At 48.4% G+C, this 129,030-nt stretch overlaps 3 protein-coding genes across 5 annotated transcripts in view; 1 reads left to right on the top strand and 2 right to left on the bottom strand.

Annotated features, from left to right (window-relative positions):
- Positions 1-23,384: 23,384 nt before the first annotated feature.
- Positions 23,385-86,492, bottom strand: LOC137305962 (zinc finger protein neuro-d4-like). The gene is made up of 12 exons (XM_067974933.1): positions 86,418-86,492; positions 71,384-71,544; positions 66,186-66,293; positions 61,275-61,402; positions 59,954-60,043; positions 58,714-58,792; positions 57,890-58,056; positions 46,488-46,507; positions 44,691-44,815; positions 32,688-32,800; positions 28,829-28,910; positions 23,385-27,830 (listed from the first exon to the last, which is right to left on the bottom strand). The coding sequence occupies exons 1-12, from the start codon at positions 86,447-86,449 to the stop codon at positions 27,760-27,762; spliced, it is 1,176 nt and encodes a 391-aa protein (XP_067831034.1). The 5' UTR covers positions 86,450-86,492; the 3' UTR covers positions 23,385-27,759.
- A 2,286-nt stretch (positions 86,493-88,778) lies between these two features.
- Positions 88,779-114,369, top strand: si:ch211-11n16.2 (zinc finger FYVE domain-containing protein 1). Of its 3 annotated transcripts, none has more exons than XM_067974931.1 (11): positions 88,779-89,124; positions 92,784-93,288; positions 94,542-94,759; positions 95,740-95,846; positions 96,542-96,650; positions 98,029-98,126; positions 99,365-99,482; positions 102,864-103,034; positions 105,096-105,261; positions 108,954-109,064; positions 110,941-114,369. In XM_067974931.1, the coding sequence occupies exons 1-11, from the start codon at positions 89,008-89,010 to the stop codon at positions 111,171-111,173; spliced, it is 1,953 nt and encodes a 650-aa protein (XP_067831032.1). In that variant the 5' UTR covers positions 88,779-89,007; the 3' UTR covers positions 111,174-114,369. The 3 variants fall into 3 exon arrangements, with proteins under 3 accessions (XP_067831032.1, XP_067831031.1, XP_067831033.1); XM_067974930.1 differs by having other exon boundaries at positions 105,096-105,276; XM_067974932.1 differs by lacking the exon at positions 92,784-93,288 and having other exon boundaries at positions 89,009-89,124; positions 94,522-94,759; positions 105,096-105,276.
- Positions 114,370-122,480: 8,111 nt separating this feature from the next.
- Positions 122,481-129,030, bottom strand: part of numbl (NUMB like endocytic adaptor protein) — a 132,214-nt gene continuing 125,664 nt past the window's right edge. Inside the window, exon 11 of the transcript XR_010958795.1 lies at positions 122,481-122,566. The gene's annotated coding sequence lies outside the window, so the exon portion shown is untranslated. The remainder of the gene's footprint in view (positions 122,567-129,030) is intronic.

Raw genomic sequence — 129,030 nt, 5'->3', positions numbered from 1 at the left:
CCTCCGCCTCCCCCTCCCCCTCCCCCTCACATTCCCCCTCCACCTCCACTCCCCCTCACATTCCCCCTCCGCCTCCCCCTCCCCCTCACATTCCTCCTCCCCCTACCCCTCCCCCTCACATTCCTCCTCAGCTTCCCCCTCCCCCGATCTTTTTGTATGTCTAGTCAGAAAGTTGTATGTAAATACCATGCCCCTTTAAAGTATGTGTGCATAAATTTACATATAATACGCGTACCACACATAAAATCCTGTACACGGTCACTATATTCGTGAATTGGTTATGGACGGGGAGTGTAAAAAGAGAAATGGGATGTATCGTTATTTAAACAAACCCCTTCTGCAAAGGATCAGCAACCTCAAACCTGACAGAGAGAGTATTAAGTGCAGTCTCGATTTTCTCACTGAAAATGGAGTCCATCTCTCTCTCTCTCTGCCTCCCCACTAATGAGCATGGTGCAAAAGACAAAATGATGAATTTTTAATACTCTGCCCTTCCTTCAATAAGCTTCATAAATTCTCTTTGAGATTCAACAGAGAGCGAGAGGGAGAGAAGAAACCGAGAGAGAGAGAGAGAGAGAGAGTGAGCGAGCTGGGTGATGAATGGAACACAGGGGAGCAGTGAGTGCTGATACTAATCTCGGATTGCGAGGACGGCCTGATGAAATCCGGATTTAAGAGCTTAGAAATAGTGAACGAGGCTGTCAGTGGGTTACTCCTCGATACCCGCTCCCCCACCCCCGCCGCCCCAGGTCTCTCACCCACTCTCGAGCTTTAGCCATTCACTCAGTTTCTCAGCTGTACAGGTCTGTCACTGTATAACACGGGTACAGTACTGGGGTACAGGTCTGTCACTGTATAACACTGGGGTTCAGTACTGGGGGTACAGGTCTGTCACTGTAACACGGGTACAGTACTGGGGGTAAAGCTCTCACTATAACACGGATACAGTACTGGGGGTACAGCTCTGTCACTATAACACGGGTACAGTACTGGGGGTACAGGTCTGTCACTATAACACAGGTACAGTACTGGGGTACAGGTCTGTCACTATAACACAGGTACAGTACTGGGGTACAGGTCTATCACTATAACACGGGTACAGTACTGGGGTACAGGTCTATCACTATAACACGGGTACAGTACTGGGGGTACAGGTCTGTCACTATAACACGGGTACAGTACTGGGGGTACAGCTCTGTCACTATAACACGGGTACAGTACTGGGGGTACAGCTCTGTCACTATAACACGGGTTCAGTACTGGAGGTACAGCTCTGTCACTATAACACGGGTACAGTACTGGGGGTACAGCTCTGTCACTATAACACGGGTTCAGTACTGGAGGTACAGCTCTGTCACTATAACACGGGTTCAGTACTGGAGGTACAGCTCTGTCACTATAACACGGGTTCAGTACTGGAGGTACAGCTCTGTCACTATAACACGGGTACAGTACTGGGGGTACAGCTCTGTCACTATAACACGGGTACAGTACTGGGGGTACAGCTCTCACTATAACACGGGTACAGTACTGGGGGTACAGCTCTGTCACTATAACACGGGTACAGTATTGGGGGTACAGCTCTGTCACTATAACACGGGTACAGTACTGGGGGTACAGCTCTGTCACTATAACACGGGTACAGTACTGGGGGTACAGGTCTATCACTATAACACGGGTACAGTACTGGGGGTACAGGTCTGTCACTGGCAGTGGCGTTGTCAGGAGCTGGTTGAGTTGAGTATCACACAGTGTATTGGCACAACCTTAAAGCATATTGGCTTTGAGTGCAATTTTTCCTACGGCATACTGGGTGCCCATGTGACAAACTGTAGGATTCTGAGACAATTCAGCGTTGATCACCTCCCCTTTAAGAGCTGAGCAGTGTGTTTTGCTGTTGTTCCTTTTATGTTGACTGTTGGAATGAGGTATCTTTGTTGCTAACACTAACACCCCCGCACATAGTGAGGCAAAGCGTTTGTCAAAATAGTCGACAAAAAGCTGGGGTTTATATTTTAGGTGCAAATAGATATAGTTTAAATTTCCTTCCCCACGTAATTTGCATTCAATTTTTTTGGGGCTGGGCGGGTTGGAGAGCTACACTCCCTCTGGATTGTGGACCCCATTTTATAGCAAAGAACGAGGCCCATCACACTGTTCTAGCTCTCTGTCCCATTCCGCTGTCCTTTCCCCATTCGGCCCATCACACTGTGCTAGCTCTCTGTCCCATTCCGCCGTCCTTTCTCCATTCAGCCCATCACACTGTGCTAGCTCTCTGTCCCATTCCGTGTCCTTTCCCCATTCGGCCCATCACACTGTGCTAGCTCTCTGTCCCACTCCCCTGTCCTTTCCCCATTCGGCCCATCACACTGTACTAGCTCTCTGTCCCACTCCCCTGTCCTTTCCCCATACGGCCCATCACACTGTACTAGCTCTCTGCCCTATTCCCCTGTCCTTTCCCCATTTGGCCCATCACACTGTGCTAGCTCTCTGTCCCACTCCCCTGTCCTTTCCCCATACGGCCCATCACACTGTACTAGCTCTCTGCCCTATTCCCCTGTCCTTTCCCCATTTGGCCCATCACACTGTACTAGCTCTCTGTCCCATTCCGTTGCCCTTTCCCCATTCGGCCCATCACACTGTACTAGCTCTCTGTCCCATTCCGTTGCCCTTTCCCCATTCGGCCCATCACACTGTACTAGCTCTCTGTCCCATTCCCCTGCCCTTCTAAAGTTTTCTTTTTCAAATATTTATCCACATCCCTTTTAAAAGTCATTGTGAATTCTCCTTCCATAAATCCCAGATCATAACAACCCTCTGTATATTAAAAATAATCATCTCCTAACCTCTGCCTTTGTTCTTTTGATGATGATCTGAAATTTATGCCCCTCTAGTTTCTGTCTCACTAATTAATGGAAATGCTTTTCCCAATTTTCCATATGAAACCCCTCATCACTTTGAACCAGTAGAAGTAGTTGGATAACAATCAATAAAGGGGGAAACAAGGGTGATGTTCCCCTCCCTGAGTCAGGCTGTTGAGGCCTATTGTAACGTTCCTACGCTACCTGGCAGAGATCAGCTCATTTACAAGACAGAAACAGGCCATTCGGCCCAACTGGTCTATGCTGGTGTTTATGCTCCACATGAGCCTCCTCCCACCCCTCTTCATCTCACCCTATCAGCATATCCTTCCATTCCTTTCTCCCTCATGTGTTTATCCAGCTTCCCCTTAAATGCATCTACACTATTCGCCTCAACTGCTCCTTGTGGGAGCGAGTTCCACATTCTCACCACTCTCTGGGTAAAGAAGTTTCTCCTGAATTCCCGATTGGATTTATTCGTGTCTATCTTATATTTATGGCCCCTAATTTTGGACTCCCCCACAAGGGGAAACATCTTCTCAATGTCTACCCTATCAAACCTTTTCATCATTTTAAAGACCTCTATCAGGTCGCCTCTCAGCCTTCTCTGTTCCAGAGAAAAGAGCCCCAGCCTGTTTAGCACAGATGACGCCTTCCTGTACTGTGTGGTTCAGATTCTCAATCAATAAACTTGTTGGGCCTTCGAGGGAACTGTGCGACATTTTGATTGCTTCCAGGTATTTCTCGGAGTCCGATTTCTGCTACACCTCTTTTAAAGGGACATTGAGAGAGGTTTCAGAGAAAACGAGAGAGATTCTCACAGAATTCCTTGAGAAATCCATGTGGGGGGACAGCGAGGCCCCAAGTGGATGACACTTTGCGCCCGTTAACCCATGATGACTCCTCTTGGCGTTCCAGGCTTAAATTCCCCCTTGGATATGTCCACAGCCACCCGCTGTGCCTCTTATGGCATTCTAAAATAGGGCCCATCCAGGCACCCGTCACTGACTCCTAGAAGGACTAGGAAGGAAGGTGAGATAGATTGAGTGTCAGCTGTGGCTCAGTGGGTAGCACTCTGGCCCCTGACTCAGAAAGTCATGGGTTCAAGTCCCATGCCAGGGACTTGAGCCCATAATCCCAGGCTGACACTTCCAGTGCCAATACTGAGGGAGTGCTGCACTGTCGGAGGTGCCGTCTTTCGGATGAGATGTTGAACCAAGGTACTGTCTGCCCTCTCGGGTGGACGTAAATGATCCCACGGCCACTATTTCGAAGAAGAGCAGGGGAGTTCTCCCTGTGCATCCTGGACGATATTTACCCCTCAACTGACATCACTAAAAAACAGATTATCTGGTCATTATCACATTGCTGTTGGTGGGATCTTGCTGTGCGCAAATTGGCTGCGGTGTTTCCTACATTACAACAGTCAGTACACTGATTGAGCACCCCCTCCCCTGAGAATTGTCTCCTATTGAATTTAAACCGATTTTACCTAATTCTGTTGTATAAAGCTCTGGTCAGACCCCATCTAGAATACTGCGTTCAGCTCTGGTCACCACATCTCAGCATGGATATATTGGCCCTGGAGGGGGTGCAGCTCAGATTCAGCAGAATGATACCGGGGCTTAAAGGGTTAAACTATGAGGTCAGGTTGCAGAGACTGGGCTTGTATTCCCTCGAGTATAGAAGATTAAGGGGTGATCTAATTGAGGTGTTTAAGATGATTAAAGGATTTGATAGTGTAGATAGAGAGAAACTATTTCCTCTGGTTGGGGGAGTCCAGGACAAGGGGGCATAACCTTAAAATTAGAGCCAGGCCGTTCAGGGGTGATGTCAGGAAGCACTTCTTCACACAAAGGGGAGTGGAAATCTGGAACTCTCTCCCCCCAAAAAGCTGTTGAGGCTGGGGGTCAATTGAAAATTTCAAAACTGAGATTGATAGGTTTTTGTTGGGTAAGGGGATTAAGGGTTACAGAACCAAGGCGGGTAAATGGGGTTAAAGTACAGATCAGCCATGATCTAATTGAATGGCGGAATAGGCTCGAGGGGCTGAATGGCCTCCTCCTGTTCCTATGTTCCATTCTCCACCCATCTTTCCGGAGAAGATTCCGGAATGGAATGTTCTGGGCTGCCGGAGTTGCTATTGCATAAACGGGTCCGTTCTGCTTCACACACTCGGGATGCAGTGAATCGCAAGTGGTGGGTGAGCAGCTGTCAGTCGTGTCTTATAATATCCAGCTGCAGCAAAAAATAAAGTCATTCTGTTTTTATGGGATGCAGATGTCTCCCCTCCGGCCTTCGCTTCAGCCTGAACGTACTTTGGGCTTAAAGAGAACTGATTTCCTCCCCACCTTCCCCCGAGTAAAGGCCCTAGCCCTTTGATTCAGGTCTCACCCAAGTCAGGGGCAGCTACATCTAGTTACATTGAATCTACAGCACAGAAACAGGCCATTCGGCCCAACTGGTCTATGCCGGCGTTTATGCTCCACACGAGCCTCCTCCCTCCCTACTTCATCTCACCCGATCTGCATATCCTTCTATTCCTTTCTCACTCGTGTGTTTATCTAGATTCTCGTTAAATCCATCTATGCTATTCGCCTTAACCACTCCTTGTGGGAGCGAGTTCCACATTCTCACCACTCTCTGGGTAAAGAAGTTTCTCCTGAATTCCCTATTGGATTTATTAGTGACTCTCTTATATTTATCACCTCTGGTTTTGGACTCCCCACAAGTAGAAACATTTTCCCTACGTCTACCCTATCGAACCCTTTCAGGTCACCCCTCAGCCTTCTCTTTTCTAGCTGAAAAAGCCCCAGCCTGTTCAGCCTTTCCTGTAACTTATATCCTGTCAGTTCTGGTATCAGCCTTCTGAATCTGTAGTGCACTCTCTCCAATGCCTCTATATCCTTTTAATAATATAGGAGACCAGAACTGTACACAGTACTCTAAGTGTGGTCTAACCAAGGTTCTGTACAAGTTTAACATAACTTCTCTGCTTTTTAATTTTATCCCTCTAGAAATGAACCCCTGTGTTTGGTTTGCTTTTTTTAATGACCTTATTAACCTGCGTCGCTACTTTTAGTGATTTGTGTATCTGTACCCCCAGATCCCCCAGCTCCTCTACCCCATTTAGACTCTAATTATCCAAGCAGTATGTGGCCTCCTTAATCTTCCTACCAAAATGCACCACCTCACACTTATCTATATTGAAATTCATTTGCCAATTACACGCCCATTCTGCAAGTTTATTAATGTCTTTTAGCATTTTAACACATTCTTCCTTTGTATTAATTACACCCTCCAATTTGGTGTCGTCCACAAATTTTGAAATTGTGCTTCCAATTCCCGAGTCCAAATCGTTAATGTAAATGGTGAACAAGTGGTCCCAGCACCGATCCCTGTGGAACACCACTTCCCACCTTTTCCAGTCTGAGTAGCTACCCTTAACCCCTACTCTCTGTTTTCTGTTCTGTAGCCAGCTTGCGATCCATTCTGCTACCTGTCCCTTGACTCCACGTGCTCTGACCTTAGCCATAAGTCTACAATGCGGTACCTTATCGAAGGCCTTTTGAAAATCCAAATCTATCACATCTACTACATTACCCTTGTCTACACTTTCTGTTACTTCTTCAAAGAATTCGATAAGGTTGATCAAGCATGACTTTCCCTTCTGAAATCCGTGCTGACTATTCTGTATTATATTTTCAGTTTCTAGATGTTTTTCTATTACATCTTTGAGTAAAGGTTGCATTATCTTTCCTAACACCGACATTAAGCTAACTGGTCTATAGTTCCCTGGACTTGTTCTATCTCCCTTTTTAAATAGAGGAATCACATTAGCTGTCCACCAGTCCTCTGGCACTATTCCCTTTTCTAATAAATTTTTATGTATAATAGTGCCTCTGCTATCTCTTCCCAATCCATCTGGACCAGGGGTTTTATCCTCTCTATGTTTGATTACTTTATCAATTATCTCCCCCCTTTCTATCTTAAATGTCTTTATATCTTCTTCGATCTTTTCTTCTAATATCATGCCCACCATGTTAGTCTCTCTGATAAATTCTGAGGCAAAGTAACTATTCAATATTTCTGCCATTTCGCTGTCATTACCTGTGAGTTTATCGTGTGTATCCCTCAGTGGCCCGATCCCTATCCTGATTTTTCTTTTGTTATTTATGTGTCTGTAGAATGCTTTACTATTTCTTTTTATATTCCTTGATAATTTAATTTCGTAATTCCTCTTTGTTTTCCTAATTGTTTTTTTTGACTTCTTTCCTAACCTCTTCGTATTCCCTTTTGTCATCCTCTCCTTTATTGTCTGTGGACTCAGTGTATGCTTTTTTTCTTTAGTTTCAATTTAACCTTTAACTCTTTATTCATCTACGTGTTTCATTATTGGTTAGTTTGTTCTTGATTTTTAGAGGAATATATTTCTCCTGAACTCTATTGATCACCGTTTTAAATATTTCCCACTGCTGTTCTGTCTCTTTGCCTGTCAATAGTTATCTCCGGTTTATCTTCCTTGGTAGGAAGAACTGAGATCTTTTCCAACCAGAGACGTGATTGCTGTTTTATTGCTGTTTGTGGGATCTTGCTGTGCGCAAATTGGCTGCTGCGTTTCCTACATTACAACAGTGACCACACTTCAAAAGTACTTAATTGGCTGTAAAGCGCTTTGGGACGCCCTGAGGTCGTGAAAGGCGCTATATAAATGCAAGTTCATTCTTCTAACAAGAAAAAAAACCGGCAAATACTGGAAATCTCAAAGGAGAGTTACAAAGCTGACCCCCAATTTGGAATGGAGGAGACATCAGCTTTGATGAGCTAGGGCTCTATGGCCTTGATAGGATGTGTCTCAAGGGCACTGAGACAAGTTTGACCTTGGTTCTGGTCCCTTTAACGCTGGTGTTACAGATGTTACCCTTTGCCTGAGATGTTAAGTGAGGTCCCAACTGCCTTTTCGAGTGGATAGTTAAACATCCCATAATACTACTCAAAGAGCAGGGGAGTTTCTCCCAGTGTCCTGGGCCAACACTCCTCCCTCATCTGACACAATAAAAACCTGGTTCAGCTTATTACTCTCTCTGGGGTCTTGCTGTGATACAATGGCCACCCTGTGTGCCTACATAACAGTAGTCACTACACTTCAAAGTAATTAAATGTTCAAATTATCCTTCAACCTGTTCTTAACTGGGCGGAGATCGCATCGTATGTAAGTGTCTTTACAGATAACACTTGGTCCATGTGATCTCCTGGACTGGTATCGATCGTCTGGAGAGGAATTTCCCAGAGTATTTTTTTCCCTTATTGGCTCTAAGGTTTTTCTCTTTTTTTTTGCCTCTCCTGGGAGATGATATGGCTGTAAGGGGGAGAGGGGGAGGAGGAAGGGGTGGGAGGGAAGAAGTGATTAATCACGATGTTCCAGCCATCATGGTGTGTGGGGCAGGCTTGATGGACCCGCTGATCTTTTCCTGCCCATCAATTTTTTAATGTTCGTATCATAGAATAGAATCATGGAATGGTTACAGCACAGAAGGAGGCCATTCAGCCCATCGAGCCCGGGCCGGCTCTTTGTAAGAGCAATCCAGTTAGTCCCATTCCCCCGCTCTTTCCCCGTAGCCCTGCAAATTTTTTCCCTTCAAGTATTTATCCAATTCATTTTTGAAAGCTACGATTGACATGGACATAAAGGGCTTGTTCATCCAATGAGGTAAAACTGACAGGGATTTAAAATAAAATCTTTATAATGTGTCTGACGTTTTTCCACTTTGTGACTTTTCCTGTTACAGGTTTCACTGCGAGAACTTGTATGTTTCATCACATCCGCCATGTTTTTCTTCCAGAGAGTTCCTCCTGCGCCTTTGTATCACATCAACAACAACTTGCATTTATATAGCGCCTAAAACGTCCCAAGTTGCTTCACAGGAGCGATTATCAAATAAAAATTTGACACCGAGCCACATAAGGAGGTATTAGGACAGGTGACCAAAAGCTTGGTCAAAGAGGCAGGTTTTAAGGAGCATCTTAAAGGAGGAGAGAGAGGCGGAGAGGTTTGGGGAGGGAATTCCAGAGTTTAGGGCCCAGGCAGCTGAAGGCACGGCTGCCAATGGTGGAGTGAAGGAAATCGGGGATGTGCAAGAGGCCAGAATTGGAGGGGTGCAGAGATCTCGGAGGGTTGTAGGGCTGGAGGAGGTCACATGGATTGTTCACTTGACTTAATTTAATGAAGGATAGCCCACTTTTTGTGACAAGGTTATATGTAATCCTTCAGTATAGATGAGGTGATATGACCCAGATGTGCCACATCTGGCCTGGATTGCCACGGTTTAATTTACTGGTAATAAATTAAAGTAGAAGATGGTAGTGGTTGTTGCAGGCCATTCATCTCAGCCCCAGGACATTGCTGCAGGAGTTCCTCAGGGCATTGTCCTAGGCCCAACCATCTTCAGCTGCTTCATCAATGACCTTCCCTCCATCTTAAGGTCAGAAATGGGGATGTTCACTGATGATTGCACTGTGTTCAGTTCCATTCGCAACCCCTCAGATAATGAAGTAGTCTGTGCCCGCATGCAGCAAGATCAGGCTTGGGCTGATAAGTGGCAAGTAACATTCACACCAGACAAATGCCAGGCAATGACCATCTCCAACAATGATGTGGAGATGCCGGTGATGGACTGGGGTTGACAATTGTAAACAATTTTACAACACCAAGTTATAGTCCAGCAATTTTATTTTAAATTCACAAGCTTTCGGAGATTTTCTCCTTCCTCAGGCAAATGTTTCAAGAGCTCCTTGAAGCCTACGCATTTGCGTAGGCTTCAAGGAGCTCTTGAAACATTTGCCTGAGGAAGGAGAAAATCTCCGAAAGCTTGTGAATTTAAAATAAAATTGCTGGACTATAACTTGGTGTTGTAAAATTGTTTACAATTGCCATCTCCAACAAGAGAGAGTCTAACCACCTCCCTTTGACATTCAACGGCATTACCATCGCCGAATCCCCCACCATCAACATCCTGGGGGTCATCGTTGACCAGAAACTTAACTGAACCACCCACATAAATACTGTGGCTACAAGAGCAGGTCAGAGGCTGGGTATTCTGCGGCGAGTGACTCACCTCCTGACTCTCCAAAGCCTTTCCACCATCTACAAGGCACAAGTCAGGAGTGTGATGAAATATTCTCCACTTGCCTGGATGAGTGCAGCTCCAACAACACTCAAGAAGCTCGACACCATCCAGGACAAAGCAACCTGCTTGATTGGCACCCCATCCACCACCCTAAACATTCACTCCCTTCACCACTGGCGCACCGTGGCTGCAGTGTGTACCATCCACAGGATGCACTGCAGCAACTCGCCAAGGCTTCTTCAACAGCACCTCCCAAACCCACGACCTCTGCTACCTAGAAGGACAAGGGCAGCAGGCACATGGGAACAACACCACCTGCACGTTCCCCTCCAAGTCACACACCATCCCCACTTGGAAATATATCGCCGTTCCTTCATTGTCGCTGGGTCAAAATCCTGGAACTCCCTTCCTAACAGCACTGTGGGAGAACCTTCACCACACGGACTGCAGCGGTTCAAGAAGGCGGCTCACCACCACCTTCTCAAGGGGCAGTTAGGGATGGGCAATAAATGCTGACCTTGCCAGCGACGCCCACATCCCATGAACGAATAAAATAACAAAAGGTAAACTATTTTTATCCCTATCACTCGCAGCAGAGCAGGTCTGTGTCATAGCAGCTGTCAGGAAGGGGTTTGATTTAATGAAGGATAGCCCACACTTTGTGACAAGGTTATATATAATCCTCCAGTATATATGAGGTGATATGACCCAGATGTGCCACATCTGGCCTGGATTGCCACGGTTTAATTTATTGAATCCTTTAAAAGAGAATTTCAGGCAGCTCTGCTCCCCTGTTAAATTTGCTCACATTAAGATCGACAAAAATGAGCTTTGTTCAAAACGGGAAATCATCTTTTTTTGGTCCTAATTCTCTCCCGTCTCCGCCTCTCCTGCAGGTGCTGACACTCAGGGCAGAATTTCCCACGCGCACCCCGCCATTTTACAACGATCTGTCCGCTACCTGAAAGTTCCGCCCGTAGAATGTTCCAGCACAGACCCAGACCTTCCGGCCCATCAGATCTGTGCCGGTGTTTTTTTTTCCCCACGTCAACGACCTCGTCCGATTCCAGCTCTCCCGCTCGCTCCCCACACCCCGAAAAGCAACTATCTCATGCCCGTTTTAAAAGTATTTCTGTCCTCTGCTTCACCAATGGTTTGCGGCAGAGAATTCCAGTCCTCCGTGCGGAAAATGTTTCGTCAGCCGTGGCTCAGTGGGTAGATTCTCACCTCTGAGTCAGAAAGTTGTGGGTTCAAGTCCCCATCCAGAGATTTGAGCACAAAATCTCGGCTGACACTCCCAGTGCAGTACTGAGGGAGTGCTGCACTGCCTGAGGTGCCATCTTTCAGATTAGACGTTAAACCGAGGCCCCGACTGCCCTCTCTGGCGGATATAAAAGATCCCACGGCCACTATTTCGTAGAAGAGCAGGGGGGTCCTCCCCAGTGTCCTGGGCCAATATTTATCCTTCAACCAACGCCACTAAAAATCAGATTATTGTGGGATCTTGCTGTGCACAAATTGGCTACCTTGTTTCCTACATTAAAACAGTGACTACACTTCGAAAAGTACTCCATTGGCTGTAAAGCGCTTTGGGGACATCCTGAGGTTGTGAAAGGCGCTATATAAATGCAAGTTCGTTCTTTTCTTCTATTTTCCGAATTCGCGGTCAGCGGTCATTTCGAAAGGCAGGTTTTTCTTAAATTGATGAGCTATTGAGCGTAATGGCAGGAACAGGGCAGGGGATAGAGAAAGGCAGGGAGGGGTGTGGGGCTGAGTTGTACCCACTCGGAATCAGTGAAACTTCCTCCCCCAAGAATCCTCTACTGAGGACATGGAATCACAGAATGATGCAGCACAGAAGGAGTCCATTCGGCCCATTCCCCCTGCTCTATCCCCATCGCCCTGCTAATTTTTCCCCTTCAAGTATTTATCCAATTCCCCTTTCAGAAGTTACTATTGAATCTGCTTCCACCGCCCTTTCAGGCAGCGCATTCCAGATCATAACAACTCGCTGCGTTAAAAAAAAAGATTCTCCTCATCTCCCCTCTGGTTCTTTTGCCGATTAGCTTAAATCTGCATCCTCGATCCTCCAGCCAGTGGGAAAAGTGTTAAACTGAGGTAGAGACTGGAGGAATTTAAAAAGAAAAAAAAAAGCAAAGAATATGATTTTTTTTTGAGAAATGGGAAGATTTGCAATCAAGGAACACAGAGTGAGGGATGTGATTTAAAGCAATGCTCCTCGTGAGAAGCTCCCAAACCAGCCAGGATTAAAACCAACAAACAGCTCATCTTTTACCAATATGCAATATGACAGAACCTAATTAAATTCCAATGCCTTGTGACTCTTTCCATTTTCATATTGAGTTCTGTAATAGTGTCACCGCACATCAATCATTTATGCTTCGATTGTGAACTTGCAACCGGTTGCCATGGCAACCCTTTTCCTACTGTGAGCCAGCCATTTGTATAGTTTCACGTCAAGGCTGGATGTGAAGTGAGGAGCCGTTTTAATTTACTAGTTGACTTCTATCAGATTTTTTTTTTCCTCTGTTCTTTCTCTCTCTGCTTTTTATGAGAATTTTATTTTGCAAAGGCCAGTTGAGAGGTTTAAGGCGGTGACGCTCTGAGTATGAATAGCCCGGGAGATCTCTGATTATTAAATCCTCGTCTCTCTCTCTCTCTAACAGTACCTTGTACCTCCACAAATTAAAAACACAAGAATCCATTTCTTCATGCCTCCCTTGGCTGTATTTCAAAGTTATCAGCAATCCAGTCTGCAACCTTGCTTTGCGTTTTATTTTTTTTAACCCTTGGCGAGGTTTGACGTAAGCCAGAGTGGGTTCCCTACCCCTGGGGTAGGGGGGGGGGGTGGAATTCGTGAGATCATTAGATGCCCGTCCTGCCTGGGGATCAAACCTACTTTCACCTCACAAGCTCACTGTCCCCAGAGTTCCGTCTTCTCTATCTTTTATCAACTATTTGTATTAAGGGGGAAAAAAAACCCCACAGCTTCTGCAACAATGGAGCTAAGTGTCGAATTGGCCCAAGAATAACTTGCATTTATATAGCGCCTTTAACGTAGAAAAACGTCCTCACGGGATTGTTATCGGACGCTTTCACTTTTGAATGTTTAAGTCCCCACTCCAGACACTTGAGCACAAAATCCAGGCTGACACTCCCGGTGCCAGTACTGAGGGGGTGCTGCACTGTCGGAGATGCCGTCTTTCGGTTAAACTGAGGCCCCGTCTGCCCTCTCAGATGGACGTAAAAGATCCCACAGCGCTGGAAGTGTCAGCCTGGATTATGTGCTCAAGTCTCTGGAGTGGGGACTTAAACCTCTGAAGAACGGACAGACTTTGTTAAGCTTTTTCCTGATCTTAAAGATTGTTACATATCCTGGGATTGAGTCAAGGATTGAATCCTGTAATTTGCCACCAAAGGGAATTCTTTGCAAAAATAAAGGGTTCCATTTCCAAGTCCTGCCTTGTCTCTCCCCCAGTGCCTGGCTTTGGACTTGTCGCAAGGTAGCGACGCCCTTCATGGTTGAATAGCCGACTGACACTCACTGTCAAGGTGGGGAGGCCTCTTGTGGTGGGGGGGGGGGGATGCTGGAGGGCTGGGGTTCCCCAGCGAGAGGAGAGCCTCTCCATAGGGGCAGAGGGAAGGGAACTTGCGAAGGCTGGAGAGAGCTGGCCTGTTTCTTTCTTTCTTTTTTTTTACACACACGCTCTTGCTCTTTCATGTGTGGAAAACGTTAGATTTGTTTCTGATCTTTGGCACGTGCCCGGCCCCTCCCGCAGAGGGGGCAAAATGACTCGGCAGCCGGCTGACGGCGTGAACTTCCCCACTTTACGCTCATTGACACCGTTGGAGGGAGAACAAACACCCCAGAAATACTCATCGCCGCCTGCGATTTTTCCAGCTCTTTCCAAGTGTTTCAGGATTACCTGAAATCAATTTACGATATCCTAGAAGACCAAGAATTACATCTGTTTGCCTCCCCCCCCCAGGGGGGATTACCCTGCCACAGAATTAGGTGTTGCTGATGTTCAGACTTTGCTAACGAGAGTCTACGCAGACTGTCAGCATCAAAATCTGCCTTCTAATTACTGCACCGAGGATGGTCGACCTTATCGGCTGTAACTGCTTCACTGTGAGCACAGCATACAGCGCTGAAGGTGGCCATTCAGCCCATCGTGCCCGTGCCGGCTCTTTTGAAAGAGCCACCCAATTAGTCCCACTCTCCCACAGCCCTGCAAATTTTGCCTTCTCAAGTATTTATCCAATTCCCCTTTTGAATCTGCTTCCGTCACCCTTTCAGGCAGCTCATTCCAGGAGCGTAACAACTCGCTGCGCAAAACAATAATTCTTGTCGTCTCCCCCCCTCTGGTTCTTTTGCCGATGATCTTCAATCTGTGGTCCTCTGGTTACCGACCCTCCTGCCAGTGGAAACAGTTTCTCCTTATTTGCTTTATCACGGGGAGCCTGGGCAAGTGAAGGAGTCCGGCCTGGGATCGCGAGACCTGCTGTGCCCTCCGGTATGCCAATGGCAGTGCCTTGTGCCATACGAGCCGGCATGCCCAATCTTTACGGGTCAACAAAACCCGGGCGAAAATGTACGTTTTACAAGATAAAAGCCCATTCTTTCCCCCTCCCCGTCCCCCCACCCCCCCCCCACCTTGGATTCTGCAGTGTATGATATGGAGTCACTGGACAAAAAGCATTTTTAATTAGTTTTCGTTTTTTTTTTATTAAAAGGCAAACTTCAGATCGCGAGAGTGTATCAGTCACAAAACCTGGAATGAACTTTCTCCGAGCACAGAATGGATTCACGTGGATTTAGTGCGTATATCTGCAATACACAGTGAAATTATTAATATTTTTTATTAATAAGCCCACATTGAAAATTGCAGCACGCGAGAGACGGTCGAAACCAAAGGGAGAGGCGGGAAAGTTTAGCAAAGATCAGGACCAGAAATGATTCTGCAGTCCATTCCCAAAAAAAACAATCAGAATCACCTTCAATATCTGTCCAATTCTCCCTTATTTTTATCCCACTCCCTCCCTGAGTGGTTCATTCACATATTCACCACCATAACAACAACTTGCATTTATATAGCGCCTTTAACATAGTAAAACGTCCCATGGCGCTTCATAGGAGCGTAAATCAGACAAAAAATTGACACTGAGGAGATATTAGGACAGGTGACCAAAAGCTCGGTCAAAGAGGTAGGTTTTAAGGAGCATCTTAAAGGAGGAGAGAGAGGCGGAGAGGTTTAGGGAGGGAATTCCAGAGCTTAGGGCCCAGGCAGCTGAAGGCACGGCCGCCAATGGTGGGGCGATGAAAATCGGGGATGCGCAAAAGGCCAGAATTGGAGGAGCGCAGAGATCTCGGGACCTTGGAGGGTTGTAGGGCTGGAGGAGGTTACGTGGATCGTTCACTTGAGAGGTAAACTATTTCTTTCCCTTTCTGTGTCGTAGCAGCTGTGAAGCCTTCATGGTAAAATAGCTGGCCGACACTCACTGTCTAGACTCACACATGAAGAGGGAAAGGAAGCCAATAGTTTCAGCACCCAGAGACCCGTACCTCGGAGACCCATATCCCAGTGACCCGTCCCCGGAGACCCGTACCCCGGAGACCCGTACCCCCGAGACCCAGACTCCCGAGACCCGTCCCCGGAGACCCATATCCCAGCGACCCGGAACCCGGAGACCCGGAACCCAGAGACCCATATCCCGGAGACCCGGACCCCGGAGACCCGGAACCCGGAGACCCGGACCCCCGAGACCCGGACCCCAGCGACCCGGACCCCCGAGACCCAGACCCCCGAGACCTGGACCCCGAAGACCCGTACCCCGGATGACCCGGACTCCAGTGCCCTGTACCCCGGCACAAGTCAGCAGCCTTAGTAGGTGAGGGAGGAAAGAATCCCTGAAGTACTTGCTTCCAAAAGTGATGAGGTGACATGACGGTGTGACGGGGTTAAGAGGTGAGGGTGTGATGGGGTTAAGAGGTGAGGGTGTGACGGGGTAAGAGGTGACGGGGTTAAGAGGTGACGGGGTTAAGAGGTGAGGGTGTGACGGGGTTAAGAGATGACGGGGTTAAGAGGTGAGGGTGTGACGGGGTTAAGAGATGACGGGGTTAAGAGGTGAGGGTGTGACAGGGTTAAGAGGTGAGGGTGTGACGGGGTTAAGAGGTGACGGGGTTAAGAGGTGAGGGTGTGAGGGGGTTAAGAGGTGAGGGTGTGACGGGGTTAAGAGGTGAGGGTGTGACGGGGTTAAGAGGTGAGGGTGTGATGAGGTTAAGAGGTGACGGGGTTAAGAGGTGAGGGTGTGACCGGGTGACGGGGCGTAGCCTACAGCTGGGGTTGATGTCGATGTGGAGATCACATGTACAGATTCCTGCCAGCACGGTGATTAAGCACCAACCACCGTGGGCTCTCAGATACATCAGCTTTGGCTATTTTAAGATGAGCTTAATACAGATCCAGCAGCAGCGTCTAATCAGTTCATCTGCTGGTTAAAGAAACAGTCATAAAGTGTTCCTTTTATCCCACTGACATCTATAAGTGACTCACATACAGCCTGTGGCAGCAGCCCATTGTAATCCTTGAATTTACAGTATCTTCAATCTGCTGAAACGAGGGCCGTTTCTATATATTATTATTCAGCATGACTGGAAAATGTTAGAATCTACGTATTTCACCAAAACTTACCGACTAGACCAGTGTTCCTTTTAATTTCCTCACCAACTTTCTCCCCACAAGTCCTGATGGTGTTGATTCCGTGCTGAGATGCTTTTCCATAGGTCCTGGGCACCAGCTGGTATCTCACCCAACTGACATAGGATCAGGTGCAGGCCATTCAGCCCCTCGAACCTGTTCCGTCTTTATGTTTGGCAGCTCTACGACACTGAGTTCCAGTATTACGCACTTGTGTGAAATGGCCTGGGGAGGACTTCCTGTCACCTCTGACCCTCGGCAGACTTCCTGCTCCACGTGCCTCCGGGTCTCCACTCGTTGCCGTGGGATCTTGCTTTTCTTGGTCTCCGGCACAAGGTGGCAAAGGGTGGTGGGGGGGGGGGGTTTGAGGTGTGTTGGTGCGCTACACCAGAGAGTCCACGCACAACCATATGCTACGGAGCGGTGAGAATTGGTTTCACCTCCTCTTGCTGAGTTCCTGATCTCGAGGTACCTCCGTGGGGAGTCACCAAGGAGAGGCTGTAATCTCTGCGCGCTGACGGTATTAATAAATTGCCCCTGGGCCATCACGGAAGTCCTTCCAAGGACCTTCCTGTGATGATTGTGCCGACCTTTCACCATGTGGTGCTGAGAGTGATCACAATGCTCCGTACCGGAAATGTGATCAGCTGTGCCGATTGTGTCAGCCGTGGCTCAGTGGGCAGCACACTCGCCTCTGAGTCAGAAGGTCATGGGTTCAAATCCCTACTCCAGAGACTTGAGCACTTGCTGACACTCCCAGTGCAGTACTGAGGGTGTGCTGCACTGTCAGAGGTGCCGTCTTTTGCATGAGACGTTAAACCGAGGCCCCGTCTGCCCCTCTCAGGTGGAGGTAAAAGATCCCACGGCCACTATTTCAAAGAAGAGCAGGGGGAGTTCTCCCCGGTGTCCTGGGGCCAATATTTATCCTCAACCAACATCACTTTAGAAAAAAACAGATTGTCTGGTCATTATCTCATTGCTGTTTGTGGGATCTTGCTGTGCGCAAATTGGCTGCTGCGTTTCCTACATTACAACAGTGACTACACTTCAAAAGCACTTCATTGGCTGTAAAGCGCTTTGGGACGTCCTGAGGTCATGAAAGGCGCTATATAAATGCAAGTCTTTCTTCTTTCTTTTATTAAAATGAGAACTCTCAGACCCTGTGGCCTTGTTTCCACTGTGATAATCAAATCCAATTTTTATTCTTGAAATTGCCTGGCACACCTAATTTAAACAGACACATCACCTATGCAACACAGATACACCAATAACATCATGAAAGACTATTCAACCAGTACAACCATTCTCCTGCTTTTGTCACTTAAAGCTGCAGTACATTACATGGCATTTTTAAAGCATCGAATTTGATAAAATTATTTATTTCTGTAGGGCCACACACTCATGAGATAAGGTAACAGCTGGATTGGTTTGTAACATCTGACAGCTGTGCTGATCACCATGGATGAGTCGACCCTCACTTCCCCGGGATGGGACCTGCAGGTTGTTCCCTTTCTGGCAGTGGGGGGCTTGTCCCTCACGGTGGTTCATGGTCGTAATTGGGACCACACGCTGATTGGCCTCAGGAATTACTCCGCTCAGCTTCCCCCCAAAGCAGCTGAAGGACCGAACGAGGCCCGCTTCAGATCCCAGCTATGCGCTGAATTAATTTGCAAAGGTAAACCGAGCTTTGTTGCTGTTTGCTTCTGCAGAGAGAAGGGATTGCAGGATGCAGTGAGAAGGCGGGTAAGGCCGGGTTTGAGATTAATCAAAAGAAAAAACAGGCTTATTGGACCCTGACAACCTTTTTTCTCCCCCCCCCCACTGCTTCTAACAGTTCTCATACCGTCAACCATGCAGCGAAGACGATGACCACTTTGTGTGGAACTGCTCACCTTCCCTTGCGGCTACAAAGAGCTAGGCCGGGGGCACGATGGGCCGAATGGCCTCCTTCTGTGCTGTACAATCCTGTGGGTTTTTAAAATGCAAACTTGAAGTCCACATCGTGTACTGATTTACTTCATCTCCCACTCCCTCCACCCTGCTTTTAGTGGCAAGTAAAACATGTGAGGGAAGGCCCAAATTAATGGATTTACCACTGGCTCATGGGACTATTGGCAAAACTCCAAAGCAACTACAGGGGGAAAAAAAAAACTGTTTCTATATTTGTGTTTTACGTTTCAAGCACCCTTCTGGCCAGGTGAGACTGGTTGGTCGCTATCACGTCACTTGTTAATAATGGACTAATCTTTCTGTCGTTCCTTCGCCAATTCTGGAAGGGAGCTTCCAGATATTGCCCGCAGCCCGCCACTTCACGAAAGGCCCACAAGAGGCTGGCCTTCTTTCTGCGAGGAGCTTCAAGGGAATGGCGTCGCCCTCTCCTGCGGGGGCAGAATGGGTCCCCCCCCCACCCCCCCGACGAGTTCAAAGGTCAGGCAAGCGGGGGAGGGGGCGGAATCGAACCCGAGACCAGAATTCAAACATGTCTGCCGACACCCGGCCCGCAGCGTGCCTCACGGAAGGGGGGGGGGGGGGGGGCCCAAGAAAAAAACTTTTTATCTTTTTTTTTCTATTATTGCACCAAACAGGAGAGGTAACTCGTACCAAAAAGGGGGCATTTACTTGCCACACAATCACACATGGCCGTTCCTGCTCATGACCCTCCCCACAATGCAGGCTCTGCCCTCTTCTGAAACCAGGCCCCACCCCGATTCATGATGGGGGACCGTCCTCTGGCGAGATGCCTATAACATACTGCAGCTTTAGCTTACTGGAGCTTACCAAAGAAATAAAGGAACAAGTTCATCTCAAAAAAGTTTACATTTTTTCTTACACAGAGAAAGTTGAAATTGGTTTTACAACATTAAATTTTTTTTTTACAGCAATTATTTATTTCTCTCTTCTTTTGTTTTTAAGAATCACTGTTAAATTGTCCATATCTCTTTCATTAGTTAATTGAATTCTTAAACTGATCAACCTCACAACATTCCCTTCAAATTGCCTTTTGGATGAGAGGTCTGTTGGGCAGAAGAGGCCCCACAGCATAATTCAGAGAAGACCAAGGGAGTCCTGGCCAATATTCCTCCCTCAACCAACGTCACTAAATCAGACTAATCGGTCATTGGTCTAATTTACTGTTTGTGGGACCTTGCTGTGCACAAATTGGTTTGTCTATGTAACAGTCACTGTGCTTCAAAAGTAAACAAATTACCTGTGAAACGGTTTGGGACACCCTGAAGGAGTGAAAGTTGCTACAGAAATGCAAGATCTTTCTTTACTCCTAAGTGCCTAAAACAGCCGTGACTCAGCGGGTAGCACTTTCGTCAGAAGGTCGTGAGTTCAAGTCTCAAGTCCCACTCCAGGGACTTCGAGCATAAAAGCTGACACTTCAGTGCAGTACTGAGGGAGCGCTACACTGTCGGAGGTGCCGTCTTTTGGATGAGATGATAGACCAGGGCCCCGTCTGCCTTCTCGGGTGGACGTAAAGGATCCTACGGCCACTATTTCGTAGAAGGGCAGGGGAGTTCTCCCCGGTGTCCTGGGCCAATATTTATCCCTCAACCAACATCACTAAAAAAAAAGATTATCTGGTCATTATCACATTGCTGATGTGGGATCTTGCTGTGCGCAAATTGGCTGCTGCGTTTCCTACCTTACAACAGTGACTACACTTTCAAAAGTACTTCATTGGTTGTTAAGAGCTTTAGGACGACCTGAGGTCGTGACAGGTGATATATAAATGCAAGTTCTTTCTTTATTTACTACGATCAAATGGCTTGTTGGAAGAGCGATGGGGGCAGGGGAAAAACAGACACTGCGTAAAATAATCTCGATGGGTTATCGAGAAAATATACGACTGATGAAGCTGAGTACGTCGTTAAGGCAGCTGAATTTTAAGCTCCCTACCCTGAGCGGTTTTTGTTCTGTGTGCTTCTTGCCGCTAGGAGTTGGATTGGGACTGACCAAACTCATTTCACATCATGCCCTTAGTCTTGGCTGGAATTTAACCCAGTGACTGTACTCCCCCCGCCCCCCCGTAGACATCATTGTCAACCAGATGCGATGAATTGGTTGTGGGGTTCGCAGGTCTACGAACTTTACACTTCAAACAAGAGTTGTACCTGCTGAAAATAAGACCTCCCGTTTGTTGCTCTAAATGACCCAAACTGACTCTTTGCCTTTAATAACTGGATCCCACTAGGCCCAAAAACACTGTTCTCCTGGACAGTAACGTTTAGATTACTGCTCTGCTAATGAGGGGTAAGTAACTGAAAATGAGTAGACATTAGAGTCAACATCTGCATTTACTCTGAGGCCCATAAATCAATGCTTGTTAATCTACCTCAAATGTTTTGTGACTTCCAGCCGTGCCTCATGTCCTGCACAGATAAGACACTGAAAGGCCAAAGCCAAATCCAGATGTGGGAGCCCCGGCCTCTGGCGGCGGCTCCTTCAGGTGTCTGGGTGAACCCCACATCTGGACCGCGCGCACTGAGGCTGGAAGCTTCACCGGCAAGAGCCAATTGAAGACGAGGCATGTGACAGAATGCCCAATCGAGCACTCCCTTCTCCAGGTGGCAAACGGCCAGAGGGAAAGCTAGACGGCGATACAATGATCAGAATTACAGCCGAGATCTCAAGATGCAAGGATTGCTCGCTCAAGAAACAAAGGCTTATCCAGAAGATGCGAGAGAGACGCCCACGATGGTTTGGGGGCACGTTTCAAGGATGGAAATGGCTGGAAAACCTTTCCCGGCCTCCTCACACAGAGGGACAATGGAACAAGAAGACCGAGGAAGTGCTGGATAGATAATGGCTGGAGTGACTTGTCACAGACAGGGAGACAGATGACTGAGACTAGTTCACAGCCGACAACCGTGGAGTGAATGCGTCTGGCCCCATCGTTGCTGCTGATCTGATGGACGGGAATTTATTAGCAGTACAGCGAAGATCTGACCAATTCACAGGGAGGCACAGGAGAGGAGCGCTTTCAGTACAGACAGTATCCCAGTAGGGGAATTCCAAAACTCTCCTGACTCTCTTTCTTTAAAGGGTATGTTGTGATTGATTTAATATTTAGAAAAAATATATATAATTAATTCTGCCTTTACAAAAGAGATACCAGCAAATTAACAGCAGCAAACCAGTTTAAACACATACCACAGTTACACATTGCAGGCAATGGCAAACACAACACAGTGGGGTTAACACTGGTAAAATAATCAAGTACTTTGCAATCCAATTTCAGTTGCAGTAACACTTGATTCAAAGCAACTTCATCTCTCAGCACCTGGAGTCACAAGTGCTCAATGTGCAAATTTTAAATTGATACACAGCAATATAACATGAGAGCATATAAATGAAACAGGTTCCAGATTGTGGGGGAGGGGGAAAAGGATTTGAGGAAGCATCGGTCTTACAAGACCCTCTTTTTGTTTCTATTTTAGCGCCCGTCTCCGCCCCTGCCTCATCTCATCTGCTGCTGACGCCCTCACCCATGCCTTTGTTTACTTACGGACTCGACTGTTCCATTGCTCTCCTGGCCGGCCTCTCACCTTCCGCAAACTTCAGCTCATCCACAACTCTGCTGCCCCGTATCCTAAGTCCCGTTCACCCATCACCCACTGTGCTCGCTGACCCACATTGGCTCCCGGTCCAGCATCGCCTCGATTTCAAAGTTCTCATCCCTGTGTTCAGATCCCTCCGTGGCCTCGCCCCCTCCCTATCTCTGTAACCTCCTCCAGCCCTACAACTTTCTGAAATCTCGGCGCTCCTCCAATTCTGGCCTCTCGCGCATCCCCGACATCCTTCGCCCCCCCACCATTGGTGGCCGTGCCTTCAGCTGCCGAGGCCCTAAGCTCTGGAATTCCCTCCCTAAACCTCTCCGCCTCTCTCTCCTCCTTTAAGTTGCTCTTTAAAACCTACCTCCCACCTGTCCTAATATCTCTTTACGTGGCTCGGTGACAAATTTTGTCTGATAAACGCTCTTGTGAAGCGCCTTGGGACGTTTTTACTACGTTAAAGGCGCTATATAAATGCAAGTGGTTGTTGTTGTCAAGCTTCAGCTATTGCTAGGCCAAGAGCCTGAATCAGTTGGTTTACGTGCAGAAAGAAGTCTAGGGAACCAGGAGTGTTTGAAAATAAGTGGAACCGTTGGGTGAAATGGGTTATTTTACTCTGAGAAATCTTTAAGCCTCCAGGCCTCGAAATTTAGTTTAATTCTCTTCAGAAGAAATTTTAAGCTGGGTTTTCTTTGCTCCCAAATTTTAATCTCGGAACAAATGCAACTAAAAATTGTCCATTTTGCTATTCCTCGTTTTCACAAAAATTTTACATTCCAAAAAATGTCAGAATCGTTCTGACACAATGCAGATAGGAGTTGCCAACTCTGGTTGGACGTATTCCCGAAGGTTTTATCACATGACCTCCCATCCCAGTCGGTCAGACAGCCTTTTTTCCCTCATCTCCAAATATTTTTATAACTAATAAGTGAAAGTGTTCAAAGAAATCGAATAAAACTCCTAATGTTTTTGACCCCCCCCCCCTCCGCCCCCAAATGATTTTTTCCCCCGGGTTTGCTGGCAGCAGCATCCAGGAGATCATCCTTCAATTCCCGGAGACTCCAGAACAACCCCGGAGGGTTGGCAACCCTAAACGCAGAGCGCACAAAAGGACAGGTCGATTTCTGGGATCCCCGATTGTAAACTCGGGCCTAACTATTAAAACTAAGAAATGTTGAGAACTAATGAACCGGGGGCTTGACTGAAAACTGAGAATTTATTTGTCTGACATCCGTTCCCGAAGTGATGGCTTTAAAACCAGTGTTGGTTTAGTTGGAGAAATCATTTTACGTTTTACTCTTAGCAAGAAATGTCGTTCTAATTTTAATTGAAAATACAATCATTTTAGTCGATGACTATTTCCCTTCCTCATTACAGAAGTCTCAAAACATCAACACTGTGAGGATTCAGTGCTAAACACAGTGCCCCATTTTATATTGTGGAACCCGCTCTATTGGGACTGCGGCCATCTCAGATTCAACCCGTTTACACTGTGTTCAAATTTATATGGGATTTTGATCGGGATAAATCAGGAAAAACTATTTGTACTGGTCTGTAAGTCAGTAACTAGATCATCAAAAGCACGAAAGGAAAGTTTAGGGGAATTATTTTTTACGCTGAGAGTATTAATGCCCCTATTGGACAAACAGTGGTGGAAGGAAAATCCAGAATTTCTTTTAATCGGGAAGTAAATAAAGATTTGAAGAAGAAATATTTCTATGGATATGGGGATGGGCAGCGGAATAGCACCAAAGGGATAGCTGTTTCAGAGAGCTGGCAGAGTCGCGATGGGCCGAGTGGGGAAAGGGAGGGGAGTAGGACTGAGGGAAGAGCTCTTTCAGAGAGCTGGCAGAGTCGCGATGGGCCGAGTGGGGAAAGGGAGGGGAGTAGGACTGAGGGAAGAGCTCTTTCAGAGAGCTGGTGCAGGGGTATTGGGCTGTAAGATGCTGTGAGCGAGGGTACCCATGGCAACATTCCAACAACAGTGCATGTGCATCTGCTCTACAGTCTTATTGGCGACTCTACAATTCTGGCCTCAGACCTTCCCCACCCTCAGGCTCAGTCCCGTACCGGCCAGCGAGGGGGAGATGGCATTGCTCGCAGAAAAGCTCACCCGTGGCCATGATAAAAGGTCTGACTACCACCCCCGGTGTCCAGTGCCGCAGGTGTTTCGGTTTGCAAGATGCCGACAGAGTCAGGTAACTAAATTAATCTTGGGGTTCTGTGCCTGCGGAGGAACCCCCATAACCAATGGTGGGACTCCCTCACCTTCTAAAGAGATGCCGTCTGAAGACTATGGGGGGGCAGAAACCGGACCTGTGAGTCGGGGAAACGGGTGAGACAAGAATCCCGTTTGCCCGACCAGTGCTATTTAGCTTGGAGCTTATCTGGAGATAAGGTCCTTTCTCCTCCATCTGCAGCACTCCTCTGAGTAACCTCCATACTCTCAACCACTAAACGGGGGTGTTCCCGATGTATATTTTGGCAAACTAAGTGTGCTTTTTTAAAACATTAACATATATCTGTGCAAAAGGTTTGGTCATATCATGTAAAGCCAAAGCAAGTACACTTTGGGCCATTCCATTATTGGCAGGATATAAAAACAATGGGAATGGAAGCAGTGTAGATTCACTAGGGAGTTACCAGGGATGAGGGACCACAGTTATGAAGAGAGACTTGAGAATTACATCGAGTCTTCGGCACAGAAACAGGCCATTCGGCCTAACTGGTCCATGCCGGCCTTCGTGCTCCACACGAGCCTCCCCCTATCCCTCTTCATCTCACCCTATCACCATGACCTTCCATTCCTTTCTCCCTCATGTGTTTATCTAGCTTCCCCTTAAATGCATCTGTGCTATTCACCTCAACTACTCCTTGTGATAACGCATTCCACATTCTCACCACTCTCTGGGTGAAGAAGTTTCTCCTGAATTCCCGATTGAATTTATTAGTGACTATCTCATATTTGTGACATCTAGTTTTGGACTCCCCCACAAGTGGAAACATTTTTTCTAAGTCTAATCATAGAACCTTACTGCATTGAAGGAGGCCATTGGGCCCATCGTGCCTGTGCCGGCTCTTTGAAAGAGCTATCATCCAATTGGTCCCATTCCCCCTGCTCTTTCCTCGTAGTCCTGTGAATATTTTCCCTTCGAAAGTTACTATTGAACCTGCTTCCACCGCCCTTTCAGGCAGCGCATTCCAGATCGTAACAACTCGCTGCGTAAAAAATATTTCTCCTCATCTCTCCTCGGCTTCTTTTGCCAATTATCTGAGATCTGCGTTGGGTCTTTTTCTCGCGAGAGCTGAGAAGGTTAGGGAGCGGCTTGACGTAGGTCGTCAAGATTATGAAGGGTTACAATGAGGTGAATTGTGTTAGATTGTTTCCACTGAGATGGTAATGAAAGGGAATGAATTTAAGATAATCACAATAGAGAATTAAAGAGGCGTTTAGAAAAAAATTCCCTTCACACATTGGGTGGTTAGAATCTTGGGATCCTCTGTAACAAATCATTGTTGAAACAGAGTCCATCAATTCTTGTAAAAGAGAAATATTAAAAGGTATGGGAAGTGAGCAGGAGAGCGGGATTAGACTAGGTGACTCGTGGGGATAAACACCAGCACAGCGTTGATGGGCTGAATGGCCTGTTTTTTTGTGCTGGAAACCTCTCTGCTGTTTATACATGGAGTCCCCACCGTAAACCGAGCTGCTTCTTCAGGGAACCAAAGGAAGTGAAGGAAAGACTCAGATTAGGGCATCTTGGCCACTCTTTTAAAAGCAAACCTACTGATTGACGCGTCTACTCTGATTTCTGCCGATCAAACCTTTTACAGAGAGACTGCAGGTTTGATTCAAGCGGTAATGGGACCAGACTCGACCACCGAGCTAAACTGTTATCCGCCCCTCCCCCTGCCAACCCGTCCAGTGTAAAAGTGCTGGTGGGGGAGGTTGTCCCTTGTTGCTATTATGTAGATGCCCCCGTCCTGTCCAGGAGATTGCCGGCCCGCAGATTGCTGCTGTGACTTCACTCCGCGCCGTCGCCAATGTGTCGGAACTTTCTAGAGGCTGCGTCCCGCTCAGCGCTCTTACGATACCCAGATGCTAAGCTTCTTTGGACAAGGGGTTTGGAATGGGAAATAATGCCAATCGGTGTCTTCAAGTAGTGAATGAGACAAGTTGAGAAACCGTTGACCAGTTGGTGAGTCAGTTGGAATCTACAGCAAACGTTGGCCGAATAACTGGACGCACCAATCACCAGTGTTGACCAATGAAGCGGGTAAGCCTAATCACATCCAATTAACATATATACACATCAGCTTATGAAAAATAGTCCCAAAGCAAATCATATTCTTTTCTCGAGACATAAACGGAGAAGCTTGAATCCTTTTCAGCCCTGGTCTTTTTCAAGAGCAAGGCTCCAGCAGTTCAGGCCGTGGACACCTCGCACTCCTCTTGCTTGCACGTTTCCTCAGTAGAAGAAAGCTATTTTTTTGGGTTGCTGATTTTCCTGTGGAGGGGACAGGCCTGCCTTACCTGCAAGGCCTCTTCTAATGGCTGGGTAGAAGTTCCCAGGGAACGGTGGAGATCGGGTAGAGTGTTTGCACTTCTACAAAGCCCCTGGTGGAGAGAGGCCCAAAGAGGACCTGTCAGACAGCACTGAACATCCAGCCTGACAAAACACGTGCTCCAATGTATTAAAGGGTTGACTCCAGTTTATCCAGCATCATGGGATCAATCACCACAGTCCAGCCTGTTTTATAGAGGTCTCTGATTCAATCACATGAGTTTAGACTCCACTCCTGCATTTGGCCCATCTTGTTTCCTTTGGCCTTCTGGGGGTGGGGGGGACAATATATATCACGACATGCATTTTTACAACAAACAACTCTTTTTTTACTGAAGGGTTGGGGGAGGATGGGAGGGGGAGGGGGGCAATTATTTCCTCAATCAGCTCCCACTACGAAATATGTCCGTCAACACCAATAGGTTTGGTCCAACATGCAGCAAACCGTCCAACAGGACTTGTCCCGTTCCCGTCAGGATCTGAGCTGTAACTGAGGTCTGTGCGGTGACAGTTTGTACCCAGCTCGAGGCTAAAATCGAATCAAATGCAAGTTGATGCTTCCCTCAACGGCTGAAGCCGGTCCTTGTTCTATTTGCATTTCTCCTCTCTCTCTCTCTTAATTTTTGTTTCATTGTCTCTTAAAAAATACTCGGTGGTGAAGGCGTCTGCTTCACAAAGTAAAAACAAATCGCTCGCTAAATATCAACGTGTAAAACACCTCATTTCATGTTTAAAATCACAGTACAAGGATAGAGGTTGCCCCAAGTAGCAGCATTCAGACCTCTTCGAGTTAAAGGTCGCTATCTTACAACGTTTAGTGGCTTGTTTCTGGAACATGGTCACTTATCTGAGCTGGACGTGTGGAGACGGTTTGGACTTTAATTTTCACTGTTATTGGCATTCACTTGCCAATAACTATTTAGCTTTTAGGTTAAAGTTATGTAGGCCGAGGCTTTTTCTTTCAACTGTTGTAAACACAAATGACAACTCCAACTACCTGTGAGGGGAAAAGGAATAAAAATCATTCAGATATTTTTTTGTTAAACATTTTTTTTAAAAAAGTGAAGTTCAGTTAATCTCCTGTGTGGTTGCACAAAGGAAGAGGAGTCATTTTGAGTTTGGCCGACAGTGTAAAATGGGCAATATTGATTCAGCCACCCGTTGTACGTCTCTCCCATTGGGCGGCTGAATTGCTAACACGCGTATTTACACAACGCCCAAAGTCAGAATAACCCCAGGTAGTCAAGGTCAAATGTAGCCTTCGGGTGAAGTGGGGTTAGAGGTCGGGGAGGGGGGGATAATTGGACCAGGGCTGGCTGGCACACGATTTTTAATAAAATAAATGATTTATCTGCAGTACAGACTGAGAGAGCTGGAGGACAGAAATCTGAGGCATTGCAGCGCCACCGCTGGCAGGAAGGTGCAATTACAGCGTGACACGTTTACATGGGTGGGTTCCATTATAAATGTGGACATAAGAATTTGGAATGGGAAAAGTTGACACACAAAGTATCACAACAGGAAGTAAGGTTTTTAAGACAAGAAATGGTAAGATATAGATCATTAAAAATCCTCTACCCACGGGTAAATGCCAGTAACATTCTGGCATACCTCACGTATTGGCGTTGCTATGCCAATAATGAAGGGAAATATATTGTATGATATCATCCTGTTATCGTATTGGACGTATTCTACTCCCGAGTCACTCTCAGTGGAAAATCCCAGAAGTGGAGAATTTGACTGGAAGTTAAGACAATACACACCCCACCCTCTCGTGTTCCAGTGTATGGTGACTATGTTGGCCAAGAGAGGAGACGTTCATGCCATCAGTCTGGGCTGGGCTCCAGCGCAAGTTCCAGATGTGAAAGGACAGCTTTCTAAACAGCTGCATTTCCCCAGTCCCCGATACATTGTTAACTGAGGCATAGATTTCACACACAAGAGGCAGGAAATTTGGCCTCTCAGTAGAGATAAAAAGTTGGGGGGGGTCCTTACCTTCAGGGGGTTCAGACATCGGCGGGTTCAGGCAGTACATGTGATAGCCTCGATCACAATCATCACAGAACAGTAACTGATCCTGTTGGGAAGAAATGGATAATAAGACTTTACATTACGTTCTAGAGTGTCACTGAAGCTAACATTACCGCCATGATACTTTAAGTTAAGCAATCGAGACATTTGTTTGTTTGTGCTTCTCGAGATAAGCACAGTGCAGCATCTGTAATCCTTTCACACTCACACTCCTCCCGTGTTAGATGCAGATTAAAGCTCCCTCTAATCTCAAAACATTTGCCCCCTACTGGAACATAGGAACAGGAGGAGGCCATTCAGCCCCTCGAGCCATCCAATTAGATCATGGCTGATCTGTATCTTAACTCCATTTACCTGCCTTGGTTCCGTAACCCTTATTCCCCTCACCCAACAAAAATCTATCAATCTCAGTTTTGAAATTTTCAATTGACCCCCAGCCTCAACAGCTTTTTGGGGGAGAGAGTTCCAGATTTCCACTCCCCTTTGTGTGAAGAAACGCTTCCTGACATCACCCCTGAACGGCCTAGCTCTAATTTTAAGTTTAAGACTCCCCCCACCAGAGGAAATAGTTTCTCTCTATCCACCCTATCAACTCCTTTAATCATCTTAAACACCTCAATCAGATCACCCCTTAATCTTCTATACTCGAGGGAATACAAGCCCAGTCTAAGCAACCTGACCTCATGGTTGCAACCCTTTAATTCCGGCCTCTTGAGCATCCCCGATTTTCATCGCTCCACCATTGGCGGCCGTGGCTTCAGCTGCCTGGGCCCTCAGCTCTGGAATTCCCTCCTTAAACCTCCCCGCCTCTCTCTCCTCCTTTAAGACGCTCCTTAAAACTTACCTCATCTGACCTAATATCTCCTTATGTGGCTCGATTTGTCAAATTTTGTTTGCTTATGATCCTGTGAAGCGCCTTGGGACGTTTTATTACGTTAAAGGTGCAATACAAGTGCAAGTTGTCGTTGATACACTTTAGAAAGAGTGACTTATGTCCCTCTTTCACTGTTCCAGGCACAAACCCACAGCGAGAAAGAGGAAGTCAAATCCTTTTGCCCTCATGTTAAGACCTCCCGTTGAATAAACTAGATACTGTGATCTCGTCCCTGATACCAGGTGCATTTATTCTGTCTTTCAGAAGACGGACAGAGAGGCACTGAAGTGAGACAAGGTCAACAAACTGGTTTATTTTACATGAAATACATGAATGAACAGAATATTATTTTCATACTGAGATTGTACCTGTTTCCTGTCACTCCCCACAATGTCAAAAATAACAAATTATGCAAAGTTTCCCCTTGATAGTGACCTAACTTTGCTGTACTAGTCAGTATTTCTGACTGAACATAAGAACATATGAAATAGGAGCAGGAAAAGGCCACACGGCCCCTCGAGCCTGCTCCGCCATTCAATCAGATCATGGCTGATCTTCAACCTCAACTCCACTTTCCCGCCCGATCCCCATATCCCTTGATTCACCTAGAGTCCAAAAATCTATCTGTATCAATCTTGAATATATTCAACGACTCAGCATCCACAGCCCTCTGGGGTAGAGAATTCCAAAGATTCACAACCCTCTGAGTGAAGAAATTCCTCCTCATCTCAGTCTTAAATGGCCGACCCCTTATCCTGAGACTATGCCCCCTAGTTCTAGACTCTCCAGCCAGGGGAAACAGCCTCTCAGTATCTACCCTGTCAAACCCTCTCAGAATCTTATACATTTCAATGAGATCACCTCTCATTCTTCTAAACTCCAGAGAGTATAGGCCCATTCTACTCAGTCTCTCCTCATAGGACAACCCTCTCATCCCAGGAATCAATCTAGTGAACCTTCATGGCACCGCCTCTAAGGCAAGTATATCCTTCCTTAGATAAGGAGACCAAAACTGTACACAGTACTCCAGGTGAGGTCTCACAATTGTAGTAAGACTTCCTTAGTCTTGTACTCCAGCCCCCTTGCAATAAAGGCCAACATACCATTTGCTGATTGACAGGAATAACTTTAGAGAGAGAGGCTTCTGTGCCTCTCTCACTGTTCCAGACACCAACTCACAGCGAGAAAGAGGAAGTCAGAACCTTTTACCCTCAATCAAAATTGTCAACTAGTATCAGAAACCACACCCACTTTATGTGGATGCAACAACTTCACATTGTCTGATCTGCTAGGACTCCTTCTGCGCTCAATGAATGAAACCAATCAAACACTGGTATAAACTGTCTTTTGGATGAGACATTAAACCAAGCCCCTGTCTGCCCTCTCAGGTGGATGTAAAAGATCCCACGTCCACTATTTGAAGAAGAGCAGGGGAGTTTTACCTGGTCAATATTTATCCCTCAGCCAACACCTAAAACAGTTTATCTGGTCACTTAGCACATTGCTGTTTGTGGGATCTTGCTGTGCGCAAATTGGCTGCTGCGTTTCCTACATTACAACAGTGACTACACTTCAAAAGCACTTCATTGGCACTTTGGGACATCCTGAGATCGTGAAAGGTGCTATACAAATGCAAGTTCTTTCTTTCAAGCTTGAGTTTTAAAAGTTTGGTGATTGCAGGTGATTGAGGCGGGTAAATAGTTCCACTGTTTTCAGGCCTAGTCCTCTTTTCAGCTTCTCTACAAAGCGATACAGAGGAGACACTTGTATACAAACAGGTTCACTGGATAGGGATCAGGGACAAGAACCCTGGCTGATCTTCCCCGTCTCCAGATCAGGGACTCGGAGGCCAATTGTAGGGCAGACTGGGGATTAAACTGGGCCCATTCCTGGTCTGCATGACCCAGTACCACACCACAAGTTGGAACCAGTCATCGATGTAAAATAGCAAACATTTTCTGCTTGGGACTGTTGATAATGTTGCGTTGACTTGTTTTGCACAGAATCCTCGGAATATCCCATCCTTCACTCAATGGATCATGATCATACACAATGGGACACGAGCTTGAGATGTTTTGTGAAATTCCTCTCTATTTAAGGGGAATTATTGGTATCTCCCTCCCCCCAGCAAAATCTTTACAACCTCCCTCCAACATATTGGAATCATGCAGCACAGACGGAGGCCATTCAGCCCATCGTGCCTGTGCCGGCTCTTTGAAAGAGCTATCCAATTAGTCCCACTCCCCCGCTCTTTCCCCATCACCCTGTAAATATTTTCCCTTCAAGTATTTATCCAATTCCCTTTTGAAAGTTACTACTGAATCTGCTTCCACCGCCCTTTCAGGCAGCGCATTCCAGATCGTAACAACTCACTGTGTAAATTTCTCCTCATCTCCCCTCTGGCTCTTTTGCCAATTACCTTAAATCTGTGTCCTCTGGTTACCGACCCTTCTGCCACTGGAAACAGTTTCTCCTTATTTGCTCTATCAAAAGCCTTCATGATTTTGAACACCTCTATCAAATCTCGTCTTAACCTTCTCAGTTGTAAGGAGAACAATCCCAGTTTCCCTAGTCCCTCAATGTAACTGAAGTCCCGCATCCCTGGAAACATTCTAGTAAATCTCCTCTGCACCCTCTCCAAGGCCTTCGCATCCTTCCTAAAGTGCGGTGCCCAGAATTGGACACAACACTCGGGCTGAGGCCTAACCAGTGTTTTATAAAGGTTTAGCATAACTTCCTTGCTTTTGCACTCTATGCCTCTATTTGTAAAGCCCAACGATCCTGTACGCTTTTTAAAAAATAAACGGCCTTCTCAACTTGTCCTGCCACCTTCAAAGATTTCTGTATGTGAACCCCCAGGTCTCTCTGTTCACTGGGGTGCCCTCTCCCCCTCAACACATTGGGTTGGATTCTCCGCTCCACACGTTGCCTGGTAAACAATAAACTTACATCGTTCTCCGATGTGCCGCAGAGGCTGCAGGATTTGCAGTCAATGCACTGCCAACGATAGGTCCTGACCGCGGCTGACATATTGACTGTGAACTGCAGACACGATGGGTGCCCTGGGGAAAAGACAATCAGACCCAATCAAACACTTTGGATTAGAAAAGGCCTCCAGATACTCAATCAGTCTCCGCCCTGCAGCTACGATCACCTTAAGGTCAGGGCCAGTGTTTCTATCTGGGGGTCTTACTTAAGAGGCGTTCCCCTACCCTCCCCACTTCAATTTACTTCCTTCTCCTGAAGGGGGCGATGTACACCAGGTTTGGTTCCACACATAGGAACAGGAGGAGGCCATTCAGCCCCTCAACCCATTCAATTAGATCATGGCTGATCTGTATCTTAACTCCATTTACTCGCCTTGGTTCTGTATCCCTTAATACTCTGGCCTAACAAAATTCTATCAATTTCAGTTTTGAAATTTTCAATTGACCCCCAGCCTCAGCAGCTTTTTGGGGGAGAGAGTTCCAGATTTCCACTATCCTTTGTGTGAAGAAGTGCTTCCTGACATCACCCCTGAACAGCCTAGCTCTAATTTTAAAGTGATTCCCCCTTGTTCTGGACTCCCCCCCCATGCTGACAGCCTTGCCCGAGTGACCACAGCTGACTTGTGCCAGTGGGCTATCCGCTCGTGCGTGGGACCCTGTGCACACCTGACTCAGGTTTCAAGTACCGTCAGGCGATAGCGATCGGGAGCAGGAACCCTGGTTGATTCCCACACTTCCCCCTCGACGCACAGGGGCCCCGAACTGCTCCCCCAGCTGAGATTAGCTAACGTAGCTCAGACTCCGGGGATTGGACCTGGGACCCTCTAGTCTGTACGGCTTGGTTACAGTTTGGAACAAGAAAAAAGACAGACTTGCATTTATATAGCGCCTTTCACGACCTCAGGGCATCCCAAAGCGCTTTACAGCCAATGAAGTACTTTTTGAAGTGTAGTCGCTGTAGGGAAACACGGCAGCCAACATGTGCACAGCAAGATCCCACAAACAAACAAGGAGATAGATGAGCAGATAATCTGTTTTAGGTGTTGGTTGAGGGATGAATATTGGCCAGGACGCCCAGGGATTGAGATTGTGTAACTAACGGTAAGCGGTAATATATCCCAGAATAACAGCTGCATATAGTGACACCACTATTCGGAGCAATGAGTCGGCACTGCTGCTTATTAGCTGCTCACCTGTAGTGGGCTTCACACTTACTGTGCAACGGATACTGTACCTCGATTTAAAAATTCTTATACTTCTCATCAGTCCTGGGGTCCCACTGCTGATCACAAGCGAGTGACCCCTGGTAGAAAGTCCATGTGCCAGATTGTCGGGTGAAGATGGTGGGTGGAGGGTCAGGCTGGGATGTGATGCCCCTCACAGTCGAATATCCACGCAGCGCTCACTAACCAGGCTTACACATCGAAAAAAGCATGCCTGGGTGAAGTGCGGGGAGGGTGTTGGCCCTGGTGGAACTGTTCCCAAGCAAGATGGGACATCCTGAGGAGAAGAGGGGAGAATGTCGGGGAGAGTGGGGGTGGGGGGGAGAGGACTGGGGCAAGACCTGGAACACGGATATCAGACATTTAGGGATATTTAGCAGTGACTTACGGAGTTAGAGGATGTGTTGATTCACTGAAAGATGCTTGAATGAAACTCAATGAATTACTAATGAAATTTTTCCTTATCACCTTGAACAGAGCTCTGAACTAAATAATGCACTTCACAGGCAGCTGGGAGCAGTTACTCAGAATGTTTAAAGCTGGACTCTCCTTCCCCTGTTACTTTATTTCAACCTATTAGTGCCCGAGAGAATAAATCTCTAATAAAATGAAAGGAGCTGCATTGTAATTTCAGTCAGCTTCATTCCTGAGGATTTACAATCACGATTCGGCTTAACTGGAATAAATTCAGGTTTCCAAAAAAAAACTTCCACATGTCGGCCCCAGCAGTGATGACGTCACTGCACCTGGGGTCAGAGTGCACGAGAGCGATGGTGTCACTGCGTCTGGGGTCAGAGTGCACGAGAGCGATGGTGTCACTGCGTCTGGGGTCAGAGTGCACGAGAGCGATGGTGTCACTGCGTCTGGGGTCAGAGTGCACGAGAGCGATGGTGTCACTGCGTCTGGGGTCAGAGTGCACGAGAGCGATGGTGTCACCGTGCTACGAGTCCAGCACATTTCCTCACTTCATTTGCCCCGTTCCCCTCTCCCATCCAATTTTCTCCCCTCCCCTTGCTGGGGTACAGTTCCACGGGGCCTGGCAGCCCTCCGGTCCCTCGCCCAAACAGCGAGCTATCCGCCTACAGGGGCATCACAGTCTGATCCTATCCTCGGCCAACGTCCATGCATACACACACACACACACACACACTTTCTAGCAAGAATCAGTGGATAATGGGTGGGAACCCTGGCTGATAACTCAGGGTCACTGCAGCTAATATCAATATCAAATCTAGTAGTTTCACCGTGTGGGATTGGCTCAGTTTCACCAACAAACGGCTCAATTAATTCAAACTTTTGAAAATAAAAATTATTCATGCAGAATCAGGCCTTTAATATATCACCAATACATTTTTAAAATTGAACTGCAATTTCAGTATTAATGGATGATTTAATTTTATTTTAATTGCCCTGTTTTAAATAGATTCCCTCCCCCGTATAAAGTTCCCATCCCCTGCTGCCCATCCCTCCTCTCCAACAGGCTGTTAAAGGGACCATACACCTGGAGTAAGACTGGACCAGTGACCCCGAGGTCACAAGTTCAAATCTCACCACAGCCCGAAATCAAACTCATTAAAATCTGCTCATTTCTGGGCAGGCGTAAGGGGGAAAATCACTTACAAAAGCTGTTAAAAGTCCCAAAGGGCTCAGGGAGAATCTGCCACCCCTCCCCTACAATACCCAGTCTAGTTGGCAAACAATTCCACTCTTGATGCCCTGCCTGCAAAATAGGGCTACGGCAATTTTGGTGGTTTTTCCACATCCTGAGAGCAGACTTGAAGAATGAGAAAATTTCCAGGGCTATGGGAAAGAGTGGGACTAATTGGATTGCTTCTTCAAAAGAGCTGGCACGGGCACGATGGGCCGAATAGCCTCCTTCTGTGCTGTAGGATTCTATGATAGGGGACAATTTTAGCCTAGCCCGCCCACCGGGAAACTGAAGTCAACAGAGATTAATATCGACCGGGGGTATAAAGCCAGCGTTCCCCCCCCTCTCACCCCCAATCCCGTGGGATCCCCGCCCGGTGAGTTAGGTTAAAATGATCCCTTTATGATTCTACATGCGGCAGGAATCAAATCTCCTTTCTCTGAATGACGTGAATCGGGTCGACGGGGCCCAGAATCATTCCACACAGTTTAGATCGAGGGTGGCTGCTCGACACAATTATATCGAATCCCAGCACAATGTCCCCCCTGGTCCCCATGTGAAAGATGCTTAGTTCTTTTTTTATTATTTTAAAAATTTTGTTCAAATTTTAATTTGATTCGATCAGAAACAGTTGTACGGGAGCTGACCCCCATGTACATATTCTGTGTTCTACCGGTTCCTTGTCCCTTGCAGGCTTTTTATAATAATAATAATTTTTTTAAAGATTTAAATCTCACATAATCAACTCCAGAAAACAGGGCAAGAAAGCCAGGCATCATTTTATTTCAAGGATGCAATTCCCATGCACTAAACCAGACGTTTGATGTGCTTCTGTGAGTAATATGACCTCGAATCATAAGTATTTCAACATGTAATATGCTCCATATGCAATAAGTGTATGTTTTAAATCATTCCTCTTTGATTATTTTTGTTTCTTAAAGGGGAAGGATACTGCACCAAATTGTCCAAAATATTATAATGACCAGTGGGCATCCTGTGGGGTTGTTCGATAGCAGTCGGGATGAAGCGATTTTGCCTCAGAGGGAATTGATGTTGCTGTACTCGATTTTAAAATTCTCACCCTTGTGTTCAAATCTCTCCATGGCCTCGCCCCTCCCTATCTCTGTAACCTCATCCAGCCCAAAAACCCTCCAAGATCTCTGCGCTCCTTCAATTCTGGCCTCTTACGCATCCCCAATTTTCATTGGCGGCCGTGCCTTCAGCTGCCTGGGCCCTAAGCTCTGGAATTCCCTCCCTAAACCTCTCTGTCTCTCTCTCTCTCCTCCTTTAGGACGCTCCTTAAAACCTACCTCTTTGACCAAGCTTTTGGTCACCTGTCCTAATATCTCCTTATGTGGCTCGGTGTCAGATTTTACAGTGATAACGCTTCTGTGAAGCGTCTCGGGATGTTTTACTACGTTGAAGGCGCTATATAAATGCAAGTTGTTGTTGTAGGTACAGGTAATGGGATCTGGAGCTTCGAAGCTCCATCTAGTGGTAGACGTGTGCAGCTTCAGGCGTGACTGCATGTCACGGATCGGGGATGCCTAAAGATTGTATAACATTCATGGTCAATTTAATGTATTATACCTTTCTCAGGTGGCCCTTGTTAACCTGTTTAATAGCATGGAATGGTTCACTAGAGGCTGTGAGGGGCAGCTATTTGCCCAGCTGCTATCCAGATGTGCCAATAGAAAGCTCAGCTCCATGACATCATGGATGAGGTGTGTTCATAATCTGCCCCTCCCCCATCAACTGATGATGTCACCGAAATAAAACTTGATGATGTCACAGTAGGAGGAATACAAAATGGCTGCTTTTACCTGCCTTGAACTATCACTATTGGCAAATGGCATAGTATTTACAGCACAGAAACAGGCCATTCGGCCCAACAGGTCCATGCCGGTGTTTATTCTCCACATGAGCCTCTTCTCACCCTACTTCATCTCACCCTATTGGCATATCCTTCTATTCCTTTCTCCCTCATGTGTTTATCCAGCTTCCTCTTAAATCCATCTACACTATTCACCTCAACTACTCCTTGTGGGAGCGAGTTCCACATTCTCACCACTCTCTGGGTAAAGAAGTTTCTCCTGAATTCCCTATTGGATTTATTGATGACTATCTTACATTTATGGGCCCCTAGTTTTGGTCTCCCCCACAAGTGGAAAACACCCTCTCTATGTCTAATCTATCAAAATATACATACAAAGATTTTGCTTTTCTTTGTTCTTGGGACCCAGGTGACATTGGCAAGCCCAGCATTTATTCCCCATCCCAAAATGGGGAGCGGAGGGGGGGGTGCGGGGGGTGGTGGGGGAACAGGAAGATAAGAAAAGCATTTTGAGTTGTGAAAATGTTGACTTGTGATCATCTTCTAACCCTGCCTCCGTGGATTGCCAAAAGCCCCCTCCCGCTCCCCCGCTCCCCCCCTCACTGTCTCTTCAATTACTCCGCACCAGTGAGTTTGCTCATTTCTGCGGATTGGGTAAATTCACTGGGTGAGCCCATTGCTGATACAGACTCCCTGCTGCGACCGAAATATAATGAATCACATCCACTCAATGGGTTCGCTGATTGCAAATCAGATTAAACGTGAAAATGAATTCAGTGCATTAGAACTCAGCCGAGCGGGCGGATTAACTCCTGCAGTGGTAGGACACCATTGCGAGAATGCCATTTCTCCCCCCCACCCACCACCTCTCTCCCACCCACCCCCACCCCCTCCAATTTTTCCCAAAGGGAATGATAAACGGCACGCTATTCTGCTGGTTTGATTAATCACATATCTTCGCTTGTTATAGCACTTGTTGAAAATCGCCCTCAGGGAAGCCAATTTTATCTCATGGTTTGGCCACTGACGTACCCAACAGGCCAATCAGCAACACTCACGGCATTCCTATTTTTTTTCTGAATGATGTTTCGCTCACAAGATCCCTGTTTTGGTCCCACTGTCACCCTCCCAGAACCCCGGAATCAGCAGGTGGCTCTGTGACAGCAATGCCTGCTGTTCCTACTTGCACCAGGTGTGGCGCTGTAGCCCCTCTCAGCCTGTTACAACAAACACAGCTAAATGAAATGGGGGGAGGGGCTGAATGTCTGTGGTTGGGGGGGGAGGGAGAGGGGGAAGGGAGGGAGGGACGGGGAGGGGAATGGGAGGTTCTCCCAATCGCCCGTCGGCGGGAGAGCTGCAGGAAACCCTGGAAAAAACAGTGTTTACAGCATTTCCAGCGGAAATTCAATTTCCTTCAACTAACCATGATTATTTCCTGCATTACAACAGTGGCTGCACTTCGAAAATACTTAATTGGCTGTAAAGCACTTTGGGACATCCTGAGGTCATGAACGGTGCTATATAAATGCAAGTTCTTTCTTTTTTATCTTTCACGAGCAATGCCACGGGGGTTCGACAATAATATATTATTATAGCATGCACTTTCTCTGTGTTACACTTACTTCCTGTCACACATTCCCTGTCACGCTTTGTGGCTATCACCCCATTTATTATAAAAGTGTCCTGATCCCAATGAGCAACACCATATGATATATGATACATTTTTTATATATTTATATATAAATATATACTAGTTCATATCTAACGTTGCCTCCTTTCCAGTTTTAAACCCAACAGTCTGCTTTGTTAGGCAGCTGACTAGAAGTTGCTAAATTGTAAATTAAAATATCTGGTTTTAAATTAGAAGTTCATTTTATTTCTGCGTCTTCTGTGAAAAAAAATATCCTTACCCAGTGTTTAACCTCTGAAACAAGACATTGCAATGCTCAGTGCCAATCTTCCCTCCTACTGTTCACAAGGACCACTTAATCCCCGTTCTTAAAAGCTAATTACATAGAATTACATAGTATTTACTGCACAGAAACAGGTCATTCGGCCCATCTGGTCTGTGCTGGTGTTTATGCTCCACACGAGCCTCCTCCCACCCTATTTCATCTGCATATCCTTCTATTCCTTTCTCCCTCATGTGTTTATCGAGCTTCCCCTTAATTGCATCTTTGCCAGTCGCCTTGACTACTCCTTGTGGTAGTGAGCTCCATATTCTCACCTCTCGGTTTCTCCTGAATTCCCTATTGGATTTATTTAGTGACTATCTCATATTTCTGGCCCCTAGTTTTGGTCTCCCCCACAGGTGGAAACATCTCCTCTACGTCTACCCTATCGAACCCCGTCATAATTTTAAAGGCCTCTATTGTTAATAAGGGCAGAGCAGTTCCCACTCCTAGTGGAGCTGAGCCTCCATGTAGCTGAGTTCCTGACTTCACCCCTCCCTCCCATCCAGTGCATTGAGCACATTTGCTGCTGCATTGAGGCAGTGTGGGGACCACTGCAAACACTTTGCTGCTTTTACATCAATAATTTGCCATCTATGCCAGCCACACAGTGCCCCCCAGTGCCACACTGTAATATAAAGGGGTAAATCCCACCCCACTCACTCGGTGCCCCCCAGTGCCACTCTGTAATATAAAGGGGTAAATCCCACCCCACTCACGGTGCCCCCCAGTGCCACTCTGTAATATAATGGGGTAAATCCCACCCCACTCACTCGGTGCCCCCCAGTGCCACACTGTAATATAAAGGGGTCAATTCTACCCCACTCACTCGGTGCCCCCTCAGTGCCACTCTGTAATATAAAGGGGTAAATCCCACCCCACTCACTCGGTGCCCCCCTGTGCCACTCTGTAATATAAAGGGGTCAATTCTACCCCACTCACTCGGTGCCCCCTCAGTGCCACTCTGTAATATAAAGGGGTAAATCCCACCCCACTCACTCGGTGCCCCCTCAGTGCCACTCTGTAATATAAAGGAACAAATTCCCACCCCACTCACGGTGCCCAGAAGCCAGTATTTGACTGGTCCCAGGAGAGTCGGGCGGAGTACAGAGGCCTCGTCCGACTGTCTCCTCAATACAGACCGACACCACATGGGGGCAGTAAACAGGCGAATGGGCCACTTAGAGGCCGCTTGAATTGTGTGCTCCTGGGACCCGAGTAACCAATGTAGCAATGGGCCTTAAGTGTTGCTTAAGTGTATCTTAAATGGGTTAATGCCTAAAAATATCACACAAAGGAATGTTGTACAAGCTGTTCACTGGTTGGAAAATATATTATTGGGTACAGAGAGATAGAACACGAAATCAAGGAGGTAATGTTGAACTGGTACAAAACCTTAGTTAGGCAGTAGCTGGAGTATTGTGCGCAGTTCTGGTACCCGGTTATAGGGAGGATATAAAAACAATAGGAGAGAGGCAGGTGTAGATTCACTCGAGGGATGAGGAGGGTCACAGTTTTGAAGAGATCCTTAAGAAGCTGGGGCTTTTTTTTCACTAGAGCTGAGAAGGTTAAGGGTCAACCTGACAGAGGTCGTCAAGATTGTGACGGGTTATAAGAAGGTAGGCCTTTGCCCGCCCTTCTAGTGAGGTAGGTCACGAGGAAGTGTGTGGGAGAGGGGGAAGGGCCTGGGGGGGGGGGTGACTTGCTTTACCTCCACCCTCTCCTCAAATTCTTTAGCCGCCGCTCGTCAAACACCCGGATGGCAGGACCAAGGCTCCCGGCCGAGGAACTGAGGGCATGAAAGTCACGGCATGGCACAGAGCCTGGAAACACCAGCAGGACATGGCAATGCACCACCTTCTCACACATCCTGTTTACATCATGTTGCCTAGTTTAGTGGCTGAATTCCTCATCAACTTCTCTTCATGTTTGATGTTCTCTTTGATGTTTCCACTAGCGGTGGGGGGGAGTCCAAAATTAGGGGCCATAAATATAAGATGGTCACTAATAAATCCAATAGGGAATTTCAGGAGAAACTTCTTTACCCAGAGAGTGGTGAGAATGTGGAACTCGCTACCGCAAGGAGTAATTGAGGCAAATAACATCGATACATTTAAGGGGAAGGTAGATAAACACATGAGGGAGAAAGGAATAGAAGATTTTGCTGATAGGGTGAGATGAAGTAGAAAGGGTGGAGCATAAAAGCCAACATTGAGCCAAACGGCCTGTTTCTGTGCTGTACATTCTACGTCATTCATAAGATTCTGACCTCATCTTAAAGTACCAGCCAATCCGAGAATCTCAACACACATGAAACCGGAAATCTTTACACCTCGTTAAGGTCACAAACAATGTCACTGGATAAGTCCACATGTCTGACCTTCCATAAATATACAGACCTTTGTTGCTTGTGGAACTCAATAGCAAAGAGAAACAGGAGCCAAAAACCCAGCGACGGATGAAATACTTCAAATTAACACTTTTCGTTGTCGTTAGCTGACTTCCTATATTAACGAACAACTACAACTTGCATTTATATAGCGCCTTTAACGTAGTAAAATGTCCCAAGGTGCTTCACAGGAGTGATTATCAAACAAAATTTGACACCGAGCCACATAAGGAGATATTAGGACAGGTGACCAAAAGCTTGGTCAAAGAGGTAGGTTTTAAGGAGCGTCTTAAAGGAGAAGTGAGAAGTGGAGAGACGGAGGGGTTTAGGGAAGGAATTCCAGAGCTTAGGGCCTAGATGGCTGAAGGCACGGCCGCCAATGGTGGAGCGAAGGAAGTGGGGGATGCGCAAGAGGCAAGAATTGGAGGAGCGCAGAGATCTCGGAGTGTTGTAGGGCTGGAGGAGGTTACAGAGATAAGGAGGGGTGAGACCATGGAGGGATTTTCATTTTCTGACGAGCTGTATCATGTGGAACTGTATTATGTGGAACTAAGTCACATGGAACTATAACATGTGGAACTATATCACATGGAACTATACCGTGTAGAGCTATATCACATGGAACTATACCGTGTAGAACTATATCACATGGAACTGTACCGTGTAGAACTATATCACATGGAACTGTACCGTGTGGAACTATATCATATGGAACTGTACCGTGTGGAACTATATCACATGGAACTGTACCGTGTAGTACTATATCACATGGAACTGTACCGTGTGGAACTATATCATATGGAACTGTACCGTGTGGAACTATATCACATGGAACTGTACCGTGTGGAACTATATCACATGGAACTGTACCGTGTAGAACTATATCACATGGGACTGTACCGTGTGGAACTATATCATATGGAACTGTACCGTGTGGAACTATATCACATAGAACTGTACCATGTGGAATTATATCACATGGAACTGTACCATGTGGAACTATATCACATGGAATGGTACTCTAGCACAAGTCACCATGTCGAAACGAGGAGGAATGCATAAGGTGTAAAACATAGTCTCCCTGTAACGATATTTTCACACTGCAGCTAAACTCTGCCACCAATCGACAGCCGATCTACCGAAACAATCCTCACCACCAAGCTCGGTGCCAATCGCCCGGTGACCTGCCAAACACGTCATTTCTTATTCACCACACAAAGGTGCCTCGATTTTTCCTGAAGTTGGAATAATTCTGATTGTAAGTTTTTGTTTGCTGTAAAATTAATACTTTAGTGGTTTGTGCAAATCACAACTAAAACACCCCATCCCCCCCCTCAGGTTGGATTCCCCCCCCCCCCCCCCCGCTGCAGGGGGGTGGGGAGCTCAGTTAGTAAATGCACCGGCTTGATACCGAGTAATTCACACCAGAAACTACCGTCTTCCAGTCCCTAATCTCTGCTGAGGTTGCTGATGGCATCACCGTCCCTGAGCTAGAAAGGTGGAGGGGGTGGGATTCAGCCAGCATTTCTGCCCCGTGACTCCTTCGGTTGGGGCGAGGACAGAATTGGGCTGGGCCCGTGATGCCTCCCATGGTGGAACAGCCTGCGGACACTCTCTAAATTCACTCCTGACGAGTGGCGGACTGGGGTGGGGGGGGCCCACTGGAAGGCTGTATCCCGTGATAAAGCGATGCCTTCAGGAGAGGGAGGGAGGAAGATGGGAGGAGGAAAACGCAACCAAACTATCCAACAGGATCAGCGCCTCTCCTTGTGAGTCTTTTCTGGATCAGAGACCTCACTGGCACGTGGTACTTAACAGCTCCAAGAGGCATCCGTCTCTCGAGATGAGACATTAAACCGAGGCCCCATCTGACCTCTCAGGTGGACATAAAAGATCCCACGGCCACTATTTCGAAGAAGATCAGGGGAGTTCTGCCTAGTGTCGTGGCCAATATTTATCCCTCAACCAACATCAAAACAGATTATCTGGTCATTATCACATTGCTGTTTGTGGGATCTTGCTGTGCGCAAATTGGCTGCCGCGTTTCCTACATTACAACAGACTACATTTCAAGAAGTACTTTGTTGGCTGTAAAGCGCTTTGGGACATCCTGAGGTGGTGACAGGCACTATAGAAATGCAAGAAGGAGACAGATATATTTCTTAATGCTAAAGGGATCGAGGGATATGGGGAAAAAGCGAGAACAGGGTACTGAGTTAGACGATCAGCCGTGATCGTTTTGAATGGCGGAGCAGGCCCGAAGGGCCGAATGGCCTACTCTTGCTCCTATTCTCTATGTTTCTTTTTTCACGCAGCGTAGAGTCCACTGAGCTATATCAAGATGTCAACAGTAAGCCACAATGTAAACATCGGCCAGTGCGGACTCCATCAAAACAGAACGGCACGGGGAGTGAACAGCACATTCTAAATCAGGGTCTACACAAACACACACTACGTCTTAACCCAGCTCAGCCTGCCTTTGGTTATTTACTCACTCCTGCCCTCCACCTTATCGCAGACTTCCCCCGCCCTCCCGCCAAAAAAATAAACTCCTTTTCCCCTGGCTCTGCACTTGCTTAAAAAACTGTTAAATCTCTAAACTTCTTCCGGATTCTGACGAGAGGGCATCGACCTCAAAACGTTAACTCTGTTTTTTTTTCTCTCTCTCTCTCTCCGCAGATGCTGCCTGACCTGCTGAGTGTTTTCGGCAATTTTCCGGCCTTTTTTTTTCATTCCAGCTTTGGCTGGTCCTGGTTTGGAAGGACATCCTCTGTGTCCCAGGTGAGTGAACAGACCGACCGATTCAAATCCATTTCAAGGAGAAGGGGGACAAACGGGGGCCGGGGGGAGAGGGGTGGGGTGTGGAGAAAAGAGAGAATGACTTCACAAGCTCTGTAGTAAATGCGGAAACAAACTCACCAGAGCGTCCACAATCTGCGCAGGAAATGAGATCTTCGGGACATCCAGTCTTCTTGTTCCCGGACGTCCCACCCAGGCAGAAATCGCAATAGGTGTTGGGAATGATGGATCCATCAGGAGCTTTCCTGGCTGTAGGATATCACGCAAGAATCAATATGATGGAGAGATGCAAAAATCTTCTTTAAATTCCCTCAGCAATGAAATGTCCTCTGCAGCTTTCTGGACACACTTCATGGGCCAAGAGGGAAGAGTCTCACAGGAGAACTTAGCGAGCGTGCAACGTCCAGTGCAAGAGTCACTCAGCGGGCTGCTCGGCCCTTAAAGGGGCACCGCCGCCCCCTATAAAGTTATTGGAAAGTTTCTTCCCCCCCCCCCCCAGCCCTCCAACAGCACTTTGCAAGCGAGTTGGCTCAGTGGGTAGCACTCTCGCCTCTGAGTTACGAAGGTCGTGGGTTCAAGTCCCACTCCAGAGACTTGAACGCAAAATCTGGGCTGACGCTCCCAGTGCAGTGCCGAGGGAGTGCTGCACTGTCGGAGGTGCCGTCTATCGGATAAGACGTTAAACTGAGGCCCCCGTCTGCCCTCTTGAGTGGACTTAAAAGATCGCAAGGCCCTATTTCAAAGAAGAGTAAGGGTGGTGTCCTGGGGCTAACCAACATCACTAAAACAGATGGTCTGGTCATTTATCTCATTGCTGTTTGTGGGATCTTGCTGTGCACAAATTGGCTGCCCCGTTTCCTACATTACAAGCGACTACACTTCAAAAAGTACCTCATTGGCTGTGAAGTGTTTTGGGACGGCCTGAGGTGGTGAAAGGCGCTATATAAAGGCAAGTTCTTTCTCTGTAAGGACACACTGGCCTCACAAAGACATCAAGGCCGGCCGGGGGTGGTGTGGGGAGTGTGACAGCTTCATGATGGGCACGGCCTTTAATCTGTTGGAGTCGCTAGAATGGTGGCGATTCTTCCTTGGAGGGATTGGCTGAGCTCCTCGACGGTTTACGGAGATGAGTGCGTCAGGCAGTGCCGAGCCGAGCCAAGGGGGGCCAGGGAGGCCCGAGGTTTGAATCCCAGTCTGTGCTGGGTTACATCGAATTTACAGCACAGGAACAGGCCATTCGACCCAACTGGTCCATGCCGGTGTTTATGCTCCACACGAGCCTCCTCCCTCCCTACTTCATCTCACCCTATCAGCATATCCTTCTATTCCTTTCTCCCTCATGTGTTTATCCAGCTTCCCCTTAAATGCATCGACACTATTCACCTCAACTACTCCTTGTGGTAGTGAGTTCCACATTCTCACCACTCTCTGGGTAAAGAAGTTTCTCCTGAATTCCCTATTGGATTTATTAGTGATTATCTTATATTTATGGCCCCCAGTTTTGGTCTCCCCCACAAGTGGAAACATCTTCTCTATGTTTACCCTATCGAACCCTTTCATGATTTTAAAGACCTCGATCAGGTCAGCCCTCAGTCTCTTTTCTAAAGAAAAGTGCCCCAGCCTGTTCAGTCTTCCCTGATAATTATAACCTCTCAGATTTGGTATCATCCTCGTGATTACTTTTTGCACCTTCTCCAGTGCCTCTATATTCTTTATTTTAGCTGTCAGGGGGGGGGGCTATAATTGGCCTCGGTGCCCCTACACTGTGAGTGGGATGGGGCCGGGGGCAGGGAGAGTGAGCCTGGGCTTCTGGTCGCTATCCCGTGATTTGTGCTGGGAGCTGTGCGTGTTTGGAAACCCAGTGAGGTCAAGCCAAGCGACTCCAGCTGGGCACATCTGGTGAGGACAGAATTGGACCGAGCTGTGTGATGCCTCCACTGTGCAATAGCCTGCTGACACACACTGCGTAGAATGCCCATTCGGGTGAGGTATTGGTGGGGCTCTCAGGAACCCGTACCCCAACATGAGCCTTCAGGGGAGGAGGGGAGACATTCGCAACAAGAAGTAATTGAACTGGTTTGTAAATCTTTACATCACTGCGGACAGGCCCTTCCTGCAGTGCATTCTGGGCAGGATGACCTTACTGAGACTGTGGCTTGTACTCTATTTGATTGGATATTGGAAGTTTAAATTATCCAATCAGGTTTTTGCCAAACCTGTTGTTAGGTAAGATTATCCCAAACATTATACAGCGAATTCTGACCTTGCCTTCGGAAAGTTCAGAATGGATGGAGGTGACAAAACTGTGGGAATGGGACTTGGATCTACTTGGACTAATTGGATAGGTCTTTCAAAGAGCCAGCACAGGCATGATGGGCCGAATGGCCTCCTCCTGTACTGTACTTACTATGATACTATACTTTATACACACACAGAGTCCACGTCAAGCTCTGCCAGGGTAGGTATAGCACAGTTAGACGCAGAGTAAAGCTCCCACTTTATTCTGCATTCTTATAAGGTCCACACTGCTCACGTGAGCCAATGTAAAGTGACCTTTACATCCCACTCCAAAACCAGGCAAACAATAGAATTCTTTCACTCCATTCTGACACACCATCTCCATGACGATTGGAGAATAAATCACACAGGGACCATTTAATTAAAGCAAAGTCGCAGTTTATTTATAATGATGTCGGGCAAACAAAATCAAAAGCAAAAACGCTCCCTTTCATGAATGAAGACAAGGTTTGTAGTTTCAGTGCTGGTTCTGTGGTAACTTTTCTATCAAATCCCATTCATTAGAGTGAGTCCAATTTTGGGGCTTCTTCAAAACACACTCATTCACGAATCAACATTTCGCTCTCGATGAATCAGATGCAACATCCAACCTGTGCGAGAAGCCATTAAACATAACATTCCTACATTACAACAGTGACTACACTTCAAATGTACTTCATTGGCTGTAAAGCGCTTTGGGACGTCCTGAGGTTGTAAAAGGCGCTATTTAAATGCAAGTTCCTTCCTTCTTTCTCTCTCTCTCTCTCTCCCCAGTGTCACTACTGAGCAACCGACCTTAATCCTGCTCACACTACTGAGCGTAGAATATAATTTAGAACACCCATAGTTTAGAAAAGCAACGTTAACGATTTATTGACTCAGAGGGTGGTGAACCTATGGAATTCTCTACCACAGAAGGCAGTGGAGGCCAAGTCACTGAATATATTTAAGAAGGAGCTGGATAGATTTCTAGACACAAAAGGCATCAAGGGGTATGGGGAGAGGGCGGGAATATGGTATTGAGATAGAGGATCAGCCATGATCATATTGAATGGTGGAGCAGGCTCGAAGGGCCGAATGGCCTACTCCTGCTCCTATTTTCTATGTTTCACACTTGTAACATTAATTAGAGGCTCCTGTTTCACTGTAGACCCTGAGATCCTGTCAACAGAGACTGCCATCTCTGGCCTGCCGCATCCATTCATTGGCTGGAGTTCTATTTGGTTGGATATTGAAGTTTAAATTATCCAATCAGGTTTTGCCGAACCTGTTGCTAGGTGAAGTTGTTCCTGGTTATATGTACGTAGGTGTCTGCCGTGCCTCAGTGGGTCGCCTCTGGGTCAGAAGGTCGTGGGTTCAAGTCCCACTCTAGAGACTTGAGCACAAAATCTAAGCCGACACTCCCAGTGCCTGTACTGAGGGAGTGCTGCACTGTCGGAGGTGCCGTCTTTTGGATGAGAGGTTAAACCGAGGCCCCGTCTGCCCTCTCAGGCGGACGTAAAAGATCCCATGGCCACTATTTCGAAGATGAGCAGGGGAGTTCTCCCCGGTGTCCTGACCAATATTTATCCCTCAACCAACATCACCAAAAAAACGAATGATTTAACTGGTCATTATCACATTGCCGTTTGTGGGATCTTGCTGTGCGCAAATCGGCTGCTGCGTTTCCTACATTACAACAGTGACTACACTTCAAAAAGTACCTCATTCGGTGTAAAGCGCTTTGGGACGTCCTGAGGTCGTGACAGGCGCTATATAAATGCAAGTTCTTTCTTTCTATAGTCTCTCAGATTCCAATTCATGACTAAAGCCCCACAGTTTGACATCACGGGAGCGAGTCTCTCTACGGTACTTTAAAGAAACACAGGAAATGTTAGCAAAAGGTCGGTCAGCGTCTGAAAGAGAAAGGGCAAGCTACCACCTTGGGTGGAGACCCTAGGGGTGCTTTTACATTGCATTGGCGCCACTGGGTTCCCCAAGCATAGGACTCACTGTAAGACAGGCCGGCTAAAAGAGCTGCTAATCTAAGGGTGGGTGGTGCCTCACCTGGTCTAGGTGAGTCCTGGCTTGCCCCAGTTCTGCGAGAGCTGGGCCATTAATCAGGATTGGGTTCTGACCCTGATAAAGGGTCTCCACCCCAAAACATTCATCTGTCTTTCCTCTTCTGTAGGTGCTGACGGACCTCCTGTGTGTTTTCAACAGTGGAGCGGTGATTGTATGGTTGACACGCACACACATATGACAGGGAAGCACTCACCGTCCTCCCCTCTCCTTATAAGGTGCCTCGAGACATCTCACCTTGTGAAGGGAGCAGTGTAAATGGGATGGTTGGTTAGCACATTGCCCTCAGAAACCAACCATTACGTGCAGTTGCCTGCTTCGTTATTTCTTGAGTCCTGATTCCACAGTTCACGAGGTAGACAGAGATGAGCTACACCATTCACCCCTTCTTATCTTATCCACCCATTACATAGAATTTACAGCACAGAAACAGGCCATTCGGCCCAACTACATAGAAACACAGAAAATTGGAGCAAGAGTAGGCCATTCGGCCCCTCTGGCCTGCTCCGCCATTCAAAATGATCACGGCTGATCGTCTAACTCAGTACCCTGTTCCCGCTTTTTCCCCATATCCCTTGATCCCTTTAGCATTAAGAAATATATCTATCTCCTTCTTGAATACATCAAATGACTTGGCCTCCACTGCCTTCTGTGGTAGAGAATTCCACAGGTTCACCACCCTCTGAGTGAAGACTACACCAGTGTTTATGCTCCACACGAGCCTCCTCCCTCCCTACTTCATCTCACCCTATCAGCATATCCTTCTATTCCTTTCTCCCTCATGTGTTTATCCTTAAATCCATCTACACTATTCGCCTCAATTACTCCATATGGGACCGAGTTCCACATTCTCACCACTCTCTGGGTAAAGAATAAAGAAAATCCTACTTTCTTCCTATCGTGTCATCTACCTGTCTCTTGAGTGAGATTTTACCTCCACTGCCTACAGAAAGACCACTGCAAGTAGTGATCAGTCTTTTCTCAAAGTTCTTCCAGGCGTATGTCCCAGGCTTTCCTTTCAGTGGCTTTAACCTACGTTCTGTGCTTAGTTCTTGTTTAAACTAAGCTTGTTCACCAGAAATGTCCCTCCAACTCAGCTGCACCAACACTCAAGAAGCTCGACACCATCCAAGATAAAGCAGCCCGCTTGATTGGCACCCCATCCACCACCTTAAACATTCACTCCCTTCACCACCGGCGCACTGTGGCTGCAGTGTGTACCATCCACAGGATGCACTGCAGCAACTCGCCAAGGCTTCTTCGACAGCACCTCCCAAACCCGCGACCTCTACCACCTAGAAGGACAAGAGCAGCAGGCACATGGGAACAACACCACCTGCACGTTCCCCTCCAAGTCACACACCATCCCGACTTGGAAATATATCGGCCGTTCCTTCATCGTCGCTGGGTCAAAATCCTGGAACTCCCTTCCTAACAGCACTGTGGGAGAACCTTCACCACACGGACTGCAGCGGTTCAAGAAGGCGGCTCCCCACCACCTTCTCAAGGGGCAATTAGGGGACGGGCAGCGACGCCCACATCCCTGGAATGAATTAAAAAATAAATAAAAGCCGCGTCCTGTGATGAAGAACCTCACGGAAGATCAGTAAACTAGAATTGATCAATTGCCAAACGAAAGGAGCCTGGGCTTCTAAACGATCAAAAGAGTTAGGTGCTGGAGTCGCAGCCGGAAAGTTCTAGAACAGGAGGGGGGGGGGGGGGGGGGGAGGGGTTTTTTTTTGCTGCTGGATATTCTTTTCACCCAGAGCTCTAAGAAGAATTTGCAAGCAGCCTCTCATGTTTGCAGCGCTGTGTTGTGTCATTTGCAACAAGACGCTGATGCATTCTGTCTCTCTCTCTCTCTCTCTCTCTCTGCAAAAATAATTAGGAATTTCACATCAATCCTAGGCAAACAAAGCAAAAAAAAAACCAGAGGGTTCGTAATCACCCCATTGGCTCCCAGCAGAAATCTCCCTCGTTTACATCTGGTTTCAGGTAGATCGTTACCCTCTCGTTGTTAAGAGCGAAGGGAATCGTTATTTATTTCTTGAAAGAAGCTGTGTAAACAGGGATTATTTCTGAAGGAGCCGGATGAATGTAATTTCTTGTTGGTTTATTTTCTCTGCCACCCGCCCAAACCACCATCTTTCCTCGCCTCCCTCTGACTAGAATTGCTCCTTTGACAGGAAGCCATTAATCAGGCTTCCTCCTAATTGAAACTATCAAATGGACTGAGAAATATTAAGCCTACGGCCTTCACTTATATTTTCTGGGATCGAGATGGGAGGTTGCCATGCCGACCGAATAACCAGGGCAACAAAAGCAATCCAATTTCTTTCTCTCTCTTCTTAAATAGACGAGGGAGAGGAAAATAATACAGACTCCGACTTATTGATTCCACCCCCCACCCCCCCGCACTGCCCCCACTTCATTTTTCTCTCCTTAACCGTCTTCAAACCGGTAATAGGCCGAAGCCTTCGATTGGCGCCAGCACTCTGTGGTCATGTGGAGGGGGGTGGGTGGAGGGAGTCGCTAAGGGGTTGGTGGGGTATTGGTTGGTTCCCCATCCCTGTGGGACGTTACCCCAGGGGCGCAGGGCAGGCGGGAGCCGTGCAGCGAGCTCAAGGCTTTGGAGCAGTTGCCCCACCCAGGGGAGAGACGATGGGCCGAATGACCTCCTCCTGTGCTACATCATTCTATGATTCATAGAACCGTTGAATTTTACAGCACAATTGGAGGCCATTCAACCCAAGCCACCTGTGCTGGCTCTCTGAAAGAGCCATCCATTTTGTCCCATTACTCTACTCTTCCCCCATACCCTTTAAAGTTTTTCTTCTTCAAATATTTATCCACTCTAAGATGTTGTCCGCTGGTTCCGCGGAATTCCCTCACTGACTCACTCCCTGTCCAGCCTGTTAATTCTCTTCATTGTTTTAAACTCCTCAATCGGACCAGTCCTGAACCTCCTCATCTCCAGGGAACATAACCCAAGTTCACCCAGTCTCCCATTTTAACTCAGTCCCTTCATCCTCGGTGCTGCATCACCATCTCTCGCGCGTGATTCGATTCCAGCCTCCGTGGCCCTCCTATCACCACACAGGATTTGCAGTTCTCAAACGTGGTAGCGTTCCCGGCTCTGGGTCAGAAGGTACCGGGTTCAAATCCCATTCCAGACAGTCCCGGCGAGCAGAGACCGAGCTCCAGAGAGTCCCGGTGAGCGGAGACCGAGCTCCAGACAGTCCCGGTGAGCGGAGACCGAGCTCCAGACAGTCCCGGTGAGCGGAGACCGAGCTCCAGACAGTCCCGGCGAGTGGAGACTGGAGCTCCAGACAGTCCCGGCGAGCAGAGACCGAACACCAGACAGTCCCGGTGAGCGGAGACCGAGCTCCAGACAGTCCCGGCGAGTGGAGACTGGAGCTCCAGACAGTCCCGGCGAGCAGAGACCGAACACCAGACAGTCCAGGTGAGCGGAGACCGAGCTCCAGACAGTCCCAGCGAGCGGAGACCGAACTCCAGACAGTCTCGGGGGAGGAGACCGAACACCAGACAGTCCCGGTGAGCGGAGACCGAGCTCCAGACAGTCCCAGCGAGTGGAGACTGAGCTCCAGACAGTCCCAGCGAGTGGAGACCGAGCTCCAGACAGCCCTGGCGTGGAGACTGGAGCTCCAGACAGTTCCGGTGAGTGGAGACCGAACTCCAGACAGTCCCGGTGAGTGGAGACCGAACTCCAGACAGTCTCGGCGAGTGAAGACTGGAGCTCCAGACAGTCCCGGCGAGTGGAGACCGAGCTCCAGACAGTCCAGGCGACTGGAGACCCAGCTCCAGACAGTCCAGGCGAGTGGAGACTGAGCTCCAGACAGTCCCAGCGAGTGGAGACCGAGCTCCAGACAGTCCCAGCGAGTGGAGACCGAGCTCCAGACAGTCCCGGCGAGTGGAGACCGAGCTCCAGACAGTCTCGGTGAGTGGAGACTGAGCTCCAGACAGTCCCGGCGAGTGGAGACTGAGCTCCAGACAGTCCCAGTGAGTGGAGACTGAGCTCCAGACAGTCTCGGTGAGTGGAGACTGAGCTCCAGACAGTCCCGGCGAGTGGAGACTGAGCTCCAGACAGTCCCAGCGAGTGGAGACTGAGCTCCAGACAGTCCCGACGAGTGGAGACCGAGCTCCAGACAGTCCCGACGAGTGGAGACCGAGCTCCAGACAGTCCCGGCGTGGAGACTGGAGCTCCAGACAGTCCCGGGGGAGGAGACCGGAGCTCCTGGTCTGAATCCAGCGGGATTCTCGTGTCCGGTGGGTGTGGCTGGCCCCCGCCTCATCGTACGGGTTGTGGGAGCCCCATAACACCTTCCCCCCCTGTAGGACTAACCCCTGCTATCGGCCGGTATAGAGATGGTCACAGCCATGGAAAGAGCATTGACGTCGCGGCCTGTCAGACTGTTAACCAGCCTACGAATCATTCCACCACTTCACACTGTTCTCCAAGGGAAGATACAAAAACTATTCTTCATTGTCACAGCATCAAACAAGCGGATTAATCACTGAGACCCCCCCAAAGGGGAACATACACACTCGAAAGGTTCAATCCCTAGTCTTAAGTCCGTTGACCCCATTGGCTGGTCCCTCAGTTGCAGGGAGACTCACACAGATCGGACAATCAGCCATGGGATGCAGCACGCCAGATTTGCGGGGCTCCCGATTTTCCAGCCATTGATTGTAACGGTCAGACAATCGGGAGCACCGTGAATTAGGCACACTGACCCCCTGCCCGATTCTCCAATCCGCACTCCTGTCGAGTGAGACGCCCACACTGAGGGTGGGTTGGGGGGGGGGTCTCACAGCCTCAGCAGCCTTTAGGCTAGGGGAGTGGAAAGAAAATACAATCAGCCAGGCGACCTATTCCTGATCACCGTCCGGTAACTCCCATGTTGGCAACATGGGCATCGCGCGAGGACTGGATTGGGCTTAACTGTGAAACCCCCATGGTCGAACAGCACTCTCTATCTGGGCTCACAAAAGAAGAATGGGCACTGGGGTGAGGTTCCCCAGTGAGAGTGTTAGCACTTTCCCGCGGGGAATCATAGCTCAGCCTGGATTTCTGCCCCTCCGATCAGACTGGATTTTCTATCATCGACAGATGAAAAAACACTTTGCAAATCTGCAGCCTGTTTAAAAATGCTAAGCTTAGCAATTCGACTGAGCGACAGACAGCAGAAAGCATTTAACAGAAATGTATTACACAAAAGTGGTTTGATTCCTGAAACGATTCTGCTGTGTCCCTAATGAAGTGTGACCACCGATGGACTAGGATTGAGTGGATGTGCGGTTTTTTAAAACAAAATCTGCATAATTAAGGCATTTCTGAACAAACGAGAAAAGGTTTCTTTTGGCCACTTCCCTCCCCCTCGGAAAGTGCAATTTCCTCACTTGGTTACAGGTTCCACAGATGCCAGACCTCCTCCAGTAACTTGCCCACTGATCACATGTGAGTGCCCACAGGCAATTCCACTGCAGCAGGCGTCACAGTCAACAGTGATGGGCCGACAGGGATCCGAGAGTGGGAAACCCTGGCTGATTTTCTCCTTCCTAAACCAGCCAATTATTAGTGCCCTGGTCTTCTCCTCTGTTTTCCCTGCACCCTGGGCCTCGCCACTTCATCTGGACTTCTGAATAATACAAAAAAACCTCATCTTTCAGGGATCGGGCACCATCCGAACCCTTCGATTAGCTTCCAGCCTGTAGCTTTTCTTTTTAATATACACAAGATGGCGATGGAGTTGAGAGAGAGAGACTTCAGGACCTCCCTCCACAGAGACACCTAGTGGCCGGAGTTTGTAACTACTTGTGACAGTTGACATAGAAAAATTGAATGGGAAAGTAGGACAGGAAAGCATGAAGGAAAATCGTGACAACGGGAAGTAAGGTTCGCTGACAGGAAGCGCCTGCCCCTATGAAAGATTTTTTAACAACATGTAGATTTGTATAGAAGGAGGTGAACCAGTATTGCGACAGATTTAAAATGGTTTCTGGGAGAGATGTTCTGCCGTCTTTGACTCTGTTTTGGGCGAAGGTGAGGAATAAACAACACTGTCTGATATGTAAGTGCCCATTGCGAAGAGGCTTGACTCACCTCTGCTTCTGTTGATTGCATAACTAGGATTAGAAGACGCTAATGATGATTAATATTGATCACCAGGCTGGCAATTACACATATTTACAGCCCATTGCGTTTCCAATTATCCCAGGCCGCTGATAGGTTAAATGCAAACATGCCTGTTGCCTCTTTGGAACCTTTCGAGACACGTAGTCTTTATTAATCCAAGGTCCAGCACCTCGACTATGCTCAATCTGCCTGCTGTCTAATGTTAAATTTCATACTATACAAAAATGTTGAATATTCAGGTAGGTAAACCAGAAAATTAAAATCTAATCATGGAATGAATTTCACCTTTTACCACAATTCACTGAGCTGGATCTCCTGTGCAGCAGGTGAACCTATTTGAAGTTCAATTCTTCTCCGAGCAGAGAAGGTTATGGGGAGATTTAATAGAGGTTTTCAAAATTATGAGCCGCTTTGAAAGAGTAAATGGGGAGAAACCGTTTCCACTGTTACGAGAGTCGGTAACCAGAGGGGACAGATTTAAAATGATTGGCAAAAATTCCATCTTTGGGGAACTTAGGAGATTTTTTTTTTGCACAGCGAGCTGATATGATCTGGAATGTGCTGCCTGAAAGGGCACTGGAAGCAGATTCAATCGAGGCTTTCAAAAGGGAACTGGATAAATACTTGAAGGGGAAAAATTCGCAAGACTACGGGGGAAAAGCAGGTGAGTAGGATTAATTAGATAGTTCTCACAAAGAGCCGGCACAGACACGATGGGCCGAACGGCCTCCTTCGGTGCTGTATGAATCTATGACTACCTGTGATCACTGGGAGGGGGGAAAAGATGTTTACCCACTGTGGCAGCTCTGCTTTATTCTAAAGGTATGAAAATTGCATCAGGAAACCTAAGGAAAACTGATTTGATCAACAGGTCTGTCACTGCAAAAAGCAATTCAAAGTGAAGCAGATTTGATTAATTGTGCAAGATACCCTCTTATGCCAGCCTGACATCAAAGCAAAGAGTGAGATGCAAACAGTTTAGTGCCCATATTCTGCAGTCTTCTTATATATCTGTACCGCTACACAAGTCAGGACTAATATGAAACTCCATGAGCTACCATTTTTCACATAAAAGTTTTGCGTGGATTCCTGGTCCAAACATACTCAAGAGAACTGCTAGACCTGTGAAGCTTTTATTGTTTCGGAACAGATGACGTGAGGCACTGTCATTTGCTCTTGCTTTCTGTGTAATCTTACTTCTTAATAAATACCAATTAGTAGCTTTTAGCCTGAACTATATGGCCTGTTAGCATCACATTCTCTGTCAGTTAGAGAGATCAGGAATACATGGTGGCATCACACACTATTTCTGGTGTATAACCCAATTGTGAAAGTGTTCACAGTTCACCTGGTGACCTGCTGCCCTAGATAGTTTAGAAACCAGGTCACGTTCCAGTACATAGGACGCCTCTGCTTGCTTATGGAAGCTGACTTTTGTGCTGTGCACAAGTAAAACCTATCGAGACACTCGTGTAATATAACTGTATGTAGATGGAAAAAAATTAACTATCATTTTCAAAAAACAGACTTTTGATGGGTCAATTTTAACCTAACCTGCCCGTTGGGAAACTGATGGGATTGGGTGCAACACTGGATCTAAACCAATAGTCAGTGGAGAGTAACATTGGGCGGGATGTAAAACCAGTGTTCCACCCTGTCCCATGGGATTCCCACTCAGTGAGTTAGGTTAAAATTACTGCCCTTGGTCTCTTATTTACCCCTAAGAAATTTCTGAACAGCTGTCCCAAAGGCCGGGAGGTAAAGTCACCGTCTGAGTAGGAAAGTCCCAGGCCTGATCCCGTTCTGATTGTCTGGAGCATCTCTGGGTTAGGGAATGGGGGTAAAACCAGTCTCCTGCTTCCTAACCCCGATGCCGTGAGCCCTGCTGATATCAGGATCAACGAAGATGGCCTCCACAGTCGAACAGTCCATCAGTGCTCACCGTCAAAGCTCTCACATGAACAATGGCCACTTGAACCAGGTATAGGTGTTGCCAACTCTCCAGGATTGCCCTGGAGTCTCCAGGAATTAAGCACTAATCTCCAGGACAACCAGGAGCAAAATTATAGGGGCAATAAACAAAAAGGTCCTTTGAACACTTTTGTTTACTCATTAGAAAAACATTGGACATGGGGGGAGAAAAGGCTGTTTGACTGACAGTCAAGAATTATCCAATCGGGGAATGAAGAGGCTGTTTGCTTTCAGATTGGCCATAGGTAGGCGGGGTGTGTCGATGATGGACGTGTCAGGCGGCCAATGGTGGGAGTGTGGGGCTGGACATCATGAAGATGGACGTGTCGGGCGACCAATGGTGGGAGTGTGGGGCTGGGCACCACGAGGATGGATGTGTTGGGCGACCAATGGTGGGAGTGTGGGGCTGGACATCATGAAGATGGACGTGTCGGGCGACCAATGGTGGGAATCTGGGGCTGGGCACCACGAGGATGGACGTGTCGGCTGACCAATGGTGGGAATCTGGGGCTGGGCACCACGAGGATGGACGTGTCGGGCGACCAATGGTGGGAGTGTGGGGCTGGGCACCACGAGGATGGACGTGTCGGCTGACCAATGGCAGGAGCACGGGGGGGCGGGACGGTCGGAGGCAGGGGGTCATGTGATGAAACCTCCAGGAACATGTCCAACCAGAGTTGGCAACCCTTAGCTACAACACAGCGATCCTTGGACCAGCAGGCCCTTTGAGTGTTGCATCGATCGATGTACCCCTCAGACAAAGAGCAGCGACCCCTGGGGTACGAATGAGGCTTTAATTGGGGAAATGATCCCACCGGCACACACTCCCTGTAACGGCGCCACACTGCATCACCGAGGATTTTACATGAAGTGAACTTTTAGGCTTACGTTTGTGATTGTTCTTCCGATGGAAGGGTAATGTGTGTCGTTCCAGCTCCTCTTCCCCCTCCTCTTCTGCCAGGTGAGTGTGAGTGTAGTGGTAGCTCAGGCCTGGGCGGTTCTTGTATCGTTTCCCACAGACTGCGTGCACAAAAAGGGGAGAGGACATTAGTTGCCTCAATACTGCGAAAACCAGCGGGAACAACCCCCCCCCTCCCCGCCCCCGAAAAAAAAGGCAAGAAATAAACAGCCATCTTTGTCGCTGCAGTTTATCCTTTTCAATCACTTGAGCTTCAGTCTTTGGTGTCAGCCCTGGCTCAGTCCGTAGTCCTCTCGCCTCTGAGTCAGAAGGTCATGGGTCTCAAGTCCCCACTCCAGAGACTTGAGCATGTAATCCAGGCTGACACTCCCAGTGCCAGTACTGAGGGAATGCCGCACTGTCGGAGGTGCCGTCTTTTGGATGAGACGTTAAACCGAGGCCCCGTCAGCCCTCTCAGGTGGGTGTGAAAGATCCCACGGCCACTGTTTCGAAGAAGAGCAGGGGAGGTGTCCTGGGCCAATATTTATCCCTTAACCAACATCATTAAAAAGCAAATGATATCTTCGTTATCACATTGCTGTTTGTGGGATCTTGCTGTGCGCAAATTGGCTGCTGTGTTTCCTACATTACGACAGTGACTACACTTCAAAAAGTACTTTGTGGGCTGTAAAGCTCTTTGGGACGTCCCAAGGTGGTGGAAGACCCTCTCTGAGTGATTTCCTTGCTATCCCCACCCTCCAATGAAGGGGTCTACGTACTGTCACAGACGTACGGCTTGTCTCGGTCCTCCAGTGACGTTGGATCTTGTCTCTTTCTCATTCCTCCGATGCCACAAGTCTGGAAGAGAGGGCAAAGAAGTCTGGAGTTACCTTTAAGCCCAGAGTGTCTGCGTCTCGCAGTGAAATACAGTCTTATCTTAAGCCCCGAGACGTGCATACCTACTGACTTTTCGAATCATAAAGCACAGAAGGAGGCCATTCGGCCCATTGTGCCTTTGCCGGCTCTTTGGAAGAGCTATTCAATTAGTCCCACTTAGGAGCATAGATCAGGAGCAAGCCATTCAGCCCCTCAAGCCTGTGAGTTAATGAGTTAATGGTTGATCTGTAACCTGACTCCATCCACCCGCCTTGGCTCCATATCCCTGAATACCCTCGGCTAGCAGAAACCTATCGATCTCAGATTTTAAATTATTAATTGAGCGAGCATCTACTGCTTTTTGTGGGAGAGAGTTCCACACTTCTACCACCCTTTGCATGAAAAAGTCTTTCCTAACTTCTCTCCTGAATGGCCTGGCTCTGATTTTAAGGTTATGTCCCCTTGACCTAGACTCCCCCACCAGCAGAAAAAGTTTCTCTCTATCTACCCTATCAATTCCTTTCAAAATCCTAAAAACCACAATCAAAATCACCCCTTAACCTTCTATATTCCAGGGAATACAAGCCTAGTTTATGTAATTTCGCCTCATAATCTAACCCTTGGGACTCTGGTAACATTCTGGTTAATCTGCGCTGCAGTCCTTCCAAGGCCAATATATCCTAAGGTGCGGTGCCCAGAACTGTGCACAGTACTCCAGATGTGGTCGAACCAGGGCTTTGTGTCGCTGTAGCAAAACTTCCTCCCTTTACAATCTAGCCCTCTAGTTATAAAGGATAACATTCCATTAGCCTTTTTGATTATATTTTGCACATTTTAGTGATCTGCGCGCATGCTCTTTCCTCATAGCCCTGCAATTTGTTCCCCTCAAATCTCAAAATTGGTGCCACTGTTTCTAGATTTACCTCATCCCCTCTCCTACTCTTTTCACAGGCCCGACAGAAGTCATATGACTTCCTAATCCCCCCCCTATGGTCTGATGGCGGGTGGCAGGGGAAACAATCCCCCCCAATTCTAAGGGCCTTGTCTTCTGGCTCCCAGTTGCCCCACAACCCCATCCAATAACAATGATCGCGAAGCCCCGCACTGAAATGCACGCCTAAAATTAAAAAAAAAACAACTTACTCTTCCTTTGGTTTTATTTTTCCGCTTTGGGACATCTTCCTCCAGATCATCAGCCTCGATTTCGTGAGGAAAATCGCTCGCCAGAATCCTCTGGGAAAGAAAAACAGGTTTGAGAGCATTGTTGAGACGAGGTCACAGCTCAGGGGTTGCCAACTCGGGCTGACGTAGCCCTGGAGGTATTGTCACATGACTGCCTGCCTCCAACCGCCCCGCCCCCGGCACTTCCGCCATTGGTCGCCCGACACGTCCATCCTCATGAGGCCCCGCCTTCCCACGGCCAATTGGAAAGCGAACAGTCTCTCTTTTATCCGATTGGATGATTCTTGACCATCAGTCAAACATCCTTTCTTCCCCATCTCCAATATTTTTACAACTAATTAACGAAAATGAAAAAAAAACTTTTTATTTTAATGCCGCAATAGTTTTACTCCGGGGTTTTGCTGGAAGCAGTGTTCCAGGAGTTTAATCTCTAATTCCTGGAGACTCCAGGACAATCCTGGAGGGTTGGCAACACTAGTGACAGCCTGCGGCATGGGCCTACAACATAGGCCTTGAAAAGGCCAGAGAAAAGACCCTGGGCTAAATTTTGTCAATGCCCCGTGTGGTGGCAGGACTTGGCACATTGGAAAATCAGAGGGCAGTGAGCTGACGGAATGAGGCCTCACAAAACGGGGCCTCTCGACCCCACCCTCACAAATAAGAAAGAACGAACTTGCATTTCTACAGCGCCTTTCACAACCTCAGGATGTCCCAAAGCGCTTTACAGCCAATGATGTACTTTTTGAAATGTAGTCACTGTAATGTAGAAAACGCGGTAGCCAATTTGCGCACAGCAAGCTCCCACAAACAGAAATGTGATAATGACCAGATAATCAGTTTTAGCGATGTTAATTGAGGGATAAATATTGGTCCAGGACACCGGGGAGAACTCCCCCCGCTCTACTTCGAAATAGCAGCCATGGGATCTTTTACATACATCTGAGAGAGCAGGCGGGGGCCTCAGTTTAACGTCTCGTCCGAAAGACGGCACCTCCGACAGTGCAGCACTCCCTCAGTACTGGCACTGGGTGTGCCGGCCTAGATTTAGTGCTCAAGTCTCTGGAGTGGGGCTCGAACCCACAACCTTCTGACTCAGAGAAAGCTCCCCACGGAGCCACAGCTGATGGTGTTCACCAATATCTGATCACCATTTTTTGATCGCCAAGGCGAGTGATGGGAATACTGCGGAATGGAGTCTATCATCTCCTTCGGCCTCCATCACAATCTAAACAGGATGGTCAAGTGGCCAATCGCCCAACCCCATATTATCAGGGGCACCTACCTGGCATTCACTAATGCTCTCCTCGTCTTTAGTCTCTGCCTTCTTCTCCACTGCCTCTCCACACAGAAGAGCTTCCAAGGCTGGTCCCTCGGGTAACAGGCCCTCCTTCTTCAGGGCCACCTCAGTATCTGAGCAAACAGAGCGAGAAAAGAGGGCATTGGACGCAATGCTGATGGCCCCAGGCTTTGGTACTCGGCCTTCTGATGCCGCAGTGATTGGGTGTTACCATAGACGTCACCAAGGGAAACAAGGTGATCACACACTTAACGTTACAGCGCCCTATTAAATATTCTAGGAATGTTAGGAACAGGAGGAGGCCATTTAGCTCCTCGGGCCTGCTCCGCCATTCAATTAGATCATGGCTGATCTGTACCACCTCTATTTACCCGCCTTTGCTCCATATCCCTCGATACGCTTACCCAACAAAAATCTATCGATCTCAGTCTTGAAACCTCCAGTTGACTCCCAGCGTCCTCATTCTTGATTCCCCACCAGAGGAAATAATTTCTCCATATTTACCCTATCGAATCCTTTTAAACATTTTAAACTCCACAAAGCGAATGGTTAGGATCTGGAATGCACTGCCCGAGGGGGTGGTGGAGGCAGATTCAATCATGGCCTTCAAAAGGGAACTGGATAAGTACTTGAAAGGAAAAAATCTGCAGGGCTACTGGGGGAGGGCGGGGGAGTGGGACTAGCTGGATTGCTCTTGCATAGAGCCGGCACGGACTCGACGGGCCGAATGGCCTCCTCCCGTGCTGTAACCTTTCTATGGAAGCTACATCATTAAATAAATTTAAAACAGAAATAGACAGTTTCCTAGAAGTAAAGGGAATTAGGGGTTACGGGGAACGGGCAGGAAATTGGACATGAATTTAAATTTGAGGTTAGGATCAGATCAGCCATGATCTTATTGAATGGCGGAGCAGGCTCGAGGGGCCGATTGGCCTACTCCTGCTCCTATTTCTTATGTTCTTATGTTCTAATTCTTATGATTCCTCGATCAGATCACCCCTCGATCTCCTAAACTCAAGGGAACACAAGCCAAGTTTGTGCAACCTGGCCTCGAATTTAACCCTTTAAACCCCGGAATCATTCAGCAACAACAACTTGCATTTATATAGCGCCTTTAACGTAGTGAAACGTCCCAAGGCGCTTCACAGGAGCGATCATCGATCAAAATGTGACACCGAGCCACATAAGGAGATATCAGGACAGGTGACCAAAAGCTTGGTCAAAGAGGTAGGTTTTAAGAAGCCTTTTAAAGGAGGAGAGAGAGGCAGAGAGGTTTAGGGAGGGAATTCCAGAGCTTAGGGCCTAGGCAGCTGAAGGCACGGCCGCCAATGGTGGAGCGATTAAAATCGGGGATGTGCAAGAGGCCAGAATTGGAGGAACGCAGAGATCTCGGAGGGCTGTAGGAGGTCACAGAGATAGGGGAGGGTCTGATAACTACACTTAATGTGGAACGGAGCAACACAGACCAGAAAGGCCTCAGCTGCGACTCCCAGGACTGGGCCTGATTGCGACCAGGATGGGGAAGGTCGGGAGGGGTGGGGGAGGCAGGGGAAAAAAAACCTTAATATCTCTCTAGTGATTCTTGCTGATAAGTGGACTCTCAGTTCATGACAGGATACTCTGACAGGGTGAGATGAAGTAGGTTGGGAGGAGGCTTGAGTGGAGCATAAACTCCAGCATGGACCAGTCGGGCCGAATGGCCTGTTTCTGTGCTGTACGTTCTATGTGAGGATAAAGCTTGGTTGTGGTGCTCCCACGGCCTGCTGACACTCTGTCCAGGCGTGAGGAACGGGTATTTGGCTGAGATAGGAAGGTGACTGTGACCTGTGGAAGTGTAATCCAATGCTCGAGAGAGATGAGGGGAAAAAAAATGGAGGTAGGGCATGAGGGGGAGGAGAAAAAGGATTGAATTTTAAAAAATCAACCCCACACTTGTAACGCAGTCAGTAACGACTCCTCGCTCCTGAATGCATGCAGTTTATCCACAGAGTGTCGCTCCTGCCCGCCTCCCCTTTAAACGTGAACCTTTAACTCGCAGCCGCTCAGAGGGGATGAGGCGCTAATTTGTTGTCTGTTAATTAAACGTCCGATCAGTTATTAGTCAGGTCCCGGAGGAGGCAGAATCCACTTCGGCAATTCTTAAAGGGGGGGCGACAATCGCTACTGGACAAGTGCCGACAAGCTACTGGATTTCAGTTCGAAGTGAAAAACTGATCAATTAGAGAGTGAAGCACTGATCGGCTGCTCTGGGATGGTTCATCAATCAAATGGATTTATCAATGATTTGCTAAACCGCTCAGCCCTGGTGGTAGTGACAAGAGGCTCTTAAAGGTACAGCACATAGAATTACATAGAAATAACAGCACAGAAACAGGCCATTCGGCCCAACTGGTCAATGCTGGTGTTTATGCTCCACACGAGCCTCCTCCCTCCCTACTTCATCTCATCCTATCAGCATATCCTTCTATTCCTTTCTCCCTCATGTATTTTATCTATCTTCCCCTTAAATCCATCTACACTATTCACCTCAACTACTCCTTGTGGGAGCGAGTCCCACATTCTCACCACTCTCTGGGTAAAGAAGTTTCTCCTGAATTCCCGATTGGATTTATTAGCGACTGTCTTATATTTATGGCCCCCTAGTTTCGGTCTCCCCCACAAGTGGAAACATCTTCTCTACGTCCACCCCATCAAACCCTTTCATAATCTTAAAGGTCAGGTCGCCCCCCAGCCTTTTCTTTTCTCGAGAGAAGAGCCCCAGCCTGTTCAATCTATGTTCTTGTGGTGATTCGATCCTCCGACAGGACAGGCCACGTCTCCTTTAATTGGCACAGTTTTGCTGCCTCTGTCAATTTATCCGATGGGCCCAAACAGGCGATTGGGCGCTCTGCCACCTGCCCTTGGATTCGTGCCAACACACCCCCTTTTCCTGTTATTTTTGCCCTCTCCACCTTAAGCCTTGGCAAAGGCTACCAACGAGTGGAAACGCTTCTTTTTTTTGAGCCGTTACAAAGAATTTTTGTCCCCCTATTCTGGCCTTTCCCTTTAACTGTCCGCATCCCTTTAAATTTCAACTGCATTCAATTTTCCAATGCCACATCCCAGCGCGGTCCCAAATCTGTGAATAATTAAGCCAATAGATGACCCTGGAAAATTGCGTGCTCTTAGCACATTATCTGTCTTCCGGCCTCTTAATCACTCAGGGCTGAATTACGATATGTGGTGAGTGTAACGTACTCGGGAGGAACAGGTGACTTTGGACCTCTGGTTCCCAAAGCTCTCCACCACTGGGGATTTCCTCACCTCATGTCTGGGTCTGTTGTCGACTCGTTGATAGAGATTGATTGCTATGATTAGTCAATAACTCCATTATCGTTGTATCATGCGATTACCGGGATGGGTAGAAGGCGAACTAGATGGACCTTGGTCCTTTCTCGTCTCGCAATTCCTACGTGGACAGCGGGCAAAAATTGGTCCCAGAACCTTCAGGAGAGGAGGGCAGAAACTGGGAAATAAAGTCCCCAAGTGTTGGAGCCCGATAATAATGAGAACAGGCCATTTCCAGAAGGTTGGAGTAGACCCTGGCTTCCGGCCCCATGTTCCTGCTTTCATGCTGGAAGTAGTTATAGGAACAGGAGGAGGCCATTCAGCCCCTCCTGCCTGTTCTGCCATTCAATTAGATCATGACTGATCTGTATCCTAACTCCATCTACCCGCCTTGGTTCCATAACCTTTAATACCCACTTACCCAACAAAAATCTATCAATCTCAGTCTTGAAATTTTCAATTGACCCCCCCAGCCTCAACAGCTCTTTGGGGGAAGAGAGTCATTTTAAGGCCTGTTGTGTTCGTCGAAATCTGTTCACATCCAACACATCGAGACTATCAGTCTATTAAACTCGTAACAGAGTCCGTCACTGTACAATCATCACTTCCACCTGACACTAGGTATGAACGGCTGCATTGGAGACTCTGGCAAGAAAATGAAGATTCTGACAGGACAATCTTTTTATTATTATTATTATTGAGAAGGACTAACAGCTCGTTTATTGTTACTTAGGGAACTTCTGACTGACTGACTGACTGAACTGCAGGCCGCGAGTCCTTTTCGCACTCTGGGGGTACACAGTTCTGAGTTGGTGCTACTACCGTGGAGCCTCCCCTCCCTCGACTGCCCACCTTGGAGAACTGTGGGCGCGCTGCCTGCGACTCCGTGACATTCGCAGGCCGCGGGCAATGCCAGCTCAGAAAATCCGTCCTTCTGGATTGGAAATGACTCAACGCTCTTGCCGCACAAGATGGCGGATCGGTCACGCGCTTTATCTGGCTTCTTGTGACCCGTGCACAAATCTTTACTATTCCGCCAGGTCACAACTGCCACTTTTACACCCAACGCGCACTAGTTTACGAGTAAATTGCCCACAATCAGTTGGTGCTTTTTTAATATATGTACACAAGATGGCGACAGAGTTGGGAAAGAGACTTCTGGAAACTGCTCCACAGTGTCACCTAATGGCTAAAGCCTGTAACTACACCGTGACCGTTGACATAGGAATTTACAATGGTAAACGTTGACAGAAAAGCACGACCAAAAATCATGGCAACAGGAAATAAGGTTTGTGGACAGGAACATATTTTTTACAGAAAAGCGTATCTATGATTATTTTACTAAGTGTACATATTATTTTACAAAAATCACATTAGGCCTGAGGTGTTTCCTAGCAACCAGCTCAGGACCAGCACTGGCTGAGGCCTGGCAGTAGGCCGCTTTGCTTGAGCCCCATCCCACAGGTGGGGAAAAAAACCCAAAAAGTTAATGAAAGATAAATAAAATTATTAAATCATTTTCCCCCTAATTAGAGAGCAAATCAAACAGCAAGAAAATAACCCTCTTACCGAGTTTAATTTCGCAGGGTCTTAGCCGTGGGTCTTCCAGGATATTCAGGCGTCTTTTCTTACGCCAGCAGCGAGCAGGGTAAGTGTACAACTGTCCTGGGGCCAACCCTAAGAAGAGATAAAGAATCAAGGTCAGATATTTTAAATAGAACAGAGACGGTCGCGCGGAGATTTGATAGAGGTATTCAAAATCATGAAGGGTCTGGACAGAGCGGATAGAGAGAAACTGTTCCCATTGGCGGAAGGGTCAAGGACCAGAGGACGTAGATTTAAGGCGATTGGCAAAAGAACCAAAGGCGACATGAGGAAAAACGTTTTTACACAGCGAGTGGTTAGGATCTGGAATGCACTGCCCGAGGGGGTGGTGGAGGCAGATTCAATCATGGCCTTCAAAAGGGAACTGGATAAGTACTTGGAGGGAAAAAATTTGCAGAGCCATGGGGAAAGGGCGGGGGAGTGGGACTAACTGCATTGCTCTTGCGTAGAGCCGGCGGGGATTCGATGGGCTGAATGGCCTCCTTCCATGCTGTAACCTTTCTATGATTCTATATTTGGTGATGGCTGAAGGAAATGTGCACATATGTAATTTTAAAAAAAAATGATAGATAGATTTATGTTGCAACCAAAACCGTGTTACAGCAAGTGCAATGGGGAGGAAGATAGTCCTGCAAAGGGGTCAAATATACCCTGGGTACTGACCAGGAGGCAGTCAATGGGGCAGGAAAATCAGCAAGAGGACATGGGATCAGGAATGGGAAGAGAATCAAAGAACCAAACAATAACACAAGTCTCCTAAACTATCTGGGGGAATCCTTGTGCCAGTTTCCAACCCCAATGTCACAGGCAAACTTTCCGATTGCACTGCTGTAGTTTGCTTTGACCATTTTATTGCCAATTTAGGTACAGCTGTGCTTTAAATCCTTGAAGGGCACAGCACCACACGAACCCTCTGCTCAATAGCCCAATATTGGCCTTGGAGGGAGTGCAGCGCACATTTAGCAGAATGATACCCGGGCTAAAAGGGTTAAATTATAAGGCTAGGTTACATAGACTAGGCTTGTATTCCCTTGAATAAAGAAGATTAACGGATGATCTAATTGAGGTTTAAGATGATTAAAGGAGTTGATAGGGTCGATAGAGAGAAACTATTTCCTCTGGTGGGGGGAGTCCAGGACAAGGGGGCATAACCTTAAAATTAGAGCCAGGCCGTTCAGGGGTGATGTCAGGAAGCACTTCTTCACACAAAGGGGAGTGGAAATCTGGAACTTTCCCCCCAATAAGCTGTTGAGCTCAATTAAAAATTTCAAAACTAAGATTGATAGATTTTTGTTAGGTAAGGGTATTAAGGGATATAGAACCAAGGCGGGTAAATGCTGTTGAGATATACATCAGCCATGACTTAATTGAATGACAGAACAGACTCAAGGGGCTGAATGGCCTCCTCCTGTTCCAAGCCATCTCTTGCCCAGGTTACAAATCTCTTTTGCCCTGTCTCTCGTTGGGAAGGGGTTTGCCTTCAACATCGGACATTGGAAGCCAGGAGAGCTGATCTGGGATCTCCTCAGAAAGTCTGTCCCCCAAGTGCGTTGCTTGGGAATTTATTTTGGTGCTTTTCATCAGCTCTCAGTGGCAGCATCCGGGCACGTTTGTACTGGGAGGTGCACAGTCAGGCCTGTAGTTCAGGAGAAATCAAATTACCTGCTTGAGGCATGGCTTCTCGGCTTTGCTTTAATTAAAACCAGTTAAATATTCACATCGCTGGCTGCACGGGCCTGTGGCCGACCTCCGACCTCACGGCACGGTTCAGCGGGAGCCTAGAGTCTAATTGCGGTAAAGGACTCCCATTAGTGTGTCACAACACGGCCCTTTTCACCTCTGGGGGGGATCCTCAGTCTGATTCTAGCCCCGACTGATGGGATGAAGGTCTCCCATCTCTGTTCGATACAGACTCTAACAACAGTAAACTGTGCAGGAACCAGAGGGTGAACCCATGAATGTCAGCTGAGGTCGCCAGGCAGCCATCTTGGTAACCGAGTGCCTGCTGAGTAACAACAGCATCTTAGCTAAGACTAGAACTTAAGTATCTAATTGGAAGAGGTCCAAGTTTAATATCATTCTTTTTGAGCCATTTTTTCTTGTCTTACTTTCTTTTCCCCTTTTCTCGCCCCTCCTCTCTCCCCCAGGAAGGGGGTGGGGGGCGGGGGTACGGGTTCCATGGCAACCGGGTGCTCTTTACTCCTGAGCCTGGTCAGCGAACGTAAGCAGAGGAGGTGGGGAGGTTTAGGGAGGGAAGTCCTGAGCTTAGGGCCTAGGCAGCCGAAGGCACGGCCGCCAACGGTGGAGCGATGAAAATCGGGGATGCGCAAGAGGCCAGAATCGGAGGAGCGCGGAGATCTCGGAGGGTCGTAGGGCTGGAGGAGGTTAGAGAGAGATAGGGAGACAAGTGGGGCAATGAGGGAGATTCCAGGTGTGTGGGATTTTGGTTCTGAGGGAAGTTCGAGCCCATTTCTCACGGGGCTATCCAGCGGGAGGAATGAGTTAATGGAACATGTTGAATAAACAAACAGCCACAGATCAATAAGTTTTAAAATGGCTTTATTTTTTATGGGAAAAACACTTTTAAAACAAGGTCCTGATTCCTCTGTGTTGGTGTGGAGACGAGTGGGAGGAATTAATAACATTTTTTTTAAAAAGGCAGCAGTAGGAATTAAATAAAAAGAACAGTAAGAGGACTTAATTTAATAAAAACGGCGACAGGAAACCTTAATCAAATAATGTGGAGGCTGCCAAACAAAGGAGGGAAACAAAATTAATTTCCCTGGAATTTTTTTTCAAGATCTGCATTAGAACTGCCTCCTACTCATGTGAATTCTCTTCCTATCTCTCTGTTTTAATGGAGGCAACAGCAGGGGAAATAATTAAAGAAGAAACAGCGAGGGGAGTAATTAATAAACTAAATAAGGAGCAACGGCCGTGGGCTTGAAGTACAGCAGAGTGAGTGACCAGAGAGGGTGGAGAGGTGAGAGGCAGAAAAGGTGAGGGGTGCGGGGGAAGCTATGAAGTGACGGAGTGCGTCCAGAGACAGCCTGGGGGTGCTGAGAAGTGAGGTAGGAGTGGGATGGAAAGTGTTGGGAGTGCAGGAGTAGTGTGAGTGGGAAATGAAGGACAGGAATGGGCCAAAGGCACAATGACAACAGGTCTAAAGTAAAGGAGCAAGAGGAGGTGGGTGGTGGGAACAGGGGAGGCGCAATCACGCCACCTGGTGGCAGGAGGTCTGTCATAACAGTGTGACAGGCAAATGTTGACATACAGTTTTCCCATTATAAACAAGTGACATGTTAACATAGGGTTTCACATTAGAACCATTGATATTAAAAGCGTGGCTCAAAAAACATGGCAGAGGAAGAGTAATGTGTATAAGAATATGCAAGACTTTCAATAGTGTATATTATCAGTAAAAATAATAATATATAAAAAGATGGCATGCTCAGCTTGCATTTCTAACTTGTAGCATGGAAAGCAATTGAGCTCTGAATGATCCTGCCCAACATTTACATAACAGTCAATGTTAACTTAACAGCATTTAGATCTTGAGGCCTTAAAGGGACGTGCTTTATATTGGCAGCAGACTAAGACACTGTGTGTTATAAAGCATAATGCCCCTGTCCTTAAAGAAAAGTGTATCGTTTGATGTACCATGAATAATGTCACAGGAACTCAGCTAGTAATATATCACATGCCAAATGTCACACCTTGTAACCGATGCAAAATAATCTTAAAACACTGGTGGCCGCAGAGCTGCAAACTAAAACTGACACATTCTAACCTGCAAAGTGCTCTGGTCAAATGGCAATTAAACTCAGACAGTGAGCCCAGACCGTGAGCCCAGACTGTGAGCCCAGACAGCGAGCCCAGACCGTGAGCCCAGACCGTGAGCTCAGACAGCGAGCCCAGACTGTGAGCCCAGACAGCGAGCCCAGACAATGAGCTCAGACAGTATGCCCAGACTGTGAGCCCAGACAATGCACCCAGACAGTGCGCCCAGACAGTGAGCTCAGACAGCGAGCCCAGACTGCGAGCCCAGACAGCAAGCCCAGACTGTGAGCTCAGACAGTGTGTTCAGACAGCAAACCCAGGCAGTGTGCCCAGACAGTGTGCCTAGACAGTGAGTTCAGACAGCGAGCCCAGACAGTGTGCCCAGACAGTGTGCCCAGACAGCGAGCTCAGCCAGTGCTTATTTACAGCAATTATATCTCCTGGTCCCCGGGGCCACCTTAAACACAACTCCACCTTATCACCGGATTGATACATTGTGCTTTCGGTGATATAATGCTTTTGTCCTGGGACATCCACTTGTATTCTATATATAACTCTATCCATCTATAATCAGGGCTTATTCCCTCCTCGTTTCAGGATTCGCCTTTATTCCAGATCCTGCTACTGGGTTTTGATTTCATTCCAATGAGTTTTTGTGACAGATTTTCGTTCAATGTGCATCTGACAAAAATGCTGCAGCCTAGAGAAAAAAATTACATCCAAGCACTGCACCAAATTAACCCCTTCACCACCCGGCATCAGTGAGCTGCATTCTAATACTTCCTCTATCTAACTCGCGCTCAGCTGTGGGTTTCAAACTCCTTTTTCTCCTGGTCCAAATGTTCTCCACGCTTATCCAGAAGGCGATACATTATAAGGACAAGAGGAAAGAAAGAAAGACCAATTTGCGCACAGCAAGATCCCACAAACAGTAAAGCGATAAATGACCAGATCATCTGTTTTTAGTGATGTTGGTTGAGGGATAAATATTGACCCCAGGACACTGGGGAGAACTCCCCCTGCTCTTCTTCGAATAGTGCCCGTCTGATCTTTTACCTCCAGCTGAGGGGGGCAGACGGGGCCTCGGTTTAACCTCTCATCCGAAAGACGGCACCTCAGACAGTGCAGCACTCCCTCAGACAGACCACAAGGATCGCAGGTGTGAGAGGAGCAAAAGTCCACTCTGGTGCAATAGAGAGATGGGAGTCAAAGTCAAAAGAAAGAGAGAACGTGCATTTATATAGCGCCTTGCACCACCTCAGGACGTCCCAAAGCACTTTTTGAAGTTTAGTCACCGTTGTAATGTAGGAACATTGAAATCTCACGACCGCGCCCTCCCCCACCCCCACTCCACCCAAACAAAACAGAAACTAAAGACGTGCCTGGGCCCCGGTGAGTCTTTTCCATCCAGATGTAGCAGTTGTTCTGGGCGACACCAGTCTGCGAGTCGAGGAATGGGAGACGCATGCTCCGCTCAGCGCACAGACGCGCATTGTAGCTACGACAGTGCTCGATCGCCTCACGGTAAAAATCCTCGCCCAGCCTGAAAAGCAGGAGACAACGGAGAACGCGTTAGTGTCGCCTCAACTCAAACATCTCAAGAACCCGTCACCTTCCTTCAGTGACATGGCAACCGCAGAATTCCCTCAGAGTGAAATTGCCAGGGGAATTGGAACACTTAAAATAATAGATACCTGGGAGCGAGTTACAGGCTGGAATCTAATCGAGGGGTTCAGAAGGTTTATACATAGAATAATAGATAGCCAGGAGTGAGTTACTGCCCATTGGCTCACAGCAAGGTGGCACAAACAGCAATTAAATAAATGACCAGATAATCTGTTTTAGGTATAAATATTGGCCAGGACACTGGGAGAACTCCCCTGCTCTTCTTCGAATAGTGCTGTCCCCATTAGGGATCTTTTACGTTCACCCGAGAGGGCAGACGGGGCCTCGGTTTAACATCTCATCCGAAAGACGGCACCTCCGACAGTGCAGCACTCCCTCAGTACTGGGCCTGGGAGTGTCGGCCTGGATTTTGCGCTCAAGTCTCTGGAGTGGGGTTTGAACCCACGACCTTCTGACATCAGAGTGATACCCACTGACCCACGGCTGACACAATATTGGTTTCTTTTCAGCCTAATTTTCTCCCCTCCTGTCCTGAAAGTGGGGATACTGTTTCTCACCCATCAGGTACCATTCGTCATCTGAAGGCCATCTGGTGGGCATTTCAACTGCAGTGTGCTTCACCTCCTAGCTGGCAAATCCCACACACATTCCAGCAAGGGGGTCAGCGGACTGTGATTAGAAGGGGGATCTCCGCTTTCTCTTTCCCCTGCCTGGGCCAAGCACACTGAGCCCGATGCTGCGTAGCACAACCCTTCACCCCATCACTGGACACCACACTGAACCACACAGCCACAAGAAGATACAGTACAAAGAGCCGATTTTAAACGGTCAATAAAGTCAGGGTGTACTGCTGATTAGATTAAACTGAGTAAATAGATGTGGAGAATCAAAGCCTTGGCTCATCTTATGAACAGCTTGTTTTTTTTTCCCCCAGTGTCCCAACTAATTCTGGAACTTTCCTTCCTGAAACCAGGACGCCAAAGGACACACGCGAAAACTTTTGCAGTTTAGTTTGGTGGTTCCTCGATGTTTGTTCCGCTCAGTCGCTGCTTTAAGGACTTTGGCAGCAACTTGACAGAAAAATGACCAGCTGTTGTTCTCAGGCACAGAATTAGCCACCACGGCAACCGCTTATAAACTAGGCGTCGGACGATGCCTCTCCTGGTAGACTTGCCGTCTGGTGTGGTGCTTCGCCCCCTGGAGACCAGGAGGTGTGTGCGGAGCTCAGCCGAGGGCCAGTGGTCTAGGCTGACACACCCAGTGCCAGTACAGAGGGAGTGCTGCACTGTCGCAGGTGCCGTCTTTCGGATAAGCCGTTAAACCGAGGCCCCGTCTGCCCTCTCAGGTGGACGTAAAAGATCCCACGGCCACTATTTGGAAGAAGAGCAGGGGGAGTTCTCCCCAGTGTCCTGGCCAATATTTATCAACCAACGCCACTAAACAACAGATTATCCGGTCATTATCACATTGCTGTTTGTGGGATCTTGCTGTGCGTAAATTGGCTGCCGCGTTTCCTACATTACAACAGTGACTGCACTTCAAAAAAAGTACTTCACTGGCTATAAAGTGCTTTGGGACGTCCTGAGGTCGTGAAAGGTGCTGTATAAAGATGATATCTCTTATTTTATGGGCTAGAGAGAGGGAATGAATCTGCCTGACACCCCACTCCTGATCACGGTCCTGAGATTCCTGCTGGAAAACGAGTGTATGGATATCCGATTGGAACAGGATTAAACTTAGCCGTGATGCCACCCATGGTTAAATAGTCTGTTGACATTCATTGTCTAGGCTCACACACGACGAGGCGACTGGTGTCTGTGGAACTGTACCCCAGCGTCATCGGTGAGGGAACAAAAAGGCATCAGGATGGAGTGCCCCTTTAAATACTGTAAAACCCAGTGTATAAGTTACTCCCCCATTTTATGGCTGCTTTTTCAGTTAAATAGATCAGTCTATATAAGTTACTCTGTGTTTCCGGAGTACATAGCAACAGAAGGAAAGATATGCATTTATATAGCGTCTTATCTTTTCTCCCATAAACATCTGCTTGATCAGCACCCCATCCACCACCCTAAACATTCACTCCCTTCACCACCAGCGCACTGCGGCTGCAGTGTGGACCATCCACAGGATGCACTGCAGCAACTCGCCAAGGCTTCTTCGACAGCACCTCCCAAACCCGCGACCTCTACCACCTAGAAGGACAAGGGCAGCAGGTACATGGGAACAACAACACCCGCACGTTCCCCTCCGAGTCACACACCATCCCCACTTGGAAATATATCGGCCGTTCCTTCATCGTCGCTGGGTCAAAATCCTGGATCTCCCGACCTAACAGCACTGTGGGAGAACCTTCACCACACGGACTGCAGCGGTTCAAGAAGGCGGCTCACCACCACCTTCTCAAGGGGCAATTAGGGGACGAGCAATAAATGCCGGCCTTGCCAGCGACGCCCGCATCCAAAGAATGATAAAAGAAATCTCAAAATGCTTTTAATGCGCTGAATTACGCTGACGTGCAGCGATGGTTCTTGTGCAGGTGAACACGGCATCGCTAACACGCACAGCAAGATCCCACAAACAGCAATGAGATAATGGACCAGACAGGGTTTTTTTTTTCTGCTGGTGTTGGCTGAGGATCGAATGTTGGCCAGGTCACCGGGAGAGCTCCCTGCTCTCTGAATGGTGCCGTGGAGTCTTTAACATTCACCTGAATCATTACAAGAGGCAGGCGTGATTTTAACATCTCATCTGGAAGACTGTGCAGCACTCGCTCCCCCGATGTGGCACTGAAGTGTCAAGCTGGACTTTGGACTCAGGCCCTCGCGAGGGGCTTGAACCCAGAAATCTTCCGACTTGGGAGGGAGAGTCCTACCAACCGAGCCAAGCTGTAAGGAGCGCGATCCACACTCTGGTCATGCCCACCCTGGGCTCGCTGACCTACACTGGCTCCCAGTCCGGCAACACGTCAAATTTAAAATGATCATCCTGTGAGTTCAAATCCCTCGCCCCCTCCCTATCTCTGTGACCTCCTCCAGTCCTACAACCCTCCGAGATCTCTGCGCTCCTCCAATTCTGGCCTCTTGCACATCCCTGATTTTAATCGCTCCACCATTGGCGGCCGTGCCTTCAGCTGCCTGGGCCCTAAGCTCTGGAATTCCCTCCCTAAACCTCTCCGCCTCTCTCTCCTCCTCTAAGGTGCTCCTTAAAACCTACCTCATTGACCAAGCTTTTGGTCACCTGTCCTAATATCTCGTTATGTGGTTCAGTGTCAAACTTCTGTCTGATTTACGCTCCTGTGAAGAGCCTCGGGACGTTTTACTATGTTAAGGGCGCTATATAAATGCAAGTTGTTGTAGATTCTACAGCAATTCTTCATCATTTCAGGTCAGACATTTTACCTTCTCTGTATCTTATAGCTTAAAATGGCTCCACATTACTGCACATGTGCAGCACAGATGTACAGACGGTTAAAATATTTAAAGAGAATTGGTTCGTAAAAATTTGTCTTAATTATTCTGCACACAGCTGAACCCTGATAAACAGAGACGAGGTTGTGCCAAATAGTTTTGGGCCTGGACTTGCGTCGGGTCGAGGTTACAAGATAACCATCTTGGAAAGGCTTTTTTTTAAACCGCAGCCCATGTAATCTTTCACTTAGCAATTCAATCGAAATGCAGACAGAAAAAGGCATTAACAGTAACACAGATTTCATACAAATATCTAAACGTGGCCACAGACTGCGGTGGGGGGGGGTGGGGAGAAGGGGTGAGGGGGAATGGGGAGGAGGAGGGGGAATGGGGAGGAGGAGGGGGAATGGGGAGGAGGAGGGGGAATGGGGGAAGGGGCGTGGGAGAGGGCGGGGAGGGAAAGGGCGGCAGGAGGGGAGGGGGCGAGGGAGGGGAAGGCCAGGAGGAGGGTACAGGGAGGGGAGGAGCAGGGGAGGGGTAGGGCAGGGAGTGGGAGTGAGGGAAGGGAGGGGAGGAGGGGAGGGAGTGGGGTGAGGGAGGGCGAGGAGGTTGAGTGAGGGGAGTGGACGAGGGCAGGGAGAAGGAGGAGGAGGAGGGAAGGATTGCCTTAGCCGCTGTGCGTGTCGGCATTGAAGAGTGGTCAGTGGTCGTTACATGTACTGGCGGCAGCGATTCCTCCATCCCTTAACAAGCAGGGGTCAACCCTGATGGCAATTCTACCCTCCCCGGACTGGGGATACTGAGGGCAATTGTAGCAGCCCGACCGCTGCCCCATCTGAGAGCTACTAACATAACTCAATCCAAAGATTGTACCTTCTGAGTCAGCCCAATCCCACCCCATCCCCATTCCCGACATGGCCAAAACCCAACTCCAACACAATCCCACCCCATCCCCATTCCCGACATGGCCAAAACCCAACTCCAACACAATCCCACCCCATCCCCATTCCCCAAATGGCCAAAACCCAACTCCAACACAATCCCACCCCATCCCCATTCCCGACATGGCCAAAACCCAACTCCAACACAATCCCACCCCATCCCCATTCCCCAAATGGCCAAAACCCAACTCCAACACAATCCCACCCCATCCCCATTCCCGACATGGCCAAAACCCAACTCCAACACAATCCCACCCCATCCCCATTCCCGACATGGCCAAAACCCAACTCCAACACAATCCCACCCCATCCCCATTCCCGACATGGCCAAAACCCAACTCCAACACAATCCCACCCCATCCCCATTCCCGACATGGCCAAAACCCAACTCCAACACAATCCCACCCCATCCCCATTCCCCAAATGGCCAAAACCCAACTCCAACACAATCCCACCCCATCCCCATTCCCGACATGGCCAAAACCCAACTCCAACACAATCCCACCCCATCCCCATTCCCCCCACGGTGAATCCCAAGGAAAGGCAGGAATATCAGTGTTGTGTGGAGCGACATGCTGGGAAGGAATGGGGCAAATTAGTGGAGAGGGTGCAGAACATTAAACTGGGCTCGATCACAGCGACCATCTCACTTCAAAGTAATTCATTGCATGTGACGGGGTTGTGAGATGTTTTGAGAGATGTGATAGGGCGCTATTGTAAGTCTTTTCTTGTCCCACCGTCACACAACCAGCTCCTTTAAGGAGCGATGCCTTTAACCTCCTGTCATATAATTACCTCACTTTTGCTCACTGCAGCTTGTGCTAATTTCTCAGTCACACCATCACTGCTGTGTTAGCTTGAGCCAGATGATTCTGCTCATCGCTGAATTCTAAATCAACAAATCGAGCAACATGCCCCGAGGCTCCCCTGATGGCTCGGCTGGTTGAGGCAGTGAATTACTGAGCCAAGCAGGCCCAGGAAGGTCTCAGGTACAATCTCCCTCCGGCGTGGAGTTAACAGATCTCAACGGGTAGCGTAAGTAAGAAAGAACCTGCATTTATATAGCGCCTTTCACAACCTCAGCACGTCCCGAAGCGCTGTACAGCCAATGAAGAGATTTTGAAGTGTGGTCACTGTTGTAATGTTCTGTCATTGGCCTCAGTACCCCAGGGTTAGGCTTGGAAAGAAGACCAATCAGCCAGGTTGCCCGTTGCTAATCGCCATCTAGTGACCCGTGCTGGGGGCAAACGTCCGGGGGGGAGGGCAGGAGCCAGCTCGGCCGTCACAGTCCCACGGTTGAATAGCCGGCCAGCACTCACTCTCTAGGATCAAGCGCGGACAATGGCAGCTTGGGAGGGGCGGCTGGGTGCCCCTGGTGCCAGTGTCCAAAACGACCGGTCCGAGGAGAGGGAGGGGAGAAGTACAAGGGAATGATAAACGGCCCGGTCACTGAGCTAGACAAGAGGCTGTGGCCTTCGTCCAAGGCTTGGCACTCGGGTTGCCAACTCTGGTTGGACATATTCCTGGAGGTTTCATCACATGACCTTCCACCTCCCAACTGTCCCGCCCAGTCAGACAGCCACCCCCCCTCCAATATTTTTATAATGAGTAAATAAAACTATTCTTTTTATGCCCCTAAGATTTTTTCCCTGAGTTGCTCGCAGCAGTTCCAGGAGATTAATCTTTGATTCCTGGAGACTCCAGGACAATCCTGGAGGATTGGCAACCCCACTTTGTGCGTGCGCACACACACAATCAATCAATCAATCAATCAATCATACACACACACGCACACACACAATCAATCATACATACAGACACATACATACACAATTACACATACAGACACACACACACAGACACACACAATCACACACACACAGATACAGATACAGACACACACACAATCACACAGACACACACACACACACAGACACACACACACACAATCACACAGACACACACAATCACACAGACACACACAATCACACAGACACACACACACAATCACACAGACACACACACACAATCACACACACACACACACAATCACACAGACACACACACACAATCACACACACACACACACAATCACACACACACAGACACAGATACACAATTACACATACAGATACAGACACACACACAATCACACACACACACACACAATCACACACAATCACACACACACACAATCACACACACACAGACACAGATACACAATTACACATACAGATACAGATACAGACACACACACAATCACACAGACACAATCACACACACACACACATACAGATACAGACACACACACAATCACACAGACACACACACACAATCACACAGACACACACACACAATCACACACACAGACACACACACACACACACACACACAATCACACAGACACACACACACACACACACACACAATCACACACACACACAATCACACACACACACAATCACAGACACACACACACACACACACAATCACACACTGGGTCGTTCAGCTCCTCTCCTGCAGAAGACTAGTGACATCATCGCAATAACAAAACAAATGCCAGAATGTTCTATTAGGCACTGAATTTATGGGCTGTCTGGGCGACATATAATGACTGCTGCATAGTGATACTGACTTCACGGAGCACATTTAACCAGAAGCAGTGCTTTATGATGCTTTTAATGTATTCCCATATTTTATTAATCAACCAAGAAATCAATACCATAGTAGATTAGACTGGGAGTCTCTTGACCCTCTCACCAGCCCAGATCAGAGCAGGCTTGGGGCAGCATTAACGTAAGATGTGTCTGAGAGCTGCTTTGGGAACAGCATCACCTCCGAGCTCCCCTCCAACTCACACCCCACCCTGACTTGGACGCAAATCGGCCGTTCCTTCATCGTCGCTGGGTCAAAATCCTGGAACCCCCGACCAGAAACCACCATGGGAGATCCATCACTGCAGGGACCTCAGCGAGTCGTGGAGAAGGTCCACCTTCTCCGGGCAACTAGGGGGTGGGCAATAAATGCGGCCACATCAAATAAAATCTGCGTGTTTCTCCTTTATGTTCATCAGGGTGGAGGGGATGGGACAGTTTCCCAAACCCCAGTTGTCCAGAGCCAAGTAGGTCGAAGTTTCGGCTCTGGGCTGGGGCGTGTACACCGATCTCTGCACCAGGGTGGTAACTGAGGCAATTGCATCTGGACTCAGTGCCCCTGGGTCATGTCAGGTGCTTGGGTTAGGGGTTGCCAACCCTCCAGGATTGTCCTGGAGTCTCCAGGAATTGAAGACTGATCTCCAGGACACTGCTGCGAGCAAAAACCCGGGAGAAAAATCGTCAGGTCGTTAAACAAATGGTGGGCTTTTTAAAATTTTCTTTGAACACTTTCGCTTATTAGTTACGAAAAATATTGGAGACGGGGGGGGGGGAAAGAAAAGGCTGTTTGACTGACAGTCAAGAATCATCCAATCGGTTAACGAAGAGTCTGTTCGCTTTCCAATTGGACGTGGGAAGGCGGGCCACCGCGAGGATGGACGTGTCGGGCGACCAATGGCGGGAGCGCGGGGTGGGCGGGGCGCGGAGCGGTCATGTGATGAAACCTCCAGGAATACAGGCAACCAGAGTTGGCAAGCCCGTTCAATGAGCCTGGGTGAGGGGGAAGAGAGAAACCAGACAGGGTTTCTCCTCACTATCCAGTGATTCCTGCTGGAAAACACTCGTGTTTGGACATTTGGATGAAGATCTCATCAAGAATGTGATTTCTTGGAATTGAAACGTTGTTACTGAGTCATTAATTACAGAGAAAAAAAAAAGGGCATTTTTCCAGCGGGGACGGGGGGATTATTTTTTTGGTCAGAAGAGGGAATTTCACCCAGAGGTCTGTTCAGTTAAAATAAAAACCTCCTTTTTCCCTCTTCCTTTTGATACTGAGATTTTTAATTATGAAAGGTTTTCGATGATTTTTTTTTTCATAATCTACAAAGCGGCCAACAGAAATCAGACCACGACCTTTGACCCATCAAGTCTTACACCAGGCAATCAAATATTCAAGATAGTTTGAACAAGAGAGAACGTATATTTTTGTAGCGTCTTATCACACACAATGATAGAATGTTCCAGAACAGTCTGTGCTGGCGTTTATTCTCCACATGAGCCATTTAGTCTAATCCCACACTCCTGCTCACCTCCCCCGAATATTCCGCTCTTCAAGCAACAATTTCATTCTCCTCTAAAAGTATTTACACCATCTGCTTGTCGCAGAAATAGAGAGATTATATAAACTAGGGCTGTAGTCCCAGCAATGTAGAAGTTTAAGGGGTGATTTGATTGAGACTTTTAGGATTTTGAAAGGAATTGATAGGGTGGATAGAGAGAAACCTTTTCCGCTGGTGGGGAAGAGTCTAGGACAAGGGGACATAACCTTAAAATCAGAGCCAGGCCATTCAGGAGAGAAGTCAGGAAACACTTCTTCACACAAAGGGTGGTAGAAGTTTGGGACTCTCTCCCACAAAAAGCAGTAGATGCTCGCTCAATTAATAATTTAAAATCTGAGATCGATAGGTTTCTGCCGGCCAAGGGTATTAAGGGATATGGAGCCAAGGCGGGTAAATGGAGTTAGGATACAGATCAGCCATGATCTCACTGAATGGCGGAACAGGCTGAAATGAAAGCAGAAAATGCTGGTAACACTCAGTGGGTCAGGCAGCATCTACGGAGAGGGGAAGGGAGGGTTAATGTTTCAGGTCGATGTCCTTTCGTCATCACCTGAAATGTGAACTCTGTTTCTCTCTCCGTAGATGCTGCCTGTCCTGCTGGGTGTTTCCAGCATTTTCTGTTTATATTTCTGCAACAACAGTAACTTGCATTTATATAGCGCCTTTAACGTAGTAAAACGTCCCAAGGAGCTTCACAGGAGCGATTATCAGACAAAAATTTGACACCGAGCCACATAAGCAGATATTAGGACAGGTGACCAAAAGCTTGGACAAAGAGGTAGGTTTTAAGGAGCGTCTTAAAGGAGGAGAGAGAGGCGGAGAGGTTTAGGGAGGGAATTCCAGAGCTTAGGGCCCAGGCAGCTGAAGGCACGGCCGCCAATGGTGGAGCGATGAAAATCAGGGATGCGCAAGAGGCCAGAATTGGAGGAGCGCAGAGATCTCAGAGGGTTGTAGGTCTGGAAGAGGTTACGGAGATGGGGGGTGGGGGGGGCGAGGCCTTGGAAGGGTTTGAAAACAAGGATGAGAATTTTAAATTGGCGTTGGCAGACCGGGAGCCAATTGTCAGCACTCAGCGAACAGCGAGAGTCAGAGGTGACCGGGGCAGGGAAGGGTTAACTGTAACAAAATGCACAGAAAGTAAAATGGTCCACTTTACAGGGGCTCTGATATTAAACATACAGAGCGAGCGATCCCTGCACAGACTCCCGACTGCTGTGTTAGAAGCTGTTTAAGTGACCCAGGGTACTAAAATCACTGAGCAGCAGGTTTGAATTGAGTGTAAAATTGGCCCACTGAGCTCGAGAGGAATGTGCTCGTGTCTAGTATATCAGCAGGGGGGTTGTAGCGAAAAAAAAAAACCAGGCAACAGCTCAACGAGTGGGCACCATCTGTGTGAAGTACTTCCAGCTGAATCCCGGTGGCAGACTTGTGCCTACTGCCCAGGCAACGCTGTGCCAGGCTAATCAGAGGCTTTGCCACCATGGGCGGCGGGAGTCAGGGCACTCACTGGCCTCTTCCCTCCGGCCTGTCGGATTGTTTCAGCCGAGATATAAAAAAAGAACAAGACGAAAGCTACGGATGCGCAGCTGGTCCGTCAGTGCGTGGTGAGAGCTGGTCCGCCAACACATCAATTCTAAAATCCTCACCCTTGCTTTCAAATCCCTCCGTGGGTGAGACGTTAAACTGAGGCCCCCGTCTGCCTGAAAAGGGCGGTGGAAGCAGATTCAATAGTAACTTTCAAAAGGGAATCGAATAAATACTTGAAAAGGAAAAATTCGCAGGGCAGGGGGAGTGGGATTAATTGGATAGCTTTTTCAAAGAGCCGGAACAGGCACGATGGGCCGAATGGCCTCCTCCTGTGCTTTATGATTCTATGTGTAAGACAGAAGACAGGACTGTTCAGATAAAGCACCAATGTCCCAAACCTAAACTTGTCTTTCCCCTTCCACAGATACTGTCGGACATTCCGCGTGCTCCCAGCATTCCCTGTTCTTATTTCCAGCTCTCTGTGACTTTCTAAGATGTGGGACTAATTGGACAGCTCTTTCAAAGAGCCGGCACAGACACGATGGGCCAAATGGCCTCCTTCTGTGCTGTATGCTTCTATTCTACGTGAACCAGACGCTAAAGGGAATCACTTGACAAGTTCAAGAAGTGTGCACCCGGTGGGGGAGGCTCCTCCTGGGAGCACTCGGTCGGAAAAAGGGCCCGAAACTCCAGGGTCACTCCTCCGCCAGCTGAATGTGTTACGGAGCGTGGCCCCTGCCCCCCCCCCCCCCCACCGGAGGCTAAGACGTGAAACACCTGGCCCAGATCGCAGGGACAGAGTCATTTCCATAATCCTGAGGGGGGCCCACACACCTACGAGTGTATCAGAGGCACCTGCACCGTTGTCCCAGTGCAAATTGGAGCGAGTCCCCACTGCTTCAAGAGGAGGCAGTCAAGGTCCAAAAAGAAGGAAATGCCAAAACAAAAAGAAAAACCTGCATTTATATAGCACCTTTCACAACCTCAGGACGTCCCAAAGCGCTTTACAGCCAAAGAAGTACTTTTGAAGTGTAGTCACTGTTATAATGTAGGAAATGCGGCAGCCAATTTGCGCACAGCAAGCTCCCACAAACAGCAATGTGATAATGACCAGATAATCTGTTTTTTAGGTGTTGGTTGAGGGATAAATATTGGCCCAGGACACCAGGGAGAACTCCCCTGCTCTTCTTCAGAATAGTGGCCGTGGGATCTTTTACATCCACCCGAGAGGGCAGACAGAGCCTCGGTTTAACGACAGTGCAGCACTCCCTCAGCACTGCACTGGGAGTAGATTCTGTGCTCAAGTCTCTGGAGCAGGCAAGTTTATTTTAGTTTATATTAATGGTGTCTCCTCAGTTAGAGAGGATAATCGTGCTGTTGCCTTTCTGTTAATGACACTGAGGGAACGCAGTCACCCCTTTGGTTTATTTAAAATAGACGTCTGAAATTCCTCCTCCTTCTCCGCAAACTCCACGTTTAAATAACAAAAGGCAACTGGCCGCTGTAGAACTGCAAGACAACGAAAGCAAAAATACCGCAGGTGCTGGAATAAAAACCTGGAAACACTCAGCACGTCAGGCAGCATCTGCGGAGAGAGGGATGGTCAGGGTTAACATTTCAGGTCGATGACCTTTCGTCATAACCCAACCAAAACAAAAAAAACCCAGTGAGAGGTCATCGGCCTGAAACATTAACCCCAACTCTCCCCTCTCCACAGACAGTCGCTGACCTGCTGAGTGTCTCCTGTAAAGATCCACCCCTGCAAGTTTGCTAACGCCTTAAGACAGGAGGGAGAAAAAACTGTCTTAATAAATCAATAGACGTCAGGCAACCAGATTCCAGCCTGTACCTGCATTTCTTTCAATTTAAAAAAAATTCCACAAATTTTTATTAAAAAAGGTGAAAAGTTAAAAACAACATTTCCTCTGTGTTCCGTGTGAACCAACTTTCAGGCCATATCCGAGAATTCATTTTGTTTGATGTTAGGATGATATTAAAGGGAAACACTAGAGGTAAGTACAACCTCCAGGGCTACTGACCAAGTGCTGCATAGAACGTTTAGGCTGGATGGCTCTTTTTCGGCCAGCATGGACACGGTGGGCCGAATGGCCTCCTTCTGTGCCGTAACTTTCTATGATTCTATTCTATGATTATCTAGGCCCCCAGCTCCTGATCCAACAATCACCAAAATACTCCTGTACAGTTTTAACATCAGCCTGTGTATTGTTAAACACCGAGCGCAGCCTAGAAACACTGTAACATCAGCCTGTGTACTGTTAAACTCCAAACGCAACCTGGAAACACTGTAACATCAGCCTGTGTACTGTTAAACACCAAACGCAGCCTGGAAACACTGTAACATCAGCCTGTGTACTGTTAAACACCAAACGCAGCCTGGAAACTCTGTAAGATCAGCCTGTGTACTGTTAAACTCCAAACGCAGCCTGGAAACACTGTAACATCAGCCTGTGTACTGTTAAACTCCAAACGCAGCCTGGAAACGCTGTAACATCAGCCTGTGTACTGTTAAACTCCAAACGCAGCCTGGAAACACTAACATCAGCCTGTGTACTGTTAAACTCCAAACGCAGCCTGGAAACGCTGTAACATCAGCCTGTGTACTGTTAAACTCCAAACGCAGCCTGGAAACACTTTAATTGTGGGGCTATTTTTACTAAATCATAAATGCCTGCTGCCTGTTTCCCATTAGTTTTTATTCGCAGTCAATTTATTCTGAAGAACACCAGCATTTCCCTGACAGGCTGCAGTGCTCCTGCCAACTGAGGGAGAGCTGAGCTGGACTCGGGAGGATCAGGGAGGAGAGGAGCAGGGTTCCCTGGGAGGGAGGGGGTCCCGGGAAGGGGGTTTCCTTGCACCGAACAAATTTTAAGCAGGGCTTTCCTGTGCACTCAGGAATTCCTGTGGTATCTGGGACAGCCCTAATTATCTATACAGCCCTCAGGCTGCCTCAGGTGACTCCATCTTTCTCCTTTCCCCCCCTCTCCACAGCTCTCCCCCTCCCTCCAAATGACGATCACACCCTGAAGGGCTTCCCTTCAGGGTAAAGTAACTGACACAGGGTTTCACAGATGTCAGGCATTTAAACATCACCGAACAAAAAATCATTCCTAGGCACTTGGCCAAATTTCAACGTAGGATCTCCTCCCGGCTGGGAGTCCTATTAGCCCTCGGCTTGCTCAGTTACGCAGATGTAAAATGCTCTTTGGCAACATCAGCCACAACCCCCCCCAAACACAATACAACCCCCTCCCCACCCACAGTACACCCCCCTCCCCAAAAACAATACACCCCCCTCCCTAAAAACAATACACCCCCCTCCCCAAAAACAATACACCCCCCTCCCCAAAAACAATACACCCCCCTCCCCAAAAACAATACACCCCCCTCCCCAAAAACAATACACCCCCCACCCACAGTACAACCCCCTCCCCAAAAACAATACACCCCCCCACCCCAACCACAATACACCCCCCAAACGCAATACAGCCCCCCTCCCCAAACACACTACAGCACCCCCTCCCCCTCTCTTATCCCTGGTGCCAAGGGTTTACTCTGATCTTGAGCTCTTGTTTTTAAATCCAGTCTCTGCAAAGTGCTGCTGAATCTATTTTCAGGCCATTTCTTTTCTCTCTCCTCCCCCTCTTCCCCCCCCCCCCCTCCTCTTTTTGTAGGCGTGAACTCCTGCTGGCATGAGGTTCCACGGGAGACACTCGCCTCCAGTGAACCTGGGCACCGACTGTTTTCGGGCTATTCGGCTAAGAGGGCAGCGCAGCCGAGCTGTATTCCGCCCTCGCCTGAAGTCCACAGCACCCACAAGCACTTTGAAACACAGCCCGCTCGATAGGTGACCAGGAGAAGGCTCAGTCGATCCTAGGGGCCCTTCTGGAACCTTTGGCTGAGACCAATTAGCTCAGCACAGGCTGGGGATGGGAACCTTGGACCTGCTTGGATTTTTTCAATTAACTTTTGGCACAACAGATCTTCACAATTGCAAGGCTGCAAAAAAAAAAAAAGAAGGCATTCGAGGTGCAAAAAATGGCAGTCCCCTCTATAACAAGCTTATTTAGGAGGGGTGGGGGGGGAATAATTTTCTGTCGGCTGAGCGTTTTATTGCCGCCGGCTCCACCGCCTTTAATTGCCCTGCAGTTCCCAACGTCTACCCCCGGGTGGCGCTGCCGCGCCGCTGGTCACTGCAGTCCCCCCCCCCCCCACCTCCTCCTCTCATTAAAGGCGAGCGGATTGCTGCCGCTGAGCCCTGATCAACAGCCCATTAACTAACACAGTAACACCACCACCACACATATATACACAGGGCTTACAATATACTCCACGCCACCAGGCACCTTTAAGGTGAGGAGGCACTCTGCATCAAAAAGAGTTTTCAGGAGGAGGGGGGAAATCCAGCCCCCCCCCCCCCCCAAAAAAAAAATGAAACTGTCAAAGAAAAAAAAAATTAACAAAAAAAAAATGTTGTTGCAAAAATGAAAAAAAAAATTGCAGCCAGCAAAATGCTCCACCATCACATTATTACAGGGGTGCAGAAAATTATTGAGTGCAATGCACTTGGCATATATTAATTATAAAGCATATATTGCATGCAAGTTTTTAAAGAACTGCCAAATGTAACAAAGATCAGGGCAAATTGCAAATGCAACGCAGAAATATTGCAGATACTCACGATTTTAAAGGATTCTGAATGACTGTCGCCATTTTGATACAATAAAATACTGTAGATCACAATTGTGGTTTTAGCATTACATTTTGACCATTCAGAATATGGAACAGGGCTGCGGCCAGAAAGCGGCCAATCACAGGCGCCCTGGTGCCTGGGGAGCGACGTCACCTGTGCGGAGGGGCGGGTCTGCGCCTGCGCCTGCGCTCCTGGGGTGGAAGGGGGGGGGGGGAAGAGAGGGAAAAAGGGGTATCCCAGTGCCTGCTGGGAGTTGTAGTTCCCGAGGGGCCGCGATGCCTGGTGGGAGTTGTAGTCCCCTCTCTCTCTCTCTCTACCTTCACTCTCTCTTGGAGTGGAGCTGTCAATCACCCAGGGGTGGAATGACTCAGCTTGCCATTCATAATTGCACCACACAGAGGGAGCTGTGAGGTCGCCCATCACTCTGGCTTCTTGAATGGGCTGTGCAGAAATTTCCATCTATTTAACCAGCCTCTGGAAGTTTGTTTTTTTCTCCCCTTTTAATTGCAAGTCTGCTGTTCATCATGAGCTGGGGACATTGTAGCGATGAAAGAGATTTCACCAGGAGTAAAGCAAACGTGGCAAAAGAACCAAAGGTGACATGAGGAAAAACGTTTTCGCACAGCGAGCGGTTAGGATCTGGAATGCACTGCCCGAGGGGGTGGCGGAGGCAGATTCAATCATGGCCTTCAAAAGGGAACTGGATAAGCATTTCAAAGGAAAAAATTTGCAGAGCTACCGGGGGAGTGGGACTGGCTGGATTAAACAGAGGACCTTTCTGTCCTCTCAGGTGGATGTAAACGATCCCATGGTGCTAGTTCAAAGAAGAGCAGGGGAGTTCGGATCGGTCAATCCCCTGTGGGTGGCGGAGAGGGCCCAGGGGCTGTGTGGCCGGGTCCTGCTCCTACTTCTTGTGTTCTTTAGATTTGTGGTTGGGATCAGATCAGCCATGATCTTATTGAATGGCGGAGCAGGCTCGAGGGGCCGATTGGCCTACTCCTGCTCCTATTTCTTATGTTCTTATGTTCTCCCCGGTGTCCTGGGCCAATATTTATCCTTCTACCAACATCACTAAAAACAGATTATCTGGATATAATCACATTGTTGTTTGTGGGATCTTGCTGTGTGCAAATTGGCTGCTGCATTTCCCTACATTACAACAGTGACTGTACTTCATTGGCTGTAAAGTACTTTGGAACCCCCTGAAAAGCACAATATAAATCCAAGCCTTTCTTTTTGTCAAAAGCTGGTAATTCTAGGCCTTTGGCCATGCGAGAGAGGTGCATGAGTGTTGGTAATTGTGGAATATTTGGGGAAGAGGAGAGTGAAAGGGGGAACTATTTTTCGATCAGTCAGGTATCCCATGTATGGAAATTTATCACTGTGTTTAAGATTCTCCAAACCAAGCAAATGAGAAATCAGACTTTCTATTTGCCCGGTATGGATTGCACACTCTGTCCCTGTCACGACACACTCGAGAGAGATAACTGCAGGGTGACAAGACCCATATCTTAGACACCCCTCCAAGTGTGCTAATGGGAGCTCCTTGAGGTTAGCTAACTAGCCTCAGCTTGGCTCAGTTTGTCACACTTCAGTCTGAGTCTGAAGGCCATGGGTTCAAGCCGCACTCCAGAGATTTGAGCACAAAATCCAGGCCGACGCTCCCAGTGCCAGTACTGAGGGAGTGCTGCACTGTCAGAGGGGCTGCACTGAGGGAGCGCTGCACTGTCAGAGGGGCTGCACTGAGGGAGCGCTGCACTGTCAGAGGGGCTGCACTGAGGGAGCGCTGCACTGTCAGAGGTGCCGTCTTTCAGATGAGACGTTAAACCGAGGCCCCGTCTGCCCACTCAGATGGACGTAAAAGATCCCACGGCCACTATTTCGAAGGAGAGCAAGGGAGCTCCCCCCAGTGTCCTGGGCCAATATTTATCCCTCAACCAACATCACTAAAACAGACTATCTGGATATAATCACATTGCTGTTTGTGGGATCTTGCTGTGCGCAATTTGGCTGCCGCGGTTCCTACATCACAACAGTGGCTACACTTCAAAAAGTACTTAATGGGCTGTAAAGTGCTTTAGGACGTCCTGAGGTCGTGAAAGGCGCTATAGAAATGCAAGTCTTTTTTCCCCACAAACCTTTTATAGACATCATTAAAATTATACATAGAATATATATGTATGTAACAGAGTTTACAAACTTATTGGGTCAGGCTGTAAATAAGCATTTACACAGCGGGACTTCCCTGGTGGGGTTTATTCAGGCGTTTGAACTCGGAGGGTGACCCAGTATAAAATAGGCAGTAGTGTCCTGTGTCATATGACACACCGGGGCAGGCTGATTTGCTGGGGATTTTTTTTTCCCTCGGCTTCCTTCATGTGCAGCACAGTACAGTCAGTATTTGTGAAAATACAGCGGCGGGGAGGAAGCTGTTGTGTGGATTGAATTATTAAGCAGCTGCCTGCGAGGCTTTATGGGGGGGGAGGTACGTGAAAGAGACAAAATGGGGAGAGCTTGAAAATGATTTGAAAAAAAAGGCTTTGTTGCCAAAAAAAAAACACACACACACACAACTGAAATGAAAAAGAAAATGTCCTCGTCACTATTGAAAGAAATGGGAGAACTGAGTGTCAACAATCAAACGGGCGAAAGGACCAAAAGTTTTCTGCTGGTGGACGAGAATGAAATCTTACAGGTAAATTAATGAAACCGAATCAGTGGGTGGAATTGACCAGCTTTTGTGGGAAGCGTTGGTCGGTTTCACTGCAACTTACCTCCTGGATGACCTGAAATCGACATCGCCCTTATGAAAGAGACGGTGACGCTGTTTGTGGATTGATCGGGGAATGTAACAACCCGGGGGGTTTCCCTGCTACAATTGTAACAATTTGTTTCTGTCTCTATCGATACTTTGTATCGAGGGGGTGAGTGAGTGAGTTCCCGGCCGCGCCGCGTCAGCTGACTCGAAACTTGGCTACACCGAGCGAGCGGGCGGGGATCTCCCCCCACCCCCGGCCCCCGGCCCCGGCCCCGGCCTCCGGGCCACAGCCGCACTGCTAAACCCTGGGCTCCCGTTCTATCAAAGCGGCGGCACATCCCCGACCCCCGTTAATGCGATCGCTGCCTTTCGATCCAGCTGGTTTGTGCAAGAGGTTTTGGTCTTGATGACTTGGCCTTTATTGTTGTCCGGTTAAAGGGACTGTGCTGTTTAAAGGGGAAGTTCTGTTTACTGTGAAATGTCTCTTTAAGCGTTCTGCGTTGTTTTGCTATGGTGGGATGCTACTCTGTGTTGCCTGTTTTCCCCACATGTTGAGATACTGTTCCAGAGGGGGATAAACCGGGTCACTATAGTTGGGAGCAAACTCTTAGAATCCATAATTCAAGATAAAATTAATGGGCATTTGGAAATGCACGGGTTAATCATTGACAGCCAGCACGGGTTTGTTATAAGGGCCAGCCATGGCTCAGTGGTCGCACTCTCGCCTGTCTTGAGGTGAGACGTTAAACCGAGGCCCCGTCTGCCCTCCCAGGTGGACGTAAAAGATCCCACGGCCACTATTCCAAGAAGAGCAGGGGAGTTCTCCCCAGTGTCCTGGGGCCAATATTTATCCCTCAACCAACATCACTAAAACAGATTGTCTGGTCGTTATCACATTGCTGTTTGCGGGATCTTGCTGTGCGCAAATTGGCTGCATCATTTCCAACATTACAACAGTGACTACACTTCAAAAGTATGTCATTGGCTGTAAAGCGCTTTGGGACGTCCTGAGGTCATGAAAGGTGCTATATAAATGCAAGTCTTTCATTCTTTATAGATGCCTACAGAACAACAGTAACTGCACTTGAAAAGTAATTAATTGTATAAAGCGTGCTGCACTTGACCTAACTTACCCCTGCCTGGATTTGTGGGTTCAGGTCATTTGCGTTGCTTCAAATAAGCCATACCCCCACCCCCACGAGTCTCATGTTAAAATTGGATAGCCATGTGGTGAAGGATAGAACACTGGAGCCTGGTCTTCAGTTGCTTCCAAGCCTCTATTCCCCTTAAACATGCCACACTCTACCTAAGCTCCCTCCTATAAATGGATACAAGAGAGTCCCCAATCGATAGGCAGCACCTGAATACAATTATCACTCATTGATATAAATCATACAATTAACCATTTAGTGGGGGGGAGAAAGTCCACCACAGAGAGGTCTGGGAGGCCTGCAATGGCCCCGGTCGTCAGCGCCCCCTCCCCCTGGCTAATCTCCCAAAAGAGAGGGGATCAGTGCAGGGTCTAAGACCCACTTAATCTGGGCGCCCCTCAAAGCGAGTGACCTGCAAACGAGTGAATGTGACAACGAGGCAGGAGGATCTGGACCAGCCCCCTCCCCCCCCCATCATGAACAATGCAACCCTTAGCCTGGGTCTACTGTAGGGCACAGGCCCCTTCCACCCCGCGGGGGGCCTGGGAGGTCCCATGGTTATATGAAAGGGCGGAGTCCTAGGGTGACATGACTCCGCCCCTTTGTGTCTAGGGAATTAGCATTTCCCGGCTGGGGAGGACAGGAAAATCGTCCCTACTGTATCCTGTGAAACTCTCAAACCCTGGGGAAGAGTGAGTTAGAGGAGGCGGTAACGATATTTATGTATGGCCTTTAACGTAGTAAAACGTCCCAAGGTGCTTCACAGGAGAAGAGCATCTTTCAAACATTACACTAGGATGTAATTCTGTTGCTACATAAACTATCGCTACGGTGGGGGGGCTGTTTGAGAGCCTGAGTTAAGAGCATCGCACGAGCAACGTATCGCACGAGATTAACGTGGTCTGGATTAAGTGTGATTTGTCCTTTTTATAATGTATCGACAAGAGTAGAATAAATACGGCCAGTGACACCACTTCTGTTTATTTTTAGTAACATGGGGCTAACACCTGTGCGGGTGACGTACCCTGTGCTTCAGTCATGTCGTCATTTCATGCATGAAGTAAGTCACTAAGTGCAGACTCTCGTCATTAGTAATACTGACCACACCTCACCCTGATTTTGGGCTCATTTACTACCTGGTAAGATGTTTCATTTTGGGGGAATCCCCCTTTTTGAAAGCTCTACATTGGGTTCTCTTATTATTGAAAGCCCATCCCATGGGTCAGGACGCCACCGCTGGTCATAAAGTGCAGGAGCAAAGACAAGGTGACTCTTGGGTGTTGTTCCTGGACTTAATTGGTGGCAATACACTGGGAAAGTCACAGTTAATTTAACCTGCGTTCACCTGCGATACACTGCTTGTCCGATTCTCTTAATGCATCTCCAGTAGCTCCCGTCACAGTCGCCACCAGTACTCTGCCCTACTGTTATACTGCTCGAAAGCTGCTCCCTCGAGACATGACTTTGGATGGGACACGATGTAGAATTGCAGCAGCAAAATACTGCAGATGCTGGAAGTCCGCCATTGGTTTTTTTTTCTCATAGTTCACATGGACGCAGTCTGAAAATACCAACTATTGCCCCTTTATTGAGATCCTGGTCACAACATTGGCAGTGATTAAATGACGCCATGCTGGCAAAGGTCACGTTTATTGCCCGTCCCTAATTCCCCCTTGAGAAGGTGGTGGTGAGCCGCCATCTTGAACCGCTGCAGTCCGTGTGGTGAAGGTTCTCCCACAGTGCTGTTAGGCAGGGAGTTCCAGGATTTTGACCCAGGAACGGCCGATATATCTCCAAGTCGGGATGGCGTGAGACTTGGAGGGGACCCTGGCGGGGACAGAGTTCCCACGACATTGGTGGCTGAGGTCACCGAGGGAGGGGGAGGCCGTCGAAATAACTTTGAGTGGCTGGAGTGCGTTCTCTAGATTGGTGGGGGAGGTGGATGGATATGGAGCCCCGTATTGGCGGTGGGGTGGAGGGGGGGCTGATCGAGCGAGCTGCTCCGCCCTGGAGGGAGTTGAGATGGGGAGAAGCTTCAAGGACCAGGAGGTGAGGCAATCATTGCAAGAAACGTAGAAAATAGGAGCAAGAGTCGGCCATTCGGCCCTTCGGGCCTGCTCCGCCATTCAAAATTATCATGGCTGATCGTCTAACTCAATACCCTGTTCCCGCATATCCCTTTAGCATTAAGAAATATATCTATCTCCTTTAATGACTTGGCCTCCACTGCCTTCTGTGGTAGAGAATTCCACAGGTTCACCACCCTCCGAGTGAAGAAATTTCTCCTCATCTCGATTACCAGCCTCCACCCTGCTCCTGTAGAAGCTCCTTGGGGCGTTTTACTATGATAAAAGCACAAGTTGTCAGGGTGTTGAGGTGGTTGACTAATGAAGGCGGCAGTGTGTATGTGAGATAAGGGGGTTAACGTGCCTTCTTGTTCAAAAGGTGGAGGATGAAGGCAGCTTTGTGGAGCGACTGGGGACCACCGGAGAGGAGGCTGTCAAAGTACTTTCCATTTTTGGCAACACGGGCGACGGCAAGTCCCACACCTTAAACGCCACGTTCTTCGAGGGCCGCGAGGTTTTCCCCACCTCGGAGTCCCAGGATTCCTGCACGGTGGGGGTGTGGGCGGCCTTCGACCCCTCGCTCTCCCTGATCGTCCTGGACACCGAGGGCCTGCTGGGCGCCACGGCCAAGCAGAGCCAGCGGCTGCGGCTGCTGCTGAAAGTGCTGGCCGTCTCCGACGTGGTGATTTACCGTACCCGGGCCGAGAGGCTGCACAACGACCTCTTCCGCTTCCTGGGCAATGCCTCGCAGGCTTACCTCAAGCACTTCACCGGCGAGCTGAGGGCCATGTCCGATCGCTGCGGCCTGGAGGTCCCGCTCTCCAGCCTCGGGCCGGCTGTCGTAATCTTTCACGAGACCTCGAACACGAAGTTACTGGGCAGCGGTGAGACTGGGGCAGTGGGATTGCCGTTTGGGGTTGGGGTGGGGTCGCTGGGCTAGACACCGGCCTTTCACCTCTGTGCGAGATGGGGTTTGGGGGGGGGGGGGGTGGTGGGACTGTGGGGGGTGGTGGGGTTTGTGGGGTGGGGGTAGGGTGTGTAGGGGGGAGTGATGGGGGTGAGAGGGGTGTTGAGGTGTGTGGGGGGGTAGGGGGAGTGGGGGGTGGGGTAAGGGGGTAGTGGAGTAGGGGTGGGGGAAAGGGGAGAGTGGGGGGGATGGGGAGTGGGGGTAGGGGGAAATGGGGGGTGTGGGTGGGGGTGGGGAGTGGGGGGGTAGGGGGCAGTGGGGCAGTGTGGGGGATAGGGGGCAGTGGGGGAGTGGGTGGGGCAGTGGGGTGTGTGTGGGGGGGTATGGGGCAGTGGGGGGGTATGGGGCAGTGGGGGGGTATGGGGCAGTGGGGGGATAGGGGGAGTGGGGGGATAGGGGGAGTGGGGGGAGTGGGTGGGTAGGGGGCAGTGGGGGAGTGGGGGGGTAGGGGGCAGTGGGGGAGTGGGTGGGGCAGTGGGATGTGTGTGTGGTGGGGGGTATGGGGGAGTAGGGGGGTAGGGAGTAGTTGGGGGGGTAGGGGGGGGATAACTGCCTCAGAATCTGATCACAAGTTGACTTTTTTGCCTGGTGAGTTTCCAGTTCTAAGACATTGGGGGGAAGGGTCAGACAATCTGGGGCACTCACCAGATGAGACAGGGTCTTAAGCCCACTTAATCTGGGTGCCCCTCAAAGCGAGTGACCATGTTATCTCTGATCTGAAACGATTACCGGAAGAATAATCTCCACTCCCAGTTGTTGCTGATGTCACGTTTACTGTGGTGGGCTCTCCTGTGATGTCACGGGGACGAGGTATCAAAGTCCAACATCAATTTTGTGTCTTTTTTTAAAGCTTCTGCTTTGCTCCCCTCCTCTCCTGAAGGGGCTGGGGTCCGGTCCTGGGAGCACCTCCAGTCCAAGTGGCCATTCTCCACGCGTGACCCCGGCCGGTGAGTGTTGGCAGGCAATTCAACTGCAGTGGGCATCACGCCCATCTCGAATTCTGTCTTCGCCCCGGCCAATTCACCACATCGCGAGCAGGAGCAGGAAGCTATTTCCCCTCCCCTGCCCCCCGGGGGGGGTGGGCAATGAGGCTCCGCCACCCTCCCTCCCCCCCCTGAGATGTACAGAGTGACCTCAACAAAGAGTTTAGTTTCTGTGCTAACTTTCTAGACTCCCGGGCTCCAGGCGGTGCGGAGCGATTGCTCCAGAAGAGGTTCCACGAGCTTGGTTTGAGCACGGAGGCCTTCAACTCTGTGGAGTACGTGGGAACAAGGACCATTGCCCCACCCACTGACTTCTCCGGGTTCTTGCAGGCGGTGCGCAGAAGGGCACGCAACACTTCCACCCGCTCTCCGAGACCACCCGCCATTGTGTACAGTGCGCTGAAGGTAACGCAGGGCAGGGAGGGACAAACCGAAACGGTCAAGGAATTGAACAAAATACTCGAAATGGGACGGGACGGGCGGCGGGGGGGGGGGGTGAGATTTGCAGGGCTGTTCAAAATTGAGGGGTTTTGATAGAGTAAATAAGGAGAAACTGTTTCCAGTGGCAGGAGGGTCGGTAACCAGAGGACACAGATTTAAGATAATTGGCAAAAGAGCCAGAGGGGGAGAGGAGGAGAATTTTTTTTACGCAGCGAGTTGTTCTGATCTGGAATGCGCTGCCTGAAAGGGCGGTGGGAGCAGATTCAATAATAACTTTCAAAAGGAAATTCTTGAAGAGGACTAATTTGCAGGGTTACAGGGGAGAAACTTGGGGAGTGGGACTAATTGGACAGCCCTTTCAAAGAGCTGGCACAGGCACGATGGACCGAATGGCCTCCTTCCGTGCAGTTTCATTCCAGGTGTCTAAGTGAAAAGGCGACGTGTACGGATAATGATCTGGGGAGGAAGATTTGGATGAGCCTCTTGACGCTCTTGAGTCCAAAGGTCGTGGGTTCAAGTCCCACTCCAGGACCTGAACACATAATCCAGGCCGACTCTTCAATGCAGTACTGAGGGAGTGCTGCACTGTCGACAGTGCCGCCTTTCGGATGAGACGTTAAACCGAGACCTGTTCAGGTGCATGTAAAACATCCCGCAGTACTATTCGAGGAAGAGCAGGGGAGTTCTCCGCCCCCCCCCCCCCCGGATTCCCGGCCGATATTCCTCCCTCAACCAACACCACCAAAGTAAAACAGATTAACTGGTCATTTATCACATTGCTGTTTGTGGGATCTTGCTGTGCACAAATTGGCTGCCGCATTTCCTACATTACAACAGTGACTTCACTTCAAAAAAGCGCTTTGGGAGGTCTTGAGATTGTGAGAGTCGCTGTAGGAGTACAAGTTCTGGCTTTCAGAGACTCATTGTTTCCCGTTTTGATGCAGGCCCTGAGTATGAGATTCAATGGGGAGATAACAGACGACCGAATCCCGACCAGCTCCTTCTTTCCCGATGAATACTTCAGCTGTTCCGACGTCTGCCTCAGCTGTGGGTGAGCATCGCCCCCTCGCGCGAGGCCGGCGATACACTTGCACGAATCACGAATCAATAACTTTCTGTCTTTTTATGTGGAACCTCTGCTCTCCACCCTTCGGTTATCGGCCGGAATTCAACAGGGCAAAGCCTTGCGTGAGGCATCAGCCCGTTACACACCGCGGTTTGGCCGAGCCGGTCGTGCACCGCGGTTTGGCGGGGCCGGTCGTGCACCGCGATTGGCCACCCGTTATACACCACGATTGGCCGATTTCCCTTGTATTCACTTCAATAGAAAGAGAAATCGAGCGGGTGTCCAGTGAGTGGCTAATTCGATATTGTCCATTGTACACCATCGGCAAAAGCTTAAAATGACCCCCGGAGGGTGAGAGAGAGCACTCACGTGTGTGTGTGTGTGTGTGTGAGAGCGAGAGAGTGTGAGAGCATTGGGTAAAGGGAGGACTGAGCCCAGCTGGACGACTCTACCAACGGAGCCAGGTACGTGAATAATGGAGTATCGGGGGGGGGCACGGTGCTCTCGCTGGTTCTCGGTTGACTCCACAATGTAAACGGGGCCAGATTCAGGCCAGCTCGTTACTGACTCACTGCTGCCCCCACGGTGTGAACCTCACATTAAACCAGTGGCCAAAGAGACCAAACATTTGCTGACGTCAATTAAAAATGGAGCGTTACTAAACCTTCCTTTTATTGAAGGGCAAGATGTAAAAACAGCATGAACCACCTGAAGGACAATATCCCTCACCTCGCTGGAGGCCGCTGCCGATACTCGCATCAATACAACAACAAGGTGCTGATTTGCAGGGTGAGTGTCGCTGGAGCTGACTCTCTTTCCCCTCACCCCCCCCCTTCCCCCCCGCCCCAGCGCTGCTGCTTCAGGTAACGTCACTCTTGAGCCGAGTCCTGCAAAGTGCTATGGGTTAAAGCCCATGATCTGTGGCGGCGATGGGCCACTGCTCTCGGGCCATGAGTCCTGAGTGGGGGCGGGTCGGTAGATAAAAGATTGGGGAGAGTATTGCACGATTCTGCCCCCCTCCCCTTTACTGATTTAGAGTCATAGAACGGTTACAGGACAGAAGGAGGCCATTCGGCCCATCAAGCGCGAGCTGGCTCTTTGTAAGAGCAATCCAGTCAGTCCCACTCCCCCACACTTTCCCTGTTGTTTCCCTTCAAGTATTTATCCAATTCCTTTTTGAAAGCCACGATTGAATCTGCTTCCACCCCCCTCGGGCAGCGCATTCCAGATCATAACAACTCGCTGCGTAAAAAAGTTTTTCCTCATGTCGCCTTTGGTTCTTTTGCCAATCGCCTTAAATCTGTGTCCTCTGGTTCTCGACCCTTCCGCCAATGGGAACAGTTTCTCCTTATTTGCTCTACCCAAACCCTTCATGATTTTGAACACCTATCAAATCTCCTTTCAACCTTCTCTGCTCGAAGGAGAACAAACCCCAGCTTCTCCAGTCTCTCCACGTAACTGAAGTCCCTCGTCCCTGGTACCATGCCAGTAAATCTTTTCTGCGCCCTCTCTAAGGCCTTCACATCCTTCCACACGTATCCCTCTTTACTCCCCCCCCCCCCGACCTCCTTTTCCTGAGGACGACGATTTCCAAACAGCAGCGACCATCTGCCACCTTGACTGAGTGAGTGATTGGCGGCTGGCTATTCCACTGCAGGGGGCGTCGCAGCAGTGTCCAATCGTCATCTCAGCCCATGCCCCCCCCCCCCCTCTTCCCCACACCCCTACTCCCCCCAACACACTTTCCAGCAATGCTCAGGAGCAGGAATTCCGACTGATTTTATTTTCCCTTCCCCTGGTGCAGAGACGATCAAGGAGAGGTTTAATAGGGGTGTTCAAAATTATGGAGGGTTTTGATAGACTAAATGAGGAGGAATTGTTTCTACTGGCAGGAGGGTCGGTAACCAGAGGACACAGATTTAAGATAATTGGCATGACAAATCCCCGATTTGCCCTCGACACTCTGAAAGGGGGAGGGGTAGATCACGTGACAACTGAAGCCCCTCGACGGGGGGTCCTCAATCAGGGGGTCCGACATCATTATTGAACCGATCCCTGCGTTTTCAGACCGTGTGACTGACTGAGTGTGAAGTAGCGGCAGGGGGGGAAGGGGCAGCGATAACTTCTAAACCCTTGTGAAAATTCCTCTCTCTTTGAATTTGTACAGATGTGTTACGAGCGAGGCCTGGAGGTGACGGTCGTCCCCAAAACCTCCGCCTCCACCGACAGCCAGTGGTTCGGCCTCGCCAACTATGCCTGGTCTGGGTGAGTGAGTGGTCTGTAATCGGTACGGTCGGCTGCACAGGGAGAGACTGAAGAGCAGGACCCCGGGCCGATCGATCGTTCTGTTGTGTAAAAAGAGAAGAAAGAACTAGCATTTATATAGTGCCTTTCACCACCTCAGGAGAACTCCCCCTGCTCGTCTTCGAACGTTCCCCTCTTGTTCCTCCTAAGTTCCGAATACCCCATCGAAGCATTGTTCCTCCTTGTGCAGTACCGAGGGAGCGCCGCGCGGTCGGGGGGCGTGGTACCGAGGGAGCGCCGCGCGGTCGGGGGGCGCGGTACTGAGGGAGCGCCGCGCGGTCGGAGGGGCGGTACCGAGGGAGCGCCGCGCGGTCGGGGGGCGGTACCGAGGGAGCGCCGGGGGGTCGGAGGGACGGTACCGAGGGAGCGCTGCGCGGTCGGAGGGGCGGTACCGAGGGAGTGCTGCACTATCTGAGGTGCCGTCTTTCGGATGAGACATTAAACCGAGGCCCCGTCTGCCCCCTCAGGTGGACGTAAAAGATCCCACGGCATTATTGCGAAGAACAGGGGAGTCTGTGTCCTGGTCAATATTTATCCCTCAACCACCAGCAGTAAATAATGGATTGCCTGGTCATTTATCTCATTGCTGTTTGTGGGATCTTGCTGTGCACAAATCGGCTGCCGCCTTTACAACAGTGACAGTACTTCATTGGTTTTAAAGGGCTGATATACCTGGCCTTCTCCCCCCACTCTGTCCAGTGCTGGTGTCCTGCGCTTTAGGGCCTCGGCCCTGAATTTCTCAATAATACTGAAGAAAAATGGAGGGGGAGGAAATAGTCGTAACCATAGGAACAGGAGGAGGCCATTCAGCCCCTCGAGCCTGTTCCGCCATTCGGTGAGATCAAGGCTGACCTATGACCTAACTCCATATACCCTTAATACCTTTGGTTAACAAAAATCTTATCAATCTCTGATTTAAAATTAACAATTGAGCGAGCATCAACTGCCATTGGCAGAAGAGAGTTCCAAACTTCTACCACCCTTTGAAGTGTTTCCTAACTTCACTCCTGAAAGTCCTGGCTGTAATTTTCAGGCTATGTCCCCCAGTCCTAGACTCCCCAACCAGCGGAAATAGTTTCTCTATCGACACGATCAATTCCCCTTAATATCTTGAAAACTTTGATCCAAATCACACCCCTCCACTCAATGACAATGAACAGCTGTGCTTATAGAGTGCTGCGTTTTACTCTGTTCCTTAGGTACGTGCTGGAGTGTCCAAACTGTGGGATTATCTATCGCAGCAGACAGTACTGGACTGGGAACCAAGACCCAGAGAGGACTGTGGTACGGCCTGAGATAAAACACGTCTGGTTCGGGGTGAGTTTGCTACACAATGTTAAAGTTAGCGCAGCATCATGGGGTGTTAGTGAGCTACTCAGGCCAGGGGCTTTCCCACGGCCCAGTATGGGCTGGGCAGCCCTATCGGACCCCGTGCCTCTCCTGCTCTTTCCTGCCACTGCGCGGTTTCGTGGACTCTGGACATCCCACTCAAAGAAATGAAAGAATTTGCATTTTTATACAGTGCCTTTCACAACCTCAGGACATCCCAAAGCGCTTTACAGCCAATGAAGTGCTTTTGAAGTGTAGTCACTGTTGTAATGTAAGGAAACGCGGCAGCCAATTTACGCACAGCAAGATCCCACAAACAGCAATGGGATAAATGACCAGCTGGTCGGTTTTTGGTGGCGTTGTTTGAAGGAGCATAGTTGGTCAGGACACCCCACTCCTCTGAATAGCGTCATGTGATCTTTTACATCCACCTGATCAGGCCTCAGTTAAACATCTTTATCCAAAAGACGGCACCTCCGACAGTGCAGCACCCCCTCAGTACTGCACTGGGAGTGTCGGCCTGGATTATGTGCCCGGGTCTCTGGAGTGGGATTCGAACCCACAACTTTTTGAGACCCACGACCTTCTGACTCGGAGGCGAGAGTGTTACCAACGGAGCAGAGTTTCATGAAAGGGAAAAGTTTCTTTACAGGCGTGTCTCGACAGTGAGTGTTTGTTGTTTAAGGAAGGGGGGGGATATTTTGCCCAATTCCTGCTCCTCATCGCTATCCAGTGTCTCTTATGGAATGTTGTAAACAATTTTACAACACCAAGTTATAGTCCAGCAATTTTATTTTAAATTCACAAGCTTTCGGAGGCTTCCTCCTTCGTCAGGTTCACCTGACGAAGGAGGAAGCCTCCGAAAGCTTGTGAATTTAAAATAAAATTGCTGGACTATAACTTGGTGTTGTAAAATTGTTTACAATTGTCAACCCCAGTCCATCACCGGCATCTCCACATCTTATGGAATGTGCAGAGGATCAGGAGTTAGGAGCGGACACAATCAGGCAGAGTTGTGACGGCCCTCAGCCGAAATTAAATGATTAATATTAACCTTCTTCAGAGTTTCTGATGCCCCCTTTTTATATTATTGAACTGTTTCTACTTGAAGTGACTGTGCAATCGTTTGGGGTTCTCCCTGCACTGGAACTCGCCCCACAATTACAATGAAGGGCAGATTCTGTGAGCCCCCCACCCTCCCACCCCTACCTCATCTCAGAGTTGAGCACAAAAATCCAAGCTGACTCTCCCAGCGGAGTTCAGAGGGAGTGCTGCACTGTCGAAGGTGCCGTCTTTCGGACGTGACGTTAAACTGAGGCCCCGTCTGCCCTCGCAGGTGGAGGTAAAAGATCACACGGCCACTATTGGAAGAAGAGCAGAGGGAGTTCTCCCCCGGTGTTCCAGCCAATATTTATCCCTCAACCAACACCTCTAAAACAGATTATCTGGTCATTTATCACATTGCTGTTTGTGGGATCTTGCTGTGCGCAAATTTGCTGCTGCGTTTCCTACATTACAACAGTGACTACACTTTAAAAATACTTCATTGGCCGTAAAGCACTTCAGGACGTCCTGAGGTTGTGAAAGGCACGGCAGACATGCAAAACTTTCTTTCTTTTATCCGCTCTACTTGAGTTGCACGGCAATATCCACAATATCTCCAGCAGTGAGCGTGTGCGTGTGCATGTGCACATGTGTGTACGTGTACATTGAGGGGCAGGAAAAGACCAGCTGGTCCATCAAGCCTGCCCCACACACCGGGATGGTCGGAGCATCCTGGCTAGTCGCTCGCTCTTGCTTGCTCTCTCGGCCAGCCGGGCATGAAATCTCCTGGGAGAGGCGAAAAGCCCAGGCCAATAAGGGAATAAAATACTCTGGGAAATTCCTCGGCACCAGTCCAGCTGGACCAAGTGTCACCAATAAAGACACTTGCCTTCTAAAAGTGGAAGTCAGATGTTGAATTTGGTGTGGGTATAAAAGGGGCATGGAATTCCGTCTTGTCCTGTACCTTCTCCCCAGTCTCTGCACACTGCGAGCACCAGACCAGTCTACAGCGCAGCCTGAGTCTCAATCACACAGCGAGGGAGAGGGAGATAGTGGCAAACAGCACTCCAGCCTGCGGCAATCTCTGAGGCTGCTTAGAACCATAGAAAAGATACAGCACAGAAGGGGGCCATTCGGCCCGTCGTGTCCGTGCCGGCTCGAAGAACAACCAGGTGCCCGTTCTAATCCCACCTTCCAGCACCCGGTCCGTAGCCCTGCAGCTTAAAGCACTTTAGGTGCAGGTCCAGGTACTTTTTTTTAAAAGAGTTGAGGGTCCCTGCCTCTACCACCAATTCAGGCAGCGAATTCCATACACCCACCACCCTCTGGGTTTAAGAAAAAGTTTTTCCTCATGTCCCCTCTAATCCATCCTGCTTTTGGACGCTGATGGGTTCTGACAGGCTGTGGGACGCAGTGCGGTGAGTGAGGTGTGAGAATTGCCTGAACAAGTGTCAAACTGTCTGTGAACAACCCAAGGAGGCCAGTACCTGACAAACACACTGTGTGTTCACCAGGGTGCCTGGCAACAGAGCTGGACCAGGCACTAAACTATCTGCATTGAAACTTGAATGCTGTTTTTATGTTGGGCCCCAGGAGAGGGACACAAACAAAAATTTATAATCTACAAACATCTTTCTCTTTTTCTCTGCTCTCCTTTCTCTCTATTTCTCTTTTTTTTCTCTCTCGTGTCCTTTTTTTTTCTCTCTCTCTCTGTTCTTTCTCTTGCTCTCTCTTGTTTCTCTCTCTCTCTCTCTCTCCCCCTCTTCCCCTCCTACCCCTTGAGGGTGATGAGTCTATGGAAAACACGGCCAGACTTAGTGACTGAAGCAGAGACCATGTCAACGTTTAAGAATGGGTTAGGTAGGGGGATAAAGAGATATGGGATTAGGATCGTGGAGGATAATTACAACATGGACTGGTTGGGTCGAATGGCCTGTTTCCATGTTGTATTTTCTATGTAAAGGCGACCGCCCCTCAGAGTAATTAATGTGAAGCCCTTCCAGAAAACTTGGTTATAAAGATGGATTTTCAGAAGGTGGCGAGAGAGTGGTGAAGAGGTGGGTTGGAGGTGGTTCTGAGAGACACGATGAGGTGCTACATCAATGCAAGTCTTTTTTTTGTCGGCTATGCTACTAGTTTTCAGGGGGGGAAAACAGACAATCAACAAAAGAAATCAATCCTGGGATCCCACCTAATGTAAATGCAAGTTGACATCTTCAAACCAGAGAGCCAGCCTTTGGGAATTGGCGGCCTTTCCATGTTCACGTGTTAAGGTGGCCTTTAAATAATGAATGCCATTTTGATTGATGAAACCCTTTGTTTCAGAATGAGGCCTTCCTCAATGACAACAGCAACGGGGCCCAGAGAGTGTTGGACAGCGTAAACTGCATGATCCAGTCGGTTACTGAATACAGCACTGGACCAACCAAGGCGGTCACTTCCTGGCTGACCGATCAGGTGGCTCCGGCCTATTGGACGCCCAACTCCCAGATCACCGTGAGTTTTAAGTCAACCCCTTTTTACAAAAAAAAAGATAGAATTCCATCATTGTCATCAATCTCCGGAACCCAGGCCTGAGTGGGGGGGAAGCTTGTGTGTCTCGCCTCGGAGTCTGACGGTCGTGGGTTCAAGTCCCCCCTCCAGAGACTTGAGCACAAAATCCAGGCCGACACTCCGACAGTGCCCGTACTGCGGGAGTGCTGCACTGTCGGAGGCGCCGTCTTTCAGGTGAGATGTTAAACCAAGGCCCCGTCTGCCCCCTCAGGTTGATGTAAAAGATCCCACGGCCACTATTTCGGAGAAGAGCCGGGGAGTTCTCCCCACTGTCCTGGGGCCAATATTTATCCCTCAACCAACATCACTAAAAAAAACAGATTATCTGGTCATTATCACATTGCTGTTTGTGGGATCTTGCTGTGCGCAAATTGGCTGCTGCGTTTCCAACATTACAACAGTGGCTACACTTCAAGAAAGTACTTCATTGGCTGTAAAGCATTTTGGGATGTCCTGAGGTTGTGAAAGGCGCTATATAAATGCAAGTTTGCTCTTTTCATTCTTTCTTTCCCTGATGACTATGAGACACTGATACAGGACTCTCAGCCCGCCCGCATCTAAAAAACATCACCACCTTGGAGAGGGTGCAGCACTTGTTAGTGACGCCCACATCCCCTTAATTCATTTTTTAAAAAGATGCTGCAATGGGGTGGACCTTGGGATCTTTCTGGGTGGAGAGACTAAGATGGGCCGAATGGCCATCCTCTTCTGTAGCTATCTTGGGACAAGCACATTAGATCCAAATCACTGAGACTGTCTGGAGAAATGTGGCTGGTCTTTTGGCCTATTCGTGATCCGGAGGCCGAGGTTTATGAGTGTGAATCTTGTCCCACCTTCTCCCCTGAGAGGGGAGATAGGAACAGGAGGAGGCCATTTAGCCCCTCGAGCCTGTTCCACCATTCAATGAGATCATGGCTGATCTGTGACCTAACTCCATATCCCCGCCTTAGCCCCATATCCATAAATTTCCTTTGTTTAACAAAAATCTATCAATCTCAGATTTAAAATTAACAACTGAGCGAGCATCGACTGCCGTTTGAGGAAGAGAGTTCCAAACTTCTCCCACTCTTTGCGTGTAGAAATGTTTTCTAACTTCACTCCTGAAAGTCCTGGCTCTAATTTTTAGGCCATGTCCCCTAGTCCTGGACTCCCCAACCAGTGGAAATAGTTTCTCTCTAATCTATCAGTTCCCCTTAATATCTCGAAAACTTCTATCAAATCACCTCTTAATCTTCTAAATTCCAGGGAATACAACCCCAGTTTGTGTAATCACTCCTCCTAATTTAACCCCGGTATCATTCTGGTGAATCTACGCTGCACTCCCTCCAAGGCCAATATATCCTTCCTGACGTGCGGTGCCCAGAACTGAACACAGTACTCCAGATGGGGTCTAACCAGAGCTTTGTATGACTTACTCCCTGCCCTCCCATCCATACTGCTGTTGGACAGGGACCAGGAGGCATGTTGATAGGTGATTGATACCCTCTGCTTGCTCCCTCACTATTTGCAGCAAGGCTAAGATTAGGAAGGCTAGCAGACAACAACAACAACTTGCATTTATATAGCGCCTTTTAATGTAGCAAAACGTCCCAAGCAGCGATTATCAGTCAAAATTTGACACCGAGCCGCACAAGGAGATATTAGGACAGGTGACCAAAAGCTTGGTCAAAGAGGTGGGTTTTAAGGAGCGTCTTAAAGGAGGAGAGAGAGGCGGAGAGGTTCAGGGAGGGAATTCCAGAGCTTAGGGCCCAGGTAGCCGAAGGCACGGCCGCCAATGGTGGAGCGATGAAAATCGGGACTCGTCCCTTGCTTTTATTGCACGCTGGCGTTCCAACACAAAGCTCTTATCGGCCTCCCTTTTTAGAACCAGTCCAAACTCATCCTAAACCGAACCAATTAAACAAACGTGCCCCAAACTTAATCCGATCCATGTTTCGGTGACTGTCGTGTGCCTCCTTGTACAACACTCACTCCCCATTAACGTAAGAACCTGGTTCCTCGCAGGAATGCCATCAGTGCAAGAAGGCTTTCGAAGAAGGAGAACGAAGACATCACTGCCGATCCTGCGGAGAAGGGTTCTGTGACCTCTGCTCTGCCAAGAGCATGCCCGTCCCAGAGAGGGGCTGGGGCAACACCGCAGTAAGAGTCTGCAACATTTGCTTCAGAACAGGTGGGAACAGCACAGGTAATCGTCACTGACTTCACTCTCTGTTGTTAAGCTGAGGGGGGTGGGGTGTCTCTGCCTCCTTATCCACAGCATATCTTCGAGATGACCCTTCCCCAACAGCCCCACCACCACCCCCCCCCCCCAACCTTGCCGTGGACCCAATGAGCCTGATTAGCAGTGAGGTCATCGCAACCCCCTCTTGAGGTGGAATTGGGCCACGGACAATTTTGAGAAGGCAGCCATCTCAAGACCATGGCTTCTCCTCAGGGGGACCTTGTCTAAAGTTCTCCTGGGCAATAGAAGGCTTCACTCCGAAGAAAGGCAGCAAGAAACCCAAGCTCTGGTCGATGGAACCCTTTTGGTCCTCTCAGTTGCAAGGGCCGGAATTCCATGGACATCTACCTCCAACTTGCCACATTCCAGGAGTTCCCTGAACCGGAGCTGGTTCAATGTTTGATCCAGACATGTTTGATCTCTGTGACCTCCTCCAGCCCTGCAACCCTCCGAGATCTCTGCGCTCCTCCAGTTCTGGCCTCGGATTTTTTCTTCATTGCTCCACCATTGGCGGCCGTGCCTGCAGCCTCTTTCTCTGCTGGAAATTCCATGTAAAACAGGGGCACCACTGCCTGATTTAGTGCCTCTGCTGCTGCCCTGACTCAGCACAGCCAGGGATCGAGCGTGAAACCTTTGTAAATGATAATATCAGTTATGATACTATTGATATCCAACCTTACGTTGCACTGACAATTTTGCTCAACTATAAAACTGGTTTTGTCACACACACCAACGTTTTGGTGATTGGTAGAAATATTTTAAAGAAGCTTTCTGTCACGGCCTTGGGATGTCCCAAAGGTGCTTCACAATGTACTTTTGTAACATGGCAGCCAATTTGGGCACAGCAAGATCCCATAAATGGCAATGAGATCTGTTAGTGATTTTGGTTGAGGGATGAATATTGGCCAAGACACCAGGGGAGCACTCAGCTGCTCTTCTTTAAAATAGTGGCCGTGGGATCTTTTACGCCCACCTGAGAGGGCAGACGGGGCCTCGGTTTACGGTCTCAGCACTCCCTCAGTACTGGCACTGGGAGCGTCAGCCTGGATTACATGCTCAAGTCTCTGGAGTGGGACTCGAACCCACAACCTCCATGACTAAGAGGTGAGAGGGCTATCCACTGGGCCAGAGCTGTGTACCGACAGTTGATTGCTAATTATTCTTCTGAGAATTTGATTCATCAAGGCTCTGTAACGCTCTCTGTGCAAGGAACTCGGTAGCACTTCAGTGTTGAACAGGGTGTTGGGTCCTTAAAGCTGTGAGACTGATCAACACTTGCTGGCAGCTATGCGGAATGCAACTGATGAAGTGGAGCAGTCTCTAAGTGCATTGATCAAATGACCAAATCAATTGATTGGATTCAATGAGAAACTCTGCACTGACCAGTGTCGTTGGTTGGAGCAGTGACTGGTGGAAGCAAGATACCAGATCACGGCTGCTGGGGAAAGAACCGAAAAATGGCTCATCCTTTCCTTCAGTTACAGGAGGCGGCCATGGGTGGTGTTGGTCATTGCCCCAAGAGGGAGATCACTGGGTTATTGGGTTGCTGGATGCGATGGGAGAGTCTTAAACCCACCGGCCCACCTGAAATTCTGGGAATGAACGCCTTCGTCATAGAACCTTGCAGCCCAGCAGGATGCCATTCGGCCCATCGTGCCTGTGCTGGCTCTTTGAAAGAGCAATCTTTCTGGGATTGTGTTGGATAGCAACAAATGGCATTTTCACAAGGTGTCCCCCCTACTTTGCCTTTCCTGTTGTACCTGCACATGTTCCTGCTTTTACACGCCCATCTTTAATTCATTCTAGGGATGTGGGCGTCACTGGCAAGGCTGGCATTTATTGCTCGTCCCCTAGTTGCCCCTTGAGAAGGTGGTGGTGAGCCGCCTTCTTGAACTGCTGCAGTCCGTGTGGTGACGGTTCTCCCACAGTGCTGTTAGGAAGGGAGTTCCAGGGTTTTGACCCAGCGACAATGAAGGAACGGCGATATATTTCCAAGTCGGGATGGTGTGTGGCTTGGAGGTGGTGTTGTTCCCATGTGTCAGCTGCCCTTGTCCCTCTAGGTGGTGGAGGTAACGGGTTTGGAAGGAGCATTTTGGTCGATGTTTCTTTCCCGTTGTTACTGACAATCTGTTTTCAAAAGCATCATGCTGAAAAGTCACTGAAAATTATGGTTTGAGGCACAAAGTTTCCATTTCAGTACAGTTTCGGTGTCTAATTGTTCAGACTGTTTATAGGTGTCTCAGTGCAATGGTGAATTTAGGAATTTATTGTGGGGGCTGTAATATCACACCAGGTGCTCCATTCCTGTGCTGTTGGTGCAATGGACCGAGGCCTGGGCCCGAGGCACCCAGTGCGCTCGGGGTTGCCAACTCTGGTTGGACATATTCCTGGAGGTTTCATCACATGACCTCCTGCCTCCAACCGCCCAGTAAAACACCCATTAGCAATACTTTTTTATAACTAATAAACGAAAGTGTTCAAAGAAAATGAAACAAACAAACCATTTTTGTAATGTCCCTATGAATTGTCTCTTGGGTTTTGTTCGCTGCAGTGTCCTGGAGATTAATCTTCAGTTCCTGGAGACTCCAGGGCAATCCTGGAGGGTTGGCAACCACTAAATAGGCTTCAGTGTGGGCAGCGAGCTGTGCTCATTAGGCCTATACATGTAACTTAAATTGGGGGAACTGCCCCATAATACAGCTGAGGCGCCTGAGCAGAGCTTAAGATGAGGGAGGGGCCACTGTATAAAGAAAATTTCTTGACCGCCTCTCCCCGCTCCCCTCGCCCAGTGATTCTTGTTCATCCCCATTTCCGTCGCCCCCTCCATTGGTGGCCGTGCCTTCAGCTGCCTCGGCCCTAAGCTCTGGAATTCCCTCCCTAAACCTCTCCGCCTCTCTCTCCTTAAAACTTACCTCTTTGACCAAGTTTTTGGTCACCGGTCCTAATATCTCCTTATGTGGCTCGGTCTCAAACTTTTGTTTGATAATCGCTCCTGTCAAGCGCCTTGGGGCGTTTTACTACATTAAAAGGCGCTATATAAATGCAAGTTGTTGTTCCTGCTCCTTCCCCACGCCGGAAAATAGCGTCTCACATAACAGGGAAGCGGTCGCCCATCGCTGGTTGCTGCGTCGGACACTCCTGGTCGAAGTGCCGGGAACAACAACAACAACAACTTGCATTTATATAGCGCCTTTAACGTAGTAAAACGTCCCCAAGGCGCTTCACATGAGCGATTATCAAACAAAATTTGCCACCGAGCCACATAAGGAGATTTTAGGACAGGCGACCAAAAGCTTGCTCAAAGAGGTAGGTTTTAAGGAGCATCTTAAAGGAGGAGAGAGAGGGGGAGAGGGGGAGAGGTTTAGGGAGGGAATTCAGCGGTTGAAGGCACGGCCGCCAATGGTGGAGTCAAAACGTTCTGTGGATGAAGTGACCTCACGTTACCCGATGAGGTGCGGAGACACTGGGTATCGATGGGCGCTGTACTTCGGGCACTGTGGGGTTGGTTTGGGGAGTCTGATCGGCCTCTTCTATAAACTCTGCTCTTTCTTCACCTAACTTTTGCCTGAAATGAACGGACTTTTTTGCTTCAAACTGGAACCTTACTTTCTTCCTTTTCACGTGAATGAACTGACTTGCAGGAAAAGAGCTCGAGGCAACGAGAGACGGGAAAGGATTACTGGCTCGCAGGATTACTGAAGTAGCGCAAAGCACTCTGGATGTGATGACTTCAGCAGTGGAATATCCCCTCGGTAAGTACATTAACCGTATTATATGGTGCAGGACGTCCCAAAGTGCTTCACAGCCAATGAAGTACTTTTTTGAAGTGTAGTCACTGTTGTAATGTAGGAAACGCGGCAGGCTATTTGTGCACAGCAAGATCCCACAAACACCAATGAGATAATGACCAGATAATCTGTGTTTTAGTGATATTGGTTCAGGGATAAATATTGGCCAGGCCACCAGAGGAGAACTCCCCTGCTCTTCTTCGAAATAGTGGCCGTGGGATCTTTCACGTGAGAGGGCAGACGGGGTCTCGGTTTAACGTTTCGTGCGAGAAACGGCACCTCCGACAGTGCGGCGCTCCCTCAGTGCTGCGCTGGGAGTGTCAGCCTGGATTATGTGCTCAAGTCTCGGGAGTGGGATTTGAACCCATGACCTTCAGACTCAGGGGCGAGAGTGACACCCACTGAGTTTGAGCTCCGGGTCAGTGTCAGCTATGTTGAGGGTAAAACTCCCATCGCTTTTTCTTCCCATTCCTTTGGTCTTCTCGAGACGGTGGGGTGGAGCAGATGGGAAACTAGCTGCCCCTAGTTCTCTTGGGTAATGACCCCTTTGACCCAATGGTGACCAGGAGCAGCTCAAGTGCTGACCCCGGACGCCAGGTCAGCTGACCGGGACGAGAGTATCTAACTGGAGGATGGCTCGGCGAGGAAATGGCCTCCTGGCTGAGATACTGAGCCAAACTGACACAAAGTCCCGATTTGGTGCTGAGTTGGACTCAGTCAAGACACCATTCAGGACCACACAGTCTACCTCAGCGCTGGTGGGAGGGTGGCGGGGGGGAGGGCTTGAAAAATCAGGCCCCCTGATCGTTATCTCGTGGCCTGGAAGAGTGTGAACGTGCATGTTGGGCGAGGACGGCAACCGGGGTTGGTTGTGACGCCCTCCATATGTGAATAGCCGGCCAACGCTCATAGTCTAGTCTCACTGATTAAAGAGTGGCTGAGGTGACTGGTGCCCATGGCAACCATATCCTAGCAAGGAGAGGACATGCTGCCCGTTTACGTAAAATTATATTACTTTTTGGTAGGAAGAATAAGGAGGCCACATACTGATTGGATAATTAGGGGTAGAGGAGCTGGGGGTACAGATACACAAATCACTAAAAGTAGCGACACAGGTTAATAAGGCCATTTAAAAAAAAACGCAAACCAAGTACTGGGGTTAAGTTCTAGATGGATAGAATTGAAAAGCGGAGAAGTTATGTTAAACTTGTACAGAACCTTGGTTAGACCGCACTTGGATTATTGTCAACAGCTCTGGTCTCCATGTGTCATAAAAAGGATGTAGAGGCACTGCAGAAGGTGCAAAAAAAGATTTACTAGGTTAATACCAGAACTGAGAGGTTATAAAAATCAGGAAAGGTTGAAGAGGCTGGGGCATTTTTCTCCAGAAAAGAAAAGGCTTTGGGGTGACCTTAGAGGTCTTTTAAGATAATGAAGGGGTTCGATAGGGTAGACGTAGAGAAGATGTTTCCACTTGTGGGGGAGACCAGAACTCGAGGTCATAATTGTAAGATAGTCACTAATAAATCCAATCGGGAATTCAGGAGAAACTTCTTTACCCAGAGAGTGGTGAGAATGTGGAACTCACTCCCACAAGGAGTGATTGAGGTGAATAGTGTAGATGCATTTAAGAGGAAGATAGATAAAATACATGAGGGAGAAAGGAATAGAAGGATATGCTGATAGGGTGAGATGAAGTAGGGAGGGAGGAGGCTCGTGTGGAGCATAAACACCAGCATAGATCAGTTGGGCCGAATGGCCTGTTTCTGTGCTGTAAATCCGATGTCATTTAGCTAATGCGTACGGTTTGCTTTGTTTTGGTTCGGTTGCTGCTTTCCAGGGTTTGTGAAGGATGCAGCGAGGCCAGAGTACTGGGTGCCCGATCACAAGCTCGTCAAGTGCCACGGCTGCGAGAAGCCCTTCACCCCCACCACAGCCAAGCACCACTGTCGGGCCTGCGGGCAAGGCTTCTGCGGCCAGTGCTCCCCGGAGGTGAGGCCTGTTCCCTCGCGGGGCTGGGATCACCCCGTTCGGGTCTGCTTGGACTGCAGCAAGAAGAAAGGGGAGCTTTGAAGCGAAACAGAAACGGGAAAACAAGAAGCCTTGTGTTTGTGTGTGTGTGTGTGTGCGGGGGGCAGAAAGGGGGCGAGCGACGGCCGAGAACGAGCCCCTCGATCTTGAAGCAGGGGGTTCGAGCGGCAGCTTCGCGGGCGCAAGATTCCGGGAGAGCTTCGGATGGAGATGTCCCTTAGACGCACTTGGATCTCATCCCTTCCAGAATAGTGAGCCATACCCATGAATAAACACAGTATGTAGTCTAGGACTCTTGTGGTGACTCGGCCCGGATTAGAAGGGCCTGCACAGTAGCTCTCACCGCCCCGCCCCGCCCCCCCACCCCCCCGCCGTTGGTCGGCCGAAACGCCCACCTCCCCCCACAATTTTGTTTAACGTCCCGATGGTTTTTCTTCCGCGTTTGCTCGCTGCAGTGTCCTGGAGATTAATCAGCGATTCCTGGAGACTCCAGGCCAGTCCTGGAGGGTTGGCGACCCTCAATACAGGCGTCGTTGAGCAGCGGTCAGGTCGCTGTGTCTCGGAGGGTGGGGGGTAGGGGAAAAGTTTCTTGCCCCCACCCTCCCCAAAAAGAGAGGTTAGCGTTCAACCAGTATCGAAAATATATAGGTCTAGGAACAGGAGGAGGCCATTCAGCCCCTCGAGCCTGTTCCGCCATTCTATTAGATCATGGCTGATCTGTGTCCTAACTCCATCCACCTGCCTTGGTTCCGTAACCCTTTATACCCCGTTACCTTTAGGCGCAGGTGAGGTCTACGGGGTAGACAGCAGGAGTTCAGAATCTCCTTTGTGTTTTTTTTGGGACGTGAACCTATAAACCATGTGAACGGCCCATGGGGGCTCCGTGAAGTAAATTGAAATGATGTCAAAACAGTTTTCTGCGACCGGGGGAGGAACGTCTGCAGTTAGAAAGCTGGTCCTGCAGCAGTTAATGACGGGAGAACGATGGACGATTGCCCGAGGAGCCGAGCGTCTGTCTCACCATTCTAGATCCGCATCCCCCACAAACTCCCTTTGACCCTTTTCGTTCTGCCTCCAGCCCTGGAATCTCTCGGCCGTGTTGTCAGAGTTTTTAAACCCGGATTTTAAGGAGTGCGGATATCTCACCCGCCTTTAATTCAGATGCAAATACATGTTATCGTAGCATCCTGCGGTTCTGTGTCACACGGACCTGAGTTGATCCCTGGTTGGTGCTGAAATATCTGATCTCACTCGGTTACCAGCTGAGTACAACATTTTTGTTTTTTTTAATTTGGGATGTGGGCATTTATTGCCCATCCTCTGGTGGGCTGTCTTCTTGAGCCACAGCAGTCCCCTTTGTTTTAATTCATTCTCGGGATGTCGCTGACTAGGCCGGGTATTTATTGCCTGTCCTAAGTTGCCCTCCAGAAGGTGGTGGGGTTTTTTTTTGATACAACTGAGTGGGTCTCGCTCGGCCTCTTCTGAGGGCAGTTAAGAGTCAGCCATATTGCTGTGGGGACTGGAGTCACGTATAGGCCCAGACCGGGTCAGGACGGCAGGTTTCCTTCCCTGAAGGACGTTAGTGAACCAGTTGGGTTTTTACGACAATCTGACAGCTTCATGGTCACTTTATTTTTTAAAAAAAATCTGAACTCAAATTCGAAAACTGGTGGGATTTGAACTCGTGGCCTATGGATTATTAGTCCAGTAACATAACCACTACACTACTGTACCCCTTGTAGTAAGGGTGCTCCCGAGATTGGCCTTGGCACCCTTCGGCTTGGGGAAGGGAGGAGCGGTCGGCCAGGATTCTGGCCCCGGATTATCCAGCAAGAACAGGACCAGGCTTGGTGATGAGTTGTGATGCACCCCTCGGTTGAGCAGCCCATTGACACTCATTGCCTACGCTCCTAAACGAAGGAGGCCCTGCTGGGCAACCATTGGAGCTGCACCCAAGGCAAGATTCAGTGTTCAGAAGAGTAAGAGAGAAAATTGTGTTGGGGAGAGGGAGAGAAATGGGATTGAGATGCAATGCTTTATTTTTTATTCATTCTCGGGGTGTGGGCATCGCTGGCAAGGCCGGCATTTATTGCCCGTCCCTAGTTTCCTCCTGAGAAGGTGGTGGTGCACAGAACTGCATCTGCGGCCTAACCAAAGGCTTCTACAAATTGGATGTCAACTCCTTGCTTTTGTTCTCAACGCAACAAGCAACCAGGTCGCTGTGGGTGAAACTTTGCTGGGCCTGACCCAAAACCTGGGGTCTCCCTGAGAGGGACTTTGTCTCCTTTAAAGTCAAAGTGCAGTCCCATTGCAATAAAAATTGGGGTTTTGAGAGGCTCCGTTGAATGTCAGTTTTCAGCAGCCATTGTTCAATCTGGTCTCGGGTCGGATCACTGGTCTAACTCAACCCATCACCCCTCTTGTCCACTGCCAATCCTCCCGTAGGGGAGTCCTGCTGGGGAAGGGGAGGTTAATGTAAATGGGTAAAAGGCAACTGTCACTATAGATCACGAGAAAATTGCCGACCGATTATCCTGTAACAGGAAGTTGCTCCAAGTTTATACCACATGACAGGAAGGCCCACTAACTAACCTGGGAAATTTGATCTTTAAATGCTGCGAGATTGGGCTCTGCTCCTCCCGGTGCCTAACTGAACTGTGTGGTGCCATTACTGAGCCTGTAGACCAGGAATATCCCAGGCCTGGGCCGAGTGGCCTCTCATTTAATCTCTGATCTAAATTAGCTGAGCTCGACGGGGCTGGCGGTACGGTCCCTGCAACTTGACCTCAGCATCCTGGATTCTCGGTCCCGATCACCGGCCCCTGGAATGCACGGACAGCTGGTCAGGACAGGGTTGTGATGCCTTCTGTGGCCAAATAGCCTACAGATTCTCACTGGCCAAAACCGCACACGGAGAATGGTTTGAGGCATTGGAGTCCAGCCAAGACGTGATAAAGTACCCCTGGGGTGAGTGAGTGGCTTCAGAAGGAAAGGGAGACAATTTTTTTTTTTACAAGTGATTGATTTTCACATTGTATTATATAATTATATCTGAGGATTGTGTTGAGTGAGGAATGAACTGACTCACCTTGTGTATATGATCGATAAATGCTTAACACTACTGTTCAGTCAATGTGATCGAATGAGGAGAGATTTTATACTTTAATAACCTGCTGCTTGTAATAAACTGGAATTATTGTGTCTGTTTTTGCTGCCTCATTAAAAACTGAGACTACAATTTGAAGTTTGGTCTCTGTTTTGTATAAATGAGCTTGCATGTCTCGAGACCGTCAAAAAAAAAAAGTAAGACTTGCCTTTTACGACATCCCAAAGTGCTTTACGGCCGATTTAGTTTTGAAGTGCAGTCACTGTTGTATATAGGAAACATGGCTGCCAATTTGTGCACAGCAAGATCCCACAAACAACAATGTGATAATGACCAGATTTTAGTGACAGGATAAATAGTGGCCAGAACATGCAGGGAGAACTCCCCTGCTCTTACGAAATATTGCCATGGGACCTTTTACATTTACTGGAGAGGGCAGCCGGTTTAACAAAGACGGCACCTCTGACAGTGCAGCACCTCTGACAGTGCGGCACCCCCTCAGTACTGGGGCTGGGAGCGTCAGTCTGGATTTTATACTCCAGTCTCAGTGGACCAGGGACTTGAACCCACAACCTTCTGACTCTGAGGCGAGAGTGCTGCCCACTGAGCCACAGCTAGATGAGGAATTACAGTCGGAGACGGTGAGGATGTCGGGAGGATGAAGCTTGTGTAATGCAGCCTAGGAGGAATAACAGGAGAGTTCAGTGGAGTTCTGAAAAAATAGAGAGACTGGGGTTAGAGGTTGGATGAAGTTTGTTTCTCAGATATCAGACTTTCTTTTGTGTTATCAATGTGTTGGGTACTATCTGTACCATCTATCCTGCTTAGCCTCAAGTGTTCGTACACTTCGGAAAGAGAAGGATCTGTTTTGGAGTCCAGCTTGGTTTTGGAGTCCACCTTCAGAATGCACATGGTGAGTTGTTGATCTGAGCTGATCCACCAGGGGGAAGCACTGAGCAACAACAACTTGCATTTATATAGCGCCTTTAACATAGTAAAACGTCCCAAGGCGCTTCCCAGGAGCGATTATCAAACAAAATTTGACACTGAGCCACCTAAGGAGATATTAGGACAGGTGACCAAAAGCTTGGTCAAAGAGGTAGGTTTTAAGGAGGGTCTTAAAGGCGGAGAGAGAGGCGGGGAGGTTTAGGGAGGGAATTCCAGAGCTTAGGGCCGAGGCAGCTGAAGGCACGGCCGCCAATGGTGGAGCGATTAAAATCGGGGATATTACAGATGAACAGCTTGTGAGGAGGAACCGAGGCAGGGAACAAAGGAACAATGGAGGAGGCCATTCAGCCCCTCCAAGCCTGTTCTGCCATTCAATGGTGATATGGCTGAAAGGGGGCGGGGGAGGGGAAAAAAGAGAGAAGTCTGTGATTAAGTGGAGGACAGGAGATGATGAAATGGCGGATCTGTGGAAAAAGTGGGGGCTGTGGTTTAAGGTGTGAAATTAACAGTAAAACGACCTTTCATCAGACAGGGCCACAGTATGGGGTCTACAATTGCCTGAGTTATAGGGGAAATCAGCCAGGGTTCCTGCTCCTGATTGTAGCCCAGTGACCCCTTGCTGGACAGGGCCTGTGTGTGGAGTGTGGAGAGAGGACAGGGCTGACCTTAACTGTGAGGCTCCCCATGACGGAATAGCCTGCTGAAACTCTGCTCTCCGCTGGTGCCCTTGCACCAGCCTGCAATTTACCCCCCCAGTCCTCCCCCAAACCCCCCCACTCCTCCTTTCCATTTTAATGGAAAATCGCAGACTCTCGACTACCGGGCTGCCAAAGAACGGAAGGCCCCCGGAGGTGAGACCCCGGAGTCCAGCCGATGCCTGGGGAACCCGCAGCCCAACGAATCGGGGCCTTCGAGAGAGGGAGAGGGAGGGGGGAGAGAACGCCAACATTAAATGACCCAATCAGAGCTTTCAGCAAAAAAAAATCACAAATTGTTCTCTTGTACTCGGATTAGCAACGGGTCGAAAGATTAAAATATGGAAATATTTGATGCTGTTTCCATGGGGATACGGACCTCCCCCAATCTTTATCACTATTGGGGGCATTCCCCCCGATAGCTCAATGGACATGAGACGTGAGACGACCTCACCAAAGAGACTGGGGCTTTGGGGGAGGAGTTGGGTCAACCCATATTTTTTAGGCCAGCGGTCAGTTGTTAACGACAAAAGAGAGTTGACGTGTTTGCGTGACTCAGATTACTGTCTAAGTGGGCGGCCAGTACTGATGTGGAACTGTGTGTAAACAATCTCCTCTCCGCCTTGTGTTTTGCCAAAGGACGTTTCTTTTTCGAGAGGTGCACCATCTGCTGTTGGAATTTGTAACTGCGACACAATCTTGTCGCCCGAAGAGAAGGAAAAAAAAAGACTTGAATTTATATCGTGCCTTTCACGTAGTAAATCGTCCCCAAGGTGCTTCACACGAGCGATTATCAGACACAAATTTCTCCCAATGCCAGATAAGGAGATATTAACACCAGCGGCCAAAAGCTTTGTCAAAGCGGTAGGTTTTAAGGAAGACTTGCATTTCTGTAGCACCTTTCAGGACGTCCCAAAGCGTTTTACAGCCAATAAATTATTTTTGAAGTGTACTCACTGTTGTAATGGAGGAAACGCAGCAGCCAATTTGCGCACAGCAAGATCCCACAAACAGCAATGTGATAATGACCAGATAATCTGTTTTTAGTGGTTGGTTGAGGGATAATTATTGGCCCAAGACACCTACTCTTCTTTGAACAGCGGCCGTGGGATCTTTTACAGCTACCTGAGAGGGCGGACGGGGGCCTAGGTTTTACATCTCATCCGAAAAACGGCACCTCCGGCAGTGCAGCACTCCCTCAGTACTGGCACTGGGAGTGTCGACCTGGATTATGGGCTCAAGTGTCTGGAGTGGGACTCGAACCCACGACCTTCTGTCTCTGAGGTGAGAGTGCTACCTGTTGAACCACCAATACTGGAGACACACAGCTTGTATGTAGCTGTATTGTGACCCCATTTGAAGTGATTCAGTTGGAGATACCTGCAGTCGGTCCTTGTTTCGATATTTTTTTTTGTTGCTTTGCTGTTACTTTCTGGCCCAGTAACCGCTCCGTGTCGGGAGCAGCGTGCAATCAATCCTGGAATCGCGCTTCCCATTCACAGATCAGGACTTCACCACCAGTTGATCCCCTGACTGAGCATCTCGTGACCAGGCTACCCGCGTGGCTTGTGTCCGGTCCGGTCAGGGTAAGGACAGTCGAGATGGCGCTGGAAGTTACGACAAAAATGAAATACACACAAAGCTTCTCACTCCAGATATCACTAGAGACGATTCATCGGTAGAACTGCAGTGACCCCAGAGGCGGAGACCAGCGGTACAGGGAAAGAGTGGGGTCCAGGGTTAGCCCTCAATCCTCCAAACACAACCCAGCACCAGTAAACTCATCCATTGATGTATCGCCCACTGGCAGGAGGGTCGGTAACCAGAGGACACAGATTTAAGATAATTGGTAAAAAATCCATGGAGGAGATGAGGAGAATTTTTTTTAACGCGGCGAGTTGTTCTGATCTGGAATTCACTGCCTGAAAGGGCGGTGGAAGCAGATTCAATAATAACTTTCAAAAGGGAATTGGAAAAATACTTGAAAAGGAAAAATTTGCAGGGCTATGGGGAAAGAGCAGGGGGAGTGGGACTAATTGGACAGCTCTTTCAAAGAGCCGGCACAGGCACGACGGGCCGAATGGCCTCCTCCTGTGCTGTATGATTCCATGATCTGCAGAGCTTTGCCTGGGATTCCTCTCTAAATCAGTAGGAGGAGCTTCAAACCCACAGCAGTTTTACACGGAACGGAAATTCATTGACGTTCCAAACATAATATCCTTTCATAAGCACAAAGAGATTTCAGTTAAAACCCGTATCCTGCAGGGTTTCTTTACAAAGCCCCTCTGTTCTGCAATTGTTTTCCTCCCCCTCCTCACCCGAAGCCCCCGTCTCATTGTGTACATGGCCCTCTGGATCGATATACAGAAATAGCATCTCTCCTGTGGCCTGGTTGATAATTACACTCCCAAGTGAACCACACAAGAATTGAGAGGTTATAACTATCAAGAAAGACTGAACAGGCTGGGGCTCTTTTCTCCAGAAAAGAGAAGGCTGAGGGATGACCTGATAGAGGGCTTTAAAATCATGAAAGGGGTTTGATAGGGTAGACGTAGAGAAGATATTTCCACTTGTGGGAGAGTCCAAAACCAGGGATATGAATGATAGTCACTAATAAATCCAATAGGGAATTCAGGAGAAACTTCTTTACTCAGAGAGTGGTGAGAATGTGGAACTCACTCCCACAAGGAGTAGTTGAGGTGAATAGTGGAGATGGATTTAAGGGGAAGCTCGATAAACACATGAGGGAGAAAGGAATAGAAGGATATGCTGCTAGGGTGAGATGAAGTAGGGAGGGAGGAGGCTCGTGTGGAGCATAAACACCAGCACAGACCCGTTGGGGCGAGTGGCCTGTTTCTGTGCTTCATTTCCTGATTGAATGATTCTTGACTGTCAGTCAAACAGCCTTTTCTTGCCCATCTCCAATATTTGTAGAACTAAAGTGTTGGCAGGAAGTGGAAACCCAATTTTTTTATTAACGCCTCTGATTTTCTTTCCTGGGTGTTAATTGCAGCAGTGTGCCGGGAGATTAATCTTTAATTCCTGGAGACTCCAGGTCAATCCTGGAGGGTTGGTAACCCGATCTGTTGAGCGTATTTGCGTTAACGTTGAAGAATAGATTAATTAGTCCTCACTGTTGATAGATGGCCAAGGTCAACAAAGATGGCGGCTGTGATGCTTTCCAGGGTCAACTTTAATGAGCTGATAAAACACTCAATGAAGGTCCATTTGGAGGATTTAGTCTTTACACCAATTAGTGTCTGGGGACTGCAATTTCCAATTAACACTGGGGGCGGGGACACCATAGGTCCAGCTAGGTAATTAATTGGGGATTTTTATTACAGACTGTTACCTGTTCAAAGATAAACAACATTAAGACCAACGGTTTGCCTTGTCCCTCGTAGCTTTGCATCAATTGAAAGAAAGGCGCTGTAATAAAGGACATGTTTTTGGTGTTTTGTTTACTGTTAGTTAATAATTATTTATTGAGAATCAGCAACTTGCATTTATATAGCACCTTTACCGTAGTAAAATGTCCCAAGGCGCTTCACAGGAGCGATTATCAAACTAAATTTGACACCGAGCCACATAGAGAGATATTAGGACAGGTGACCAAAAGCTTGGTCAAAGAGGTAGGTTTTAAGGAGCATCTTAAAGGAGGAGAGAGAGGGGGAGAGGTTTAGGGAGGGAGTTCCAGAGCGTGGGGTTTGGGCGGTTGAAGGCACGGCCGCCAATGGTGGAGCGATTAAAATCGGGGATGCGTAAGGGGCCAGAATTGGAGGAGCGCAGAGATCTCGGAGGGTTGTAAACCTTGAGGAGATTACGGGGGTGGGGGGAGGTGAGAGGCCATGGAAGGATTTGAACAGGAGGATAAGAATTTTTAAATTGGGGCATTGGTGGACTGGGAGCCAATGTTGGTCAGCGAGCACAGGGGTGATGGGTGAACGGGACTTGGGGCTTGAACCTCAGTGAAGGGCCAAGGCCTATAGCACAGGACAGCACCAAGGTCACGTGAGAAGATGAGGTAACTAAAGCAGCGTGAAGCAACGGCAAACCTCGGCTTTAAGAGCCTGTAGATTGTCGGAGGGAGGATTGTGGGAGGCAAGGTGATTCATAGCTCTGAGTTACTGGGAATGAACGAGTTGGAGATATTGCAACAAGTCTTGACTTCAACACAATGAAATGCAGAGAGGAGGGAGAAATATGCACGGTGAGGCTGGACCAAGGAAGGAAAGATCAGAGAAGCAATGTTGGTGAAACAGAGGAAGGTGGGAACGGACTGTGATGGAGAGATGAGAGAAAGGTCACCTCCCAGATGGCAAAGTCTTTCCTTATATTCTGTCTAGGAGGAGGATGAGAGCTAGCAGGGTCTCCTCCCCATGGGACCAGTAACCCTAAGGCGGACAGACTTGGGTGAAAGTGATTCCGATTTTCTCGGTTAGCGAATGTTGGGGATTGTAGTAGGAATTGGATTCGTTTTTTTTGTAGATGGTTCCAGTTAATCATAACACTGAGTTTTATTAATCCATCTGACAGTGTAGAGGAGAGATGTGGACCGTGTGCCACCCTGATGGACATGCGTCTGTATTGGAAGATTTGTCCGCTGGTCTCTATAAACCCAGTCTTTCAGATGAGACGTTAAACCGAGGTCCCGCCTGCCTTGTTAGGTGGACGTAAAAGATCTCACGGACACTACTTCGAAGAAGAGCAGGGGGAGTTGTCCCCGGTGTCCTGGCCTTGATTCTCACAGGGTGCTCCTGGGCTCACCCTGTGGGAGAACCAGTGAATAATGGCATCCACAAGGAGGACAGATAAAAAAGAGGGGAAAGCCCACCCGGCTCAGACCTTCAATCGCAGCAGTCCCTAGGCCAGCAATACCACTTAAGGAAGGAAATCAGCCCCTTCTCTCATGTGGGGCAAGTGTGTGGCACTCATGAGGCAAGTGGGTAGAGGCACTATTCTGAAAAGGTTGCCTCTTGTCTGGTTTTTTTTGCCCGTTCATTCAGTGTGCTGTCTGTTTTCGAGAATGTGGACCTCCCAGGTCCATCGGCACCTCGGGTCTATTGAGCTGCTCTTGGTTCTCAATCCCCATCCCTCATGACCACCTATATAAACAGACACATCTCCCGTACAATTCTCCCTTGGGCAGAGGATTGGTCGTTGCGGTTTGGGCAAGACAGTCACCAATCTCTTGGGGCCACCATATTGTTTGTTGTTGAGTCACATGATTGGTCCTATAAAGAAAGAACCTGCATTTCTATAGCGCCTTTCAGGACCTCAGGACGTCCCAAACCGCTTTACAGCCAATGAAGTACTTTTTTTTGAGGTGTCGCCACTGTTGTAATGTAGGAAACGCAGCAGCCAATTTGCGCACAGCAAGATCCCACAAACAGCAATGAGATAATGACCAGATAATCTGGGTTTTTTTTTAAAGTGATGTTGGTTGAGGGATAAATGTTGGCCCAGGACACAGAGAGAAAATGATCCCCCTGGTCTCAAGCCCCTTCTAATAGTGGTCTATAACCCGCTGCTCGGAGGCACATAGGAGGCTTGCTGATTTTCTCTCCCTGAAGGAAAAATGGCACCTGTTCTCCACCTCTGTACGGCAGCACAGCTGGCCAGAGAAAATTTCTAATTGCATTCATGAGACCATATTGCGCGGGGATGATTCGAACAGACTCGACTCCTCTTAATTTAGGTTGTTAAAAAAGCGGAAATGATAAATCTCAGATCCTGCAGGCTGATCATTGCTGTAATCAAACATAATTAATTATTAAAACTAATATTTAATGCAGATACATTCAACCCTCATAAAAACAATCTTACTGCTTCCTGACTACGTGCATTGAGCATCTTCCATGATTAGCCTATTGACAATCCTGCTGAGTGAGTTCCAGCTTAATACGATGGGATTCTTCAGCCGGTGAATGTTAACCGTCCATTTCACAAGATCTGGCCGTGTGCCGTCTCATCGACCGTTTATATGGTGTTGAATTCTCAGCAGTGTTATTGTGCTTTGAGAACCCATGCAGGTAACATTTCAAACCCTATAATTCCCTCTTATGCTTATTCCCTCGAGTATGGAAGATTAAAGGGGGATCTAATTGAGGTGTTTAAGATGATTAAAGGATTTGATAGGCGAGATAGAGAGAAACTATTTCACCTGGTGGGGGGAGTCCAGAACAAGGGGGCATAACCTTAAAATTAGAGCTAGGGGTGATGTCAGGAAACACTTCTTCACACAAAGGGGAGTGGAAATCTGGAACTCTCTCCCCCAAAAAGCTGTTGAGGCTGGGGGTCAATTGAAAATTTCATGGCTGAGATTGATAGATTTTTGTTGGGTAAGGGGATTAAAGGTTACAGAACCAAGGCAGGTAAATGGAGTTGAGATACAGATCAGCCATGATCTAACTGAAAGGCGGAACAGGCTCGAGGGGCTGCAAATTTTTACTTCAAGTATTTATCCAATTCTCTTTTGAAAGTTACTATTGAATCTGCTTCCACCGCCCTTTCAGGCAGCGCATTCCAGATCAGAACAACTCGCTGTGTAAAAAAGTTTCTCCTCATCTCCGCTCTGGCTCTTTTGCCAATTACCTTAAATCTGTGTCTTCTGCCACTGGAAACGGTGTCTCCTTTCTCTCTCCATTCTTGTGTTCGATCATGTTTTGTACCAAACTCCACCTTAACTTTTAAAAGAAAGAAGGATTTACATTTATATAGCGCCTTTCACAACCTCAGGACATCGCAAAGCGCTTTACAGCCAGTTCAGTTCTTTTTGAAGTGTAGTCACTGTTGTAATGTAGGAAACGCAGCAGCCAATTTGTGCACAGCAAGATCCCACAAACAGCAATGTGATAATGACCAGATAATCTGTTTTTTTAGTGATGTTGGTCGAGGACACCGGGGAGAACTCCCCCCTGCTCTTCTTTGAATAGTGCCATGGGTTCTTTTACGTCCACCTGAGAGGGCAGACGGGTGGACTCACCGTACAGGAATGAGCAGAATGGGTGGAAACATTTGTAATTTGTATGATTGTATGATTTCAGAAGATGGGATGAAATCAATAGAACTCCCCTGGCAGTACTATACCCTCATTGCAAACTAAGTTCAGACTTTACGAAAACTTAGTACTGCCAGTCCTGATGTATGGGAGTAAAACAATTGAGCAAAGATTGTTAGTGACAAAAACAGGATGAGTGAGGGCAGATTGACAAAGGCTGATACGTATTCTGTAGAAGGAACGAAAGTCCTTCCATGGAGTTTGTCGTGTGGCCTTCCTTCCTGAAAACAACGTTGAGATATTAGGATCATGGTAGTTAGTTTTGCCAAAGAGGAACATTTTAAGGTTTTGGGGTAATTCAGCCCCTCGATCGTGTTCCGCCATCCAATGAAATCATGGCTGATTTGTATCCTAACTCCATTTACCCTTTACACCGAGGTGACTCATCTGTTGCCTTGTGAGTAGAAACCTCTTCACCAGTTTCTTGTTTCGTCAACTGGTGGAAGTGGAGATACTGGTCGATGGGGTTTACCACATGGCCCAACCAATAGTGGGTAGTTACCTCAGAGAGGATGTGGTTTCAACTCACCAGGTCATTGGTTCCTTCTGGAGTTGATGATGTGGCTTTGATTGTAGACCCATCTTCATTAATGGTGTTGCATTTACTGCAGTCTGTCTCTCACTCATTTAATTTTCTGTAAACAGCTCTCGTAATTCTACATGTCGTGTCGAATCCGTTTAAGAATGTTAACGAATTCTGTAAGAATCATTCAGGATTGGCACTCGTTTGAGCTGGAATAAGGTATCTTCTAAAACAACGGCGTTTTGGGTAAGGAAGGCATAAAAGAACAAAGGAACAGGAGGAGGCCATTCAGCCCCTCGATCCTGTTCCGCCATCCAATGAGATCTTGGCTGATCTGTATCCTAACTCCATTTACCCACCTTGGCTCCATATCCCTGAATACCCTCGGCTAGCAAAAATCTATCGATCTCAGATTTAAAGTTATTAATTGAGCGAGCATCTACTGCTTTTTGTGGGAGAGAGTTCCAAACTTCTACCACCCTTTGTGTGAAGTGTTTCCAAACTTCTCTCCTGAATGGCCTGGCTCTGATTTTAAGGTTATGTCCCCTTGTCCTAGCCTCTTCCCAATCAGTGGAAAAGGTTTCTCTCTTTCTCTCTCTACCCTAACAATCCCTACAGGATGATGATGATTACACATTCTTACTTCATTTGCAAACAGACAAGGTTTGTCCTACCCATGAGCTCTTAGGTGATGGCCCTCGAGTCTCTAGGACGTAATCAGAGTGGTTTTATCCCCAGTGGCAGTGTGGTGATGTAAAATGTGATCATGAGACATACAGACCAGAAGGTTCCAGGTTCAGACTCTGCTCTCTCCTCCTTTGAGACGATCCTTAAAACCCACCTCTTTGACCAAGCTTTTGGTCACCTGTCCTAATATCTCCTTATGTGGCTCGGTGTCAAATTTGTGTCTTGATAATCGCTCCTGTGAAGCGCCTTGGGAGGTTTTACTACATTAAAGGCGCTATATAAATGCAAGTTGTTGTTGTGTTAGGCGAGGTTAACCTGAGCAACATTTGGATAGTTAGCGATGAAGACCAAAAGTTGGTAAAGGAATCCACCAATCATTTTCTATCAAACTTTATAGTTAAAAAGCCTAGAACTGAAAGACTGCAAAAGTGTACGTCTGTACAAAGGTTAGTTACTGCTTTATTGGAGGCTGGCCTGCACATGTTTACATTTAGATTCGCTTTATCACTCCAAACTAAAGACTCTCCTTTTGTGCCTCGCTAATCCGAAGCACCAGTGTTTTCTGTCCCCCTGCGGAACCATGGACATCAGAATAGAGAGATAAATGTTTGGGGAGCCTGGAACATCTTGATACGGACTGGGACCGGGTTATGGAACGCAGATGCCTATGGATTAATGCAGCTAGAAACGGTACAAACGAGGTGAGATCGTAGCCATAGGTTAGAAGGAACAGGAGAGAGAGAATGTGGAGAGGAGGGAAAGAGAGGGGAGTAGAGAGAGAGAGAAAGAGGGGGGAAGGTTGAGCTCAACGGGCTGTGATGTGCGTTCTATATCTTTTATAATCTCGGTGTTAGGGTGAATATTTTAGTGAATGCTACACAGTTTGGTTCTGAGACATACAATCAGTGTTCCGTTATTTAAGTAGCTGGGACAAGTAAAGGCCCAAATGCGCCCCATTTTTTTTTGCTGGACTTATTCCCGTGACCCTACACTTGTGTGTCGGCCGTGGCTCAGTGGGTAAACTCTCGCCTCTGAGACCAAAGGTTGTGGGTTTGAGCCCCATTCCAGAGAGTGGAGCGCAAAATCTAGGCTTGACGCTCCCAGTGCTGCACTGTCTCTTTTGGATGAGACCTCTCATGTAGATATAAAATATCCCCATGGCCATTATATCCCAACTAAAAGTTTTATTGGCTTCAGGAACAAAATGGAAAGCTTCTGAATTGGCAGATCAATAAAACATGATCCCTGGAGCAAAAGGGGGCCACAGTTTGGAGCTAAAACCACTCGATGGGCTTCAGTCTCAGTCTCCTCCAGGGTCAAACAAGGCGAGAATGTTGTGAAGAGCTTAACTCAATTTGTAGCATTCAGATTTCCAATACAGTTAGTTAAGGGGTGATCTAATTGAGGTGCACAAGATGGTTAGGTAGAGAGAAACTATTTCCTTTGGGTGGGGGGAGTCCAGAACAATAAAATTAGAGCCAGGCCTTTCAGGGGTGATGTCAGGAAGCACTTCTTCACACAAAGGGGAGTGGAAATCTGGAACTCTCTCCCCCCAAAAAGGTGTTGAGGCTGGGGGTCAATTGAAAATTTCAAAACTAAGATTGATAGATTTTTGTTGGGTAAGGGGTATTGAAGGTAACGGAACCAAGGCGGGCAAATGGAGTTAAGATACAGATCAGCCATGATCCAATTGAATGGCGGAACAGGCTCGAAGGGCTGAATGGCCTAGCCCTGTTCACATGTTGCGCTGTATGAAAGGATTGGACCTCACCCTCCTGGGAACTATCCTTGGATCCAATGCTAAACCTTTAGAAAACACTGGTTAGGCCTCAGCTGGAATATTGTTTTCAATTCTAGATACCTCACTTTAGGAAGGATGTCAAGGCCTTGGAGAGGGTGCAGAGGAGATTTACTAGAATGGTACCAGGGATGAGGGACTTCAGTTATGTGGAGAGACTGGAGAAGCTGGGGTTGTTCTCAGAGCAGAGCAGAGAAGGTTAAGGGGAGATTTGATAGAGGGGTTCAAAATCATGAATGGTTTTGATAGAGTAAATAAGGAGAAACTGTTTCCAGTGGCAGGAGGGTCGGTCACCAGAGGACACAGATTTAAGGGAATCGGCAAAAGAGCCAGAGGCGACATGAGGAAACATGTTTTTTTACGCAGCGAGTTGTTATGATCTGGAATGCGCTGCCTGAAAGGGCGGTGGAAGCAGATTCAATAATAACTTTCAAAAGGGAATTGGATAAATAATTGAAGGGAAAGTATTTGCAGGGCTATGGGGAAAGAGCAGGGGGGAGTGGGACTAATTGGATAGCTCTTTCAAAGAGCTGGTACAGGCACGATGGGCCGAATGACCACCTCCTGCGATGTACCTAATATGATACATTAGCCCAGAAGCAGATGCAATTTTCACTATGGAGCCAAAGTCTAAGGCAGCCCCTTTAGAATGTAATCTTGGTGCATAAAACCTCAGGGCACCTTGGCTGAAATCGATGAGACGAAATCCCGTCAGGCCCAAGGTCACTTACCATAAACAATCGGCTCAATTCAAAATGGTTGTGCTTCTAACATTACTGATCTATAGTTTTAAAACATGCCTGAACTGTGGGCCTAATCTGCAGGAACTCATTGAAAATCTGAACTCCGATTCCTGGAGCTGGACTGGAATGAAATGCTGTTTTTAAAAATCATTTGGAGATTGAGGCTGGATAGGAATTTACCTCCACGATGATGAGGCCGTCTCCTCTGGATGGGTGATTAGCATTTACGCCTTATTTTCCTAATTTCCTTATAACCAGGAGTGTTATTCGATTTGATTACATGGGATGTTCGAGTTTCATCAATTGGCCTCAGTATTGCTGGATTGGGGAGGGAAAATCCAACTGGCAAGTCTTGCTGGAAGTGAGTTTGAGTGTGAGAGTGTGTGTACGCGTGTGTGCATGAGTGTGTGTGCGTGCACGCGAGTGCATGAGTGTGTGTGCGCGCGCATGGGTACATGCGTGCGTGTAAGCGCACGAGTATGTGCGTGTCTACGCACGAGTGTGCGTTTGTGGCGGAGAGTGTATCGATGAGGGTGAGTGTGTGTGAGAGGGTGAGTGTGTGTACGTGTGAGTGTGAGTACGAGTGTGTGGGTGAACGTCAGCTTGGGAGAGGACCGTGCTGGACTGCGATGCACCTTACAGTCAAAAACCCTGCAAACATTCCCTCGAGACTCAGACCTGGCCACTTGGACAAGGCACTAGAGGGCGATCGATGCCCATGGAAACAGACTCCATCAGGAAGTCAATGTCTTCAGGAGAGGAGGAACGGGCGGGAAGGAAATTGGAAGAACACCGGAGCAAATTTTTAAACAAGCAGCTTACACAGACAGTTGGTGTTGTTTGGTAAATCTGTTTATTGGAATCTCGCCACTGAATAAACTATAAGCCAGATAAAGAGGTCCTTCTGTTAAAAGACACAGGCCACATCCACCACTGAAGATCGTTTCAGGGCCTTATAGGAAGTTACTCTGCAGTCCGTTAAATACAGTACTTGGTCATTTTAACAAAAATTGATTGGGTAAACTAATACTAAGAACAAGGAATATTAAATATTCTCCATGAACTCATCAAGAAAATCCAGCCTTTGAAAAATTGTGTGATGGAACTTTAGTGTAGAGTTACCGTATGGGACAGTTTTAGTTTATAAACCTCCCAATTCTGGGGGAGGGGTTGTGACATTGATAAAAAAAACCAGAAAATAAAACCAATTCCCACTAGGGGTTGCCAACTCTGGTTGGACGTATTCCTGGAGGTTTCATCACATGACCTCCAACTGCCCCACCCGGTCAAACAGTCTTTTTTCCCCCATCTTTATATTTTTAGAATAAACAAAAAAGTGTTCAAAGAAAATGAAAGAAACGAAAAATTAAATTAATGCGCCCTATGGTTTTTTTTTTCCCCCATGGGTTTTCTTGCAGCAGTGTCCTGGAGATCAACTTTCAATTCCTGGAGGCTCCAGGACAATCCTGGAGGGTTGGCAACCCTACTTCCCACTCATGCTCCTGAAGGTGAGCCATTAAATGTCTCGAGTACATTTGGGCCATGCTCTGTAATGGGTTGGGGGGTGGGTGTATAACATCCAGACATCAATCGTAATGTTGCTGGGAATGGTTGAGTGGGGGGTAGAGGTGGAGTGAGGAAAGAGGCAAGTTTGTACAAACAGCGTTCAGGACCTGGGCTACCAGAAGTACCACTGCTCCATTCCCTCTTGGTCCCATAATCAGCTCTGAAACAACCAGCAACATATATCTGCAGAGGACGTCATCACAAGCGTGTGACGTGAAGTTTTCAGGTGATAAAGAGGGAAGGGGTTAAAAAAAAAGGAAAAGTAAGATTCAGGAAATGAAGGGATTGGGGAAGTACGAGGAATGGGATCACGAGGGCCGCCATCTTTAGTTTCAAGGGTTCAACAATGGCTTCCAGTTCTAACCAGCGATAGTGCAAAAGAGTCTAGAGAACGCTGGTACTATTTGTGGCCTGGTCCCAGAACCAGAGATAACTTGTACCTCAGTACCATTACTGTGAAGGATGGGGAGTTTTTTTGTTTGTAAAACGGGCTCCCACGGACCTTTCGGGAGGTTATATGGATCTACCCGCTTGTATTAAGCCAATGGGGAACTTAATCCACTTCAGCCTTCGTGACGCTTCGTAGAAATTCGAGCGACTTCCCCAAGAGAACGTGAAACGGGTCAGGTCGCCTTAGGGCGAATCCTGCAACAGTGAAGCAACTACTGGGTAGAATATGGGCCCGGACACCCTGAATCAAAGGGTGAGGGACACTAAAGATACGGTCGGTTTTTGGTCCTGATAATAAATACTTACAAACCAGAGCTGTGAAG

Source organism: Heptranchias perlo, chromosome 41 (assembly GCF_035084215.1).
Source record: "Heptranchias perlo isolate sHepPer1 chromosome 41, sHepPer1.hap1, whole genome shotgun sequence".
In the NCBI taxonomy this organism is placed as follows: Eukaryota; Metazoa; Chordata; class Chondrichthyes; order Hexanchiformes; family Hexanchidae; genus Heptranchias; species Heptranchias perlo.
The sequence above is the reverse complement of the archived record's forward strand: the minus strand, read 5'-3'. Positions and strand labels throughout refer to the sequence as shown.

Coding starts and splice junctions, on each gene's coding strand:
- LOC137305962 (XM_067974933.1), bottom strand. CDS start 86,449: ATGGCGACAGTCATTCAGAATCCTTTAAAATC. Junction 61,403..66,185: donor ACCCTGCGAAATTAAACTCG/GTAAGAGGGTTA, acceptor CTGTTTGCTCAG/ATACTGAGGTGGCCCTGAAG. Junction 28,911..32,687: donor GCGGCACATCGGAGAACGAT/GTAAGTTTATTG, acceptor TCTTCCCAACAG/GATCAGTTACTGTTCTGTGA.
- si:ch211-11n16.2 (XM_067974930.1), top strand. CDS start 89,008: ATGAAAAAGAAAATGTCCTCGTCACTATTGAAAGAAATGGGAGAACTG. Junction 93,289..94,541: donor CACGAAGTTACTGGGCAGCG/GTGAGACTGGGG, acceptor CTAACTTTCTAG/ACTCCCGGGCTCCAGGCGGT. Junction 98,127..99,364: donor GCCAACTATGCCTGGTCTGG/GTGAGTGAGTGG, acceptor TCTGTTCCTTAG/GTACGTGCTGGAGTGTCCAA.